The 128,025-nt window shown below is 40.7% G+C and overlaps 1 protein-coding gene and 1 long non-coding RNA gene across 8 annotated transcripts; one reads left to right on the forward strand and one right to left on the reverse strand.

Moving 5' to 3' along the window:
* Positions 1-3,751: 3,751 nt before the first annotated feature.
* Positions 3,752-93,483, reverse strand: MET (MET proto-oncogene, receptor tyrosine kinase). 5 transcript variants are annotated; one of them, XR_006179227.1, is made up of 22 exons: positions 93,065-93,128; positions 73,362-74,576; positions 59,520-59,711; positions 46,636-46,770; positions 45,079-45,252; positions 39,563-39,723; positions 38,270-38,372; positions 37,925-38,061; positions 35,610-35,774; positions 34,653-34,752; positions 25,998-26,216; positions 20,397-20,543; positions 18,234-18,390; positions 17,309-17,449; positions 14,853-15,083; positions 12,484-12,564; positions 11,679-11,860; positions 9,935-10,044; positions 7,276-7,441; positions 6,250-6,386; positions 4,900-6,096; positions 3,752-4,815 (listed from the first exon to the last, which is right to left on the reverse strand). XR_006179227.1 is itself a non-coding variant. In XM_042872689.1 (21 exons), the coding sequence occupies exons 2-21, from the start codon at positions 74,559-74,561 to the stop codon at positions 5,886-5,888; spliced, it is 4,149 nt and encodes a 1,382-aa protein (XP_042728623.1). In that variant the 5' UTR covers positions 74,562-74,576; positions 93,413-93,483; the 3' UTR covers positions 3,752-5,885. The 5 variants fall into 5 exon arrangements, 4 of the variants coding, with proteins under 4 accessions (XP_042728623.1, XP_042728625.1, XP_042728624.1 ...); XM_042872689.1 differs by lacking the exon at positions 93,065-93,128 and adding an exon at positions 93,413-93,483 and having other exon boundaries at positions 3,752-6,096; XM_042872691.1 differs by lacking the exon at positions 93,065-93,128 and adding an exon at positions 93,458-93,473 and having other exon boundaries at positions 3,752-6,096.
* A 4,767-nt stretch (positions 93,484-98,250) lies between these two features.
* Positions 98,251-110,437, forward strand: LOC122180740. 3 transcript variants are annotated; one of them, XR_006179215.1, is made up of 5 exons: positions 98,251-98,598; positions 99,693-99,817; positions 105,022-105,404; positions 108,458-108,590; positions 108,698-110,437. It is a non-coding gene; the product is annotated as an uncharacterized LOC122180740 (long non-coding RNA). The 3 variants fall into 3 exon arrangements; XR_006179217.1 differs by having other exon boundaries at positions 109,380-110,437; XR_006179216.1 differs by having other exon boundaries at positions 98,251-98,587.
* Positions 110,438-128,025: the final 17,588 nt, after the last annotated feature.

A 128,025-nucleotide genomic window follows, 5' to 3' on the forward strand; every position in this document is an offset into this window, starting at 1 on the left:
AAAGAAGCAGGAGTAGTGCTGCTATAGGTGCCCTTTACTTGCATTCCATTCAGCAGCCAAGGCTTACACTTGCAGTGAGGTGAGTTTGTTTTCATTTCACCAGCATGATTAAGTGCTACTGGGGTCTGCGTGGGCCTGACAAACCCTTACCCTCTTTCTGTCTGATTCAGAGCTGATGTTCAAAGGTTCTGGCGATAGCTGCAACAGGTCAGTGCCTCAGCGATGTACGGAGGACACAGGCAGTGCTGGAGCATGCATACAGTTACTGATCTGCTGAACTCAGAGGGAAGTACTCCTGGTCCTGTTGTGGCTGTTGTGGCACTGCTTGGCCAGCAGTTTGATACAAAAGCCGAGTTCAGTAGATAAGTTTCCAGAACAGGAGCTATTCGTTTCATTACACTGCTGTATAAAATGCAAAAGTTACAGAATGTTTGTGACTTCTGAAGCTGGCTGTCCAGCAGTAACCTCTTGTACGTTTGAGAAAACCACCAGCATGTGACTGGGGCTGGCTGTGACTCATTCCTTGCTGTGTCCTGTTTGCTGACTCAGGTGTGCTTGTTTTCACATCACTCTGTGTTTGCCTCAAGTTTCACAGCATATCCATGAGTTTCACCGGACCACAGCTCAGCTCTCTTAAATTGCTTTTTCCTTTTTCCTGAGCCTTACAGAAGACAGATTGCAGCACCCATGTCTGAAGTCCTTTCCTCCTTGCTTGCTGAATTTCAAACTGTATTTTTAGTGTTTGTTTTCAGATTTGTCAAACTCACAAAGTACGCCAGCAGCCACAGAGAGCCGCAGACTCGTGGCAGCTGAGGTGTCCATGTTTGGTCATGCACCCTAAAGTTTTTGGCAGTGGCACTTTTTATGTTCAAAAAGAGGATATTCAGCTATCAGTGTGTGCTTGGTTATTGGAAGTCTGGCAAATATTAATATATAGTATTTGTAGAGAGACCCATAGGGCCTCAGAGGCCTAAGTGAGGAAAACTTTTCTGTTAAATGGTCAGAACTACTGTGAGGTGGCACCAGGCTGCAGCACAGCACTTACCCCCAAGTGGAAAAAAAACACAACAAAACTAGATTAAATGAATCATTCCTCTTTGGTATTCTAGCTTGGATTATATAACCAAAATCATATAAGGTCCCACATACAGTTTCTGGCTATATTTGCTTTAATTCCTACATATATCCCTGCTCCTTTGCTGGATCCTGTGAGGTTGCTGAGGCAGGAGGCCAACCTGCTTCCCTGTGTTGAAATCAGAGCTGAGAAGGATGAGCTGAAGTGACAGGAGGAGGAAAAAAAATTAGAATGTGTCTCTCACCCTCCATCTACTCTCAAATAAACTGACAACTGAAAAACTTGAAGCGCAGCCTGGTCTGCATGTTGGAGCCTCACTTCTGCCCTGCCCTGATGGCCTCGCATCCGGGAGAGTCTCTCCGGGCCACCTTGTCCCTCAGGAGGTCATGGAATGGCAACAACGCCTGAGCTCAGTTGGAAGAACAGCCTTTTGGCATGCTCATTAGGGGTGGCTGCACTGTCAGTGTTAGCAGGTGAAGGGGGATTTTAAAAGGCAAACTCCCTGTGAATGTCCCAGAGCACAGGTCGTGGGCCAGATGCTGCTCACAGTCGTGCTGGTGTCAGCTGCATCCATCAAGTTGCTCTGGGCTCTCCCTGCTGCTCATGAGATCAGGATTTCTTGTAAATGTTTTTATTAGCAGATCTGGCAAAACCTGAAAATTTCCTGTGTCTTTCTTCGATGCTCGGAATACTTAGTTCATGACCTATTTGTTAAAATAATGGAAATTGGAATGTCTGAGGAAGAGATGTTCGGTTTAATGAGTAAAAAACTCATTAGGATTTGTATTTCATTTATCAGCTTCTATCTCTGCCTGAGATATAATATTATAGCTTAATGCCAGAGATGGCATTTTTGAAAGGAGAGGTTAATTTCAAGGCTTATGACTGTTTGCATGCCGCTTTACCTTTGCTCAGTGATCCTGCTTCTGTAACAGAGATTGTAATGCACCTTTTCTCTTTATCTGTTTACAAAAGCCATTTAAGTCTGCTCTTCATGGCTGACTTTAACACTAGATACAAAAAGTTCGTAACATGCAAAACCTTAAAGACCCAGTTATACAATGTGCTATTTTTTTTAAGAAACTTTTAATGTAGTTAGATGTATTAAAAACTCCCTTTAATAGAGGGAATTGTTTAAAACTGTTGACTTAGTAATGAATTAAAACTTTCGGGGGAAATCAACAGCATATTTTCTGTGTGGTGAGTATACCCTCCCTTTTTTTTCATCTCTTGGCTTTTGTGTTGGGTGTCTCTTATGTAACTCTTTGACCATGAGCCATCCCCTGTTAACATTGATGTCAGGGGACTGCTGCTGGTTTAAGTCAGCTGAGGATCTGAAGCAGGGTGTACCTGCTATAAACAAAGTTACTGGGATGAGAAACTGAGCATGGGAGGCTTGTGATTCTGTTGACTCTTTCACAAATGCAGTACATGACATCCCTTGCAGTCATGAGAATTAATCGGAGGAATGTGTTACAAATCTGGTATTTAAGTTCAGATCATCATTTTTCTGTTTTACGCTGAAGACCCTGGTATTAAAAACAGGCTGCAGTAAAAACTTGGGGATGTTTTACTGGCTTTTCAGGGCAACTTCGGAACTTCGGAAATGTGTTGGCAAATAAATTAGATGTAAATAAATAGAATAAAAATATCAGACCGTTTGGTTGCATTGTGCTTGTGACACAAAGAAGAGCTGCTATTTTTGATGTCTTTGTCCCAAAAATATTTCAACATTTTGAGATGAAAACAAACAAATATATTTTATGTTAAGAAGTAAAGAAGTCTGGGAAAAAAAAAAAGTGATTTCCTCGATACTTTGAAATTATAAGAGCATATAAATGCTGTTTGTAACCAGTTTGACTTTGTGCATTAGAATATTTCTGAGTAAATTCAGTATAAAATGCCAGCCAGGTAAGTGGTGGGAGGAAGCAGCTTTCAGTGTTGCCATGCTCATGAGTAGCACAGGACACTGAACATTGCAGTGTTTGTTGGGTATCACAGAATCACAGAATTGTAGGGGTTGGAAGGGACCTCCAGAGATCATCGAGTCCAACCCCCCTGCCAAAGCAGGTTCCCTACACCAAGTACCCACTCAGAACTCTGCTCACAGAAGCGAACCATGAGTTCAGTGGGAGATGTCTAATTTGCCCCCTAGAAAACACGGAGAAGAGTGGGGCTGACTCCTGTTCCTCCAAAAGAACTAAGGGCTGTGGGAACTGGGGTGCCTTCTCTCTTCAGGCATCACAGATACGGAGCACCCCATAGGAACGAGGTGCTTGGTACGAGGTGTGACGGATGACCACGATCCTCCTGGCCACGATGGGGTCAGATGCACTTTTTGCTTGAAGTTTCTTGTGGCTCAGGGCTGATTTGGGTGCGGTGTGTGAACAGAGAATAGACTTTCCAACCAAACAGACTGTGCCAAAATTGTTTGCTACAGAATATTCACACTTTTCTTCGAAGCATACAGTACTGCAGTGATGAACTGCGTGCTGATTTATCAGAGCGCTCTCTGTGTTTTTATGTTTCCGAGTTTTCCTCTCTTTTGCTCTCTTTCATGCAGTTCCATTGGTTGCTCTTCCAGCCTCAGTCAGGAAAAACATGCAGACTTGTACCAGCTTAATAGTCTAATGTTAACAGTAATAACAGCACTCAGGGCAGAAAGTATTACAAAAGTTCATTTTAGTAACATGTTTATTAGGTCATAACAACAACTATAAACATAAGTACCATTCAGCTCTTTTGCTGATATATGAACTTACTAACATCAAATCTTACCAGAGTCACATATTCTTACAGGTGTCCCAGACACAACATTAACTTTATTGAGCAAAAGTTCATAAATAGTAAAAATGTCATCTGTTTCACATTGCAGCGTTCCTCAAGCAGGTATGTACAAGTTTGGAGTATCTTCTCCAAATCTAAATTTCCTTAGCTGTTTTAACAACCATAGAGATGATTTTTCTGCCTGCAGCAAAGCCTTTTGTCCTTGAGCAATCTACAATTAGTATTGCTCTCAGCAGACATGAAAGTTTGCTTCTGAAATGAAAGTGGTGATGAAACACAGTACAATATTATCTGCTCATAGTTTGCCTACACACTCTGCCCTCATTATAAATCTTTCATTTATAACGCCGTCTCCCAAGAACAACATTATCTCTCTTATATCAGTTCCTTACCCACACTACCTCTCTTTGAAGATCTTAAAATGGCTGGCTTGCAGCAATGGAGATATTACACTTAGGGTAGGGTGGAGTGTGTTTGCAGTCAGTTCTTTTCCTTTCTAGTATTTACACGGTATTCTTTTTCAGGTTGCTACTATTTATGAATCACGTACGCTGACATACATTTTCTGAAATGTTCACAGTGCAGTATTTTGTGGCCTAACCAAACTTTGTAAATGTCATTAAAAATAAACTTTTTTTTTAATATAAAAATAGAATACTTTATGTGTTTACACCAACAAACCCAGTTCTATTCTATTCTAAACAAGCTATACAGTAGTATGCACAGAATTCCACAGGAACAGAAATGACATGTGATGCTTGCCCTAAAGCTATAGTACTTCTCTCTAATGAATGACAGTTTATTCATTCTCTCTTTTCATTTCTTTTTCTGGGCATAACTTAGAAATAAAAATAGGTATCATAACTCACTGGGTCGTGTGATCCAAGAAAAGATAAGGGGCCATAAAGGTGTTGTTTCTTCTTTTGATCAGTCTTCTGAGCTCCTTAGGGCTGCTGTGAAAAAGTGATTAACATTTTTGCTATGGCATTCATTCTCTTAGGTCAGGGCTGGCTGCAACACCTCCGCTCTTTACTCACCTTTGGCAGCAGCTCCACCCAAGGATAGGTGGCACACCTTCAGCTGCTCGCTGTGTGACTCATCAGACAGCAGCTCTGTATATTTGCCAGCCTGCCTGCCTGTCTCCTCTTCCTCTCCAGAATAACGCAGCCCATGTTACTGTCTCCCAGGGATTAGCCTGGCATTTAATATGGGCGCCTTCAAGTTTTCCATCTCTGAGAGCAGTTCCTTCTTTACTGAAAGTGTTGGAGGCTACGCATTTTTTTCAGTGAGATATCTGCAGATTTATCAAATGTTGGAACAGAGTTAACACTAGGAATGCTTTAAGCTGGATGCTTTTCTGTTCATTTTATGTACCGTCTGACTACACCAGAGGCCTGGCAAGGCTGACTTATTTATTTTACTGTGCACTTATTTTACTGTGATGTTGACTTCTGCTGTTGACTTTTACCACAAAGCTGGTGCTATTGGCTGCCTATCTTCTGAAAAACCTTGTTGACATAGTGCAAAAATCCAAAGTTTGGACTGTGCGGCAGGGAAATATATTTTTAAACTCTTGTACATTTCATGGTTTGTCCTTATGTAAAAACCATTCTGCACTGCTCATTATCCTAAAGTACATGCAACAATAATAGTCCTTCCAGCTTTTCTGATTGGTATTCTACGTTCTCTTTCATGGCATTGATGATGAATCTTTGTTCTTGGGTCTCAGCACACATGAATGAGAACTAGTGAGAAGTAGCTCTGGTTGGTAGAACACAGTATCTCTATTTAGTAAATTGATGCAGTTGTCCAAATACTTGGAAATTACTGTGATGGTTTACAGAATCCCATAGCCTTAAAAAAAGATGATATCATGTCCTTGTTCTAGTGCAACTTGGGCAACAACATAAACATGTGCAACAGTGTTCTCACAAAGATCGGGCAGTAAAAACTAGTGGACAAAATGTTTCAGTTTCTGCTCATACAACTAAGAATGGATTTTCCTCTATTTCAGACATCCTCGTCATGTGTCTACATCCATGTCTGTATTGTCTTGTGTTGATAGAAGGGAAGGATAGGGAGCAACGCACTTCACGTTGACGTAAGTAGCATTGACGTGAACATAGTGTTCCCCAATAAAAGTGGAGAAGATTGTTGATATTTTTGAAACAAGTTCAGAAAATGCCGGACGCATCTCAGGTTTTGGATGCCAACATTTCAGCATGACTTCATACCTGCCATCCAAACAAAAGAAGTGTTCAATTATGAAATAATAAAAAAAGGAAAAAAAAACAACAGCTCTTCTACCCCACAGTCTCATATACTGTAATATCAGAAGTTACTGCAATATCAGCAGTTGCAGAAGGTTTTGCAAACTATTTACTCACAGTGGGTCAGGGCAGTATTCAGGTTGGAGCAGCCTTCTTCCTTGTAATAAGTAAACAGTTATATCGAAAGAATTTACATCAGGATAAGGTGGTGCCCCTCTTGTCATAAGTTCCCATAACAACACGCCAAAGGACCACTAAGAAAACAAAGAAATAAATAACAAGTGATAGGCTTGGAGAGCTTTACATTCCAGTCTTAGAACATGGTTTGACTCACATAAACATTCAAATGCATTAGTTTTCCCTTTGAAAAGTTATTATTTTACTGCATTCAGCTTCATTTTAAGTGAGCTAATAAATGCTGTAGGGACTCGAGGAGCCACTTAAGTTAGAGCCAGAGAAACTCAAGTAAATAAATGAAAGAGAATAAAAGCTTATAGGCCTGCTACTTAGCTGGTAAAAACTGGCAGACATCCTTTGAGGTTAATGGAGTGCTGCCAATTTACATGATCTGATGATCTGACTGACTTTGTGTAAATAAGTACTGAAGTGGTGAAAATTCTACGCATCACAGGCTAATTTGGATCTGGACTGAAAAGAGAGCTAAAATACAAGGTGATCCAGCCAACTAATGACTTCACCCTATAATTTGTTCTTTTAAATGGCCAGGTAGTACTTGAGATTGCTGTAGGCAGAAGGTAAGCATTTATAGAGCAAATAAAGTCTTTTTGTGACCCATTGCATTTTATGATATCAAAGTTAAGCTGCTTGGTCAAGCTTTGTAGAGTCCCTCCTATAGCAGGGATCAGCTCCAACTTGGCTCCTTAGTGTACCTTGAAGTGGAATTAAATTCCTAATTCTTTTCTGAGTTCTAATTTTTTACTGAGTAGTAACACAGTCAGGTCATGTCTTGCTGCTTTGTGCCTGGGACATCTGTCTTTGCTGGATATAAAAACAGTCTCCTACTGTACATGAACTAAAGTTAAATTCAAATACAAGTTTTGGTTTGAAGTCAGTCCATTCATTAAATGCTAGAAAGTGACAGGAGAGAAATTAGTAAGTGATACAAATATATTTGTACTTTACCACATCTGACTTTGTTGTGAACTTCTGAGTTTGTAAACTTTCTAAAGCCATCCATTTCACTGGCAGTTTAGCTCCTGTTTTATTGTGCACACTGTAGTACTCTTTATCATAGACATCTCTAGCAAGACCAAAATCAGCCACCTTGACAGTGAATTTTTCATCCAACCTGAAGAAATGACAAAAAGTGTTATCTCCATCTGAGCAGACAGCATTTACAATGATGGTTGATTATAATGAGTGACTTGCATTTTTGAGACTGTGAGTCTGGAAGGCAGTATTTTATCTTGGAACTATTAACAAATATTATAGTGAAACAAAACTTGATACGCATTTAACAACAGTGAATGAACTCAGGAAATTACTAATATTATTTTTATAATAGAACTCAAATTACAGTTCTCTTAAAACAATTACTTTGTAGAAAAAAACTTTGCTAATAGCCTGTATATCCTGGCTGGCTGTTACGTCATTTCTTCCGCAGCTATTTCTTCTTCTGTATCCTTAGAAACCTCTCATTTTTATTTCCAAATCCAAATATCACCTTTCTTATTCACTTTCAGTTTGGATAAGGAAGGACCTATCTTTATCTCAGTGACTACTCGTATCTAATAATGCAATCCTGTCACTAAGAATGTGTGACTGTAATGAGATGGGTACTGGTGAAGAATGGTGGCATAGGCAGAGTTCTGCTGAGGTTGTAACTCAGTCATTTCACCAGATCTCCCTAGCTTTGGTCTTCCTAAGTTTGGAGTATGTCCTGATAAGCAGTGTTATTGACAAAGAACAGACAGAGCAGTGGGGTTGGCATGCTTAATCCTATCCTTCATTATGTGTAGGCCTAGCTACAGGAAGTGCCTATCTGGGGGTTGATGGGGGGTGAGGATGGATGGCACCTCTGAGGATCATCTAGTCCAATCTCCCTGCTCAAAGCAGGGTCAGCTGATGCAGTTTGCCAAAGACCATGTCCAGTTGAGTTCTGAGTGACTCCAAGGATGGAGACTCCAAAATCTTTCTAGGCAACCTGTGCACGTCTATAACCACTTTTGTAGGAAAAAAAAAAAGTCTTTCTTATGTTTAAATGGAATAGAATGTCATGTATTTAGTGTGGGCCTTTTGCCTCCTGGCCTGTCACTAGGCACCACTTGGAAGAATCTGACACCAGCTTCTTTACTCCACCACGTCAGATATTTATGTGTACGGATGACCCCCATCACCATCTGAGCCTTCTCTTCTGCGGGCTAAACAACGCCAGCTGTCTCAGCTTTTTCATGTAGCATTTCTGTCTCTTGAACTTTATGAGATTTCTGTTTGGCCAATTCTTTAGTCTGCTGAGGTTTCTCTGAATGGCAAATGAACAATCTGCTGTATTTACTGATGTAATAACTAAGCTAATAGCAATGAAGAGAGTAGAAGGCAAGTTTGATGGGTTAGCAGGAGGGTAACTATGCCATAGCTGTTTCCTGCATATCTTGTAGAATAGTCAAGTATTTGTAGGGACTATGTTTGCTTCCTGACTTTCTTTCTGATGGACTTCACCAGTGTAGAAGGAACTTTGTTTATGAATGCTGAATTCCCCACGTCTGCCGAGGAATGTGGGTCTTCAACCCTGTATCTTCCTCCCATGTGGTAGCAGCTCTCCAGACTCTGAAGTGCTGAGCCACATAAAAGTACAAAAGCAGCCATTCAGTTGGCAATATGAGATACCCTGATAGCTGTTTCCTCCTCCCATAAGAAAGAGGCAGTAGTTCAGAGGAAAGTGTCCCATTGCTATGCTTTGGACTTGGATTATATGAACCAAGACTTTTATCCATTAACGTCATTCCTTTGTTCTTAGAAAGGCTGAAAATCACATTGGTTGATACTTAAACAGCAGCTGCAAGAAAATGTGCTTTTCCAGAGGCCATTCAACTACACAAGCACGCAGACTTTGAAAAAGAACAAGAAATTTGATGTTATAGGTAAAAAGCCTTTTTTGCAGCCAGAGCTCCAAATCACCACATATTAAAAAAACCCAATACTCTAATATTTAATGCTGTATCTCATTAGTTCACAACACAGGTGATGAATCAGCAAAATACTATTGGCAACTACTGTATCAGTTAGACTTTGTGTGAACTGAACTGCCTGGCTATGCAGTGACTGGTAAGATTCTTTGCATACTCAATTTTAAATGTAAATTAGTGTATGCAATTGAGCCAAATTAAGCTTACACTCATATAATGAAAAATTACTGTCAAGAAGTCTCACTGTTGTTTCTGTGTTCCTGTTTTTCTCACAAAATTCCCTACTGCTAGGTGCGGCTGCAGAGACGTGCTGCTTCTGAAGAGGTTGGGTGAAAGCACAGCAAGTTGAGACAGCAGCAGTATAACTTCCCTTAGGTGATGCCTTTTAAATTCTCTCACCAATGATTTTGAGAGACTTCACTTTCACCTCAACTTTCCTTATTTCCCACACTCAAAAAGCTTATGTGTAACGAGTGAGTCTTTAGCAAGATGAGTAGCTCAGCAGTATGCAAGACAAACATCAGTGTAATTGTGGAACGGTGGAAAAAATCTAGTTTGACTAAAAAGGGAGAATCCCAGAACCTTCTATTTATCTCATCTATCTGCCTAACACAAAGGAGTGTGATAATGTGCTGGAAATAGATGCTTGTACTTACATACAGTTTCTTGCTGCCAAGTCTCTGTGGACAAACTTTTTGCTTGCAAGGTATTTCATCCCTTTTGCAACCTGAAGACCAAATCCAATTAAATCTTTAACTGTTGGATTCTGTAAAATATAAACATTTGCAATGCAATGAATGCAGAAACCTGAATAGTAGACTGTTTTTTTTTTTTGTTTGTTTGTTTGTTTTTTTGTTGCTGTGACTTTCAGTTTTTGATTCAGATATCTTGCCACCAGATTGAGCAAGGTGTCTTAGTGCTTATCATAAAATGGCCTAAGTTTGCATCCACTAAGGAAACACGCTTGAGGAGATGAAAAGGACTGACAGACTCCAAAGATGGAGATTGCAGCATAAGTAGCATGACTTGGGTTGGGAAGTGGAACAATGTGCTGAAACCTCAACAGTACAGCTGATACACAGAATTCACATATGTATATCAGTTCACATTTGTGAACTTAGAGTAATAACATGTAACTCAGTAGAAAATACTAACTGTGAACTTGGAGCTTGTCAGCTGGAAATGTCCAAAAAAGGAGAATCTTATCTGGGGCAAAATAAGTGCAAGCTATCATCAGTATGATGCTAAGGAAAAGATGGATGAGACCTTAGCAGCTTTCAGGGAAACATTTCCTGCAAACAGCTGGTCTACAACACTCTGGTGAGACCCTACAGAAAAAAAGTTAAATATGGAAATAAATATAAAAATAAACCTGTAATTCTTTTATCCAACAACACAACTTGTCGTGAAATAGTAAGGTCCAGCAGATAACTGTGTTGGCATTGTTCCATGCCATTTTCTTCTGTGCAACAATCCTATTCAGCTGTGGTTATTATTCTATTCATTTCAGGAAGACACATAGAGCTTCTCACACACAAGATTCCTGGTGCTCATAGAATGAAATAAGTTCAAAAGAGAAGAAGTACCTACCCTATAAAGCTTAACTCCTGCAATAATTCTCCAAAATGCCTTCTTTTTTAGAAAAAAATTATTTATTTTATTTTTATTTTTTAAATTCCTGGCTACTAGGAATGAGCAAATGAGCAAAGTCTCATTGGCTCAGAGATCACTTTCTATTGCCCAAGCACTATGAAATGGGTGAATACTACAATATTCACAATATTCACAATATTCAATGGGCTTAGACTACTAGAGGCAAGACCTGGTAATGTCCTGCTAACGTGGGCCAGTGAGGCCCATGTGAGAAAACTGTAGAATCTCAATAAGAATTAAGAAAATCTTTGATAAGAGAGTACTCACATTTTGTATAACAATTATTGGTTTACTCTGTTATGATAAGAAGAAAAAAAAATTGATATCAGGACTGTGACATTCTCTAGCTGGCTGTGAAGATCCCTTACCTTGAAGTTGGAAGAGCATATGGTAACAACTGACAGCTGTACTGAAGTCAATGGAGACACGCAAGTTTAAACCAGCAGATGGTTGGGCCCCTTTACTTGAATCTCATAAAGACATTTGTTTATGAAGAGGCTTATGGATGGGAAATGAGAAATACTTATTGCTGATAATTTCTGGGAAACACTGTAGAAAGGAATTTGAGGGGGAAGGGAAGGAGTGGCAGCGCTGTGGTTGGGCTCGCTGCCAGCATAGGCAAGTGCCAAAGGTTAAGGTGTAGTAACAGCAGCAAGTTACATACCTAATGTAATTATCAACCTGTAGTGTTGGGTCTGGGTGTGGCTAGACTTGATTAATGTTCCACTGACATCACTGCGTACTTACATGAGTCTCGTTCCTAATGAAGTTTCGAAGGTCTCCATGTTTCATGTACGGAAGGACCACTAAGGGGGATCCTTCATTGGGTAAACAGATTCCCAGAAGTGACAGAACGTTGGGATGAGTGAAATCTTTCATGATTATTCCTTCTTTCAGAAACTGAGCTACTTCTTCCAGGTCTGTAATTCCTAAGAAATTCAGCATTAAAATGTAATAATTAAAAAAAAAAAAAAAAATCTACAGTTCATTTCTGTACAGTGTCATCGCACAAATGAAACTGATAATGAAAGCTACAAATATGCTCCTCACCTCCCACATTGCAGCTATGCTATGTGCATAGTTCTTTTACAATCACCAAATGTGCTGTTTTTAATTCAAATTTTTAAATTAATTTTAATTAATTTCTCCTTTGCTTAGTATGAATTGCATAACAAGACTCCAGTAAAGCTTTTTTGTTTTGTTTTGTTATAGTCTCTTCCTGATTTTCCAGCATCTTTGCCTGCTGCTTATCAATTTAACTTCCAAAAGCAAATCTCAAGGAGTCAGTAGAATAAAAAATGACACTATATTTCCCTCATTTTTCTCTATCCTATTCTTTGTAGAGGAAAAACTTGGACATTTCATTCAATGAATAAATATATAGCAATGCCTAATAGTAATCTAAAGTCACTGGAGCTGCCCTACAGATAAATTTAATCCAGCTGCAACTGGGAATTTCTGTTTGTGACAGTACACTTCACTGTAATTGATTAGGTCATCATAGTTGTCTTTGGAATTATGGTACTGTCGCACTCTCAAACATGTAACTCACTGTTCAACGATTTCACAGCACAGTGAATTTTCCTGCCGTCATTATCCAGCAGTGTTCCATGGTACACACACCCAAAATGACCTGTGTAAAAAATGAGCAAGTTTAGCTTTAGTAAAATTAGTCTTCTGTTATTTTCCATTGGGTAGCAATTAAACTTTAAGAAAGTGATCACACTCTACTTCTGTGCAATTCCCAACATTTGTAATATTAACTGGAGCTAACACATAAAACAGTCATTACATGAAGCCATCATTACATAAATGAAAACTATCTGCAACATAATTGATATTTCTTGTCCTAGATGAAGTATCTAAATAATGACAAGGCTGGCACCACAGCTGCTTCATGTTCTTGTTAATGACCATACACACAAAACAATACATCAGCCCATTCCCACCATACTGTCCCACTGGACAGAGTTGAATAGGGGCACTGGAAGGCGCAAGGCAGCATCAGTTAGAAGGAGCTGATTCAACCACTGCATCAGTTGTTCCAAGGGTCTGGTTTAACCTCACAGCTGTGATGTGTCTTTAATGGCAATTTGAATAAAGAGGCTCTGTGGGCTTATAATCTTTCTGATCTTGTTATTTCATGGAAAACGTTGAGTGTTAAAAGCAGTGTATTGGCCATGAAAGGTTTGGGAGTCACTCCACAGGTTAGCCATATTGGTAGGAGGCAGTCTGTTGTTTCTGCTGTGGTCTTGTTTCTAGTGCATAGTATCACTAAAAATGATGAGCACAATTTGCCTTCTTGCTGATAGACTAAGCAGTGAAATAAGCTGGTAAGGACACAAGAATCCTTCTGAACCTGTGTTTTTCTGTCGGGAAAACTGAATAGTCTGCAGAATGGAAAGACCTACTGTGAGTCGAATTGTTTGGGAAGCATAGAGAACTTCAAGCTTCAGGCACATCCATTAAATAATCCAGATCAAATTATGTACATATAATGGTGACTTTTCTTCATGGATGTACTATTTAATGGGCACTTTTAAGACACTAATATTTGCAGTCAAAAAACAAAATAGGTGTTGGTTGTTCTTTTTTTTTTTGCAAGTTCTTCAGACAGAACAAGATTATTTTTACTAGGTTCCAGCCATAAGTGCTGGTTGGAGCCCAGCTGGCTTTGACTTTGGCTTGGGGTAAAATTAATATAAAGTTTGTTTTATAAAAACAACTCAAATCCCATCAGACCACAGCTTGTTTGGAGCCTGGGCACAAATCCTAAAGCTTGGATTGGGTGTGTCTGAAACATTTTTGGGTTTGGCCCATTTCTAGTTATGGAGGTGAAAATTAAAACAGGTTAATTATGTTGGTGTCATTCCTGATATTTTTCAGCATTCAAAAATGGGAAATTACTTGGCCTTCTCTGAAACAAGAAAGAAAAGCAAAAGGCCCACCCTTGCTTTGGGGATGATGAAGTGTAATACATGGAAGGGAAACACACTGACTGTATGCTTGATTTGTGGCTATTTTCCTGCAGAGAGGACATTAGGAATATCACTTACAGTTCTGTAATCAGGATTCTGGTACTCAAAAACAGATCTCTTGAGCATGATCTGTAGAAGTACTGAAAATCCAGTTTCCACTTGGTTTATTTGTAGGTACTCAACAGCATAGATTTTAATAAATGTCATTAACAGAAATACTGACTTGGGCTATGAATGTGAGAGAGAACTCATTCATAAGAAGATGTAGAGAAATAAGGATTATGGGAAAAAAAAAAAAACAGAAAAAATGGGAGACTTACTCAACTTGCTGTTGGGTTGAGCAAGGAATGGAGAGGAAGAGAGAGACTTCAGTAAAAGGAAACAGTGAACTCTTCAAAGCTGGGGGAAACTTGTGGAGAACATGTACGTGTGCACATCCATGTACTGAAGGCACTTAGTGACTGAGGGGATTTCAGTGCCATGTAGCAACCCACACAGCTCTCATGCTAGGAGTTTAAGACTCACTGATGCCTCCTCCTTGGCACCTCCTGCCAGTTAGGCACACACCTTCAGCTTGTACAGTATTCTGCTGTAGATTCACTCCCTTTCTGCAGCCTCATAGATCAGACTGAGCTTTTTGGTGGCCTGGAAGAAGGCAAGAGTGAGGCAGCTGAGGGGTATCAGCAAGTCTCTTGAGTTCAAAGGAATCTCATTAAATGTCAGGCTACTTCCCCTCTCTGTGGTCTTCTCCAACTCTAGCACACAGCCCTTCATATGACTTCAAAATGAGAACCCCCTTGGCTGTCCTCTTGATTTGGTGTACGGGATGCTGTGCCGTAAGAGGAAAAAAGCTTGAAAAACTCCCATGTAGATACCTGATTCACAGTGGTTTATGATGACTGGATGTGCAAAAAACCCAACAGTTTGCAGTTACAGTACCCACCTCTTCCTATTACTTCGCTGAAATGTACAATCAGGCTATCAGCACCAATAACAACGTGCTGGACTTCTTTGACCAGGTCAGGATTTAAGGCACTGATATCGATGTGGACGTTAGTTTGAAGAAGAGGACTGGCTAAATCTGAGTCCCCACTGGACAGAATTGGAGAGAGGTCAGAGTGAGGATATTGGACAGGTCTGCACGATCCATTCTGAGACATGCTTGGGAACTGATCTGCAAGATGAACATAAAATATTATAGTATTTTCAGGCTTTTCCCTAGAAAATGAAAAGTTTTCTTTCACTGATAAGCAAGGGTTTGACTTCACCATATGAAAGCAGCTTGCTTTTGCAAAAGATTTTCTCACAAAGGAAAATGAAAATAAGCACTGCTAATCTGCCAGACTCCAGGGAAACCATGTCACTAGAAACTTATGCTTGTCTCAGCTCTACTTTTATGAAAGCAAATGGACAAGATTTCCACTTTTAGAAAGGAACAGAACAAGATCTTGTCACTTCTTGCCAAGGGCAGTTTCTAGTAACTGTGAGTAATAGAAGTAAAATGGGAAAAATGATAGGGATGGGGGAGAAGGAAGTAGTGGACAATTAAAAACACGAAACCTGCTGTCATGTTTTAATTTGGTAGGTAACTCTACTTTTCATGCAGGTTTCCAAACTGCTGGTGACTAGCTATATTTATCCGTTGGTAAATATTCAACCAGGGAAATGCCGAGAGGTGATTCATATCCTGTAGCTCCTGAAGATAATACAGTTGGTGCTACTCATGAAAATAACATGAGCCAGCTGATTCAAAATAGCAGAAATTAAAATGTTTCAGTCAAGCAAGAAGTATTTATTTGAGAAAATTATTTTTGTCAACATTGTGTCCAAGTATGTTAAATTCCTTTTGTTTAAAGGATTTTTCCTGGCATTCTATGTAATGGAATCAAGGAAATAAGTTTAATTTACACTAATTTCAGTTTGGAATGATTCCAGTGGAATCTGTGAACAGAATTTAGCAGAAGGTCAAAAAGAAAAGAGGGGAATAAATTTAACAACATAAATTATTAGCTATTTTATTGCACAGACATGGTTTATATATTTAAGTGTAAGACCTGGGAGGTTTTCACATAGCACTGTTGCCACAGAAGGTAATGAGAAAAACTCACCACTGCTCTACCTAGAAGCAAAACCAAAAACTCTTCCATTTACAAGCTCCAGTTATGTCACCAAAAGCAAGTATCTATTTAATAGCCATGGTAAAATTAGTTATGGTCGTGAACTAATTTTTATAGCTCCTGCATGTAAGTGTGCTTGTCTTAAAATATTCCTGTCATTTTATTCTTTTATGGTAAATTAAGTGAATGCCCTTATGGCAACACTTGGTGAACAAACCTCATTCTCTGTGGCACAGTGGCCCTGGGATCACTGCAGATTTATGTTCTATTAAGGATCTTTGCACAGTCTTGTCTCCTGTATCACCTTCCCTTCTAACACTGGCACAGACTTTCCTTTCCTTCAGGAATCTTCCAGTCAAGAAGCTTCCTGTGCCAGCTGTCAGCAGCAAATATAAAATCAAAAAGGAAGCTGGAAACTGGCCCAACTACTAAGAAAAATCTGTGATATCTCAAATATCTTAATACAGTAGATCCTAATAGTTAAATCTATTTAATGGAAATCAGAGGACATGGACTCCACATTTCTTAAAGGACAAGTTCACTCTGAAGTGGTTTGGTAAGAGCAGTAGAGTTCTCTTCTGAAGAATGTCCACTCTAAAATGGTGTTACATATACAGAAACATATTTAGCACAGGATTAATCTTCCCTTATACTCCTAGACCTGCCAGGGAACACAGTGTTTTCTGAGGCTGGCATCCTAGCACACATGGATCTCCATTTGAACTGTGACAATCTGCACAGCCCTTTATCTTCAGTTTTAAACTGAATATTTCTAGGTGATAGAACTTGCCATTTATAGAAAGGCGATGAACAGACCAAAGAATACCAGTTTACAAAAGTTTCATTTTCCATTTGAGCTGACAGATCTGCTTTATAATGACTCTATAAAGTCATTGATACACGCTGAAATTAAAACCACTTGCCATCCTTAAAATCATGCTTTCAGACTGGATTTCATCATAGTCTGGCAAACATCATGATAATACAAAATCATTATATCCACTAGCTCCTAATTAATTGTGGAAGATGCTTACAGTGAGCTTCTGCTAATAGTAGTTTATTAAATTCCTGAAAATGAAGTAGACTAAAAGTAAAAATTCTTTTCACCTTAATTTTGGGAAGCACCTGAGAAGCTCAGTTCAAATAGTGAACCTGTGAACACGTGATAATCCTGTACAATGGAGACATGGTCAAACAGCCCAAATGGCTGCAATCTGAAGGCAGAGGAACAGCAAGATGCATAAACTGGTATCATCAGTACAGATTCATAGAAGAGACATACCTTCTAGGAATGTTGACCTGTAATCTACAGATTCGCTGGAGACCATTTCTGTCGTTGGACTGACACTCCTTGCACTCACCAGCCTGTCCAGGTGAGGAGTGTGCACTCTGCCATCATAGCGCACCAGGTCACTTCCCAGATCTGAATGGGAAGGAGAAAGAAATATTGTAACACCCTCATGTTTACTGAATGATAACATTAATGTAGTAATACGTTTAATTTTAGATGTTCCTCTCAGCTAGGAAAAAGGTCAGTTTTGTCTGAGGCAAATATAGGCAGGACCTGAACTTCAGCTATTGGACTAGGACAAGAATTGATGTAATGCGTTAGTGTCTCATTCTTGGCCATACTGAAAGATCCAAGGGAGGTCTGAAGCCTCTGGGACAGCTTCATGACTGCACTGTGACAACACATCAGGACAAGATCTGGTTCTATAGCAGCTCCCTCCTCCTTCCCACTTGCACATTGCAGCAGTTTCCACTGGAAGGAAAATCAGACACAGGGGCCAGAAAGGAGGCAAACTTTCACCTAGGTCCTGATTTGAGTGAACAGGACACTGCAGTGCTCTGTCTTGCACAGCCTTGGCTCAGTGTGGGGACTTACAAGGACACTGGAAGCTGAAGAACATGTGGTTCCGGGTGCACCATCTACTTGCCCCTCTTGTAGGGGTGACTGGGAAAAAGAAGTTACTGTGTTTCCCTAATAACTCAGAATTTCCCCCTTCAGGCACAGTGCGGCCCTTCACCCAGCTCAGACAACAGCCAAGGGCTGAAATGCATCTAAACATTGAACTAGATTGTGAAACTTCAGCTCACAGGTTACGGAGGGGCACTGCACAGCACTTAATCAGAGCATAAATTAATGGTTTTTTTTTAAATCTAAGGTATAACAACTGAATGATTGATTGGAGTTTACTATGATAGACCTTTAATCTGTTTCTTCTTCCTTCTCCAGAGAAAAAATACCAAAAAGATAAAAATTAAAACAGATGTTGAAACAACTCCAGCAATCAGTCCTGTGAAATTCTGATCTTGCCGGATCAGCACTTTCCCAATAACTGTTGACAAAACTTCTTGCTTCCACTGGAAAAAAAAAACAACAAACAAAAACAAATAAAAAAAAGTAGTGTGACGATTTCAAAAGACAAGTAAGAAACAGATTATTAGTACTGAATATAAACTGATATATCCCATATGAAATACATCTCAATTTTACGATGCTCTACTGAGATAAGACACTGGCAGTGCAGAAGTGATTTTATTGGTGTCTGTGAAAACAGATCTTTGTGTTTTGTGATGCCTTACTTGCTTTCAGGAGCTCTGGTGGGGACACAGCTAAGTGTGTGCCACCCCACACACACAGCACTCTCTCACAGACACACTGCACAACAGGGTTATGTTGTTATCAGATTAAAAATACCAAATTCATACATTCACTCGAATGGATAGGCCTATGGATACATGAGCTGAGATGTATGCTTACAAAAAAAAAGCCCAAATGTCTTTGATATGTGTCCTTTTGGCATAGCCAGTCTGTAACATCAAACTGTCTTTCTGTTGACAGCATGCCTGCATTTGAGTTCCCAAGGTCACATGAGGCTGTCCCTTGCCAGCTTCTAGCTCGTCGACAGTTTAAAGAAACAAAACAAAACAAAACAACAACCCCCCAAATCAACAACTGAGCAAAACACCAAGCAGCTAACGGGGAAAAACTGTTTCAGATCACACGGCACTAGCTCAGTCAGTTGGAATGCATTTGGCCATCTTTTCTCCTCCTCCTGTGGAATTCATTCCTCTGGGTACTGTAATGATGGATTTGCCCGTCAAAAGAGCAAATTTTCTTGTTCGCTGGGCAGACTTCAATTTCTGAGGCTCCTTGCCAGTAAACAAGCAGAAACCTTATTTAACCCCTTTGTGTTGTGCCCTTTTCTACATATGGAATGCGTGTCGCACATATGTGCTGCTTAGAGGTTATGGCCTACTGTCACGTAGTAGAACAGATTGAATGAGATTGAGTATGTAAAATACAAATAGGTACAGAATGTAAAATACGAGCAAATACTGTATGAAAGTAGGCACTTACAAATCTGAGAAACAGATGTGCCAGAAGGGAGCTGCACCTCATTCTACAGTTTGTCTGATATGCCCAAGATTTTGATTTCTTACTTTTCAAAGCAAATGTACATTAAAATAAATTAACATTTAGTGCATTAAAATGAATAATTACTATTTACTAAGATTGTAGTAACACATAAAAACATCTTTCAGAGGACAGAGTCTCACTGAGATGAGTGCCATTAAAGCACAGAACAAAATGATGGTCCCTGTTCCAAACAGTTTACACAGACTACGATCCTGGTCAAACTTAGATGACTGCTAATGTTAGTGTTTCCATTGTTTTCAGTGAATTGGAGTCCATGCTCAGCAAATTTAATTTGTTAAAATGAAATTCCCCCTCCCTGTGATTTTACATATTTATATTTTTAAAAATACAGACATGTTGAAAGATGTTTGTTCTATTCTATGAATCAGTGGATCTACAATTTAAATCTGCGGTAGAATTGTGAATGACTTGAGAACAAAGATGAAACTCAAACATTTGGTCTCAGTGTCTGCATCTCGCAAAACTAATGAGACTATATATGTATAAAAGAGGAAAAAATATTTCAGAAATCCAATCCTATTGTCTGTATCACAGTTTTTTGTCTTTTTTTTTTTTTTTTAAAATGACTTATGAGCTCCTGAGAAAACCCACTCCATTACAATTTCTTGTTCTTTACCACATGGCATCACTTGTCTTTGGATTAAGAACTAGCATTTTATTTCTGTGGTCCTTAGTTTAGGTTCTACTTTGTGCCCGAGGCTCCAAAAGTCTCTATACAAACTGGTAATGGCAATTATAATGATAATATTTCTTTTAAAATAGTTGACATTATTTGACTTTCCATCCCAAACAAACAGAGACTGAGATGGAGATATCTCTGAAAACAGAGGATCGGGCTTATATCTGAAGTTTGTAAATTCAATAGTGTCACTGGGATTGATAATTAGGTGATATTAATATCACACGTGCATTGTAGCTGCCTCACCTCTATATTTAGCTCACTGTTGGATTTCAGGAGATCGCTCGGAACTGTGCACAAAATTGTTTCTGACTGCAAGAGAAGGTTTTCACAGCTTTTATTTCCAACTTTTAGCACCTCTCCTTTAACAGCTTCTGAATCAATATAATTTCCCTTGGGGAAAAAAAAAAAAGAAAAAATCAATTTAATATTACATAACATCCTTATAAAAATTAGGGAGAAGGGCTTTTATTACCTTAGAAAATGTTTTTAATGGAAAAAAAACAAACCAACAATTGTAAAATAAAACAGACTAATACAAGTTTACATTGACCAGTCAATATGTGCATATCAGATTTATTCATGTAAATGGGAGTTTGACAGACAGGCCAGCGAAGGGGGGATAATAATGTTTAAGGATAAAATCTCCTGTCACTACTACTCACACAGCCCATAAGGACTTCTTAAAATCCAAATGTCTGAGGAATAATTTCTGCTGGTCCTGTTTAGATTTTTGCATAATTTTCACAAGAAAGAAAGCATTATGTGATCCTGTTGTTTATACAAAATGAACATTATATTATCCACAAACTAAAGGCATCTCAAATATTTTGTTTTGCAAGTGATTATGGCTGAGGGAGTGAAGCCCTCAAAAAGGAGTGACTGAATTTTAATAATAAAAAATGCACAAATCTGTTAAAATGACATTCTTCAGACCAAAGAAGAACAAACTCTGTTAAAGATGACAGCATGAAAAGTGCACTCCCTACACAGAAAAGCTGCCTTCACATCTCAGACCTGGATGAAATATTATTCCTTCTGGTATTGTGATAGTGGTGTCCGAAAACCAAGGTCAGGATCTTTTGTGCTTAGGACTACATTGGTATTTAGGAAGCTACAGTGCTGCCCTGACCCATTTACAGCCCAGCTTAAGATAAGATGAAAGAACCGGCATATTATGAGGGAGTAAAAGGGGAGAAGGGTAGACGGGGAGTAACAGTAATGCAGTCTATTGATGTGGGCTGGGCTGGGAGTTTTTTCACGAGACAGGAGGAAAGAGTCATGCCTGACACTGCTGTGAGGCCTTGTCTACTGAAAAGAAAATAAGAATCCCACTCCGAAGAGCAAAATAAATGTTACCTTGGAAAATGCTTTTTTTAGGTCTGAGGCTGACCCCTGGGGAAATTGTAATAAAAATAAAGGATAGCCACTTTAATGACCTATTTTGACTGGCAAAGCCATACCCCAGGTGAGTGCTTTTTAATTGCTGGCAAAAAAAGTCCATTTTGCTATTTTTTTTTTCTATCTACTTGGAGCCATTCTGTTTGGTGTTGAATATTCAGTGGGCCAGGCATTGACTGGTGCTTTAGTGCTTATTAGTCTGGAAACTTACTGCAGATTGTGAGCCATTCAAGTTCAAATCTATCCTTTGAATTATTACCTTAAAAGACCTGAACTTGGGTCTCCTGTGTTCAGGACAAATGTATGGTCATGGAGAATGTGGATGAGTGGTCTCTGTTTTCCTTCTGCACCAGATCTTAGGAAATTTCCTCCACCCAAACTGATGCTTAGCCAAAGGAAATAATCATACTGATATTTCCCAGTGCGGTCCTTAGTCAGTTACAGTGAAGACAGGTGTGGCAGAGAACATCCAAGATCTCAAATGTGATGTGAAACATGACATTTGTACTGCTTATTTCTCTGGTGAAAAATTTATAGATACGTGCTAGTCATGTAGGCCTAGGCCTTATGGAAGCATGCAGAGACCTGGCACTGGCTTGGCACATCAGCACAACTCCTGACCAGGCCAGACCTCTGCAGGTTGTGTGCAGCTCAGGCTATGGCCAGACGATGCAAAACAAAAGAAGTGACACAGGAGTAAAGCAAGGCCCCTTCTTCACCACTGTCTGTCCTGCTTGCACCACTGGCTTGGGCAGAGGCAAGCTGTGCAATTGCTGCTGCAGCCCTCAGATCTGACCTGGCACACAGTCCGAAAACCTCGGTCTGCTGCACTACTTCAGAAGTCATTCCTGCACCAAGAGGCTGTTGAAGAACATTCTCAAGAGCCCCAATGCGATGTCCCCGGCAGAATTAGGGCACCTTTCTCCTTGGCAAATGTGGGGTGCCGAATGATACTGATATAGGGGTTACCCTGTCTTTGCAGTGTGTTACTGCTTGCAGTATCTACAAACAGGCGGCTTTCTTGACATGACTTTGGTCAGAAGTTCCCAACTGCACAAAGTGAACTGAGTGCAGGAGTCAGTGCTCTGAAAAGCTATCAGTTCCTTCCTGGTCCAGATCAGCAGCTCTTATGGGAGGCCATGAGCAGAGTCTTTAGCAGATTCCTCTTCCCCGACAGCAAGTTTTTCCTACTCTGTGAGCTTCCTATATTGGCAGGAGATGGGAGCTCTTCTAAAGTAACGTCTCTGTGGTGTTGAAGCAGTGAAGTGCTTCAAGCTGCTCTGCTGTGACCGCTCTGACCGGGGCATGGCGGGCACTGAGAGACTTCAAAGAGTCACATACTTGGCAGAAAAAGACAGTGATGATGTGGGTCCTTAAGAGATGTGGTAGTGTGGAAGACAAAAGGGCTGGCACTGAACACAAGGAAGGCTGGCATTTATGGTGCATAGTGCCCTGACTGTATTTTAGACACTAGACATAATGTTTTCTTGCACATAACATTTTCTTACAAAAATGTTTTTTGGTCATCAGGGAAAACCAAATAGTACCTTTTAATCGGGACCCACAATCATTTGATGGAAGTTAATATGTCACAGTAGATTAGTCTGATTGAAAAACTTGTGATAAAAGATCCCTCCTTCTCTCTGAAACTAATTAAGAAATAGATAAAAGAACTTTGGTTTGGTAGAACAGCCTGTTCACTGAAGCAAGCTGCCATTTAATTTCATGCTGAGCTTGCTTAATTACCGCACAAAATATGACCATGAGGCATGTAAACTTGTATGTGTGTATTTTTGTATGTGGGTAGGGGATGAGGGAAAAGTGTTGGCAATATGGCTTGTAATGATCTTTTGGCTCCTTAATATAATTTCTGAAAGCTGCCTCACTGTTTTGATAGAAGCATCCCACTATAACTAATTCTATTTAGAGGATGCTAAATTGGGGCTTGTTCGTGCTTTGTTGCGGAGACCAACTTTCACCAATGTCATTCTTCAGTTGGTTGCCAAGAAATAATCAGGGCATTAGGTTTAGGTAGACATTTGCCTTGTGTGCCTTGACTAAGGGTGACATCAGTACTACAAAATTGTTAGTTTGGGCAGTTGTCAGTGGAACAGTTCTCAGCCAGCCTCCCTCATCTCAGTGGATTCTTCCTGTCAATAAATAGCACCAGGGAGTTTTCCTTAAGGGAAAGTAAAAGATCCAAGAGCAAAAGAAGAGAGTTAAAAAAAAAACACCAACAAAACACCTGATTTTTAACCTAAGTTCCTGGAATGATTATGAAATAAGTTAACCGGGAAGCTTTTCCAGGTAGATGAAGGACAGGAAGGCAGTTGGGAATAGCCAGAATAGACTTCCCAGGAGCAGATTTTGCATAAGTGGCCTGATTTCCCCCTGTGAGTAAATAACTGGTTCTGCAGATGAAATGAGAGCATTTGAAAATGTTTACCTTGCTTTCGGCAAGGTTTGCAACACAATCTCTCCTAGTATTGAAAACAAATTCACTTGATACAGGCTGGATGAGTGGAGTATAGACTGGGTAAAGAAAATGAATGTACCATCAACTTAAAGATTGCAAATCTAACAAGTGGCGTTTTTCAGTGGCTGATGCTGAGACCAATAGCATTTAAAATGTTCATCAACAACCTGGACAAAAGAACAGTTCATCACATACTTTAGTAGCAGCATATACTTGAGATGGAAGGAAGTGATTGTTATCTTTGCTCTGCACTTGCAAGGCCACACCTGAATAATTGTATTGAATGTTGGGCCACACAGTAGAAGAGAAATAATGACGAACTGAGGAAAGTACAGAGGGCTGCTGATATAGAAAAGGGGCTGAATTCAGCACAGGATGCACAAAGTGAGGTTAGGGGAACTGGATTATTTTTTTTTCTAAACTGTAAAATCTCCACCCTTGAAGAATTTTGAACCTCATCTGGACAAAGCCATAAGCAACCTGACCTAATTTTAAACTTAGCACTGCTTTTTGATCAAGGGAGTTAGACTATGAAGACCTCCAGAGGTTCCTTCCAATCTAATTTATTCAATGTTTCTTCTTAAATTAGTCTTCTTCCTTTCCAATTGGTTGATATGTGTGACCTGGAAACAACTGGAACTTGCTGCTGTCACTGCACAGAGGCACTGAGCCATACAGAAGCTATGTATTCCCAGCTCTCTGCTAATCTGCACACCAGCACTCTTTTTAGTATGTCTCTATGAAAAGGCAAACAGTTACTCTGCAGTGAGGAAGGAGTGATTGGTTGACCAGGATTTCCAAGTAGAAAAAACAAAATAACAAAAAACTCTAGATTTATTATTCTTTGGAATCTGCCCACCACACTTTGGTGTCACGTCACATCAGAGAGTTTGACTAGGACCCTGCGTGACAGTCCCTGAAGTAAGCCCTTCTGCTTTTCTGCAGTTAGAAGTTGGCTCATTGGACCATCTTGAAGTCAAAAACCTCAGGGCTCCTCGATTTCATGGCTGTATAGGGAAAAAGAGTTTTGGCTTAAAGAGCGATGGAGCAGGGACACCACTGAGGGAGATTCTTTTGTCTACAAGTTTCATTGTGCCATATAAATTATAAATATTCTATGGAAATGAAATGTACACAATAAATTTTCATACTCATTCACTGTAAGTTAGAATTCCCTGTATTTTTATTCTGTCTCTTTTTGACACTCTAAATCAGAAAAGTACTAAATTTCAGGAAATCAGATTACCAAATTAATTTAACATTCTCTGCAGTACTCTTGCACAAAGAAGGCTGTGCCTGTGAGGGCCCCAAATTCCTGAGAGATGGTCCTGAGTGCCCACCAGGTTATTTTCAGAGCTCTTTTAGCTAGCAGTCAGTATTAACTTTGCATTTTTCATGGATCCATAAATATTTAGGCTACATTGGTGGCCGATCTTCAGTGACTGTGCACAGACCAGAATTTCCCTCGGCTTTAGAAAGCCAAAACTGCTGGGACACTTCTTAAAGGTGACTCCACATCATCCATGAGGAAGAACACAAAACTGTATGACAGTAAGAGCTGGGACACACACAGACCACACACTTCAAGTTCTGGGCTGCTGGCCATGTCTAATCCTAGACTGGTGACACAGCCTGTAGCAGTCAGATTCTGTTACACTTGTCTCACTCACAGCTCAGAGCTTGGGGAAAGCCCCTCTCCCTCCCCACCTGATGTCAGCAACTGCCCCGGAACGCCTTTGGTTTCACCTCTTTATCTTTTAAGCTGTGACAATGTGAGGTTTGGGAGAAAGCACTACCAAAAACACTGTGCTCCATTCCTCTATGCCTTTGTTTCCTTGGGACTTCCTCTAATTTATCAACAGGTCTGTTCCACAGTACAGCGCTGATGTGCACTTCACAACTTTCAGTGCAGGTAAGAGTAGTTCCATTGAAAAATGAATAACTTAAAAACTTATTTCAGCATTTCTTACCTTAATTTCCAGAACGTTTGGGTTGCTCCTTGAGATGAACACTGGCTTTTCAAAATGTTTAAATACAGGATTATTTACATAGTCAAAATCAAAGTACAGAGAGCTGACACCATCAAAAATAAAGAATACTTTGGTTACAAAGGGTGGTTGAAGATTGAAGGCTTTTAGGGAAGGAGTTGTACAGCAGATTATCTCTGAACTAGAACGGTGGTTACATGCCTATAGGAAAGAAAGGAAGAATTGGAGTAAGTACGTGCATAGGAAGTAACTGATAAACATAGCAGTTGTTTAACAATACACATATATTGAAAAAATAAACACCAGAAGTCTTGTTCTTCTTTAACCAAAGCAAAATCCCGATCAAGGCTACTCAGCGTTTGTTTAAGTGGGGAGAAGGGTGTAAAAACTCAGTGGTGTTTGCACTCTCGTTGAGGAAATGTTCAAGTAAACAAGCTTCCTGGCCTGATTGTTCACAGCACTTTTAAAGTAAATATTTTGAAGATAATTAGTGGAAAATTATTTCCAATGCCAAAGACCATCAGCAGGCTACCCTTTCACTGGGCTGTATGGGGACACAAAGCGGCCATAACTCCAATATCCAGCCTGTGTCAGAGCAAACACAACATGGATTTCTCTGCCTTTTATACTACCAAAGCAATAGCAAGAGATCAGAAGAGAAATTAAAAATAAGGCAAATGCATCTGACTAAAACAGTAGAAAATAAAAGTACGCTATGTTTATTCATGGTGTAGCTGGGAATTGGCCTATGAAACTTCAGCAAAACGTATCTTCTTTCTACAACAGCAGGTGTAGAACCCCAGAATCGTGGCATTTGGTGCTTAGGTATAACACAAGTAAGTTCCTCTGGGATGTGCTGACAGAAGGTTCTGCTTCATGCTGTATATCCCTGGATGAGTGGGGATGAAGGTTTGCCTCTCAGTGCAGTGTGAAAGCTGCCTGACGTCACATGTGAAGCACCACTTTCCCTTCACTTGCACTTATTCCCACTAATGGTGTGCTCTGGACCAAGCAATGCTTCTCAGGGGAAAGATGAAACTCTTGCTCCAGAAGACCTCCTAGGGAATATACTGTGCTTTGGAGCTGTGAATCAGAGTAAGATGTGTGGCCAGGGTGCTTCCAACCATCCAGCAGCACCTTGACACAGGTTTCTTGAGACAGACAAGATGTGAATCCTTGCAGGTGAGATTCATCCAGCCTGCATCCAGACACCCAGAATGCAGTTAGTTCTCTGAATTCCCTTGATAGTCAGAAGAGGAGGCGTTCATCTGATCTGTTTTAGACTTTAATAGATTTAACTTTACAATAATAATATAATAGTAATAGATATGACTAGATACAATAACTTTAAATAGATGAGCAGCACTCTCTAAGGATCAACTTTTCTCTCTTCAGGGTGTTCTAGATAACTAATTGGATTATATTGTCAACAGCGCATCTACAAGCATCGATGGGAAGTGTGGTGGGTGCTGGGCAGCATCACACACATTGCAAAGAGGCTCTTTTATGATTGTGCTGTGTTCTCCCTTCGCTGTGCCTCCCCTTCATGCCTCCTGCAGTGGATACGGTTGAAGGACTTCTGGCACAGTTGCTTCAGCTCCACAGTACTTTTGTGTAAGCCTTGTATAAGTAGTTCCCTGTTCTGAAAGCAGACGTTACATTGCTCTTTGCTTTAAATAGAGTGGCTGACATGTGGCCCCGTAAAAATGGGACTTACAGACTAGTCATCATAAACCTTACATTTGATCTACATGATATTTTCCTGTAAAACCAACAGTGCTGTTGAATACCTTTGTGCATCGAGGAAGGGCCAATATATACATATATTTTCTGTTTTGTCTTGCAAATCAAATTGGTTCTCATTATAAAATGCTGTCTGAAGAAGCTGTGAAATTGGTTTACATTTTTCTCTAATATGCTAAATTAATGCAATGTAATTTTGCTTTGTTTCCAATCAGTGACATAACATTTCAAGCTATATCAATTATGTACTCATATTAACTTGAAAAGTAAGATTAAATTAGATAACTGCAAATCAGTGCTTTTTTTTTTTTTATCACCATAGCAATTCTCTTTCTTTGCATAATATTGTGAAATCTTAAGTCTGCCCAGAAAAACACGTTTAAGGTTCTGAAACTGAGCATTAGACATTTGGAGCTCTATCACAAGATCTATGTATCTGTGAGCTGTGAGTTTTACGCTCAGTTAAATAACTCAGAGTAGCTTTCATTAAAGCCAGGGGAACTTGCACCCATGCAACTAACAGCTCATAAGGATTCCTAATTCAGGAATAGTTGTCCCATAACAAAAAGGCGATCTGCAGGACACGAGTCAAGGCAGAATTTCCTTTCGTTTTCTTACGGGATCAGAGAATTTTTGTTCTTTCTCTTTTGAATGCCTTGCTACAGACCATTTATCACAGCTCATGCTTTATTATGTCACATGGATGTAGAAATTCATTTGAATCATGATTGTATTAATAGGATGCATCGTTAATATAATGCATGACTGAGTCAGATTTTCCATGATATATGAATATTCGTAAAGTTATGTATCATATTGTGTCAATTCTAGAAAGAGATTACTGAAATATATATATAATTATAAAACCAATTATGTCCTAGGTAATCATTATATTTATTTGATTAATGTAAATTCATTAGACTTTTTATCTACTGTAGACCAGTGATGTCTGTTAAATGAATAGCAGTGGTATTCATAACTTTGTTTGTGGCTATCTATTAGAATCAGATACTTTACTTTATCAGGCTGGTCTCTGAAGAGGATGCTTTCAGAGAATGATAAAAATCTAATAATACTCTTTGGAGGGGATGCAATGTGACTGATTGGTAAGGTCAAGAAAAATCTTATTTGCAATGCCCTTATTGGTACATGATTTGACATGACATTTTTACCTTGAAATTGGTTTTAGCAATTGAAGAATATGATGGTTTAGTTTTCAAGAAATATTGGATTGAGGATCTATAAGAAAAAAACAAATTCAATCTATTGCCTACTCAATTAAGATACTGCCTATCACCCAGCACCTTTAACTTTTATTTAATTAGGCTTTAGAGTACATTCACTTTAAAAGCCAAACCTGTGTTCTTCCTATGACTATAATCTACATCTGAAGACAATAAGGAAGAAAAGATGTAAAAATTATGAAGCATTTCACAAGCATAAATAAATACTATGCCCAGAGGGAATAATAATCCATTGCACAATGCATATGACTCATCACTTAAAGGTATGTATTCTTGCTTCATTCGTAAAATATGACCCTTGAGGCAATTAATTCAAACCTGACCTACAGAATCTGAACTTCAATGCCCAATTCAATTTTTTTTCATCTGACACAACTACGGGAAAAGCATGAGGGAAAACCTTGGAGCTTCAAAGGTCTCTTAGCAGTCGACCCAGATAAGAGAGGGGCAGTCGGATGTGTATTACAGGATCTGCAGCAGTCAGAAGGGAGAAAAACACCAATTTGTCCTTTCATAAGAAGTCTAAACTTTTGGAGTTCCAGTGAGAAATGAAAGATGAATGAGGTTAAAGACAGACCAAGAGGCTCTCCACCTGTCTCTGCCAAGAATGATTTCTTAGAAGAGAGAAATGAGAATTCAGGTCGAACTTGAGGAAAGCCCATTCAGAAGGCTTTTATGTGTAGGTGAGAAACGCAGCAGTGACACTCAAGCAGAGTATCTTGAAGATTTTCAGGCAGCTCATGGGCTTTTGCTGTCATTTCAGTTGGTTCTAATGGTTTGGCAACATTTTAATTCCAGTTGTCTCTTAGATGTAAACACTGGAGATGATATTTTCAGTTTATCAAATTACTGGGCCAAAAAGTTCCTCTTGCTCCTGCATCTGAGAGCCAGCTCTTCACACAGTATGACTGATACTGACTGGGAGTCCTTGGGCTCAGGATGATTAATGTATGTGATAACAATACCAGGGACCCGATGAGTTTGCAGCATGGGATCTTTTCTGATATCCACCACTGGATTCCTTTCTCTGTGAGAAATGTACATGAGATGCAGATGCAGCACGGAAAGAAAGGCCATGTTTCCCCTTTGTGAGGGAAGATCTTTACTGAGCTTCTGTGGCAGCATTGTTCCACAGAGTGAACATAGCTAGAAGATCTGACCCCAAGTGGTTCTGGATATAAAATCAGGAATAACTTCAGTAATCCCACACTCACCATCCACAGTTCTCAGAGAATTTCTTCTATTATTATTAAATAAATCTATGAAAGACTTTAGTGGGTGAATTCTAGCTAGTTTGAGGGGTATTATGAATAAAGATTTTAAAATGTAATTTAATTCTTCTTCCAAAGGATCCCCAGATGACAACTCACTATTGAGTTTATTTCTCGTGTCATTAGTGATAGGACCAGGGGGAATGGTTTCAAGCTATGGCAGGGGAGATTCAGGCTGGACATGAGGAAGTATTACTTTTCAGAAAGGGTGGTCAGGCACTGGAATGGACTGCCCAGGGAGGTGGTGGAGTCACCGACCCTGGGGGTGTTCAAGGAAAGACTGGATGTCGTGTTGAGGGACATGGTTTAGTAGGAGCTATTGGGAATAGGTGAACGGTTGGACTGGGTGACCTTTTAGGTCTTTCCCAACCTTAGTGATTCTATGATTCTATGATTCTATGAGAACTTACTATTACAGCCTTTCAGAGAGAAAATATTGGCCTCAAGACCTTCAAGTGCAGGAGAATCATCTAGCAGGACTTATAGAAGTCACAAGGTACTTATTTTGTAGACAGGCTCCTGATCAAACACCACCCTCCACCATGCCCTGCTTTTGCACAGAAATAATGCAAAGTGAAAGGAAGGAATGAGCTGCTATCCTCCTTGTGCATCTCACAGAGGAACTGAATGTGTGAACAGAAGTAAGAGGGTTGGTGTATGCTTATGCACTGTCTAGAGCTCTCGGGAAGAGGAATTCATGCAGCACTCCTCAAATTCATATTTTTTGCACTTAATAAGAACAAATGGTCAAAAGAACTCTTGAAACCACAATTAAAAAGAAACATGTTGCAAATACTTAAACATATGGTTCAATAGCTAGAACATTTTTTCCACTGAATTTGAAGAAGGCAAGACATATTGACAGTGTTAGTGGAATGTAATATAAACACAATTAATATGAACATAGTATTGAATAATTTCAATGACATTTAAATAAATATGAAAAGAAAATTATGAAATTGAAGCAACTTATTTTTATGTTACAGAAGATAAATTTTCAGAAATACTGAACTGCAAATGTGTGCAACTTCCATGTTTCTTCTACAGGAGGCTGGCATCTGCTCCCAGAGCTTTTCAGTTTCAATGACACTGCAATTCTTATGGGCTGCTTTTCCATAGAAATTACCAGCTCTATTGCTCATCTGGAAAGAAGCAGATGCCCCAAGAAGAACAAGCTGATTCTGTCTCCTGAGGTTTTGAGATGCTGAGCACTCCCAACAACTCCTCCTGCTTGCTGAAGTGACCCTCCACTCACACCCTGACTACATCGGTGCTCCAGGCCCCAATTAAGCTTGGCAGAATGAATTAATGGCTTGGGGACAGATAGATGACAGGAAAAGGAGAGAGCTCTTTTAAGTCAGGCACCATCAGTTTTAAGCAAATGAGAGAGCATCTGGGAGATGGAAGAAAGGGGGAACAGAGCTCTAAGCTCTTACATTTATCATGTAAGGTCAGAGTTTGGTTTGGTTTTTTCAAATGGCAAAGAGAAAGGCTGAATCATAACATAGTGCAAATAAGTAAAATTAGCAGGAGGGGCTGGTAATCTGTTGCTTGTGTCCACTGAGGGTTAAACTAATTAGCAGCTGGGATTCGAGTTAATTGTTAGAAAGAATTACTTCCAAACCACTAGGTAAGCAGGTAGAGCAGCTCTCTCCAAAGCTTCTTTAGGTGAGATTGTGAAATTTCCTTTTCAAGGAGCTTTAATAACAGCCTAAACAAATATCTGTCAGGCAGTGGTCTGAGTATGTTTGCTGCTGCTGCAAAGAAGCGGGCCAGGCGAGGTCTTTGTGGTACCTCCCAGCTGCACTTTCCTTTGATGCTCTGGGATGTGTTTCAGTGCTGCCTTCAGTTTTCCCAAGAGCCAGAGTTCTGAATGCTGACAAAAGCAGCTTCCTGGAGGCTGATGAGAAAACTGAAAAGAAAAAGGGCTTAAAGGACAATTAAAAAATGACTCAGTTCATTCTCCTCTCCCAAGCTAAGGAAGCGAAAAGATACATTGCCTCAGCTGCAGAACTTGATTATGTTGGTTTACGTTGACTGTCTGTCTGGGATAGCTCTATTCAGGACTACAACTGATTTTCTCCTTTGTTAACATGATAGCTGTCCATTGCATTGCTCTGGATCACTACTGGAAAGAGTTCTTCATCATTATTTATTTCTGTAATGAGTGGATGCAAGTTTGTTTTTTGGTATACTGCTCATGCATAGGGCCCAGAATCTCCCACATAGAATGGAACAGGTTGCAGCCATAGGCATCCTTTGCAAGCAGTTTCCTCACTTACATGGTGCAACCTCTTTTTTTTTTGTTCCTTCTATGTGTTCCCCTTCCTCCTGAGAACAAATATCCATCCTGGAGAAATAAACTTGAGGTAGAGATTGGTGGCAGAGCTGAGCTGCCACAGAGGGAAGCCATGGAGTTCCAGAGGCCTTTAATTGCAATGGAACAAAATATATTACTTGGGCAGTGTCAAAGCATTATACACTCTTGATTACAATCTGATGGAGGTTATAGCCCAGCCCTCCATGCAGGGGGATGTGACTTCATGCACAGCTGCTTTTACACTGGCTCATATTCCTAGAGCTACATAAGGATATTGACAGTGGTAGGGGACAGATACCCTCATGGACAAGGAGGCTTAGACTTAACTCCTCTTGTCTGTTGACAAATATAATGCACACTGAAAGGTATGAAAGAAAAAGAATATGGGAGATTAATTGTGACTGTCCATGCCTGTGCCTTTTTTAAAATAGCAGGTTAGAAGGCAGCACAGGAAGAAATCACTGCTCAAAGGATTGTTTGCTTCTCTAGTATTGGTTGCCTGGAGTTGCCAATCACTGCTGGAGCATGGATTTACTTCCTTACTTCAGATCTTTTTAAAGCTGTATGAGTCCTGAGAAAGTCTCCAGACACATTCTCTTCGTGGATTTTGAAGAACATGATGTTACGATATATTTTTACATCATGTATTGTTAAAATTCTCACACTAAATCAGATTGTGAACTCCAGCAAATTCCAAATATTGTCTGTGCTTACTGACTGGAAATCTGATAAGCAAGGTATGCAAAATCTGTCCCTGAAGAGGGGGAATTTTGCATATTCTCCCAGGGGAATAGAGAAAGCAAGAGAGTGAAAAAGAAAGCAAGCTCATATCCAAAGCAAAATCTAAAGAACTGATTTCAGCAAATCTTTTGCACTTAGAAATAATTGTGCCCACAGTGCTGAGAATAAAAAAATTCTGAGCTTGGTTGATTTCACCAAAATATTTTATTCCCCAACTCATGTGAAGTACATTTTTGATAACACTGAACACTGTTAAATTGCAGGGGCACTGATTTCCAGATTTAAATCTGTACCCACTAAATTACAAGCCATGATTACATCCAGCTGAAATTCAGGTTCCAACACTGAAAATATTATGCAAATCAGGATCATGAAGAATATTATGACCTTGAAAATATAAAAAACGGAAAATTTGCCAACATACTAGAATTCAGTACAGGAAGTAGCATATGATGTTCATTAGAAACAAGCTAAGAATTTGAGCAGTAGTGTAGCGTGTTATAATGTGTGTAGGTTAATTTAACTTCAATTAGGCTAAACAGACCACAGAAGATGAGAGAATGTCAGAGATGTAAGACAAATGTGTAGGCAAAAGGTTACAGGAAACAGTTCCAGTCCAAGTAGCTCATAAATGTCATCTTGCCTCATAAAAATTGAAGTCGATCACATGACCATACCTGGTGATCATATTTAGGTTAAGATAGTGTACATTATCAATTCAAGTAACAAAAGAAACTTCTGAATTTATGTTCATGAAGAGGTTTCCAACTGCAGATGCCCAAACCTTTCTCAATATGAGTTACTCAACTTGGGGTAAATGTTTCCTAACTTACCAAACAGGTAATTTGGCAATTAGCTGATTTCTAAAACAACACCTACTCTCGATTTTATACCTACTTTTCCTCTTTCTTTGATATTTTTTTCATTTTCCTCTTATATTCACAGTCACCACTGAAATATATCCCCTACTTAACACATTTCAACTTGTCTGGTAAATCTGGCATACATGTATTTTGTTGTTCTGTGCTTAGTCATTGAACTGCACTGCTAAATTGTGATATAAAAACCTTGTTATTGGACACTGTGAAAGCCTAATCTCTTTGCAACAGTTTTCTTGAAAATTATTATTCTCCTCCTCCTCTAATTTCCAGTTTGCCTATGTAAAGCTATTTTTTTTCACTGAAAAACTCTTTGAAGAAAGCATTGGTGAAATCCCTGAAGTTTTATGGCAAAAGTCAGTGTTTTGACTGAAAATTCTGTGCCATTCACCACATGTACAATGCAAGATAGCAGATTGCCTTCTTCAAGACAGACTCACCACAGAGAAGTTCATTCCCAGTTTAGGTACAGTAATCACCATCCGAGGAAAGCACACTGAATTCAAGTTGATTCCCTGAGCTGTAATTGTACTTCCACCACTAGGGAAAATGAAAAAAAGAAGAAGAAGAAAAAAATGTAAGTAGGATAATGATGCATCTACTATGATAACCTTAATTACAAATTATATTTTAAACTAAATGACAACATAAAGCCAGAACTAGGGATAAACAGGGTGAATGCAAATACATAGCTCTGAGCAGCAAGATTATTTTTCTGGGAAACAAATTTTACACTTGTTATAACAACTAACCATATACAAGAAAATAAAATTAATTTTAAATATTGTGGTGTGCCAGGATGTAAAACAAATGTGTGAATTTTAAAGGAGAGCAAATTTAACGTTTTCTAACTTACTTGCTGCTTTCAGTGGTGCTGAAAAAGGTGTCTTTTTTACTGCTGACATTTTTTTGGCAAAGGCAGATGGCTTGGATTAGAGCTACTGATACAATAAATATGTCACGTAAAAATACACACGTACTACCATACGTATATATTCATATTTATTATTCTGTGGATTTAGATGGTTTTAAAATCCATTTGCTCTCTTTAGTACCGCTGACTTGTCACATTAAATGATTTTCCTCACTAATCAGTGTAATGTCCAGACACAGCATAGGAAACCCACTTAGCTGTACAGTAGGTATCTCAGCAGGACATCACAGGTACACTCAGCAGCAGTTAGGAGTTAAATCACACAAAGAACAGAGGTGCCCTTCCCCCTTCTCCTTCACCTCTGAAAGGAAATGATCTGCCCTCTGCAACTGCACCATAATAGAAGCAATTGGCATGGCAGATAGAGATAAAAATGCAATTTCTTTTGATAGATTGCTGCATGGCACAGCCACGCTTCTTTCATTCATTTCTTCTCTTATTTCTATGAGTAATTTTTACTCACCTAAGAAAAGATTTAGCTGGATGAATTTTTAAAACAACGGGGTCTTCCCTGTAGGTGAAATAACCTTTTGCATCTCTGATAGCTCCGTCGATTCCCACCCTCACGCGGTATTCCTGTGGGATTCCTTGTGCTGGAGTGTAGCACTCCACAGTGCTTTCCGATGTGCTGGAAACAGAGAAAGGCTTGCTTGTTAGTGTTATAAAACACATAGTCTGTTTAAAATCTTACCCTTCAGTAAGCCCCAAACCCACCTAAAGATCCACGTGTGAAAAAGAAATGTTACTGATAATCACCAAAGAAGGCTCATGTTGCAGAAAATAAGCACAGCACAATGTAGAAAAAGCAACAACACTTCTTAGGCTCCAGATTCACCTTAATTTGACTGCCGTGCACCTTGTCTGGTGAAAAGCATTTCCTCAGTGCCAGTGACAGCCCTGTGAATGCACATGTTGCCCTGTGCAAAGGCAGCTTCCAGCCTGGAAAATGACACCAAGTTCAAGGAGAATGGCTTTTTCTGCCGTGACTAGGCAACAACATATTTCTCCTTCTAATGCACAGGACTCGGCCTGTGTTAAAAAACTCAAAAAAAAAAAAAAAAAAAAAAAAGAGTGGCAGGATATGCAGCGTCTTTTCAGAGATGTTCTGCAGTGGGGGAATCTATTGGCTCCATGTACTAACAAGGGATAGGCAGGAGAGGGCAAGGAGAAAGGAGGAGTAGGCGAAAATTCATAAAGAGCTGGCCAAACCCGGCACAGCAGCAGTCTTGGAGATATTCACCTTTCCCTCTTTCTCTCATGCTTGGCCCTGGAAGTCTTCCTGTGCTGAGATCATTGGGTGAGGTGAAGGATCCTGAAGGTTGAAGCACGTAAATTGTGACCACAAGGGCACAACAGAGGCAAGCATAAAAATTGATTGGAAAAGCAAAATAATATTCTAGCAGGTGGTTTCAATGATTTGGGCCAAACCACATTCAATTGCCCTCCACGTGAGACCATTCTCAAAAGATGTTTCCAAATCAGACAAACAGGCATTTTCTACTAGTTCTAGAGCTTTCCAGGAAGGTAGTGTTTGCAGTGTGCAGTAAGGTGTTAGTGATTCATTCATAAATGTCTAGAAATGTTTACCATCTTTTAAAGGAAAGAAAAAAATAAAATAAAATTCACCCTTGATCCAGCTATACTCAGAACTGGGCATTACTCCCAAGAGGGAACATCACACTTTGGGTTGAGAAATATCTAACCTGAAAAACTGGCTAAGACCTTCGTATATGAATCTATACAACTTTGCTTGTAAGAAGAGGAGTGCTGGGAGTGTCTACTGGATAAGCCTGAAGCCTAGATCTGCCTCTGAGGGGGCAGTCATCTCACCCCCACAATAGGCATCTCAAATGGATTAAATGAATTATTCCTAAATGTTCCATGTATTTGTCCAATAGCTGATCAGATGATATCAATAAAGCCTACCCTGAAGTATTAAGTAGCAGCTGAAGATCTTGGTAGTGATTAAATATTGAGTTTGAACACCTAAATCCCTTTGTTGATTTAGTCAGGAGACTTAGCTGTTCTGATCAAGAACATAACATAAATCATTTACCAGCAAAGAATAAAATTCAGCTCTCCTGACTTCAAGTCTGACATCAACTAATAAACTATTCCTTCTTTGCATCCTCTGCAAGTATGACTTTTCATCACTGTAACTTTCCAAAATCTTTAGGAGAGACCTAAAATGTATACAAATTGCAGAACACCTTGTTCCTGAAACACAGTTGGCCTGATTCTGCCCTTGGTAGTGGAGGTGACAATTCTGTTCACACCAATGGGAGCCAGCCTGCTGTACCCAAAAGAGGACCAAACAAGGTTTACACTGTTGCCAAATGGCTACTGAATTCGGAATGCTTGGTTGCCTATTACAGAGAATCTGTACTTATTATTTTAATAGCACTGACATTCCGATAAGATTCAAAGCATTTTCACATGTCAAATGTTCTTGGCTGAGTTCCTACTGGATCCAGTAAAGAGCCATGAAGAAATTCTGGCTTAATCCTTAGAACTATTTTATACATATCAGGAAGAGTGCTGAAATGATGTTGTGATGCATCACGCAATGAGACTTCTAGTGAACTGCAGTCCTTTCTAGGAAGCTTCTAGACACTCAGGACCTAAGCCAGAAATGAATGCTTACTGCAGTCTCTGTTCCCTGATATGTGAGATGGAGAGCAGTGTGGTTTTTTTTTAATTTATTTTTAACTCCATGATATTTTAACCAATATTAAAGCATTGTTTTACATTATTATTATTATTTTTTTTATACATTACCTTTTCAAGCTGCATGGTTTCTCACCAACAAAAATCCTTCTGGATTTTCCACTGTTTAGGTATTTGCCAGCTATTGTTAGCAGTGTTCCTCCAGATTTGGGGCCATAGGTGGGAGAGATACTTGTTATTATGGGATTCTGAGGGGGGTAAAAATAAGAAAAGAGGACTGTTCAGTTATGTTTCTGTATTTTCAAAAAGAATAATCTCAACACATTTATTAGCACTTCTATGAAGTAATAATAAACAATAACATAGAATTATCATACTGAATTGGACTCATGAAAAGTCTTCTTTCAGTTCACACTGAAACTAATTAGACATTAAAATTCTAATCATAGTGCTTACCACATATGAAAATGTATTGAATAGTGTTTTTCCATGTCCAACAGAAACACTACTGGATATATTAAAACTTGCATTTTTTGCAGCAGGAGCTGTGCATTCCAGCCTTTGGAAAGCAAAGAAAAAAACTGCATTACATTTATTTTCCTAGGTTGATCATTTCGTATTAAAATAAAGCCACGACTACTTCATAACAATGCTGAACCCATACAGAACTAGTCATCAATCTGTGCGTGTCAGGTATATTTCAGAAAAAAAAAACCAGTAGGAAGTACTGTTGTCTTCTTCAATACTAATTACAAATGCCATGGTGTTTATACATAGACAGAGAAAATTTAATAAATCAAATATATTTCTGAAAAAAAAGCAGGCTGGAGAAAACAAATGCCTCCCATTCAATTGGTTAATTTGGTTTTTGGAATTTTCCCTTGTGTCAAATTTTGGCAGACAACAGCATTAGGAAAACTACATCCTATGTATATTTATTGTTTAGATTTAAATACTGCCAAAAATTAAACTTGAACTTTTGTGGCATGATGTGTCCATTAACTACATTACATTCTCCGAGTCTCATATAGGAGCCATTCTCTTTAAATCATTTAGCTTGCATTAAGACTGCTCAGAGCAGCAGAAAGGTACAAGCTCAAGACTGCTGGAGGGTGACCTCTGCTACTACAAATGCGGGTAGGGAAGCCATGTCATGCTCTGCACATTGCTGCGTTAGCAATCATATGCTCTGATCTGAGAGAGGATATTCATTGAACTTATTATTTCTTCACGATAACAACCAGAATATCCTCTGTCTTGAATTTAAGCCATTATCCCACTGTCTCAAATATGTATTTTTGAAGAGGAGTGCCTGCAAAGGGCCATGAGCAGCTTGATGACCAAATACCTTCCTCTTCTCACATTCCTCTACCAGCAGCCTCACAGATGAGGAAGATGGAGATGACATATCTGAGCCCTGCAGGACCCTGGCTAAAGGAGCCTGCCATATTTTCAAACCCTTAAACAGTTTCATTTTGTGCCAGCTCCCATGGGTGTAGAACAGCATTTTGTAGTCAAACTAGAAAAAGCTGTTGCAAGAGCTATCGGCATTAACCAGCTTTATGGGCTCTCTGGAGCAGTTTTCCTGGGGAACTTGTCGAAATGGGGGATTGTTTAATACCCAAATCTTCTGTTTGAAAATCTGAATGAAAGCATAATGTTTATAAACCGAATGTTTGTACCATTAGTAAATCCATTCCACACAAAGAACATCTTTATAAAGGAAATTTTGTACTTTAGGTTTCTTACTTGTTTTTGTTACTAGATTTTGCTTCCAGAACACAGATTTGTCCTCCGATATGGACGACTGTATTTCTTAATTCAAACCTATTATTTTTGCTGAATCCGAAGTCCCATCCACACAGTGTCAGTTTTGTCCCGCCTTCTAAAGGAGCACTGCTTGGGAGAATCTGTTAAAAAATATTTTGTCACTTGCATCAGGTTTTCTTGAACTTCAAACGGAGTCAAAGAATGTGCAAAGGAATAATTTTAGGAAAGCATTTCTTCTGGCGGTTTATGTCCTACCATTCATCTTAATTGCTCTTCACCTTTCATTCGTCACATTATGAGCTTTCTCTGACAGTAGCAATAAATAACAAAACCTATACTAGAAAGCTTTGAAGGATGGTGTTTAGGGGCACTGAACAAGCTGTGCATTGTAATAGTCTTTTAAGTCCTGTCGTTCTTGTCTTTCACATCTTATTTCTGGCATGTTAAACATACAATGTACTTATTTTGTTAGAAGCTGAATGCTGAACACAAAAGAGCCCCCAAATGACCATTTTCTGTCAGCTTGATGAAAGTCAGGTTCATAGTGAAGTAGCTTCAAAGACACCTAAATCCGAAATTGGATTGGCTGTGATAAAGTTAACGTGACTTCTGCTATTCTTTCCTTCAGTCTTTTACATTTGGTCACCTCTAATTCCGAGTTAAAAATAAACTACCTCTCAGAAACACAGAGACAATCTACAAAGGAAATGCTTTTTTTTTTTTTCCCCTTCTGTATATTGTAAATTGTCCTGTAAAATATAACAATGGTGGGAAAAAGGTAGAAACACTATAGAAGTCTTGCAGAACTCAGTAAAAGTGCTGGTCAGTACTGCCAGCAACAAATATAAAAGAGATATTGGTTTAGGGTTTATGGGGACTTTTAACAATACTGCAAAATTGGGCAAAACTGTTAGTGCTGCTGGGCAAAAAACAGAGCATGGAGGATTGAATTTATATTTGTGGTTGTACTGCCTGAATGTCTTAAACTTAATGCTTTAGTAAGAGTAGTTTTGCCCCTAAAATGCAACACAGCTGTGCCTTTCAAAGGACTTGACTTCATTTTCAAGCTGAAAGGCAAGTGTTTGAGAGATACTTGGCTATTATTTCATCTGGAAATCCAGTAAGACACACATTTCTTTTCAACTTTCTTCAGGACTATCATAAATGAACTACTGTAGATAGAAAGGAAGCTGAAGAATACTTCAAAAGAATTATACCCTATATTCTATACGGGGAAATTTATTGCCACCATTAGAAAGCAGACAAAGAGTCTGATCAAAAATGCACTGAAGTCAGGAGGAATCTTTCCTGCTTTAATGAGCTTTGGATCAGCTCTCAGCAAGCACAGAAGAGGGAACCCGTGCAGGAACAGTGCTTCTGCACAAATCCCATAAAAAGCAGATATGCTCTCACAGCCTTCCATTGCCCAGTGCTGCAGTTTAATGTGGGGAGCAGTACTGCACCCTGTGGAGCCTGTGCCATTCCCAAGTTTCAGTTTCCCTTCCTTTTTAAAAAAAATTTCCTTCAAAATCTGGATTGACTTCGGATCATAGTTTTCCACTCAGTATCTCAGCACACTATTTTTAGGAGTAACAAAATCCCCACCAAGAACTGAAATTGCTCTGTGGGGGTACAGGTTGTTTTGCACAGTAACGCACAGACTTCTGGCATTTGAAGAATCTGAAATTAATCGTAGAATCACAGAATTCCTCAGGTTGGAAAAGACTTTAAAGATCATCAGTCCAACCACAACCTAACCTTACCACCCTTACTCTAACAATCCTCCACTAAATCATGTCCCTGAGCACCACATCCAAATCGCTTTTAAACACATCCAGGGATGGTGACTTGACCACCTCCATGGGGAGCCTATTCCAGTGCTTAGCAACCCTTTCTGTAAAGAAGTGTTTCCTGATGTCCAACCTAAACTTACCCTGGTGCAACTTGAGGCCATTTCCCCTTGTTCTGTCACCTGTCACCAGTGAGAAGAGAACAACCCCGCTCTCGCTGTAAGCACCTTTCAGATATTGGAAGAGAGCAATAATGTCCCCCCTCAGGCTCCTTCTCCCAGACTAAACAGCCTCAGATTCTTCAGTCTCTCCTCGTAGGGCATATTCTCCAAGCCCTTCACAAGCCTTGTTGCCCATAATCCATTAAGTTAGCAATAAAAGGCATTAAAATCAAGCTTCACAAAGCCATACAAAATTGAAACCTAAGGCACTTAGCTGGTTTTGAGAGATATTAGCCAAAAGGGACATGCGATAGCAGCCCATATGCCTTGACTGAGGAAGAATGAAAGTATTTACTATGTTCTGTAAGAGGTGAGATTTTGAAGTAGATAGCAAATAAACACACCAAAACTTACACTTTTTTACTTAACCTTTACAAAGATTCCTCTACAATGTTTTCACTCATTCCTTTATTTCAGATGGCCTGTATAATGAAGCCAATGAAAGTCAAATGTGGTTTCCCAGATCTTTTCTTGGGAGAGAGGACAGGAATGAGCAGAGAACCTATCGGACTTTGAGGCACTCAGGCATCTTGTGTGTGCTTACATTATGCAGGTAGCAACAGAAAATAAGCAAAGTGCAAAAAAATGCTATGAAATTCAGAACTTGAAAATTGTTGGCAATTCTCTGTAGCCAGGAAACCCATTGAGAGCCTGCAGCACATCCTGCCATGAGGCTGCAGTTCTGCATGTCGCTGCCGCTCCCTGGCTTTGGGCTGTAGGGCAGAAAGCTTTTTCCAAAATGTAAAAGATTCTGTTTTTCTTTTCCTTGAGTTCTTCTAATATCCACTCATGTACTTTATACACCATTAGCTAAAATAGCTATTTATTAAAGGTTCAACAGCCCATTCATTTTAATTAAGAGTGAAGAACATGCAGAGGCCACATCTGAAGTTTCCAGCAAAACCTCCAATCTAAGCAGGCAGCAGAAGGTCTGATATTCCTGATACTTCTGCAACAAAAGCTAAATAAATGACTCACTTTCAAAACAACAACACACCATCCCAGGCTTTTAGCCACAACAAAGAATCCAAAGGGAGACCAGTTTATTTTTCCTTTCATGCACTTCACCTCTCAGAGTGACCTGAACTCTGCATGCAGATGCCTATAATTTGTTTCATTATGGAGTTATCCCAAATGAGAATCCTTCAAGTCCCCAAGAGCTCCCCTAGTGCTGTCACTCAGGCTGACAAATCATGCTCTGGTTGCAGGCGGGGCGGTTGGTGGAGGGACATCTGTGGACTGTGCTGCTGTGGGGCAGAGCCCAATGGCTCCAAAGAAAAATGCTTAGAGCAGGGCAGAGGGCCAACATGTCAGCAGGACTCCAATGGGAGAACCTCGTGCTTCCTCTCTGCCATTTTTCCTGAGATGAAAATCTCATCTTTTTTTTTTTAATCTTTTTTTTTTTTTTCTTTCTCTTTCCACTGCACATTGCTCTGTCCAATAATGAGAGAAAACTTATTTGAAGACTCATCTAACATTCTTTGCATCAGACCCTCCGTGCTCCCCTCAGGTTAAAGCGCTCATGTGACATATCCTAAGCAATCTGCCTCACTAAATCTGCAAAATATTCGAGAAGTAGGACTGAATTTCAAATACTATGCAAAGCAGGTCATCCTCTGTTTGTTAGGAACAAAACAAGCTTGTTTCTCATATTTTATGCATATGGGTTTAAATACAGATCAGAAGATGATGAATAATCTGTTTTACATTTTTTTCAGTAATAATGTTAAATGTCATGGTCCAGCAGAGCATGAAATCTGTCTTAACAGCTAGCAATCCAAAGGGATTTGAGTACTCAGGGTTTTTTTTTTTTCCTTACAGACCTTCTAGAAGACTTCCACCAGTGTTAGCACACTGTAATTCAAGATTGCCTTCAAGATCTAACAGCGTCACAGATCCATATCCATTACAGGGGCAGGCTGGACTTGTGCTGAGTGGGTAGGGCTGAGAGCAGTGCATGGGGAAGGGGAGCGTGTGGCTGGCACCATGCCTGCCTGCTGCCCACATCTAAGGCACACTCCACCAAATGAATCCTCCCAGCAGCTTCAGGGGGACACCAGAGGTGGCTTTGGGGATATACTTCTTGGTCTAAGTATCTGTGCATGGACACTTGCTTCTTAAAGTTGCTGAGCACACGTTGGTTGAAATCAGAGAGGATTGCTGTAGCTCAGCACCTTTGAAATTCAGAAACAAAACAATTCCAAGCCTTAGAAGTCCTTTTGGATGCATGGAAATACACTGCTAATGCTGAAAAGTTTTGCTGAGAAAAAATGTTGAGGGTTACTACTTGTGCTTGAGCTCTAGGAAAGCCAAAACAAGCTAAGAAAGATGGTTTGGTCCTGAGGAAGTATATAAAAATAGGCCAGGACTAATTCTCAGTGTATGTCTTTGCACTGGTGACTCATCGTTTCTTAAAAGTGAGGACCAGAAAGGACTATTTGATCATCTACCACAGCTTTTCTGAGATGGCTGTGATCTTGTATAAAGTGAAAGTGAATGATTCACCTTTGGAGTTAGCAATTTTTTACATCTACTTTATCCAAAGGTAGAAGGCAAGACAAACTCACTTACAGGTGTGCTCACATGCACACAGCTCTCCATACATTTTGAGTTTGATTCCTAGAACGCCTCACTGTCTGATCACTGAGTTTTCTACTGGTTTAGCTTTAAATTTTGCATCTGAAATATGAAAAAATCCTATCTGTATGAATGTGTTTCCAGATTACCAGCAAATATAAAGTTTTACAGTAGTTTTGCCTCTTTAAAATGTTGTCCATGAAATTATCAGTCTGGTTGAAAGAAGAAAACATTTGGTCCCTTTCCCTCTGGGAGTTTCAAGTGTCAAAACTTCATCTCCATTTATAAGCTGTATACTCAGAAGAAAATGTACTTTTTAGCTGCAGAGTACAATTTAAATGTGTTAAAAGGAAATGGGTGCAAGTGCTACTGGAGAGCTTTATGCTTGCTCCTCCCTCAGCTTACTGGTCCATCGCTACTCCTAAAACCTCAGCCTTCACAGTTGTGCCAGACCTCACTAAAAATAGCTCTGTTAAACGTTCAGTCACCCCATGCAAATCTCACACTGACCATGGCTAACTGGAAACAGGGACAAACAGTGGAGCTATGCTCATCTGCCTTGTCCCTGAACACCCCTCATAGCCCATGGAGAGCAGCCTCCGGCTGTCCCTGCCCCTGAGAACCCAGCTGCTGTAATGAGTAAGGAAACTTCTCTCCTTTGCTTCTCGTATTCACCAACTGAGCATCTGGGGGCACCTCCTCCTATATACCTACCCTAAAGGCTCATCCAATCCTTCAGGCTTGTGAGGCAGCGTTAAAGCAGTGTTGCAAATGATCATGACGTGGGCATTGTTGGGTACGATGGGCTCTGAAGGACGGTGGGCAGGCTGCCCTTCACCCTGTGGGCTGGCCAGCGGCCCCTGTGCACTACCTGTGGTATGTAAACACCAGGAGCAGGCGGTTTTACCTCATAAACTCTTGGCAAGCAGGTCTCCTGGGTCCAGGTCCCTCCGCTGCATTCGGGAGCCCTCAGGCACTGCTGGCTACACCAGCCGCAGCGCATGAAGGCAGGTGCCAGCAGGCACTGGCTGCAGGACTGGAAGTGGTGGCAGCCTGGTCCGTTCAGCGGCACCTTGGTTATCTGTTGATGGAAAGAGATGGCACACAGAGCCTTCAAATGTGTACGCTTGCTGGCAAGGAGCCTCAATTTATGCGCTGTGTTGTGGTGCTACTCAGATTTCAGCTGTGCAAGTTGTGGTTCGACTTCTCTTTAGCTCGATAATTATAGGATCTTATAAGTAATTTAACTGACATGATTTTAAATTCACTTGGGAGAAACCCTAAAGGCATCTTAATGTTATATACAGTTACTACCAGCATCTGGTGTTTACAGCAAGATAGCATTTTTTTTTTGCTGATGGAAACAGCAGTGTGCTCCTCCCAGTTCTGTAGCAATTCTTGGAAAAAGCAGTGTGTCTCAGTATGCCTTAGTTCATGTGTTTGCAAAACCAGTCATGGTAGCTGTTTTGGCTCTGGTGAGGCTACACTGGCAGCCGTGACACACTGGTCACACAATGGCCCAAATACAGTATTTAACACTTATTATCAGAAAACTTACCCTATATCTAAAACATAAATTGAAAATGATGTTATATTTCAAAATATCACAATAGGTATGATAATGGCAGTTCTAAATATATGTTATCTGTGCTCAAAATATTAATATTAGCATATATTTGCATCGTTAGATAAGTATACTTCATACTTCAGTACCTTTCTTAGGTACATTCTCTTTGAAAATGACTTTTATAAATATCTAATACATTTCTAGTAAATGATTAATAACCATCTTTAGTAATGGCTGATTCATTTCTTTAAATTCTTATAGAACTCAAGGAGTCAAATTATTGCTTACGATTAGGGTTTAGGATTATCTGTAATATTATCTGCTAATGCAACAATGTTTTAAGCTCATTCTACAATGCATATCCTACTAATGACAATAGCATATTTATGACAACTCTTCATGTTTTGTTAACCCCTTGTAATCTGCCTGTGAAAATATTCCTCAAACCTCACCATGAGCAGCATCTCCAATTTTAAACACACCCACCTAAGACCTGCACACACACCTCTCTTCAAAAAGTTATGATGTTATGACACAAATGAACAACAGTCAGGGAAATTCTGCATGCCTTCTTTTCTTAGGCCATTGTGTAGTTTTCTTTGCAAGCACTTGAATTAAGGACAGACATTCAGCCTGGGATTTGCATCTCCTGACTTTTGTTGGTTTATATCACAGTTCTTACATTACTTAACATTTCCCAATCTTAGTCTGTTGGTTTGTTAAGGAGGGAAAACAGTCTTGGAGGAAACTTGCTCTTTCTGTGTTCCCAGGGGAATAGTAAGGTTGGGAGGATGCAGGATATAAAACCACAGTGTAAATAGTTGCCCTTACCAAAAATCGCTGCTCTGGGTGCAGGTTTACATGGGGTGTGGAATGATGAGATTATGAACCACCCACCTTTTTTCCAGTCACTACCAGAGTATAGCCATCTGCTGCTGCTGACTGCTCAACAACAACCTGGGGAGAGACGGGGTGGGAGTCCAGCTGAAAGCTGACATGTGGAGCTGTGGACTCGGAGCGGGAAACCACTATCTAAGAAAGACAGAAATTCAGAAAATCAGCAGGCGACATGTGACACAAATGCATCCTGCTTGGCTTTCTCACATCGCTGCCACTTTTCTGTTTGCATTAATTACTTCGCATTACATTGCATAATGTTTTGCATAATGTTTCATCATGATCTGATTAAGCGTCTATAAAATCCACTTTATTTAACACAGCAAAATCATGGTTGTTGAGGGATCCTCAAAATGCATCGTGTTTATTAAAATATGAAGAAGTGCATGCTTTCATTCCTGTAATTTCAAGTATTTAAAAATCAACCATAAAAGATGAAGATGGGTCACTTAGCCAGTCTTGTAGATTTAAGAGTCCATTTAAGAAAAAAAAGAACTGTAGCTACAGTGTCTAGTTAAAGGAGACTTCAGACCATTGAAGGTCAAATGTATTTTCATTTATTTTCACCTTTGTCCTTCAGCTTGAAAAATAGACTATACCAGGTGTCATTTCTATCTGGCCTTGGTGCTGTTGGAGTGCAAAGCTACGGCAGGAGCAGATTGTGATGGCCATGAGCAGTGCTATGAAGCCACAAGCAGAATCGCAGAATCACAGAATCACAGTTACAGAATGGTTGGAAGGGACTTCAAGGATCGTGAATCTCCAACCCCCCTTCCACAGGCAGGGCCAACCATCCTCCACATTTAATACCAGACCAGGTTGCCCAAGGCCTCATCCAACCTGGCCTTGAACACCTCTAGGGATGGGGCATCCACAACCTCTCTGGGCAGCCTGTTCCAGCACCTCACCACTCACATAGTAAAGAACTTCCCCCTGACATCCAACCTCAATCTTCCCTCCCTCAACTTAAAATCATTTCCTCTTGTTCTGCAGTTATCTACCCTTTCAAAGAGTTTACTTCCTTCCTGTTTGTAGGCTCCCTTTAGGTATTGAAAGGCTGTAATGAGGTCACCCCACAGCCTTCTTTTCTCCAGGCTGAACAAGCCCAGCTCCCTCAGCCTGTTTTTGCAGGGAAGGTGCTTCAGTCCCCGATCATCTTCGTGGCCCTCCTTTGGACCCTCTCCAACAGCTCTCTGTCTTTCTTGTACTGGGAGCTCCAGACCTGGATGCAGTACTCCAGATGGAGCCTCACAAGAGCAGAGTAGAGGGGGACAATCACCTCCCTGTCCCTGCTGGCCACCCTCTTCTGATGGAGCACAGGATGCTTTCCGAGCAGCCAGCACACTGCTGGCTCATGTTAAGCTTTTCATTCATCAGGATCCCCAGGTTCTTCTCTGCAGGGCTGTTCTCAAGGACTTCTCCTTCCAATCTGTACAGATGCCTGGGATTCCTCCAGCCCAAGTGCAAAACTCTGCACTTTGCTGTGTTGAACCTCATTAGGTTCACCCAGGCCCACCTTTCAAGCCTGTTGAGGTTCCTCTGAATGGCATCCCTTCCTTCCACTCAGCTTGGTGTCATCAGCAAACTTGCTGAAGGTGCACTCGATTCCGTCATCGATGTCATTGATACAGATGTTAAAGAGCACTGGTCCCAGGACAGACCCTGGGGGACGCCGCTTATTACCGGCCTCCACCTGGACATAGAGCCATTGATGACCACCCTCTGTCTGTGGCCTTTTAACCAGTTTCTTACCCATCGAGTGGTCCACCCATCAAATCTACATCCCTCCAGTTTGGAGATAAGGATGTGGTGGGGGACCATGTCAAAGGCCTTGCTCAAGTCCAGGTAAATGACATCAGTCACCTTCCCCTTGTCCACCAATGCCATCACTCCATCATAAGAGGCCACTGGATTGATTAAACATGACCTGCCCCTGGTGAAGCCATGCTGGCTGTCTCAGTTCACACGCTCATTCCTCATGTGATCAAGCATGTCATCCAGGATGATCTGTTCCATGATCTTCCCAGGCACGGAGGTGAGACTCACTGGCCTGTAGTTCCCCGGGTCCTCCTTGCTCCCTTTCTTGTAAATGGGAGTGACGTGACCCTTCCTCCAGTCATCTGGGACCTCACCTGACAGCCACGACTTTCCAAATATGATGGAGAGCAGCTCGGCAGACAGAGCTCGATTCCCAGAGCTGCTGAACTGGTTGTTGCTGCAGAAAGGCCCTTGGCAAGATGAGACTGGGAACCTCAAGTTCTATGTCCTGCTGACTTATGTATGAGGTGGATGTCCAGAACAATCTTCAGCACCTCTTAAACAGCAGAGAGTACTGGAGGCTTCTCTAGAAGATGTTTCAAAACAGGAGCCTAATTTAGTTGTCCTGAAGCTCTTTTCTAAGGGCCCTCTCAATTTCAGGAGATCTTAAGGAGATTAGTCACACCAGTATGAAATTCCCCCACTAGTCATCTCTCTTCATCTTAAGTTACCTACATACTTCTGAGAAATTGGGCCTATTCCTACAAACACATGCTTGACTTTACTACTGTAACTTTGTTGACTTTAATGGGATGAGTCATGGTTGTTAAGCACAGGCATAAAGCATCTGCAGATTGGGGTGGATATTTGATAGCAAGACTTTATAGGCTTGGGTCTGCAATCCAGAAGGATGTGCACCCAGTGTGATAGAAGCAGACAACAAAGGCAGAGGATTGTTTACATAAGGGAAGATCATGTTCATATTTCAAAATCTGCATCACGTGCAGTTTACTTAAGGAATTTAGAATATCAGCATTTGTTGAGAAGTTGAGATTCAATGGAGTTCATTATTTAACAATATCGAAGCTATTCTGAAAATAACTTGTATGTCGAATGTTTCATTTTTCCTGTAATGAAGCTTTTCTCCTGACTCTCAAGGCAGCATCAGAACAGCCAGGACATTGACTTACACAATTTCACTTGGCAATTTCCCATTGCCAAAGTCTTTCAACAAGATGGCTGACTCCAAAACTTGACTTAGAGATGCTGTAATTACAGCTGATGTTTTGTTGTAATTCAAGACTTAAATAAAATATATGAGCAGTTAATTTTTGGCGATAAAAGCTTCACATCCCAGGGGTACTTACAGTTTGCAGTTACAATAATTTTTTTTTGCCCTTAAAATGAAACTGGCATTGTTGAAGAATTTGCTATAGGTTTGTTTCACAGTACAGAAAGTACTTTTAGAAATCGATATGGTCTGATCATTTTCAGTGACACAGAAGTATGGTCTCTGACTCAGTGTATTAGGGCATAAGCTCTGTTTTTATATTCAGGACAATGAAAAATAGAACAGACTGCAAAGCTGCATGGAAAAGCTTGATTAATGTTGGCATTATGGGGAGAGGTATCACCACAGCTGCAAATACCTTTTTAGTTGATCATTAGCCATGTCTCATCTCGAATACCCACTGCTATAAAATGCTAAGAATTCTTTTCTATCATTAATCCAGGCTTCCTCTTATTGCCAAGCATTCTTTCTTATTGAGCCACAGTGTTAACCCTTTAAAGACATCTGTGTGGCAACTTCATAACGATATATGTAAATTTAGATCCCTTATCTCTACAATCTTGGAAAATTATTTGGTACATTAAACATCAAATATTTGCTGTGCTGGGGTTGATAATGAAATCACCTGCACAGAGCCCAAGTGAGTAGACTTTGACCTCACGACACACAAGGAGCTCAAATTACACTTCCTAATTCATTCAGGACTGTGGAGTAGAAGTTTGCTGTTTTCCTAGAACTAATTTGCCAGCCTATAGTTTTGTAGTAACAGACTCACAGTGCAGAAAAGCTCTTTCTGTTCTATATAACTGTGCCACTTTTGCACGCATCAACCCAGTCCTTGAAATTCCATCTTACTCTTATCCAACATAATCCTGAAAAGAGAGGCGATTTGAAGACAGTTTCAATAGGACGAAGAAGAGGCTACTTAGGACTCCAGTGTTATTCTCAGATACATCTGATTTTTATTCCTTGGAACTGGGCTGGTATATATACTGTTTGGCATTGTTTTAATGTGGCTGCACTACCACATATGGGATACTTCTACAATGAAAACAGTACTACAGAAGGATTTTCTTTGCAAAGGCTTTAAAGCTGATTGCCCAAGTGCTGTCCATTCCCTCCCTCCCTCCCTCCCTCCCTCCCTCCCTCCCTTCCTTCCTTCCTTCCTTCCTTCCTTCCTTCCTTCCTTCCTTCCTTCCTTCCTTCCATCCTTCCTTCCTTCCTTCCTTCCTTCCTTCCTTCCTTCCTTCCTTCCTTCCTTCCTTCCTTCCTTCCTTCCTTCCTTCCTTCCTTCCTTCTTCATTTTCATTTTCTAACACTTTAATGAGATATCAAGTATTTCTTCATAGCATACAAGAAATGAAAGTATACCTATATACCTGCACTCAAGCAGTTAAGAGAGAAGGAAGACTTGTGCAGATAAATAATTGACAAAAAGAGAACAAACAGATGCTAGATGTAAATGGTCAGTTCCTGCAATAGTCAGAAGTCACCAGGGGTGTTGTGCAAGAGTCTGTGCTGTTTAATGCATGCATAAATGAGTTTGAGAAGTGCATGAGCAGTCCAGCGACAAAGTTTGCTGAGGATCCAAAAGCCTTCAAGGTGATGAGGACAGACTATGAAGGATGGCAGGAGGATTTTACAAGACAGCATGTCAAGGCAATAAAATGGCAGGTGAAACAGAACAAAGAAGATAAATTTAAAATGATACATGATAGATAGTTCCTGGAAAATATCATCTCTCTGCTCAATAGAAGTCAAAAAAACCCAAAACTTAGACATTATTAGAAAAAGATTAGAGAATAAATCAGGCAAGAACTTTATTTCATATGAATTCATGATTGGTCCAACCCTTGAACTCCCTGTGCAGTTCTGCTTATCTCATAACAAAAAGAATACTTTAAAATGGGAAAAGGTTCAGAGAAAAGTAACAAAGGTAATCAAAAGGCTGACATAAGCAGTCACTGAGTAGATTAAATATGGAAGCACTCACTTAGTGTTTGGGATATGAAAAAGACCTACAGGATCCTGAGTGGCAAGGAGATAGTGGATAGGGATTGCCCATTTAATCTCTTCCAATCGAAGAACTGAATTCCATCAAAAGGCAAAAATGAGAATGTGCATTTAAAGGGAAATTCTACTTGTACATGAAAGAGCTAAACAGACAAAACCCAATTTTTCAGCTCAGAAAATACTCAGAACTTTAGAACCAAACATAGCTGGAGGCTTGAAGCAGAAGGTGTTACACACGATGCCCTGCTCCCTAGGTGTTCCTTTGTCACCATGGCTGGAGATAGAGCGCTGACCTACATGGACCCTCAGTTTGAACCCATCTGTTCTGATGCTAAAAATCATCCCAAGCAGCACACAACCCTAGACACCCTTCTTAAAGCAAAAACAGTACTTATGTCTCTCTCTTTAAGAAAAACAAAAAAGGGCAATTTTTGCATGTAACTCTAAGTACTTTCACAATGATAAGGGCCAATGGTTAATTAATTAATTAACCAATATATTATTTAATATATCCTTTATACTGGAAGCCAGTGATCACTTATGTCCATGAACATCAAAGTAATTCATTTAAATATTATTTTATTACCATAAGCATTAATGTTAAGTCAGAAGACTCTAGGTTAATTTATGGATAATATGGCAAATGAATACTTTAATAATTTGAATTGAAAAACAGTGTGCAGTGGCTTTTAAAAATAATAATTCTGATGCTCAGTTGTGCTGGTCAGCAGGATTGAATTACAAATGTTACTGTGTGAATTGTGAAATATCTTCTGCAAAAATGAGAAACCTTCTTAAAGGAATCACATCTAAGTATCATATTGTTATTTTTTCCCTAGATGTCTGGCAGGTGGAGGCCATTACCCAGCAGAAACAGGCTCAGGGTTAACTTTACTATAATGCCTCAAATGCCTCAGGATATTTGGCAAAACCTTGTGAAGGGCACATATGTAGCTCTCTAAATGCTGTATATCATCTTAATCCATGGAGAATATAATGGATCATCTCTAAAGGGTGCAAGATTCTCTATTCAAATGGAATATTGAAAATATTTGTCAGCAGGAGTTCGTGTTAGTTTGACTGTACAGACTTTGCATCATGCACTATTTTGCATTTTTTCTAGGATCATCAAGATACTCTCTTTACAACAGAAAGCTGTTAAAAGTAGAGATACAGGGATGAAAGCATCATGGACGTAGATTTTGCCATGGATTTCTGCTGGTTGAAAAATGACAAAATGGGAAGGTTTGCAACAATTCACATTCTTATAAATGCACACATACTTTGCATTTAGCTGAACACTCCAGACTGGCAGTATTGAATTTCTGCTCCACAAAGGCAGAACAGGAGTGGGCACTGAGTAGGACAGCTTTTGCAATGGCTGCCTGCATCCCATCTCTCTTTCTTCCTCCTGGCTTTGCCTGATTTAAAGTTCATACTCATTTACCTGTGACTTCCTTGCACTTGCTTCCAACAAGGCTTGCCATTTGCACTAGTGGGTTTTATTACAATAATATTTATCTAGGAGGAAGGGAATTAGGTCAAAAGAAGTTTGACCAGCTCAAAGGGGAAAACGGCTTCCACTGTGCCGTGGTATAGATGAGTTGAATAACTGAAAGATGCAAAGCTCTGTACTCCCTTGTTCTGTATCCAACCATTTTGCTAATAGGCACCACGGCTTTGAGCCTCAGTTCCTGAAGCAGCGAGGCTTTGCCATTTCGCTGTTTACAAGAGGAGAGCAATGCTGAATGCCTGGCTCTCTTGCTGAATTCTGGGACGCAATTTTCCAAGCGCTGAGTGCAGTTCCAAATAAAAAGCAGATGTGATTAATTTTTCTATACTAATTTCTGTAACATGCATTGTGTTGCTTGGCATGTAGTCTATGAAAGCAGCTATGACACATACTGATTTTTCTCTTTTCAGGGAAATGAGATGTGTGTGTTATAGTTTGGTGGTGGTGTTTGTTTCTAATCATAAGTATTCCTGTGAAATGAATGTGACTGTCAAGTGTTCTCCACTCGGATATGAAAGCCAACAGACTTCTGCTCTGCACGTGAAAATTTCCCAAACCATTGATCTGCATGAGCTGAGTCCCTGTTCTTCATCAGACAGAATGGGGTGCACTAAATGAAAAGATAAGGCAGCAGATAAAGGAAATCCCAAAGGAATCTCTTCATCATTCAAAGCATAATGTCATTGTCACAAGATACTGTGGAGGGCAAAGCAACATATAAATTCAAAAACCAATAAGCAGAATTAATGGAAAAGAATTCCTTTATGGACTATTAAAAGACTATTAAGGACTATTAAACACCAGGCACGGGTGCAATTTCCAGCTCAGGAAATCTCTGGGCCACTGAGTACCAGACATAGGAGACTACTGGGAGAAATATTGGTCTGTCCTTTTGCTTTCCTCATTACATCTCCCCTGTATGTCCTGAACTCTTCATTCAAGCCCCATACTTCCTTTCTTAGCTGAAAAATCTGGCTAAAAATGCTGAGATGTAATGGGTCTCTAGAAAAAAAAGCTTCCTATTTGTTATTGTCTTGAGTAAAACAAGTGCAGAGAGGCCCTGAGGAGGGTGAGCGGATGTTCTCCATGCCAACAAGCACTATCTATGCTAGCAAGTTTTGCTTCTCATGCCCCAAGTTATATTCAGTCCTGAAGCTGCACAGACGTGACAGTGTGTGACCATGCCTTGCCAACTCTTGGCTTCTCAGCTAGCCCTGGCTCATACCCAGACAGACTGAACAGGATTGCAGCCAATGAGGGACTGACTGCATCTCAGGGTGCATGTGAACCCAGGGGAAGATGCTCTTACCTCCATGAACAACAGGATTGACACCCTACTGTCCCATAGAGATGAGAGGACACCTGCAGGAGATCCTCACCTCAAGCATAGCCCAATGCTACCCCACTGCACCAAGTTTTACTCCTAGAGTCAGGAGATCCCTAAGTGATCTGACACTACTGCCAAAATTGCATTTAAAGAGAGTTGTTACTCATAGTAGTTGTAAAGCTGTGTGAAGACTTTTTCCATCCTTTTTCCTGAAGCATAGAACCAACAGTGTTATGAGTTTGACCTCAGTGATATCAGCTTCAGGTGTATGCATTGCTCTGCTTCCAAACAAGGTTATGCTGAAAACCAGCTTCTGCATTCATCAGAGGTATCAGCCTCTTGTTCATTGTTAAGACCAAACTGAATGTGAACTTTTCAGGATCTTTTAAAACTTTCCCATATCCCACTCTCCCAGAGCTATCAGAGAGAATTCCCCTTCCTGAAGAACTTTGCTCTGTCCTTCATTACTCAAAACTCACTCTCTGAAGTAATATAACATTTCAGGAACAAAAAAAAAAAGCTTCACCTTGGAGCTGACCAAAACTATAAGCATAGATTTTATTTCCTTATTTATTTGTGACAAACTATAATTTCCCTGAAATGCTGGCTAGTAATAAATGAGTCTTTTCCAGTTATGAAAGTATACTCAATGTAATTTCTCTAACTCAAGGGGAGAAAGACTGGTTTACATCAGCTGTAAATCTGATTCCACAGCTACAGTAGTGTGACTGTGTGCTGTTTTTTTAATCAAATAACCACTGTGAAATACCTGATTCACTTTGCACCCAACAGCTGTACTTTCAGCCTCTGTTCCCAGTCACACTCTGAAAACAAGCACAATAAGAAAGGTCGAAACAGCTGCAACTTCTCAACAGAAAAAAAAAGGAGGGAGAAAAAAAGCTTGTTGTCAGGCTCCAGCTTAGGAAGGAAGTAAAACCATTTTTCTTGTCCGTCTCATGCATGTCAGCTGTCTTAGAAAAATTATTACTGCTCTGTGTTGTAACAGAAACTCCACAATATTTAGTAAACTACAAACTCCAATCTACTCATGGCCAAATAAAAATTTAACATTTCTGATGCAGCCAAAACATGCTCAGTGTGTCAATGGGCTGCAATTATGCTCCAGGAGAGCTTTGGAATTCACCTTCTGGCCCTAATAATCTTCCTTAAAAGAGCTCATGAATCTTTGAGTTTGGACCATCTAGATTAGCTTTAGATTTTGGCTGAAAAAATATATGTTTAGTAAAGGAGGCTGCATTTACTGTCCAGTATTAGTGTATGGTGCTTTCCAGAGCTGTTAAAGAGCATAATTCTTTTTAATCTAAATAAAAGCACAAGCAGCAAATAACAGGTGACTATTTGCCGACTGGGTGAAGCATAGCAGCTTTTGCAATCTCATTATTTTTGGTTCCTCTGATGCTTTTTTACAGTACAAAATACAGGCTATTCTCTGAAAAATGCTGGGTCATTAGCACAGCCATAACCTTCAGTTGAATCGCATCAACATGATCTGGCTCTAAATACATCAGAAATCTAGAATCAGCAAGCCATCATCTACGGAAGGAAAAACTGTTCTCAGAAACTATTTATTAAACCTTCTCCTGACTTTTGCAGAGATATTGTGCTTTAAGTACATGGTAAACAAAGAAAAAAAAATGGAAGTGGAAACAGGCTCAGAGATAAGGCACTGGTAGAAAGGCAAAAAGTAACGGGTAGAAGGAAGCGCAAAAGAAGATAGAAAGAGAAAGAAAAATCAAAGAAATCAAAGAAAGAAAAGGAGGATCAAATGGTTGACTACTGATCAAGTGTAAGCAGGTGAACGTGAAAGAATTTTTTCTTGAGTTGAGAATCAGTAGTTTGCTTCTGCACCAATGGATGCAGTTGCCAGAGACAGAGGTACTGTGCAACTCTTAATCTCGTGGATAACTCCTAGTGCTGAAATTATGCCACAAACTAAATTGCCTAAACATAGACTTGAAATTTAGTACTTCAAAGAGGAGCTGCATTCATTAGAATAAATCCATATTTGAATATATATTTTTTCTTTTCCTTTTAGACAATTTCTATGTAAACATATTATGAAGATATTAATACAATATAACCTGTTATAAAACAGGTGCCCTGACAGAACCATGCAACTCGTTTTCTCTGAAAGCAAATCTCCCTCTGAACAGGTGTGGTCAACTCTGAATAGCTGCAAGTTACAAGTAAATTGTACAAGAAAATCCAACATTTTCCTGTATGAAGAGCTAAAAATGTTAGTGCAAAAGGTATGATGCACTTGCAAAAGGTAGGTGTGCAATAAGGGAAACAACAGAGGATTCCTTGCAACACATTACAGAAGTTTTGTAAACGAAACAAAAAATGAACAGTTAAATTTCTTTGCTAAAATGTATGGGGAAGTGACTGGGGATATTTTTTTGATGAATTAAATTACTGTTAGATTATCCTGACTTTTTAAATCCATTTTACTCCAGTAGTGTTAGTTTAATATCTCAGTATTTAATGATTTCCATCTCATTGCAGTTAATAGCAACATTTCTATAGAAACACTGAAAATCTGCTTTTGTTGGGCATTTGCTGATGAACATGTACTTCCTAGCACTTCCTAGATATCTATAAGTATTAAAAAAATGAAAGACTTAATGGAAGTGAACATTACATTCTGCAAAAAACACATCTTCTGCATCCTAGCGACCTACTATTCCTTTCAAGAGCATCTAAAAGAAGTGAAAAACACAAAGGATTTTATTTGGAGACGATGTCATTAAAGCTAGTTAGTATGCACATTCTTCTGGTGGTCACACCAAACTCTCATAGAAAGAGCTCCTTCTTATTACAGCATAAGACCAATGATAACTTCCCTCCGTAACTCAAGCCAATCTAGTTCAATGCTGAGAATATTTCTCTAATTGCAATGTACAGTTTACACAATAGCTTTTCTTTTGATCTGTAGCTGAACCTGGAATGGGAAATATATCCTGGAAATATGTTAATTGTTCCATGAACTGGGTAAACGTCTGAAATGTGTGGTTCAGGGCTTGAATGAATAATTTAAGGAATCTTGCAAATAAAAATAATGCTGGCTTGTGCTTTCCACCAAAGCTCCCTAAAAGCTTTGTGACAGCCAAAAACAAATGCAGTGAGTAAGATACTGATTGTTACCAACTGTATTTTTCAGATAGGGAAATGGCTTTGGAAAGGTTAAACAAATTGCTCATGTTCGCTGTGTGAACCAGTGTCTATGTTTAAGAGCAGAGTGTAGGTTGCTCCTGTGCTTAGCATGTAGCTCTTAGCATTTGCCTTTCCTGCCTTAAGACTTCCTGCAGCTTACAGATAACGAAGCTGTCAAAGGAAGTTCAGGCAAAAATGGCAGGGTTGTCACTGAACATTTTGTTAAATTCCTATCTGTTAGAGGGAAAGGAGAAATGTAATTTGCTCTGATTTTCTCCTGTTTTCCACCTATCCTTCGTGGAAAATTACTTTGACCTCCTGCTTTGCAGGAGCACAACAGACTGTTGTGGGATAGGTTCTGCATCCAGTCTGTGCAGAAGGCAGTAGTAGGGGCTTTCCTTTGACAGAAATAGGTGCCAACTGTGGGTTAATAAATACTGGAGACAGTATGCACACCTGCCTACGGGATGTATTAAGAACAGAGAATGAAGGGAAGGGAGAGAAGAAAGAGAAAGCATGTTATTTAGACTATCTGATGACTTACACCCTACAAAGATTGTTATAAAAAGATGCAGTGCCCAACCGTCTTCTGATGGAAGATTGTCAGAATAAGAAAGCTGGAAGGGCACAGCAGCTCATGATGGCCTTCTTATTCAGAGTAATTTAACAATGGTTGATGGATAACACTCCTATCTTTTATGACTCATCAGCCCATGGAATAAGGATATTCAGACTGCCAACAGTTCAGGACAAGTAATACTGTCCAAATGAAAAGGACGCAGGCACTTGGATACAAGAGGGATCCAGACATACACACCCAGGCTGGGCCCTCTGGCAGCTCTAGAAGTCAAGTTCTCCCAGGTGGTCATTGCAGGCTAACAGTGCTTGAAGTGAGATGGGTAGATAGAGGCAGTCCTCATGGCTTTCAAAGTATTTTTTCCTCTTATGTGTGACTGATAAACTTCAAAAAGACTTTTGGCCCTACGGGTTAGATTTATTTCATTATTCACCTACAAAGAAGGCATGCAGGCTAGTCTGCCTACCTAGATCAGTTATGCACTCAGTGGCAGGAGACAGACTTCAGGAGCATAATTTACCACTTATTATGGAAAACATCTTTTAGGGCAGGAAGAAATGCTGTCCAAAAGAACAGTGTGAAGAAAATGTCTTGTAAAATCTAAGATGCAATCAGAGATACTTGTAAGCATGTAGGGGAAGAAGTTAATCTCAATTCTTCAACTGTGAGTCATAATCTCATATGGGTACAATAGCAAGTAATTTGGTGCCATAAAAGTGGATCAGTATCTAGAAACAACTAACGCTCCTGTTTCTGCACAATAAACTGTCTGAGCAGTTTACTTTAAGTTAGGTTTAATCTGATCTTCTAGGTTAAATGACAACATGAAGCACATGTCTGAAACAGTTTGAAGAACCAGTCATTCTTGTAGACCTTTCTACCCCGAGTTGGGGTTGAAGTATATTCAGTATGTATGTAGGACAGAAAGTGCAGTTTACTTTCCTTTGAAAGAAATCTAGTTTGTATGGACCAAAAAAGATCTCTGAGCTTAACCAGATGGACTGTGCTGGAATTTGATCCAGAACCATTGCCCCAAACCACAAATCCCATGTGAACATTTAAAACGCTGAATGCTGCATTAGATGCTTTGTTTATGCTCCAGAGGCTCTATTTTGCTCAACAATTTGAATTTTCTAACACCCTGTTAAACTGGATAATATAATACTGGTCCTCACTTTTCACTGTTCTGCAAAACTCCAGAGCATTTTTTTAGTGTGAAGGTAATATTTACCTGCATGAAGCGTCCATCCGAAGTTCCCAGGTTGGCAATGGTAAGATTCCCTTTGGTGAAGACAGATATCGAAGTTAAGAGGATGTTGTTGAACTGGCCCATGAACAAGTCAACCCTCTGCAAAGGAGTCGTAACTTCTAAGCGGTATTCATCATCTTGTGCTCTGCAGTATGAAGCATTTCTTGAAAAAGCCTGTTAGAAAATGAAGCACAGATGATTGCTGTCTTTATGAGTAAGAATAGATCTTTGTCAGAGTGAAGTCATTTAGCACAAATGCATTTGACCAAAAGTATTTTAAAACATTTCAAACTTAATTGCTTCATCAGTTATGGTGTTCCTTGAGGAAGGCAATGACTTCTTAACATTATGGGAATGTTTCTTTTAACTTCTTCATTCTGTCTGTTAGGAAGAAGACCATAGAGTCCTTATTTAACCAGATGATATGTGTATAAGAACACATATCAAAGTATCATTTCTCGTAGTGAATTCCATAATGCTTCTTCAGCAAGGCTCTCAGAATTCTTTGATTGCAGAGCTTGACCAATAACACACTTGTTTCTAAAACACTGATTCCTAGAATACGATTCTGTGAAAAACTTTGCTTTTTTCCCCACTTTTTTTCTGCATTAAAGTAAGATTTTCCAACATTTTTCTGTTCTCTAATTCCCCACATTTGTTTCAGTAACAAGGCAGAAAAGAAAAAGATGAAGAAGAATGAGATAGAGCAGGAAAAATGTGTTTCTGATTGTGTATTTTAATGAAGCTGAGGTTGAAGCCAGATTTTTACAATTACTTAAGCTGTTATATTGATCATCTATTGCTTATGCATTATTTTGTCCAATCTCTGTATGTCTTGAGTGAACTATAATAGTTGCTGTATTTGTGGGATCTTCTTTTTCGGTTTGGCAACAGAGAATACATGTTTTTAATTTTCATTTGAAAAATTCTTGAGGAGTACACTCAAGGAATCTCTAGAGAAGAATAACCTGCTGTTCTGATAATTCAATAGTAATCTATTAACTGAAAATTCCATTACTATTGATACTATATCATCTGTTTTGGTGAATTTGTACAAATAATAACCGGGAACCCCCTAAAGGATCTCTAACCAGTTTAAATTGGGAAGTCATCTAGTGTCTTCCCACTGTAGCATACTTTATGAATAAACATGTAGGAAGATTATAAAGGATCTTATGATGATTCCCTCTGTCAAAATCAATTCAGAGCTAGGTTTTTCCTGATTTTGTATTGATTTGTAGTTACAAACATGTTTTTAAAATCCTTTTAAAAGCCTGAATTTAGCCTTTTAAAGACAGAGTCTTTCCACTAAACTAAAAAGATTTGGATCTTGTACTTTAAGAACAAGTAGGAGTAAAGTTTTATTTTTGTATTTTCTTGGATGATTTTCCTTCCACTGTTTATAATCAAAGTATTATGAAAAAGAGCACAATTAACCCCAAATTTCTTGTTGGTTAAACACTGGTAAATTCTGGGGAAAAAAAAAAAAAAAAGCAATGCATTGAAAATGCTACTAGCAAACAGTTCAGTGTAATGATTCAGTCCTTTGCCATGAAATTGTTGTATTTCTGAACTGTGTCCAGCAATAGCAGTGGCAAATGAAGTTTCCTGTGATTCCTGGAGGTTCCTTTCAGCAATAGAGCCAGCTTTCCTCCAGGTGTCCTGCCATTTCTCTCTGTTATTTATGTAAAACCCTGCATAAGACCAAACAAGCATAACTGAGATCTCTACACACAATCTAATGATACAGAAAGAGGGCATTCAGATTAGATTTGATATAGCAATCACTTCAGTTTGGTTATCCACGTGCTAGAATGTTTTCTCTATATGTTTTGATATTAATCAGTGTATGTTAGGAAATCAGCTAATACTTTGCATTTAAGCACACTGAACATTCACTGAATACATATTTTTAACCCAGTATTTGACATGGTTAAATCATCAACAATAGACAAATTTAACTTTTCTTTGTTTTGGACACCAAACAAGCTAAAGGCTTTGTTCTTTTGCACTCATATCCTATCCAGTTGAAAAATAATTCTGAAACATCTGTGCAAAAATTACTCATACAACGAGTATGAGTAGTTCAAGTGCAGAAAGATGTGCACTTTTCATGCTTTCTGAAATGATGCAGGTTTCTGAGTGTACCCTCCCCCACCTTGGGACATCTGCTCTTTGCTTTAATTCCTTTCCTTCCACGAACAAAAAACAATTTGGGGACAATGTTTCTGCGCTAACCTTAAGAAAGCACTTCCTCTTTTTTGCTCATCTCAACATGATTGGAACATCCTGACGCTCCTTGTGAAGCTCTGTTCAAGCTCATTTTAACAAGTGGCTGGATTATCCTACTTGCCTTGACACCTTCCCTAGCCTCCCTGAAGTCAGTTCAGCCACAAAGTCATTTCAGCCTTCCTCAGAGATGTTGTAATTTTGGGTATCTGCCCAAGAACCTTCAGACTGTTCCACATATGGCTCTCTTACAAAACCCGGCGCTTCATGGACCAACAGTGTAAGATAAGCTGTTCAGAAAATACAAATGCTTTGATCCTTGAGTAGAAATAGAGAGATTAAAAGGCTACTTAGAAAATCATAGAAAGATTGATAACACAGAAAACTTCAGCAAAGAAGCTGCTTTAAATTAACTCTTTGAAGATTGAATCTCTCTCTCTCCCTCTGTTTCTCAGTACACATAAGTATCCTCTTGGCTGTCAATGTGGAAAAATAACTGATGTCAGATGATGCACTCGGGATGTTATGCCAAGTTCCAGTGACAAATCACACAAATATTGAAATGGACAATTAGAGCACGGGTAAGTGCTTGGGTTGGGCTATATTGCCTCTCCTGTGTTATGAGAAGTGCCAATTGCGCATGATTCATAGCGAGGGCTTTGTGAAGCTACTGTAGGTGAGCCACTGGAATGCAACAAGGTGCAGACAAGTCCTGTCTTTTGTCCACATCCAGAAGGGTAGGACATAACATATGCTATCTTACTTGTTCATAGGAGAAGTTTTGATGTTTCAGGATTTATCTTGATCTCAGTCCAGGGAAGACAAACACATCAAAGAAGTCTCCAGAAATCTTTGAGCTGGCCTATCAAAATCAGTTGCTGCTTGGCAGTTAACTGATGATTTACACCATTATCAGAATTAAAAATAATATTTTGGACACAGCTGCATGTGTGAAACAAAGTGCAAAGCATGGAGAAAATCTTGAAACCGTTAAAGAAAGTCAGTGTCAGTGCCTTGTATCTAGTCTAAAAAGGTAGACTCAGGGACAAAAAGTCTCAGAAGGTTTGACCAGGGACTTTTTTGTGAGCTTTTCTGACATTTGCAGTAGTGTTATTTGGAGAAACAGTTCAGTAAACATTTCTCCAGGCTGGTCTTTCTAGAGCTGGCCAAAACCTCTCTTCTTATTTAAGTGCAGTGCTCAATTAGATAGTGTTATTATGTCTTGATCTGATGCTTAATGTCTTGAATAAACTAGAAATTAATGACTTAATCACTGCAGAACATCTCATAATGTCTTGCAAGCAATTTGGAGGACATCATTAAAATTTAAATTTAATTTGGCAAATTGGAGAAATGAACTGAAAGTAACGAGATTTACTAGTGTAAAATACTACATTTATGAAGGAGAATTCAGGTCTCTCAAGAATCAAATTACTAATATCAGCTTTAGTTTCATGCTGTAGGTCCTGAGAGTCTCCAGGAAGAGAAATGGACACTCAGAAGCGCCTACAGAATTTCTCTGTTGAGCATTTCTATGGTCTAGCATGGACCATGGAGAAAGGAGCTACTGCCAGATAGCTGGAGCCTGATGTACACAAATGGCAAAATCCATTTTCAATGAATAGCTGCTGTAAAGAAAATGAATGGATGATTCTACATAGCAAATTGATTCCCAATCCAATTTGAAGTTGAAACAGTGTGTGAAGACATTTAGGAAATCACCAGAATAGTTTCTTATCTCTTCTGCTGTGGAGGTCAGCAAATCAAGATGAGTAAATTGCAGTTTTCAGGAGTGTATTCTCTTATATACAAATACATAATTGTGAAGAACTTACATGCACAACAGGGTGAACAGGAACAGTAAGTGACAAGAAGACAAAAGCACCTCTTCAGATTTTCCTATCTCAATTTTCTTGAGTTTTCTCACCAACAAAGTTTTGCTGTTTTGCAGTGCATCCACATTCTCTGGGTAGCGTACAATATCTCTCTCCAGGTGAGAAACACATTTGATCACTCTATCCTTCCATATGAAAGACAAGAAGTAAAATTCTGGCTCCAGTAACATTGGTGAAGCCAAGATATTGTCTGAAAAGGACGAGTGACTTGATCAGCATCATGCTAGAGGTCTACTAGAAGACTAGATTTGGAACTTGTACCATTTCTTTTCCATCCCCAAATTAAAAAATGTGAGGTACATTATGAACCTGGCCTGTCTAATGTTCTTATCTTTGAAAGGAATTCTTGGATTTCATAAACCTTATAAATCTTCCCAGCTCACATACCTGTCTCTTCAATTGTGAACTTAGGGAAGATCCTTGTTCTTATAACTCCTTGACAAAAATGAGGTAGGAGAAAAATAACGAGGACAACCTTTCTGGCCTCCAGCACAGTTAGAGGCCCTGTTCACTCTGTGCCTTTTTCTCTCAATTCCCTTGGGAAAGGGACAATCTCCCCTCTCCTTTTCCAGGTGGTTTCACACCATAGATGGTTGGATGGATTAAAGCACAAGGAAGAAAATTAGATATATATATGTAGCTTTCTACGCTGGCCCCATGGAGGAGTATTTTTTCCTCTGCAGTTTGCAAGAACAAAAATTTGTGAAATTGACCAAATTTCACTACTAGCAATTCTAAAAAGGAACACTCACATTTGTTTTTCTCCCTTAGTGCAACTGTCTCAATTCTTTGATTATAAGCATAATCAGTGACCATACAAGGAAAAATTACGGACATTCATTTTTTGTAAGTAACTGAACAGAGAAGAATCTCTTGGGAGCAAACTTCAATGCAGTACAGTGAAACCAGTCAGAATGCAGGAATATGAGAAACAGAACTTCTTTGGATGCAGCATTTTGGCTTTTGCCAGCAAAATCGACTGCAATTCTATAGTTGGAATTGTCACCTGTTGGATCAACACAGCAGCAGTGTGAATTCCCAAAACTTGCTGCTGCATTTCCAAGAAGTAGCTATGTGTATCTAAACAGGGATGTCCATACAGCCATGCTAGTTGTATGTACTGTTTAAAAGCAGGCTGAATATACAGTGACAACATTCCGCATTGGCACCAAGATTACCAAGATCATATTCTCTCATTTCCTTCGTTAGATATTATCAGTGATGAGCTTTGGTCTTTCATATTGAACTATTGCACATATTTATATCAATGGGCTCAGTATATCCTTGGAAAGAAGTATTCCAAATGGATAAGTCAGCTTTTATTTGCAGTAGGGACCCAATGGAAACCATACTGGAACAGTCTGCTGTGCAGAGCCCACCTGCTGCTCTCACAGCCCAGAAAGACATATAATGTCCATGTTAATGAGGCAATGATAGGTAGTAGATAGCTTACTAGATACATATGCTCATCTTCAAGCACTATTCATTCTATCAAGCAGCTACCTAATATCCATGCTCTTGGGAAGAATAGAAATCATTCAGAGTTCACATCACAAAAATGTATTTTAAAACACATCATACAAAAAGTGATGTGAATTTTAAAGCATAGTTTTGCAAAGCAGAATTGTTCTTGTGATAATAAGGAGGGGAAAAAACAATAAAAAATTGCATGAGCCAGTTTCACTTGTGGGCACCAAACAGTTCCTACAGAAGATATACCGTGTATGTGGTCACTTCATGAGACAGTAGGTGTTGAGAACTCAGTCCAGTGTTGCCTGAGAACTGAACACAGCTGCGGTGAGGGACTGGGTTCTTCTGTTTCTAAGAACTTCTGCTGGAGCACTGTAACATAGCTTTACAAGGAAAAAGAGTTTCTTCCTCTTTTTGTTTTAAACAAAGAATTGTTTCCCTCTTCCTTCCTCTTCTTAGTATTATTCCTCATGTATTTGAATGCAAGTCAAGTGGGTTTTTTGTTTGTTTGTTTGGGTTTTTTTTTTGTTTGTTTTTTAATAAAATACAGGGGAAGTGTGTTCCCTTTCTGAGAATAAAATTTCAATTCTCAACTGCAAAGAAAGAGACTTAAAGAAAAAGCAAAATAGAAACCATTAAGCAACCATAATTATGCTGTGGCCAATACTATGTGTTACTATTGCCTGGCCATGGTCACAGTAACACAGGAAGCTAACCCTTCAAAACAGTATTTGTTGCAAAAGAAGGAGAAATTTAGAGGAAATTACTGGAAGATCTTTAAGCTACACTTTGAGCTTCCAGGACTTGATCGGGAACTCACTTAAGTCAAAGAAAGTATTGTGCAAATGACTCCCAGAAAAAGAGAAATCTTTAAAGAGCTCCACTGAAGTAAAATTTTACACAATATAAACCCACTAACTCCTATACTTGTTGCCTTGATCTACTTCACTGTTAAATGAGGAGGGGAAGGAGGTTTACAGTAGTGATGCTCCACTTAAGGTAATAAGGTAAAAAGACATCCACGTTAAATGTAATCAGTTAATACAAATTAAGATGATTATATGTTCTATTGTCAAGATCATTCAAAGAGTTATTTGCTTTTGTCATTGAACAGTGCTGCATTAGTTCTTGTAATTCGGTTAGTGCATTAGCACTAAGTAAATCTTATTGATTTGGGAGATAAAATGGACCTAAGTAATCTTCGCATTTTGCTTATTTCCTTTATATTAATTTAACAGCTAACTCAGTATACAGATTATCAAATGAGAGGTGTTGACTAATTACAGATAGTGAATAAATAAAATAAGGTATAAGAGTTGTTGCTATGAACAGTTTAGGTATACATTTATGCAGTACATTAGGTGCATTTTTTCAGAGAAATCCTTATTTATGTGGAACCTGTGACGATGCAGAAAAGCTGTGAGTTTCATGTAAATCAGATATTCTAAAATAATGCTATGTGGAGACTCTTACTCCAAGAGGATATTGCTCAACAACTGCACTTGCAGCCAGAACAGTGGTACAAGACATGTGTGGGATAGAAAGGAGTCCAGAAAGTAGGAGAAAATCATACAATTGGCCCTAATTTCTAGTAGTGTAAAAAGAAGAGTTGCATAGGCCTTGAGAAAATGAAGCTATTATTAGTACGTCCCCCAGGATCATTCTTCCCCTAACATTTCATTGTATTCACTCACTGCATATCCAGTAGAACTAATATTTCTTTGTGACCTGCTCTTACTTTCTGAAACATTTATTCAATAGTTTTTATTCCTTTGCAGTACTTTTTTTTTATTTTTTATTTTTTTAATATATATTTAGCGTGGGATTTGACTCTGATTTTACTTCTGTCTATGGAAATTTAGGAGTAATTCCACTCAGATGGAAAACTGTCTGAGTTCTTAACCTAGAAAGTCCAAGTGACACAACAGTCTCCTGGATACTAATTGCCTACTGTTGCTTTAGTGAGCAATAGTGCAGGAGATGGTGACACGTGGTCCTGAGTCAGATCAAACTGTGAGCAGAGAAATTGCTGAGGTAAGGGTGGTGCTGAAGGAGCTGAAAGGCAGATGTCTGCCTTGTCAGGGCTTTTGTTCTAAATGCAGACGGGATAAAAAACTGTCTTTCATAGATGGGCAGAAATGGAAGGCTGAAAGCTTGTTAGACGCTTACAATACTGTGGTATCTGAGATGGATGCCCTCTGGATATGCTTCTTCATCATTTGGCAGCAGAAGCTGAGGGAAATTCATTCCTGACTTAGATGTCTCAGCTAACCATCAAAGCCAGGTGGGCTAAATCCCAGACTTAGTAGATACGCACGTGGTGCACTGCAGAATCAGCTTCCTTTTCTCTGCAATGTGGATTTGTATACAAAGAAACCCAACCAGCTCTCTCGGTAGGGGTGACAGTGTCCCATTGCAAACCATCCATCTGCAGACTAGATAGAAACTTAAAGCAGATGAAAGGAACCTTAGAATTTGCTTTGCACCCAGGAAAATAGACTTAATCTGAATACTGTGTCTCCAGTGAGTGTACTTAATGCTGCATGCCTACTAGTCTAAATTTTGGAAACCTCTTCCTGTGGGACCGTAAAGATTTTCACATTTTGTCAGAGTTACACAGGATCAGAAAATTATTCTATGCCCAGCTCTAGTCTTTAGAGTTTAAAGGGTTTCAGAAACTCTGAGGAATAAAAAACACATGACCAGAATATCCAGACATCAATGTGAAAAATTAAAAAACATTTTCTGCTTGAAATGATTTCTGTGAAATTCCAGAGAAATGCAGTACTATCACTCTCCCACACTAATAGCCAACAGGGATCCCTGCCTTCAGTGGAAGAATTTGATTAAAAACTCTGGAAATGGAACATTATTAGTAACTCTGGATGATAAAGCAGTGCCCTTTGCAGAAAATGGTAGGTTAACGGATACCACTTTTTCACAGAGAAATCCAGCTTTCAACAAGAAGATGATAAAATACCAAGCAGTAGCACTGGGAGCCAGAGACAGGTCCTTAACGGGAGATCAGGAGACGAAAAACTCTGTACTTTTTCAACACTTAGATTAACAGGTCAGCCAGCCCCCAAGCCCCACATAGGCTGGAGCTTGGAAGAGTCTGCATATACCCACATGGTACTTTCCAAAGAAGGTCCTTGACATGCTTTTTTCCTTGCCTTGTCTTTTTCTTGGGAACTTTCTTGTGCCTTTGTCCCTGGGCAAGCTCAGGGACAAAACAGCCCTCACCTCAATGGTTTATGCCTCTGATGAATCTGGCCCAGCCTGAGATAACCATAGCCATACTTGTGCCTAGATTCTTCTTTCATGCAGTTCAGACTGTTCCTGCAGCCATCACACTCTCTCCAGACATGCCTTGCAAGACTGAGTGGGTAGATGGCACTGTATCTAATGCTGGAGGATCTTGGCTTGGCAAGCACACCTTGCCTTGCACTTGGTGCCATGAAGGACTCAAGTGACACTGGTAGGCTATTTCCTGGACTTTCAGGAGACAGGAATTGAATGCAGAACAGGAATGTGGATGCAGCCCATCATTTTACTAGCATGATTTAAGCCTGTTTTAAAGGGTGTCATTGTGCATTGCTCATCACTAAATTGCTCTTTATTTATCCTTTTGAGATGTCAGAACCCATAGAGTAGCTAGCACAAAAACTGTATGGCTAGGAGCAGGCTTCATGCCCAGGCAGAGCTCCGTGTCTCATTTGATGTAGCATTTAAAAAAGAGAATAAATGATTGAATCACTCAGATGGATCCTGGTGCCTGACTTTTAGGGGAGGGAACTAGGCACATTCTACTCACAATACAAATAAACTTATTATCTATGTTGCGAGATTATCCAAATAAGCCACACCTACCCTTCCTAACCAGAGAGACGTGGTGCTATTTTTAAGCCTGCTAATATTTTTTTTAAGCCAAATAGTGTGGGATATTAGAGTTACAGGGCTTTGGAAGAGTTATTTGTCTCTGTTTATTTTATTAAATATTCCTAGACATATCCTAAGGATGACAGATCAATAAGTGCCTTTGTGGTTTCCTGATAGAAGGCAGCAATTATTTTCTTCCATTACAATATAAGCATAACCCAATTTTACTCATCTATCATGATATGTAATAGTAATAAAGAAGCATCGGCATGTGTTCATTTTACTGTAATTTTATCTCTTGTTTTGGTGATTTTCTGTTTTCATTTCGTGTTCTTCCAGTATGATTTTTATCTCTTTGTGCCTTTCATTTGACAGGAGTGGTGACCAGCCTGTCTTGCTTTAGGACACTTGTGGGAAATGTAGTAAAAGCTATGTGTGGTTTCTCTTTTCCCAGAAAGTAAATGGAGTATGTTAGCCTCTCATCTGTCCCTATAGAAGGAACTTCTAGAGACTATTTCATTTTCAAAGATGCTTTTCCACAGAACTCAGTAGGGATTGAAACTGGGTAGCAGAGAAATGGGCTCACAATAGTTTGGTAAATAACAGACACAGAAAAGCTAAACAAAACCCATAAGATCTGACAGTTGATATATATAGTTGAGATTGCCAAGGCTAAACTCAAACCATTTTCCTCACGTGGAGAATCCCATTCAATTCATGACAGAGTTTGAGACTACCAGGCTACATCCACAGATGAAACAAGCAGTATTTGTCTCCTCAGCTAAGTACACCTCCACTCCAATACCACGGCTGAAAGTGACTAAAAGCCAACATCCAGTTTCCTCACCATGGGTGAGGGGATTCCTGAACAGCGATTCAAAACCTTCTACAGCAGCTACCTCTTGGATATATTTCTACTGACTTTGGCAAGAATACTCCTTTACTACAACTCCACATTTTACTTTTAATTTGAAACCAGTTGAATTTCCTCCTTTCTGTCACCCAAGTGACAGACAGCTCTTCACTGACAGAAATTCTCAGGAACTGTTAACTAGTCTCAGCTCCACTAAAGTACATCTGATATCAGACAGATTAACCATCAGATTAACTTTTTCTAATCCTGACTTCAGTGAGTTCGGGCTTCACCTTCTGAAGTATTGCACTTAAACACAACTGAAAATGTTTCATTTTGATTTTAAAATGCTTTCCACAAGCACTGGAATAAGTGAAGCACAGTTGAGCCTGGATTTACATCTTGTGGTTGGTTGACTGCACTCTCCCACTGAGCTATGACAGAAACTTTTCCCATGGGTGAGCAATTCCTTCTCTGGTCCCAGTTAGTCCCTCTGCTGTTTATAAAGGGGCTCCTTGCACTTCCTCAGTTTCCACAGCCTGAGCATATATTGAATCTGTCTCTAGAGCCACACTTGGATTCACATCTGTAACATTTCTGAAGGTTGCATTTGTCAGGAGAACTAACAGAAAGACAGGCATATCATAACACTGATTTAGAAAACAAGGCTAAAAGCTAACAAATTTTATTAAGCACATCAAGATGAGTGTAAGGCGCTTTTAAAAAGATCAAAATCTGAGAACGTAGGATTAAGGAAGTGTTTTGGTTGCTTTATTCTAATTTATTCTGCAGCCCTAGCATCCTTTAGCACCCTTAGTGTGAACAGTACTGAGGGATTGCCTCTCAGAAAGATGGACTACCTCAAAGCCCAGCCAAATTATGTATAATTTTCTACTGGGAATTTTTTTGGTAACATGAAATGGTCTACATCAATGACTGCAACTAAACTATCAGATAGCATAGCAGTCTCTTGCAAACACTGCTAAAGGCTTTTTCTTTTCTTTTTAATTTTGAAGATGGTGGCAACTCTTATTCACTGCTGGACTGTTTTCACTGTCCTATGACTAACTCTCATAGCGGTCAGAGCCTTTTCTTGCTTCAGTGGTCTGTGGTTTCATTCTGTCAATGTTAAAAAGAAAGGTCATCTTGGCAGCATTACAAAAAGCAAGTTTTTAATTTTGCCAAAATAAACTGTGACAAACTCTCATAGTTTATAAAAGCTTTCTTTTAAGTTGAAGGTGACTTACAAAGTGCATTTTAATAATCTACAAACCTAACTCAACCTAAGACAAGTTGAAAGGTTTGGGATTTTGTTTTGTTTTGATCTCCAGCAAAATCAATGAGTTCAGATCTGACAAGCACAAACATTCCTTCCTCTGCCTGTTCCTTCCCTTCCTTTGCTCTTCAAACTTTCAGATCTGTTTTTTCATACCTCAGAAAAACAGGTGCATAAGGGATGCCTGGCAAATTCTTGCCTATTTTTCTGGCCACATGGAGCCTGAAAAAAGCTCAAAGTATGTTTTCTATTGGAGCTTTAGTGATTCTTCTCGAATAAAATATAGAAAATGAAATAGCAAAGCTTGACAATCTTGATATCTCAGTGTTAAGCAAACAATCAGGACAAAAAAATTCCGACTGTCTTTGTGCCATTTAAAGGAACCACAGGAAATCACAGCAACATTTTTGCCTTTATCAATTTAATGTAACAGAAATCAGAGTTCTGATGACATTTCTTGAAATCGGGCAACTATAATAAACCGTCTGGAGTATAAGACATTCATTTCTGATATGCAAAGCAGCAGCAGACTCTGCAAAAGCTTTTGTAACAAGAAAGTACTTCCCAGCATGTAAAAAGTGGCAAATTATTCTGTCAATATTTTAATGGTATACTTTGCTATAAGTCACCTTGTGAAATGGGTCTATAGGCAAAAGCAGAATGAGATAAGTTAAAGGCCATAAGACAGTTACTCACAAACAAAATACCCTGGGAATAAGGGGGAAAAAAAGCACTTTCAAAGAAGAACAACGTTCATTGTGAAAATAAAATGATATTAAAACCTGAAATGAAAAATTAGAACAAGCAATAATGCATTGAAAGTCACTGTACTGAATGTTTGCTCTCTTGATTTAGTTCCTGAAAACTGACTCCCCTCTCCTCAAAAAGGGGATAAGACGCTACGTCTGTTGCGGGTGCAGTACCAGCATCCACTGGCAATGCCAGTGGGGATCTGGGGACAGCAATAAGCAGGCAGTCCCAAATGCAGAGGCTGTTGTGATGAGCTGGTGATGCTCTGACTGGATTGGACCCTACCTCTGAGCCATTTCCACTACTGGGTAAAAGCCACAGCATCTGTGTGACAGCTCCTTCTCCACTGATGCCCCCTCCCAATCCTCTCATTTCAGATGCTCCCAGCTCCTAATGGGGTCAGGCCTCTGGATGGCCTGGGCTGGGAAGCATGCTGAGCTGGTCCCACCAGAGCAACAGAAGCCTGCAGTGCCCATCCTCAGCCCAAGCCTTCCCCAACGGCAGACTGAGCTGTTGCCGTGGCTGGGATCACGGGCTGAGCAGCCTCCTCATGGCCCCTCTGGCCCTGCCCTGGGGCAGAGGGCAGCATGTTGCCTTGCAGCTCCAATTTCCTTTTATTTGCAAAAAGCAATCTCCACAGAGAGCACATGTAAGGCCCTGCTGCATAATTCAAAGTGAGAATGTTTTATGTTTCGAAATAAATTTTAGAAGTATCCTATTTCGGATTCTGTATTTCCTTTCCAAGTGCTGCCACGGGTGCAGACACTGACCAGAAAGGAATAAATAATTCCTGTGCTTCCTTCACCTCAGTATCTCAGCAGTCACCTGAACACGTGGTGCACAGAGCAGCCACTTTTCCCTTCTGAGACTACTGGCATCCTCACTCAGACACACTTTTAATAGATACTTCTTTCATTAAGAAAACTGATTTCAGTGGGACTGTTTATGCATTAAGTATGAGTAACTGTATTACAATCTGGCTCTCTGTGGCATGTTCCAAACCAGCACTTTCATTTTTTTTTCTAAAGAGAGCAGTGATTCAGCATTAGCAGAGTCTGAAATATGAGCGATATTTTCAGGGACTTTTCAGTGCACATGGATACGAATGTTAATGAAGGCTTCTTTAAGACAATGAAAGAAATAATTCCCTAAACATCCTACTTATCTGCAGCACAGACTGTAGAGAACACAGAGTAACCAATTACTTAAGAATAAAAAAGAGGGTTTTTGTTGTTGTTGTTGTTTTTCCCCTCAGTTCCAGTAATACTTAGCACCATAAGGACCTCAGTGATTTTCAGTCAGTTTACAGAAACTCATTCTTACAAGGATGAATCATCAGCAGTGCTAGGTAATCTGAAATTACCAAGGGTCTTACTTTTTGTGACTGAAGACGAGAGGACAGCTATTTAACAATGGCATCGTCAAAGAGAGACCGAGGGTTCTGAAATATAAAAAATTTATTTGTCACTTACCCTGTTCAAGCAGTATTTGCTATCCTTCCCATAAAAGTGCTGAAGACATTTCATGTTCTGCTTGTCAACAATCTTGTTGAAGAACTCATTGATTGTTCGCACAGAGACAGCACAGACAGCAGATCTGTTTGTTGGTTCTGAGGAATCTGGTTTGCTTTGTGCAAAAACGCCATAGAGAATATCGTCATTCAATCCAAGGCCCATTTCATGGGCTAGAGCTGCACCGGGTTTGCTTACGTATGCAGCTTGCAAAATGTTGAACACCTCCTTTCTAATGGACCTCTTCCTCCGCTTTTCAGTAAAAATACACTCAAGAGGCATTTCCATGTAAGAACGCATCTCTGAATCTAAAGTGCAGAAGCGGATAATTCTGGTGTGAAAAGTCTGGGAGTCAAGAGATTCTCTCTGGACAGTCAGAAAATAGACAAAGTGGTCATGCTCAAAGGCATGGACATACTTAATGGGATACGAGTCGCGGAACTGAGGGAGGATATCGATATAAGACTGATCTGTAAGAAATTCAAATCCATCCTGTGTTTCTTTCAACCTTCTAACTGATATTGAATGCAGTACATGGGGAGGTTGAAATGCAGATGTCACAGTGTTCCCAACAAAGAAGTTGACAAACCTGTCCTTTTCCGTCACCAAAACTTTGGTTCCTAAAGTGCTTACAACACAGTCAGGACAGTTTTCTGTCTCTCCGTCTACCTGCAGTGAATACATGCAGTGCACCTCGCTTTCTATGTCAGCAGGGTTGTCAGGGGGAATGATGTGACGGTGACAGACACCTCCAGACACGCTACCACAGCTGATGAGCTGATCATCGTAATAGGTTTCTAACAGCAGCGCCATGTTGACATTATCCTTCCATACACTGTTAGATAAATTAGCTTTATCTTTGCAGTCTTCACATGGTGCGCAGCCAGGACTCTCCAAAATAGGCCCAGTCTTGTAGACAGAAATGTTTTGGAGAGTCTCATTTAGTACATAAATCTTGTTGACTGCTCCAATATAAACATGATGCTTGTATAAAACTACATTCTGAATTGGCGTCTCTGTGATGAAGTTAGGAAGATCATATTTTACATTCAAGTTCATCTCTGATTTTTTAGCTGCTTCTTTGCATTGTCCATGACTTCTTTGCAGCAATGCAAACAGGAATAGGATAATCCCAGAAGGATAGGCAGTAACAGGCTTCATTGTCAGAGGTTTAATCTGTCAAAATACATTTAAAAACAAGAGTGGTTATGTTTCATACAGTAAAACATGAGTTTATCAGCCAACAGAAATGTGTTTCTAGACTGAATATTAGCTGAACTATTTAACAGTTTAAGTGTCATAATCTTGCTTAGTGTCCTTAACAGCCTTGTGCTAAGAACTGCTGTGATTACTCTTGTTTGTGGGCACTCATTTCACTGCTTTCAGAACAGTTTACAGCAAGATTTTACAATGTTAGATTTTGCAAGAACTTTTGGTGTATCGTACAACAGTAGAAGAGAGATGACTACTTCTCAGTTGACATTAAAACAGCTGGCTGATAGGATTTAGAACAGGATAGTGCATGGGTAAGTGAAAGCAAATGTGCCCAGGACATTCACAATGCACACAAAGCAGTTATAGCACTTTAGTGTGTGGATATAAGATACTTGGCAAGTACCCTAAGGGGCTGGAATGGTTCTTAGCACAGCTGTTCAAAAATAAGAAATAGAGAGATTAAATAATATACAGATCTGAGCTGGGATTGGGCTTCTCTTTTATTCTGTTGCATTTTTGATTAACCATGGAAGAGACATTTCTCCATAAGAACAAAGGAAGAACCCCTTTCCTCTCTCCCTCGAGATCTTTCCTGAGGGCTCATTTTGGAAGAAGAATGTTTTTTTCAGCCAGCTCTACTTCTTAGAATAGTAATTTTCGCTAGTGTTGACAAGGTTTTGTAATATATTGTTAGAATATTTTATGCATCATGTGGTGCCTGGCATGCACAAGTTTTATTTTAGGCCTTGTACCACAGCAATAAGTCACTCTGGTGAACCTTCAGAAGATACAGGCATATCACTGTATCACAAACAAAGGGATATCAAGTGACCTAGAGCCATTAACTGATGAAATCAAAAAACCTAGCACTTTTCTTTTTTTATTTTTCCACGCAATTGTTTGATGTGGCTTTGAAAACCAAAGGCAGATGACTAGTGTGATATTTCACCCCCCTGGAAGATCAATTGAATGAGCTGTGGTTATGAGTTTTTGGTGCAGCGTCCACACTATGCCTTGTCACACCAGACATTTTCTGTTAATGCCATGACACAGTTGTTAAGCCAAATTTAGCTCCTTCGTGGAGAAAACAATTATGCATTCTACCAGCAATATGATCACATGCTTTGGGAAAATACTTACAGTTTGGCTATAGTGAAGCAATTGTTACTAAAGAAATGCTTAAAGGATTCAAAATAGACGACCTTGAAAATTACAAACTAATAGTAGAAATCAGGGTTGCTATATTGAATTATAATGCCATTCAGACAGAACTCTTTCAGCTATATATAAATTCTGTGCTTTTATATGATTGACTAAAACATCGATAATTTTCCTGCATTCCTTGTGACATTATACTTCAGAATCTACTGAATTCTTTTTCTGCCTTAGCTCATTAACTACACAGAATAATAGCTTTTGGAAACAAGGACTTGTTCTTCCTCCCTGTTATCTGATAAAAGTCATAATTGAGAGCTGGGTAAATATCAGAAACACAGGCTGTTTGCAAGTACTAGCTGGTAAAGACAATTCACACCTTTGGTATTGAGAAATGAAGGTCTTTCTTTCCAACAACTTTTTTTTTTTATGTTAATCAGTGATAACAATTCTGAAAAATAACCAAACACAGTTTCAAAATAATAATAACTAAAAAGAACAGGAATTTGTAATTAGGAAACAGCCACAGGACACATAGTGCTGACTTTATATTTTATAGGGCAGGAAACTGTTTTCTCATCCCATGAAACTTCTTGCTGTTACAGACTTTTTCCTGCTCTGTACTGGGATGAAACCAAGAGCTTTCTAAGTTTGTGTGAAACACCCAAAAGCCTCATGTGATCCAAGAACAACTGTGCTCACGTCCCTGCACTATCAGGGCTGAACTGGGAGGAGTGGGAAACCAGTCCAACTGTCTACCTCCTTTTGGCCAGCCCTTCCACCCCGAGAAACTGTGCTAAAACTCATACATTCCTGCATTCAGTTCTGACAAGTCAACATGTTCTGACAAATAATAGATTAAGCTGAAAATTCCAAAAGTGCTCTCTTTCTGACACAACACAGAAGCAGATATAATTTTTACATCAACATGTTTTAACCCAAGTGACAGAGGTAACTCTGAAAGAGGAAGAAATACAATAAGTGGGACTAGAGTTAGATGAGGATGAGGACGGTTTAACACCATTACAGGAATAAAGACACAGGGGTACTTGTCAACCAAGCACCTCCTTCCTTTCAGTGTTTTTGGTTCTATGCTCTTGTTTTAGTATGTTCCTAAATAGATTTCCCAGCCACTATGCCCATATACAATCCCTCAGACTTCACCTATTCTTCCAGTCTCTAAAGAGGGGATCCCTCACTGTAAAACAGTAAATTTCAGTGTGTACAGAGGGATTCAGAGCAGTAAATACAGACTGACATATTCCTTCCTTCGAACCACAACTTGGGGTGTGAGGTCGATATCCTCAGCTTATATTCAGTTGTGCTCTGGTTACAATCTGTGCTCTGGAGACAGAAAAATTCCTTCTCTGACTCTTTTTGCAAATGAGATACAAAACAAAACGTTTAGTAGCAAGAACTAGGGTCAGACTTAGTATAATGCAGCAGATACCAGGAATAATAGGTACTGCATTTCACAACAAAGGGAAGGAAAATCTGTGTGATAAATAAGTCATCTTTGCTTTCATATCTGAGTGCCATCGTTATGTCTTCATCTGTATGTTTTTGAGGTGTTTAAATCAACCTCCTAGACAGAAATATGCAGATTCCCACCTGTGGGAATCCCAGGCTCTGTATGTATCCTGCACTGCATCAAAAGAAGGGTGGTTACCAGGGTAAGGGATGTGATTGTCCCCCTCTTCTCTGCCCTCAGGAGACCCTATCTGGAGTACTGTGTCCAGGCCTGTGATATTCAGTGCCTCTTTTTATCGTAATTTGACCCAGAGTCTTTCTCTGTTACAGAACCATTGCCTCCAGCATAGAGTTGCTTTCTGCAACCTTCAAATCAGGTAATTGCAAACATACTTCACTTGAATACATCCTAAAGAGCAGGAAAACTCTGGAGAACTAAGAATTTAGTACCACATATTTCAAACGTCCAGTAGTGCCAGTTCTCCTAAGCACATACACAAATGCAATGTCAGCTGAACTTCAGCACTTAGCATTTTCCTGAATTTGAACCAAAATACTTATGCTAAAAGATATACTTTTCTTTCTGAATTCAGGTCAAATAATTATTTGCTGTCTGTGAGTTGCAAAAGGAAAACAAGTAATCTCTTTGTTTCTCTTCTTGATTTGAATGATGGATGCTGTTAATCCTTTCGTGACCTTTCTGTGACTTCCATGAGTGTCTACAGAAGACTTGGAAGCTTTGGCCTGTGATAACTATCAACAAGCAATAGCTGTGGATGGATTGTGCCTTTTGTAAGAGATATTTTCAAAGCCTGTGTCATGATGTGCTCATTTTTCCATCTCTCAGCAGGCACTAGCTTGTATAACTGATGAGAAAACAGATTTTGGTCAACCGTTGCAACCATGGCTAGTAATGATGTGTCATATTAGTGTGCCTGGAAACTTCAAGTGTTATGGGTAATGATTCTCATCAGGCTTGGTCTTGAGTTTCCCACTAATGGTTTCCCAATGGCAATCTCTTTTCTACAAGTTTCCCTAACTTGAGGTTGAATGATAATTTGTAAACATTGAATATCATGTCTCTCCATACTGGTGTTGGCCAGTGCACCAACAAGTCAGGCTTTTCAAGCTATCCTATGCCAAGAAGCCCAGAAAACAGAGCTGTATGTATCTTCCCAGCCCTCGATTCAACAACACAAGTCCCATTAAATCTGATCACAAAGCACTCCATAGAAATGCACAAGTTAAAACAGCACACAGACACGAAAGAAAGACTTTGGCAGATTCCTTAGTGCCCCTCATCTTTTCTTATCATATCACAGAGAAGGATATCACTGTACATCCAGTGCACAGTGGCATGCTTTTACAAGAATACGCTGACTCCTCAGGTTATTTCAGGTTAGGTACAGCAAAAACATGTTCATTCTTACTTCACAAACCCTACTGTTAGCAAACATAAAATGAATAGTAGCCTTTTCCCATTTTTTAAAACAAAATATTTGGTAATATATTTTTATTTGTTTTCCCCAATAGAATATTATGTCTTATTACTATGGGCTCTGACGGACTTATGGTGGCAGATGCTTATAGGATAACCATACTGATTACTGTTCCTGAGAGTTCAGTTTGCTTTGCTGTCCTAAACTGAAAACTGTGTCAGTTCAGGACCTGATTCCCCATGCATCAGATGCTCTGCCATGGAGACAGCAGCATCATTTGAAAGGACAGGACAAATAAGAAGGGGAAATGATAACAGCTCCATCCATCCAATTTTAATCTCTTATAGCAAACAACACCATCACAACAGTAGCACCAGCTTTAACAGAGCAAGTTCATAGTGGACATGTCTTCAACAGACTTTTCAATTAACCAATTGCAACCGTAGAAAGGATCGAAGCTGATTTTCTCTTTCCAACATCCACAGACTGAAAATGCTCTTAATTTAGAATTGTTAATCTGAATTAACTACCATGAGTTAAAATAACTGAGAGAACAAGGAAATTTGAGCAACTCAGCATCGAACATACAGATGATCCCTGAGTTTAACCTGGATTAACTATCTGAATTCAAATCCATATTCCCTTGTCCTAAGTACTGTTTTCACCCCATTTTCCTTATCTAAATTGTTCACTCTGACTGAGATGAGAATGTAAATTTTCTGCAGGGTAATATGTACCCTAATGTAGCTCAGTTCCCCACTGCAAAGAGTCATATAAAGTACCAGGAGGTTTCCATGGTATGCTAGGAGGTAACTATAGTGAGTACAAACTTGTAGGATGGATTTGAGTGAAGAACTGGTGGGCAGGGTACAGCCTAGGCAATTGCTGGAGGATCTACCATTAAATAAACTTTTCCAGTTTGGTGGTGTGTGTCAGAATAAATTGCTTTCATTAGCACAGTCAACTGATCTGCAAGCTCTTACAGTATTCAGATAGAAAGGAGAAATCCAAAGTCTTCCTACATAAAATATACTCTTACATACATGGTCCATTACTGGGTCCAATATACCATTATATTTCACAGCAGCTTACAACAGAAGCATTTTTGTTTTCTGACAGTTTTAACTAGCATCAGAACAGAAAAAAAAACCAAACCAAATGTATCCTTTGCAATGGAGAAAATGTTATTCTTATACTCCTTATTATTAATTATCTGCAGGTATCCTGTAGTACAATAAAGTGCATGGTGTTTTCTTTAAAACTTGCAGCAGATCTTAACATTCTAACACCAGCACACATCTTGCTTGTGCAGCACAACTGGATTTATTTAACCACCTTTGATATGATGAGCAGGTTCTTTCATAATGAACCTCAGCAAACACTCACTGATACATTACAAGTGAGTGGACAAGATCAAGAGCTACACCTTGTTCAGGAAGACTACTTTAAAAGGTGGAATACAGCATTTGCCATAATTCAGTGAAATTTCCCAAGTGAGGAAGTCATTCTAAGGGCTGAGGAATCAAATTCACAATTAAGAGGAACTAAAAAAGAAGTTCAAAATACACAAAGAACAATTGAAGAACAACGCAGAGACAGCTAGAATAAGATAGATCTTTCATTGCTTTTTCACACATATTTCAAGATGGATTGGGATCTTTATGTTCAGAAGGACTGTTTTCCACATCTGGAAGCATACAGATGGAAAGACTTCTTTGAAATAATTGTATTGTTTGGCAATAGTGGGAAAATAGAAATTAGAGTCTGCACAACACAGCATTATTGATCTGCTCCGTTCATCTCGATGCAAGTCAGAAAATGTAGATCTTCATTAACAAAATACTTGGGGTGGTACTATGGCTCTTGACCGCTGTTATCAGTAATAATAGAAATTCAATTCTAACACAGACCTAAACTCTGCATCTGCATCAACTAGTTGTCTGGTAACCCTTGTGCGAACACCTTAGTCTAAACGTTTAGTCCAAGTACAGAAGGAGATTTGCAGGGGGGCAGGATAACACGTAATACTTGTTATTTTACACGTCACAGCCGATAACCCATAGCAGAGTTGCAGTCTGTTTCAGTTGAGTGAATATGGAGATATTTGGCTTTCACCCTCAAATTTTCTTTCATTTGGACAAGCTAACGCATCTCAATGTATTTTTACTGCATAAACAGAACAACTGCTCTACTGACCTAAGCCAGCTGAGAGAAATACAGATGCCCATGCTGATATTCTGCAGTTCAGGAAATATTTAAACATATAACATTTAAATGGGAAACTTGAGGTATAACTTGAAAGCATTCAATGCCAGGCTGGATGTGACTCTTGGCAGCCTGGTCTAGTGGTTGGTGACCCTGCACATACCAAGAGGGTTGAAACTAGATGATTCTATGTACACTGGCTGATTGAGGGTGTCAAACAACCTCAGTTAAAGATGCAAGTACCTTACTGGTCAGTATAAAAACATAACACCTTAGAGTAGGAAGAAGCAGTTTTTCTGAGCTGATCCTATTGATCAACATTTTAGCATTAGTCTAAGCATTTTGTGGCTGTCTGCAAAGAATAGGGACAGTGGAATTTTCTTGGAATGTGGCTTGTCCCTTCTTAAAGAGCCAAGTTGGCAAGTCTGGCTGTAAGCACTTTTAGCTCCATTCCCTTGACTACCCTCTGAGCACTTACTTAGATTTTGTGTTTTATGGTTATATCATCTATTTACCTGAATTCATGTTTTGAAATGCAGAACAAATTTTGGAAGCCTTTCCTATCTTGTAGTAAAAACTAACAGCCCTCCACACTGTGATAATTAAAGGAATTGCCTGGGTCATAAAATGAGAAAGATTAAAAGGCAGATAGCAATGAGTAGCCAAGACAGCATACAGATTTGATCTAAATGTTCCAGCAGCAATTATAAACTATCTCGATGCAGTGCATTTCCTGCAGTTTAATTGTTATTTGGTGCTAATGGCTTTAATGTGTCCCTGAGACGATACCTCTCCACAGCCAAACATTAATCTTCTTTAAAGAAATAATAATAAAATTTATTTGCACCATTAGATAGGGATGACAAAGTATAGGACATGAAATCTGTACCAAAATATTTACTTGTTCATCATATCATCAAACTTCTTTTTAATGTCATAGTAAATATTTAAGTATAGTAATAATAGCAGCAAAACCCCAACAGGTCCTTCAATTCCTGTGTGTGTGTGTGTGTGTATGTGAAACAGAGAGCTGACAGAAGAGTGTCAGGTAGCAGCTTTTCTGCTCTGCAGCACACATAAAACATGCTGCTGGGTGCCATGGCTTCACCCTCCTCTGTCAATGTGTCTCTGAGGGCTACAGGGCAAGTTAGTGACAAATACCCAGGGTCAAGGATTTCCAATAGGTTGCCGACATCCTACTTGATACGTATCTCATCAAGCTAAGGTGTTGTGGTCAAAGATCGTGGTGGGTCCCTGTGAGATCAGCAATCTTCAGGATGAGTTCAGCCCCAAGGTTCAGAGATCTCACCCAAGGGCTGAAATGGGTCACTCAGCTCTCCTCTACTGAGGCTTGGGTTGTTCAGGCAATAGACATCTGGAAAAGGCATGATTTCTGGAGCACTGCACAGAGAGTTTCAGTTTGCCCCCAAGGCCACTCCTTGCATCTTGGAGCTTTTGAGAGGCTGCAGAGCCAAGCTGGCCTGGCACAGCCTATTGTGCTTGATATTGTGGTTTGCCCACATGTATTATATTTAGCATAGTGCTAGAAAGCAGACTGCACACCTTCCATGTCCAGTCTGGCTCCTCCACCACAGTTAAATCATAATCATTTAACTTATCAGAGATAACTAGCCCTGCCAAACACAAACTGCATCTGTCTAACACTAGATTAATACTCTGCTCGATGTAAAAAATGTGGTGCTAACCCTACAGACCAAGCTGAATTGTCTGTGTTTGTAAACAGCTAGTGGAAACAATGAGCTACCAGCTTAGCAGAATACATCCTGTATCTGACAGTCATGTTAATAAGTTGATTGTACACCTAGCTTCATGCAGTTTTCTGATAATCAAACAGCAATGTCAAGGATAGCATTCACTTCACATCTGTGTTTGGTTAGGAGGTTATGACCTTTTCTTTTTAATGCTGACCTCGCTCTCGTCACTGCAAGATTATGTTATTGCAATGCACTTTAACTGATGCCCTACTTTCACTCAGTTTAGAAACTAAGTTAATGATGGCTCATTGGCTATACTGCTGCCTTGCTGTGAACCTGTGATTCATGATCTGCTTCCAAGGACTTCACTGTACTGGTATTCATAAATCCCAAAATGGTCTGGAACCAGCCTATCTGACACCCTGGCTCTCACTAGAGGCAGTGGTGTCACAGCTGTAATCAGCAGAGTGCCTGATCTGGAGCAGCCTCAGCTTCTTTTTTGGCCGATCTCCCTCAGTAAGGGTTTCTCTGCCCCAGCTTTCATTCTGAAATATCATGCTGACCTTCAGAAGATGCTGAAAAGCTCAGTGGTTTGAAGACTGTTGGTCAAATCAACTGATGGTTGATTTTTTTCAAGCTAATGGGGTTTTTCGTTGTTGTTTTTCGTGCCTTTTTTTTTAACTAAATGAATTTTCTTGATGCTTCTCCCTCTCCTCATCTCGGGGACAGCTGAAGAGCTTACATGCACTGGCACTGCTGCCAGGGCTTCTCATTTAACAGGGCATGCTCACAGGTCTCAGAATCACTCAGGCATCTTGCTTGGACCCCAGAGTGGCTCTTCTGGAAAGTTGGAGCCAGAGTCCAGGAGCTTGCAAGATAAGAAAAGAGCCTATTTCCAATCTCCAGGAAGTATTTACCTTTCTCACAAGGGAGACAAAAGGATAAGTGAGCTCATTGCTGCTCAATGCCTCCTAAACATGAAGGACTTGGTGGCAGGCTGACAACAACACAGTGCCTGGGACAGAGCTGGCAGTAGTGCTGCAGGACAGTGCCTTCCACAAGTGGCCTGATTTAGAGCCACCACCTTCATTCCCTCACAAATAAGCTGGCCAAAGGCCTAAACCTTGACCAGGCCCTGGCTTTCCCCCCACTGCCTTCCCTCTCCTGTTCTTTTGCCACAAGAAGCGGTGCTGGTGCCAGGTGCTGGCTGGGAAGCCACCGCTGCTCCTCTCCTCCTGTCCTGAAGATGTAGGCAGTGGGATAATCAAACAGCTGTATGGCTGTGAATCCTCCTTAGCAAAGGGTGCAGTTTAAAAGCAGTCCAGCAGGCTATGAAGAAGGGAGAAGGGTCACTACTGTGTGGGATTGGATGCTGTCAGCAGCAGGACCTGTCTGCACCCTGTCCTGTCTCGTGACTTTATGCAAGCTCAGCCAGGAGCTGCAACCTGCCCAGGGCATCTGGCTGTTCCGCATGGTTATTCCTCCTGTGGAACTTAAGCTCAGGTGAGATCCAGGGAACATTCAGAACCAAGTGCAGACACCAGGCTAATCTAAGCACCTGAGGGCTTTGTGGCCGTGCAGCATTGGGTTTTTGGATGCCTTCCTTGGACTTGTGCCCTGAACTCAATCTAAACGTCATTTAAGATTCCAAAGTAACCTCCATGGATCTTTCCCATAACTTTAAGCTCAATCTGCTTATCCAAAAAGAAAATAAAATGGCAGTGGTAAAATTGGAAGTGCCAGTTAATGCACATTTTTAATCTTGGACTTTATAATGCAGCAATCACTCTTGAGCATGAGGTTTGTTTAAACAGTTGCTGCCCCAAGTTCAATACTTCAGGCACTCAAAAAAGGCCAATGCCATAACAAGATCGTACTTTTACATCCCTGTTCCTGTTAAAATATTCAAATTACTTTACAGTGCTTATTTAGATCCGTGTAAATACCAGACTACTCATGATTAATAATTACTCACCCAAGCAGTTGAAATTTGAACAGGATACAGCTGCTGGGACTGATAGTAGGGCAAATCTAAGTTGTTATGCACCTGGATTTTTGCACAAAACCCTCATTTCAGGCCTGAAGTTTGAAGTCTGGCTATGTTACATTCCTTTACTGTGAAGCTGCCACCTTTCCCAAGACTGGACTCCACATAGTCTTTATGCAAACAATATTCTCATCAATTCCTGTAATGGTTTAGCTAGAGTAAGGACTAGAAAACAGTGTGCTTAAAGGAGCCTGAATGGCAGAAGATCTGTTGACATGACAGAATCTCAATATTACCTCATTTAAAATGAGCGATAGATGACACAGAATAAGCACTGAGATGCAGAAGGCATAACTTAACAGGGGTGATAGGTGCAGAAGAGAAATCTTTAAAAATCTTATATATTGTTAATGAAGAAAATCATTACGCTTTGAAGAAGTACTGAATTAACCTACGCAGCATTTCCAAGGAACTAATGGACACGGGCATTATCTTTTCATATGTCTTTAAAATCCCAGTAAACAATGCCCAGTCCAACAGTGGGTTTTTAGCCCTATTAATAGCGTGCAATAGAGGTCTCATTAAATAACCTATGTTCAGATTCACCTCCAAAGACCATAGAAGATACACCAACTCTCCAACAGGGAAACGGATGCTGTTATTTTCTACCATCTCGTATTGCTCAGTGCTGCTTCCTGAAAGGCTTTTTGTACTGTGAAAACAATTCACTGTTTGTTACCTTTTTTGTGTGCCCTGAAGGGATTTTAGGCTAATACTCTCAGATAAGCAAGAAGCACTCCTAATAAAGTCAGGGGAACCTTATAAGCCATGCATGCTTATCTGCAGGCAGAATTTGGCCCAGATTGTGGTTGGCTTATGAGAGAACTGTGGTATTATTTGCATTAAAGAAGTTATTTCAAAGCATGTTGTATGAAAACCGCTCAATGCGAAAAACAAATGAAAAAACATGCAATAATTTTCAGGAAGCAGCAAAGACATCTCTGAGCTACCCGAAAGCTGATTTTATCATGGCAGTTTACATCTAGGGAAGAACAAACATGTGCTTATTTTTGTAAATGTGTTTTCGGAATGAAATAAAACTCCAGGGAAATGGCAAACAGTCCTTCTGACTGATAACAACTCTGTACAGTGTTCTCCTTTTTTTAGCCCTCAGGAAAAACAGGAATCATTTTCTGCAATTAGAACATCACCTGTAATTTTTTTACTTTTTTATTATTATTTTTTTAATTTTTGTTTTTCTTCATGCAGTAGCACACTTCACATACTTTTTGCCTGGCTCTCCGCTCTCCCAGTTTCTGTTACTCTGCTCTTCTTTCAGAGCTCCTCCTGTCGCACTGGCTTCCAGAGTCACCCAGGAAAACAATGGCTATGGTTGGGCAGGTTTTCCTGAATTTAAGCAGAAGAGGGAGGGAAACATCCCCTTCTCACAAACAGATATGCCTTGCCATCCATCTCTCTCGTATACACAAGATCAAGACAATACAGACAAAATCCAAAGGAATATCTTATCAATGAGTAGCTGGATTCTATGGGTTTTAAAAGAACGTAAAGGGTAATAGAGTTTTTAACATCGTGCAATCCTAAAGCTAAAAGAGAATCAGTATTAAATTTTATAGGATGGTTTAAAAACTTGCAGTAAGGTTCCTACATTGAGTAGATTCAGTGGGATTTTCCCATTGTGGAAATCTGTCTGATGAGCCAAGCTGCAGACTCGGCGGGACCTGGAGAATGTCACAGAAGAGGACGTCCCCAGGCAAGGAACTATTTAATCCTCTGAGAAGGCAAAAGGGCACTGTGAAACGTTGCTGCTGTGCCACATTCTCTGGTGAATTTGTAAGGGCAGTGTTTCCAATATCAGCAAAAGCAGACTTTTGGCAATTTCAGATCTAAACACATATGCTTAATAAGCTCTAAATACTAAGAAACAGTGAAAACAAAGCAACGCATAGAAGTGAAGTCCCAGACCAAATGTGGGTCTTCTAACCTGTTCTCAGCACTTTCATAGCTTCTGTGACACCCTGAGTTTAAGTAAGAACCTAGGGGAACAACCTGATTCGTCATCTGGAAGCCCTACAGACACAAACAAGGATAAAACTCTTATCAGACAACACAGTCCTTGAACACATACAGGAAGGCAACAGCAACATGTGTGCCAAAGCATCCCTTCATCACAGGGGTTAAACAACAGTTAAGATAAAAATTTTTATCAGCTACTGTGGGCTAAATTGCAGCCTCGAACAAACAGTATCTTCCACCAATTTGTATGGATGCTAAGCACATTTTTTAGGGTGGAATCTGAATTATATTCTCTGATGCAGATGAGCTTAATCACAGTGAGCTCTGCACTGGCTCAGTGCTTCAATGGAGTTCCATACCATTTGCATTCTACCTATTTTTTAAAGCATTATTAATATTGTGATTTATTTATTCATTTATTTATTTTTTGCTGTGACTTTGGGAATTTGTAAGAATGATGTACTAACAAAAATCAATTTTTGCTAAGAAAAATATTAGTCTATAATCTAAAGAACAAAAGCAATAATCCTAAAGACTTCAACCAAACATTTTGAAAGACAGTAATATACGATACTTAAAATCAGTATCCACTTTACAGAAGTAAACAGGAAAACTGAATATAACTCCAGTAATTCATTTAACATTTTCAATGACATTAGGAAAGAGGAATTAACCTACTTTTGACATGAATTCAACTACCAACACCATTCATTGTCTTCAGCAAAACTGCCTCCCTTTTTTTCTGTTGCTAACAGAAACTGGTATTTTCCGATGAGATGTCATCTAGACACACAAGAAAATGATATAATAAAATGATTGCAGATATAGTAACATGTGAAAGGGTATACAATTCCCTAATACCATTTTAACTATGTAAGAACCTTGAAGATAGAAATCCAAGCCTTAGTTATGCTGGCATGTATCTGAAGAGAAATGATGAACTTATAAAGTTACTTCAGTTTTGCAGAGCAAACCATGTTGTCTTCTTGTCATGTATTGCTGGAGAGCCCACAGATTCGGGGATTTTCTCCAAGCCTGAGGTCACTCATAAAGCTGCTAACTTTATCTCTATAAGATCATCCAAGAAGGGTGTTTGTGGCGGGGGAAGCAAAGCCTAATCTCTTAATAAATGTAGCAACAGAGTAGTAAAAAAAAATGTATGCAACTAGACATTCACAGGGTACTACAGATGTATATTAAGGTTGAAATCATGCTAGTTAAAATGCCTTTAATGTGGAAAAAAGTATAAATTAAGGGAGAAGTTCGACATACAGTTCAAACAAGCTTAAAAAAATTACAAGAAAAAGAAAAAAGGACACACGTAAAGGAGAAATAACTAAGTTTGGAATTCTAAGTGTAGCTAGCAAGTATTTTCAACTGCACAATTAGACATGTTCAGAAAAGATATCAATCTAGATTTTCTGGAAATAGAAATGAATAATTCCTGCAGGAATTATCAATTTGTACAAATATTAGCTAAAGGAATTTCACATGGTGAAAGATACCTCAATCCTCTACACTGAAGGAGAGGAAATCTGCTTTCAAATACTGTGCAAACACACCCAACACGCAGCAAACATGGAACCCGCAATCAGTAGCACAGCGCACACTGACAGCTGTGGGGCCTCGCTCACAGAACCCTGCAACTGGCACCGCCGGAAAAAGCAAGATGCTGGAGATCTACACGTTGTGTGGCTCTGAGGCCTGGGGCAGAGGTGGAAGGGATGGAATTCTGCCAGGGAAGGTGTTCTGCCATGTGAGGGCATGGGCACTGCTAGGCCCGGAACATCCCACACTAGAGGCTACACAGCTCTCGGCCCTTAGGAACACTCCGTGTAATCAGCACATTAGTTCAGGTTTCTCCCAGTCCCAGACAGTTGTTTAAAACGAGCATCAGTTGAAGCAAACCAGAAACCTTAAAAGACTATTTAATAAATAATGATAACTTTACTGCTGAAGTTCAGGGTGGTCCAGTCTTGTTACTGTTAGAAGCAAAATGCCTGGTTTGAGTCTTATGGAAGCAGCTCTCCTCCCTCAAGGAGGTCTGACTTCAGCATGCAGGGTGTTGAGGCCTGCTGTAATGCCAACATACTTGGGACAGGAGCATCGCATAGGGTTTGTTTTCCGGTCAGCTCCATGTCCACACAGCTGGAAGACTCAAGTACTGCATGCAGCCCTCCTGCAGACTGGCCTTTTACTTGGACACCAGCAACTGGGTCACTTTTTGCTCTATACTAGAAGATCTTAAAGGACTCCCTTTGGTCACAATCAAAACTATGATTCTAACCATTTCACAGAACATATATTTGGCTAATATCATATCCTTATGCTGAAAGAACATCTGCCTGAAAGAAAAAACTTCCCACATGGGAAGCGAACAATTTACATTGCATAAAAATGTCAATAAAAGTTAATTACTTGTTGCCTAAATCTATCTGTCTTTATAACTGTGGAACCTCAATTAATTGAGCCTGTTTGTTGAATTGTAATTGAGAGGCCCCTATGCTTCATCATAACTCTATTTTGTAGAATAAAAGACCTGTATCCTGTCCAAAAAATAAACTCTGTAGGTGACTTGCCGTGTTGCCATTTTGGATTACAAAAAATACTCTGCCAACACACAGGGGAAGCTTTAATTCCAGCAAACACACACATAAACAGGAAATCTCTCTCCAGTCAGAAGGTATTTTTCCTTCATACAATGGGGTTCAAAGATGTGTCATCATATAGCATAAAACAATTGCTAAGTAACCTTCCAATTCCAATAGCTCATGAGCATAGTCAGTTCACAGGGTTCGGAGCCTGTCACAACTTGCATGGGAGGCACAAGCACACAGACATCACATGTTGAGCCAAGGCAGGGCTGTTAATCAATAAGCACATCGGGCTGAGAGGTAAGTGGGGGGGAATCAATTTGCAGAAGGGAAATGGTAACAACCGTAGATTTAATCAAATTGAATCCACAATTCCTTGCTATTCTCAATGTTTCTGAAAGAAAGTAGCTCCATGACAAAGAATGAATTTCAATAAAAGTCACCTATTTAGTTACACTGCTGATTTTTTATATTTGTCAAGCTAGGTCACTGATCCTTCTCAGAAATCATACCAGTGCCTGTCAAGATTTCAATACTGTTTGGTTGGATAAACGTCAAAACGAAGGAGCTGCAGTAAGGAAAAGCAACTTACATAGGGATTGTTATTTCTCTGTGACTACAGGAAAAAAGATAGGCTGATGTGACCCCTCAAACAGAGGTTAAAGCCGCACCACACACAACAAAATGGATAGCTATCAAATGCCGTGGCAATGGCCATGGTGCAAACACTTGAGCAAAATGAAAATCTTCCAAAAGCATTAAGCAATTTTCCTTCCCCATCCATTTGCAACTGAATTGATCACGTATTCCAATAAGACCCTTCCTACCAGCTTCCACACAAAAGGGCAGTACCGTGTTAATTTTGTTGGGACGAGCAGAAGGGGTAGCACAGAGTGGCAGGATGCACAGGAAAGAATCCCGCTTAAGTATTTTGAGCATTAGAGAACATTTCCTACTGCTGACACCTGCTTGACAAATGAAAAGTCCTGATACGCACACAGCCACTGCCTTCACTTTCTGCCTCCACTGACATCAGCCCTGCTACAAACCCTCCCGACCTTTCCCTCTGCTCCCATTTCCCACTCTGATATTCAGTGTCCTCAATCGCAGACAATTCAAAGAAAGATTGATTGAGGCAGGGGTCACCATCCAGTGATAGAAAGGGATTGCAGAACAATTTTAAAAGTTCCAAAACAGATCAAAAAGCTTCCATTTCCAGGTGTCCATCCACTTGCTGGTGCTGTTGCCTTCAAAGGAGTTCTATCCCAGGCCAAGGTAGTCTGATAACTTTGCCTTTCCTTTGTTTTTTTACTGCTTGAAATTGGAGGAAAAAGTACTTTATCTTCTTGTACAACATCATAGCTTTCCTGAAGGCAAATAGCTTGGCAATTTGCTAGATTTTTTTAATGCTGGAGGAAACAAGTTAGCACACATACCACGTGTTTGAATGCCTTCAGAAATTAGATTGAAACACTGATTTGATTTCCTAAAAGGTACCTTAAACAAGGCAAGGTTAGAGATTTGGAGAGTAATGAGAATTTGTGTGACTTCAAACAGCTCTACATAAAACAGACCTGATATTCTGGGGGGGAAAAGGTCACCTAATTATTCGCTTCCTGAAGGCCCTGTCTATACTGCATTTCCCCTGGGTAAGGAAACTGATTTAAAAATGGCTTCTGGTAACATGCTGGCATCACTCAGCATGTAGGAGATAGAGATTTGTTAAAACCATTGCCAAGAAAAACACAATTTTACAAGAGGGAACAACAGAAACCTTCCTGGTGCGGTGGTTCCACTGGGGTCAGGCAAACCACACAGGGAAACACCACTTGGGTACTCCCACAGGGTCACGGTCCTGCTCGCAGCGGTGGCATGCCACATGGGGCTGCATTGGAGCTGCTGTGGCGTGACCACTAGTGGTGAGTTGTCTGGGCTTAACGATGGGCTGCAAACCTGCATGTGGGAGGCAATCATGGGCTGTGGCCACAGCAGACAAGATGTACAGGTTGATGGCTCCACTGCTGGGAGTGCAGCTCAGAGGCAGAGGTGGGGAGGTGGGGGTGGGAAGCCTGGGCGCAAGGGTTTCACAGGAACCAGCCACCAAGGTGTGGTTGCAAACCATAATCTCAGGAAGGTTCGTTTGAAGCATCACACAGCAGCACTCTTCCTCGCACCTCCTTTGTAGCTCCCTTCTGGGTATCACCTTTCTGCCCAGGTTGTTTCAGAGGACACTGCTGCTCTCCCAGTCAAGAAACGATGCATGCTTTTGCTGAGCAGAGAGAGCCTGAGCAGGATTTCCCCTCTTCTACACACTGCACAAGCATACATGGAGATGCAGCCCGTCCCCTCGTTTTCTGTCTGCAGGGAACAAAGTCTGGACACACCAGCACCATAGACAAGAACAGCCATGGGAAGTTTGGACTCTCCCCCAGCCCAGCCCCATGTGTGGCCAGCAATGGGTGCTCATAGTGGCTATGCACACAGCCAATGTGTGAGCTGCTCACTGGGGTCCTGCAAGCCAGCTCTGGGAGGCGCAAGGCTTCATATTTCCCCTTGAAGCTGGAAAGTACAGCGCAGTCACTTGTGGATCACAGAAGGCGGGCTGTTCTCTTCACTGCATTGGGTCAGTGGGAGGAAGCTACAGGCCAACAGCTAAGGGGTACCAGAGAGCTACAGCTACAGGAAAATCAGCATGGGAAAGGCACATCTAGCAGGACAACATGGTCTGCTCGGTTTTGTGTTTGTGAGCTGTTCCCTGAGCCCCAGCTGAGTTCAGGCTGTGGCTGCCCACCCCGAATCAGCGTTCTCCATCCATCAGGTTGCACCGCTGCCCCCCAGCCGCACCAGGAGCCCCCTCCAGCCCAGCAAGTGCAACCTGGCTTACAGGTAAGGTGCTGCTTGCTGCACAGTGCTCATCCTTTGGGGAAAGGAAACATGGAAAGGAAAAAGAGCCCTACAGGATAGCAGACAATCCCCTCCTGAACAGAAAGGGTAGGACACTGATTTTATGTGCTGTAAATAGGGAGATGAGTGTTCTACAGAGTATTCCTTTCCCCCAGTGATTCAGTTTGCTTTAGGAGACAGGCAGAGAAGGAAGCACGCAGCTCTGAAGGCAGCAGGGCACACAAAGAACAAACGATACAGTCACTCTCCAAGTTACTTTGTTTTCCACACGCAGGTCCTGCCAAAGGCAGAGCCTTTTTGCTCCGCAGCCCGCGATCTGTAAACATCGAGCCGGCTCTTAGCGAGACGTGGGAGACGCATTCCCTTGCCCGGCTACGAGCACGAACTGCTCACGTTTCAAAAACTAAGATAGGAACTCGTCGGTGGACAATGCAAAAAGCGCTTTCGGGATGAGGCAGACGAAGCACCACGCGCGCACAGGTTCTCTGGGAAGAGAGGCGCCGCAGCCGGAGGAGCCTCCTGCAGGTTACACACACGCGGTTTGTTCAACACCACCGCTCCTCGGTTAGCAGTCCCCGGTTTAAGATGCACGCGTGCAACTTGCAGCTCCCGAGGAGTGTATGCCGCACTTTTCAAGCCAGCGACCATCTCATTCAATGCCGGCACGGAAGCAGCTGGGGGACGCTATCGTACGCCGCGAGTTATTGACCGTTTTCATCAAATCCCGCTTTTCAAAATAAATAAATAAAATCGAAGCAATTCCTCCGCGAGAAAGACCGCAAAAGCCGAAGAACCGCGAAGTACAACCGCACAACTCGGGGATCCCCAGCGGCTCGCACCGGCGCGTTCACCGCACGCGGAGCCCCGCCGGCCGCGCCGCCGTCACACCCCGCGCCCCCGGGCTGGGAAGGGGCACCGGCCAAGCCGCCCCGACCCCACTCACCTGCCCCGCCCGGCGCGGAGCTCCGTACCCCGGGGAGCGCCGAGTTCCTCGCGGGGCTCCCGTTCTCCCCCACCTCACCCCGCTCCCGATCCCCCCGGCTCTCCCCGCGCTTACCGCGGCGGCCGGAGCAGCGCTGCGGAGCGGCACCGCCGCCGGAGGGGCGAGCGCTACGGCCGGCGGGCGGGCAACCGCTCCCGCTCCCCGTTCCGGCGCTCGGCCCGGCCCAGCCCGGCCGGGTGGGGCGGGGCGGGGCGCAGCCCGGCACACCTACGCGCCCCGGGACTGCCCCCTTCCTTCGCTCCTCTCTGAGTCCCCTCTCCAGCCCAGCTGCCCGTGCTGCCGCCCTACCTGGGCTGCGGTGCGGTGCTGCGGGCGAGGGCCTCCCGGCGGTACCTGAGCTGCGGGGCGGCTCTTCCCTCCGGCGCCTCCGGCGTGCTGGTGGCGGCTCCCAGCGGTACGGCGGCGGTCCCCTCGGTCTCTCCGCCCCTAGGCGCGGGGCTGACCTGCCGGTGACTCACCGCGCCGCGCGGCTCGGCTGTCGGCGGGGGGGAAGGAGGGAAAGGGCTCCCGCACGTGTGGATGGCGCTCCCCGTTCCTCTCCCGGCAGGGACGGGGACTGCGTCCGAGGGATGAGAAAATCGCACGCAAGAGGGAGGGAGGGAAAGCCGAGGCACCTGCGCTCCTTGTCCCGGCCCCGCACGGCGGCAAAAGAGCTGAGCCCCCACCGACCGCGTCGTGGCGTCAACGCCCGAGAGGCTGTCGAGCTGCCTCTCGGTGTAACTGGCCTCACTGCGCACAGGCGCGCAGCACCGAGCTGCCTCCTCACGTCATCCCCCAGGCTCCGAGCCCGGCGCTGGGGCTCTCCCTCCATGCCCACGAGGTGTCTCCCACAGGTGCTGAGAAACTGAGGCATGGAGCGAGGCCAACAGCCTGGCCCTCACTCAAGAGCCATCTCCCCGGGCTGATGGGTTTCAGCAGCTCCTGATTTAAAGCAGATTTTTAGCAAAGGGCTTCATGTTCTGATAGAAGTTATTGGAGACATCTATTTTCACTCCTCATGTTTCCTTTTTTGGCCCCGTTTCTCCTTCCCTTAATCACACCGTTTGGACCGTTGAATGTTTTGGATGAGTAAAGTGAGAGGAACTGCACGAAGCGGTGCCCAGTTCCATGATTAACCATGGGAAAAATGTCAGCCCTTCCTTCAAAACGTTTTGAAAGGGAAATCAAATAAAGCATTGCATGTGTTTGCTGTAGGCCCAGGCTGTCCGTGTGACGTGTGTGTGCACAGAGCTGCACATCAGCACGGTGCTTTCAGCAGCAGCGAGCCACCCTGCCACCAATCTGCAGCAGCAGCACTCGCAGTTTGTCTGTCTCCTTTTCCTATGAGCTTTTGGCAGTGGTGATAAAGATGTGGAACGAAGCTATAAACTAATTTATAACTAATTTATACTAAACTTATCTGCAAAGGCAAACATGTAATTGAGACAGTGTGTAACCTTTTATGTGTTTAAGTTGTGAAATCCTTCCTGCTCAGTATCTGTTACTGACAACAGATAGCAAAAAGAGCGCGTGGCAATAAAAGTGGTGCAGTGCCTACAGGAGGGATGTGCTTCCTGTCTTCTTGTCCAGTGTGAGTTAGCAACACAGAAAAGCTAGACCAAGAGAAAACAAAGCCTGTCTCTTTGGTGCCCTGAGAGCTGAAATTGCTAACAAGTAACCAGTGAGGCAATGTTCCCAGTGATGCCATCCTGTTGTTTGGAGGCACTGGGAACCTGTCCATGCTTTGGTGACCTTTACTTCCATTAATACTCAACAGTAGTCAGAGAAGGAAGGCTGAGAAGCAGAATGTCAGCCCGTGGTGGGAAATGCACGGCTGCGTAGTACTGCTCACTGGGTTTTGATTCCTGATCAAGTCATTAGTGTGCATCCATACTGTTACACCAAATTTGGATGAATCCCTCGTCTTGCTTTTGAAAGAATGGGGTAAAGAAACAGCTCTCAGCCCAGTGTCCACCCCACAAGGATAGCCCCTCTGCTCCCAGCACTGACACATCTGCCTGGGCTGGGCAGCCAGCGCCCAGCCCTTACCAGTGGGACAGCCAGTGTTATTCTGCAGCTAACAAATGGATTGTCACTCATGTACAAGGGAGAAACAGATGTTTCCTTTCCATTCTGACCATGCTTGTGCCATGTTATTTTAGCTTCGCTGCATGAGACAGCCACACTGCAGCGGTGCTCTGATAATCCTCCCTTTACTATTTCTGCGGTGGTATGTATGCACCATGAGCAGTTTCTTGGAGGCTTGAGGCATCTTCAAGGCTCAGGTGAAGCAGTTACTCTGCTACTTCCCTATTGACCACTGTGCTTTCACCACAACTTTCCCTCATGCCTGTCTCTAAGGACTGGTCATCTGCACACTACTACTAAGAGTGCTGGTAGAAATAGCAGTCGTGGCACATTTCAGAAAGATGATGGCACTGGAAGAAAGCAATTCAAAAGTGTAAAGGAGCATCAGTCAACGTGATGTGTTCAGCAGAGAGCCAGAGCTCACCCGTGGGAATCTGGGCACATGCTGCTCTCATATGATTAGAGATAGGGAGCTGAGGAGTACAACAACTTGTCCAACAAAAGAGACGTGCAGTTAGAGACATGAATTGTAAGGCTGTGCTTACGCTGATCTCTCAGATGCAAGGAGGAAGGAGAAAACAGTGCAATTTATACTTCAGTGCATTAGCAATAGTACACCAGGAACTTAATAAGAGGACAGATTCAGTCCAGCAGGTCTGATTATGACCGAATATCTTACTCAGAGCTTAAGATTTGGTTATCTTAAGAGCAGGTGGTAAGATGGAGTATAACATCCAGACTCACCTTGGTACTCAATTTTTATTTAATTTAAATAAGGACAAGATATTTGACTGTCTCTCTGAATCTGGACTTATCCCCCTTTTTAAACCAATCATATATTAAAAAAATGCATTTATGTAGAACCAAATCACGCTATATGGCACCACATCTATACAGCACTATCAGCATGTTCAGTCTTTGCCCTCTGCTGCCATCACTCACACCTCTGGAAGCGAATATAAAATGTAAATGTCATTGTGAGACTCCAGAGACTTCTGACTTAACAGGGCTTTCTCATGGGTAAATGATTTCACCAGGAGCACAACAGTGGGAATGAATCAATTTAAAGCTTAAGAATATGGGAGAAGATCACTAGAGCTGAGCTGAGTGGTGGGTATCAGGCAGCCTCCTGCAGCAGCACCCTTCAAGGTGCAAAAATGAGCCTTAGGTGACTGCACTGATCCCAACTGCCCTACAGAACAGTGATCTGTAGCCAACCTGTGGGGTGATGTGGGACTGCCATAACTGCAGCCCTTCACTCAGTTCAAGGCAGCCTGGTGAAGCTCCGGGGCAGCTCTGGGGAGGAGTTGTACCTGAGGCAACTTTTCCTCCGATTATTTCATCACTTCAAGTCAGTCTGATATAATCTATCCTTAGCTTCAGTACTTCCTGGGCTTAAAACCCCCACGTGGGCTGGGCACTGGAGGAAGCATGACCACAGCTCAGAGTGGGACAAGAGCATCTACCAAATAAAGTATCACAACTGACACTTTGAAGTGTAGTTTCCGAAGATTTGGTTATCCCTGCACTTCGTGTTTATTTATTTATTTATTATTTAGGTATTTATTAACTAAGCCCATGGATAATGAAAGCTTAGTAAGTATTGCATGTTTGTCTGCGAGAGGATCAACAGTGGCAATAGGAGAATTTCAGCCTGCAATTGAGGGCTGCAGATGTCCCCAGGTGGAAACCCTCATCTCTGGCCACTGAGTTACCCTGGGCAGGTCTGGCTGGTATGGAATCACCAGGCTGAGATTAAGATCGTAGCTGAACACATTCCCACCTGTGGTTTCTTTTCTGCATTTACTGATGGAGCAAAGGGAAACACCTTTTTTTTTAGTTTTTGTGGTGATGTTTATTCTCTTTGTTTATCCTTCTGGATTTAACATTGCTACTGAACACCACAACTGAGTGAATCCCAAACCCGAGCAGTGCAGGCATCAGCGAAGCTGAGAAGAGAGGAAAGTATGACTGTGGTCACTGCACGTGAAGACTGCATGGCCAGGGGTCTGCCCACTGCTGTACCAGCCCCAGGGCTCGATGAGCATGTGGGCAGCTGGTACACAGAGTTCAGGAATCCAGGAGAAATTAATCACTTGAAAGAACAAAGATTATTTTACAGGCAGATCAGCTCCTTCCATGCATCTGCTATGAGTAACATGAGTGCTAGTGCTTGCAAAGGGATGGGGTCAGGGACCATGGAGGAGGGTGGGCTCGCAGCAGCCGAGATTTATATGCATTTAAAGCGTGGTGGCTCCTCGCCCTCTGGAAAACAGCAGGGAGCTGGGAGGAGATGGTGTGGATTGCAGCCCCGCTCCCACTTCGGCTGTGCTTCCCTTCCAAGCTGTGTTGAAACACATTAAATCCCGGAATGAGTATCTTTGAGTGTACAAAACCAAGAAATCATTTAATGGATGAAAAGCTATATCCTTTATGATTTTATGCTCACATCCCTGAAACGGATTCAGCTGCAGTAGCCCTCGGTGCCTTTGGAGAGCTCAAACAGCAGGAGAGAAGGCTTTCAAGCCTTTTTCAAGACTTTTCTAGCATGTGAACTGTTTCAGACAGACGAGGCAAAAATCCCAAACCTATATCATACATGTACCACTCTGCTAGCTCATTTGTTTATTAACTGGAAACAAACCCTATGATAGTCAAAAGCAAGATATTTACACAGTGAGGAATTTGCTATCAGATTCGTATTTTCAGCGTTATTACGCATTCAGTTGTCTTTAAAAAGTCTGATAACTGTTTCTGAACATACTTTTCAGTAGATTTTTAATAAATTCCCTCCTTATTTTGACATAGCACTTGTAGTAAAATCACTACTTGTGCCATTTCCAGCATTGCAGGATTTTCTGCGCACTGGCTGCTAGAAAGTTTCCATGAGCTTCCTTTCATCCTGACTGCTGTGACTGCAGCACAGCGTTTTCGTTTTTTTTTTTCCCTTTGCTTTGCCGTTTGTGTTTACAAAGGTCACAGCAGACAGATCATTGACCAGGCTGGAAATAGAAAATCTGCCTGTTTAAAAGCAGAGGGACAAGTCCTGCCTCCAGCAATGTGTGCACCTGGTGGGCAGGGGGAGGCTGTGCCTGCACTAACATGTAAGCATGGGTGAACTGATGCTTGGCCTCGTTCAGCCAATTCAGGAAGGATGTAAGCTTCACTAGAGATTCACATACACCTAAAGTGAGGCACGTACCTGGGTCTGATGGTGTCATGGGCATCTGCAGGCTGGTTTCTGTGCTTGTGCCAAATCTCACAGCTCACCACGCAGCTCTGCAGGGCGCTGTTTGCACACCTAGCACATTCACTGAGTTCCTGCAAGCTTCTAGAGAACCGTCGCCTTCAGATATCTCCTCTATCTGAAAGCATCTCAGGATACTGCTGCCTCAGGTAATGCTGCTGTAAGTATCCCAGATGGGTAAAACCCAGAAAAGTTTGAGAAAAAAATCATTTTATTTTCCTCACACTTGCTTCTTGCGTTTACAGCACTTTGCTTATCATCAGAATAACTGGAAGTTATTTTTTTTTTTGCTCTTTATGCTATTTCAATATGGGAGAGAGAGGAAAACACTTTTAAAACACAGATTATCCTTATAAAAGTTCCATAAAATTCCAGGGAATACAGGAAAAATAGACGCTGTGTTGACTTTTGTTTCCTTGGCTAAACGTTCAAGTGAGAAGAAAAAGAAGTGTTAGAGAACATTTAGGAATGAAATTAATCTTATCCATAAATATTTGCAGTCCTGAGAGCTTGCGTCTTAGTTGTCCACAATGACCAAAATGGAGATTTTTGGCAAAACCTCCAGCTGCTTTAGTTTAGTGGGAATTTGCCTGTTTTGGGGAGCTGTATCCACGTTATCAGCATTTTTTTTTTTACCATCCCTAGGGTCTTATATGCAGAATTACTTATTGATTTGTAAAATCTGGTTCTTTATGCACACGTCTGCATCAAATTGTACTAAATGTCTCCTGGCCATGAAGAGCATAGTTATAAAAATGCTTTTTACTTAATGTCATTAAATATGAGGTATTTCCCAGATGTGGTTTAGAAGGTGTTACATTTTACATACCTGCTTTAATACTTTTTTTAAAAGTTAAGGAAAAGTATTGTGTGACAAAGCCAATTGCAAGTCAGGACTAGATTTGTCCATTACCATTAAAGAATCTGCATTTTTTAAGTGAGCTTTAGAATAACATTGTTGATTCTGTCATGATGTAAGCATATGATATTTGCCAAGAGCTGTATTTCATAAGGCTGGTTTAGGATAGAGCCCAGCTCATAAGAATCTTGATAGGAGATTATTCCTTTCAATAACTTTCATAATGTAATTATACTCATGTGATGATTATGAATTTAATACTGCAGGGAATGAAGTCAACGTTAAAATCCCATTATTTAAAATTAGGCAGGAGCACACCCATGTTAGTGTAGCCAGAAAATAGTTGTGCATATAACAATACATCCACACTGATGGGAATGTTTCTTCACAAATAGACACAAAATCAGAGTGTTCCTGTACTGCTGATGAAACTTTCCCTGTTGTATTCCACTGGGAGCTGTTAGCAGTGCTGTGTGACATCCAGAGAGAAGGCACGTTTAACACAACAGCAAGCACTCAGGTGAGTTTAAAGTTTCATTTTGCAGTTAGGAGCATTTTCAAATCGAATAAGTAGTTTCTAGGTGATGCTGAGCCAAACCAAAAGAGATTACTCCATCAGTGTAGTTTTATGTTCTGCTTTCCTCTACTTGATGACGTGGAGTCTTTCTAGCAGGTCGTCTCAAGGCAAACTCTGAGGAAAAAATGAGCAAGCATTCTGATTTTGGTCACTTCTTTTGGCTTCATTTTACCTCTGATATGAACAAAAAATGCTTGTGGAGGATCAGGCATACCCATGGCAGTGGCCCAGGCACTGGGCACAGCCATCCCACACGACTCGTTTGGAGCCATGTGCCTGTGCCAGCCCCTCATAGGTATGGTGGCTGTGTCTGCCCTCGGTCTGCCAGGGATGTTTTTAATAGCATGCTCATTATACAGAAATATTTTCATTTGACAGACAATTTAAATGATCCCCTAAAAGCTGCAATTACCATCAGGACAAATCCAGCTCTGATTGACTCCCACGTTAGCTCCCAAAGTTTGACTCCCAAGTAAGAGACAAGATTTTACTCTTTCTTCTTCTTTGTTACATAAGCTCTTTCACCAATATCTGTCTCCCATGTTAATGCACTGAAGAACATCTCAAAATCCTGCTGTCTTAATCTACCCCAAAAACTACTTCTGAAATAAGAAGCACTATTATCTTCACTTTACCAAGGAGGGACTGCAGAACAGAGAAAACCCCTGCTTTGTCTAAAACAAGACAGGTAGGCAACCTCTAGAGAAGCAGGGAGAGGAAAGTAGGTCTTACATAGAATTCTCTTTCTGAAGGTCCAACAGTCCTAAAGAAAACATCTTTTCACTGCCTAAATGGGTCAGGAAAGGAAGCCTGATGTCAAAATACTATTAAAAGGGCAACTTGGAAGTTAGGACATTTGGTTGGTTACACAGCCAATTCTGAAAATATTTCCTTTTGCCAAGTCTTCTGTTTTGTCTTGTTACTCTGTACGTCAGTAGCTTGTTTGCATCTTGCTGCTTTATAGCCTGTTTGTAAGTGTTTCTTGTGATTCAGGGAAGAAGTTAGTTATTTGGATCATCTGGTCACCTGGTCACCAAATGCAGCAAGTCCTCTTGGTCACTCAGACAAGCTGGCTTTTGAGCTCAGCTGGACACCAGGAGGCACCCAGCCCCCCCCAGAAAGGTTCTCTACAGGTTGGGTGTTTCCAGTCTCTGAATGTGTAACAATAGATAGAAATTTTACATCTCAAATTAGTTATTGATGCTTTTCTCAGAGCTAAAACATATTACCAATGTTTTGCTGGTATGTGCTAGTGCTCTTTAATGACACTAATGATGTAATAACTGTTAACATTATTTATCTTAGAAGACTGCAAAGTGTCTCACCACACGCATCCTATCGGCATTAATCAGGGAAGAGGCCTAATCCCAACACAAATATGTCAGGGGAATGGCCAGGGTGGAGGTGTAGCTGGAGATTAAAAGGAAAGGCTGCTCCTTTTTAGGAAGGAAAGGAAGGTCTCCAGAGTCTTGCCCCTGCATGGGGTGGCCTCTGTGCTAGGAGGGGGTTTGCTCCATTCCCCACACCTGGGCAAGACTCTGCTCACTTCACTTCAGGTGTGTTTGGAGACACTTTCACAACACACTTTCAGGTGTGTTTGTGCTGGAATCCTCAGTCTGGCCTCCTTTTATAGTTAATGGCAGCACAGAGGGAAACGTCTGACATCTAACATCTGAAAATGTAATTCAGCTCATCTAAAACACAAAACAGTTTTTCTTCGTATATTGCATATGAGATACATGACGTACATATTTCTTCTCTGGATCTGTCAGCTGAATACTGGTAGTTAGAAAAGAAGAACCTGCATTTTTTTTTTTTGCCTGATTACTGTGAAGGAAGCACCTAGGCAAATGCAAGAGATGGAGATTTCAAACCAATTAATCTGGATCAAGACTCAGTAGAGATATTCTTGCTCAATTTTTTTTTATCTGTGATTTAGTCCAAGAGATTTTGAAGTAGATCATTTTTATTTCAAAAAAGAGAGCAGACAAAGCCCACAAATGAAAATACAAAACCCCAACTCTTACGCAGCTCCTAATTTTCTCCTAAATTTCTTGTCTCAAAACATCTGTTGCTTTTTTTCCATTATGAAATGTTACATTAGACCCCTCACCTTTGAGTCTTCTCTCCTTCTTCAGAGTAAAGGAGCAGCAAAATTTGTATGGATAATGTTACTGGCTATGAAAATTAACAGCTTCATTAAGTTTTCATTAAAGGCAGGGCTAATGAGATCCTTTTGGACTACTTTCTGCCACTGTGGTGTTGGAGACAGTTTCAAAACGGACACCTGGGCTATCCTGTTTCTTTTTGCTGTTTATATCCTAAATGTTCCAGCACCTGATTAACATTAGCTTTATATGAAGCAGATCACCATTTTTTCAATCAGAAACTTTCCAGGAGGGGGATGTCCTTAGTGTCTAACTACCATGGAGCTTATTAGCTTGTCATTTGGCAAGGAGCTGATGGTCGAGCCAGCCAGCAGTGCAGCACAGCATTTGCTGAGAACAACTCTATTTGTGTATTCCTGCCTTCATATCCCTGGTGGATGCTGCAGGGCTTGCTGGAACAAGGGAGGAAAGCTCATGCCGGTTGTACAAAAATTTGGAGCTGATATATTGTGTTTGAATAAGATTGCATTAGTTAGCCATCTTCCTAGGAGAAAAGACAGGTCTTGATGGATGGGACCTACCCAATGGCATCAACCTTTCCCATGTGATGGAAGCTTCACGGGCCATCCTGCTTTGCCTTGGCACACAGCCAGCACTGAAAGCAATTGCTCACAGCACGAGTGCAAAGGTGATATGAGTCAGGGGATTCAAGTGAAACCACTTGTTAAATTCTGTATGACCTTTTCCTTAATTTGCAATAGGGAAGTTGTATTGCCCTGGGAAGACTAGAAGAGGACAAGGCTGCGTCTTTCTTTAGGTATTAGTTGTTCTGCATTTCTAACATTTTGAAAAATATACTGCAGTGTTTTCATGAGCATATTCATGGTCATATTTTGCATCCCACTTTCCCAATAAGGTGCATTTTATTAGAGAAATCTGATATAAATTAACATAGGCCTGCCATTTGGTAGGTTTGCTAAATAACAAAGCCAGGATAAGATGTTCTAAATAAAACAGAAATAGAGAGAAATTGCCATTCCTTTTTAATATTTCTGTTACAACTGAAAATGGAAATGGGTTTTGAGGACTGCCTGCTTTCAGGGTATGATGTTCTGATTTCTGGTCAGGATACGATCACACCTAAATCCAGCATCCTGCACAAGTCTGTGCAGGCACCCAGCGCTGAGCGCCCAGGAACACGACAGATGCCTCACAAGAAGCCAGGCTCCTCGTCCTTGCACAATGGCTTCTGCCTTTTCTTAAGAAAATCATTTCTCATTGTGTTGGCTTTTGGAAATAAAGCAGATGTCCCAACAACTTCTCCAGATTTTTCAAAATTGGGATGATAAATTTCCCGGTGACATTTAGATATTTTAAAAGAAAACGAATGTTTCAGGACACGATGAGAAGAAAACCATGACACTGCCACCTGGTGGATTCCGAGATAATATCTACATCATATCATACCGTCATGATTTGGGTATTGGCATAAATGTGTGTGGCACGTCGTGGTCAACTAATAGCTCGTTTCTTTCCCACAGAAAATATAGCATATAAAAATATAGATTTTTATAAACTAAGACATTCAGTTTAACTAACGATATAGATAGGAATCCTGCTATGATTTGTGTTAAGCACCTGCATCAGTTAAGCTCTTAGCACATTCTGTCTTAAAGCACGTTAGCAGTGCTTAAAAAGCAATATTAGTCTAAACGTGTTACTCACTCAGTTCCACTTTACCACTCCTGAAAGCTAATGCTATCTTGAGAAGTAGTGATCCTTGTAAATTGTGCTTGGGAATAAATTTGAAGTTCATTGAAGGCTGTTAATACAAGGATTAAAGGACTTGTTCACATGTAGTTGTAAGTTGTAATTTAAACTGAATTCCATAACTCACCTCTAAGAAAGTCTGTGATATATGCATCTTTCAAATCTTTTCTGCTCTGGTGTGTTGACGTGCAAATAACACGGACCAAGAAATTCCCTATTGTATTGGAGTGAGTGAATTAAGAAAAAGGAAAAAAAATCCAGAGCGATCTCCTTTTTCCTGAAGGATCTGAACCACTTCATCAGCTCATCATCAGTTACTAACTAATGAATCATAGCACAAGGAGAAAAATCCACAGAATACATTATAGTAACTTCAGGGTCCTCCTTGTGTTTTGAGTTTGCAGGGAACTGAACCAGGATGTCAAAATCCTGTACCTGTAGGAGCCAGGGTTTGAAGGAGTGCTTCTCACAGAACACTGATGCGATGCAATATGAAGCATGAGCCCATTCTGAAATCAGCTGTAGCAAGACAGTGATATCAATATTTGTATCAAGACAGCTCGCCTCTTTAGGGGAATGAAAAAATAGCCCTTTTGCCTGTTTCAAAATGAGATATGGAGGCGTTTGTGAAAAGAGAACCGTTGATGTGCACAAAGATGAACCAGAAGCTAAGCAAAGGGCCTTAAATAAACAATTCCTGAAGACTTGCTTAGTACTAAAATGGGAAAACAGACTCCATCACTGGCATAAAATCCATTGTGGTTCACATTTAAGCCTAGACAGTGATTCATACTGTTGCACTAGACTCAGCATGCTGCAAAAGGCACTCAAAATAATTAACACATAGAATTAAACTACTTAGATTTCACATCATCAAACATTTAACTTTCCGTAATTCCCTCTGCAGCTGTGATTTATTTGCATTTATTATTTTGCCTATTTACCACTTCTCTGTTGCTTTTTAACTCGCTCATACTTCCTTCTTCTGTAAGCCTGAACACTGGCTCATTGTTTTTGTTTTTAGCTCTTGCATCTTACTCATACTCACACTTCTGATGGCTAGTTAAAAAAATGCATTGCATCAAATATGGTCCTCAAATTGCTGAAAAGAGTTTTCTGTTTATTTATTTTAATCGTTGATGTAGCCTTACTTGGTATTCATAACATGCTTACTCATTACTGCAGTTTGATTGTTTAATACTGGCAAGAATGTCTCTAAATATTTTTTTCTATTTTGCTCACAAAAAATATTAATTTTGTTTTGATTAGGTTTAAGAAAAAACACACATGAAGAGGAAGTCTCATTATGTCTGAAAGCTTCTATCAAGAAATATAGATCAGAGTCCTCAATATGACAAAGTCAGTGACTTTCTGGAGACAAAGACCCAACAGATAACTTGAGAAACATGGACATATGAAATATTAAAAAACCAGCCTTGACAAAAATGCACTTTGAAGGTAATATTACACTGCAAAACCTCAGAAAATATTTATAAACAGAGCAGTGAAAGAGAGATCCGAAGATAGACACTGATTACGTGTGTAAAAAAAAGACTGTATTGGGTCAGGACAAAAATGCAGAAGACCTGTCAAAATCTGACAATCATCCAGAGCATATGTTTGGGGAAGAAGCACACGGACAAGGCAAACAAGTAAGAATGTTTTCCCTAGTTTTGCTGCCCAGACTTCCTGAGCCATCTGTTGATTCCCCAGGCATTTGTTCCTGATGGATGCTTTCTCCATGACTTTTTCTTATCTCTCTCTGTATTTCTGACACTTCTTGCCATCAATGAGTTCTACTGTTTAACTAGAATCTACATGAAAAGAGCCCATATTCTCCTGTTTTAATCCCTCCGCCTCTTTATTTCATTTGATCTTTTCTCATTCCTTCATTCTGCGAAATAATGAACAACTCTCTTCGTATTTTTGTTTTATACTTACACTTCTTTGTGCTGCTTCTATTTTGCCCTCATTGTCCTTTCTCTAGGCTGGTAAATCCCAGCTGATTTAGTCTCTTTTTTGAACATCATCCTTGTCATTGTATTCAAAACCTCTTCTACAGAACTATTCTACCGTGTTTTAGTGACAGTCCCAGAAATCCTTGACAACAGGTATTTTCAGAATTAATAAGCTTTCCCCAATGATACAATATTTCAAATTTCAAGGACATGCAGGTTACCCTTACAGGATGTTTTTATTTCAGTTTCAGAGAAAGAGTTGGTCTCTCAGGTCTCAGCACACAAATTAATGCACGCTGGGTGTGAACTGCGCTCTCACATGTGTGTAATTGTTTCTTCATTGTTTTTACAATTTGTTGCATGGATCTGGCTGCATAATTCCTTGTCCTGTACTTTCTCAGTCAATTTGGGGAGAATCTGTTTATCCCTCAAGGGAAATTATGGGAAAGTACTGGCAGGCTACCAGCTTTTCTTGAATTAGTCAGCACCTTCACAGCAAAATACGAGTGTGAAGAAAACAGGGGTTTAACTGTAGCCTGCAGTGGGATAATTTATTTACTCTCAAGGCACCACCATAACAGGGTAAAAAACTTTTTGTTGTTTGTATGTGTACAGCAGAGCTATCATCTGGGTAAGAGTTTTGGTTTATTCTGCTGTGCAAAATATTTTGGCAAAGATTTTTGCAACGTTTTTGAAAATGCTGCTGTTATTACTCTTGATATTTGGTGCTTGGTATTTCTCAGATTAGTAACAGTCAGAAAGTTGTTCAGAGAACACTTGTTCACTTGTTATAAAAGATGGAGTAAAGACAGAAAGAGCTGGTCAAAATCACCATTCACAGGCAGAATCAGAAGAAACCAAATGCTTGGGTCCTCCTTCTGTTGACACTCACCAGTGCTGTTAAGCTGCCATAGACCCCCAATTTTGTTGATGAGCTGTTTTTCATAGAGCTCATCACCTCAGAATTCAAAACATAAAGCTCAAGCTCCTGTAATTGCTGAAAATGAGATTCACCTCACCTAATTTTAAGAGTGTGAAAGCCTGGTATGTAATGTAAACTAGTGAAATCCTATCAGTAGTCAGTGAAAGATGGATGGATCCATCTTGAGAGCACCCACTCTGTCCATTTTAGATTTCACTTTCCTCGTGCCCTCAGCAGCTCATACAACAGCTGTAGTGTTGACATTTTAGAAAGTTAGAGTTTGTTGCCAGTTCAATTCCATCATGAGTACTATTGTAGAATAATATTCAGAAAGAAAACAATGTTATTTTAAAGGGACAGGGCTGCTTCCACAAACAAAAAGCCTGAGGGAAAACCTGAGACAACCTTGCCAGTCATATTATTCCTCTCAAGACATCTGGAGTGAGCTCTTTACTGTGCTCCTGAGCTGATCTACACAACTCAGGAGTGGGAGGACAGTCATAACTGTTATCAAGCCACTGTCCAGTGCAGATTGTGGTTGTGGTGTTTGAATTGTATTTGTGGAACCTATGAACTCAGCCTTAAAAAAGGTCCAAGCAAGAAAGATGTAAATTAAAATGGTAAGTCAGCAGCAATTCTCAGAGAGTGGATATTAAACATAGTGCTTGGCTCTTACTGTCCTGCAGCTTCAGCCTTCTCTCAGCATCTTTCAGAATCAGAGCTTACTTCCCAGAGGCAAGGTGTGTGAACGTTTGGGCACGTGCTCGAAGTTCAGAGGCAGGATGAGGTGAGGTCAGTGAGAAGCACCCCCATAAAGCTCAGCTCTTTGCCTTCCTTATCTTCCCCTGGGGCACGCCTTACCTACCAGCCAGTAGGCTGGGACTGGAATACTCAGAAGCTGTGTGGCTGTGCTTTAGGCTGGGGCTTTGTGAGGGCTCTGTACAGCTGACCTTGCCTCAAGACATCTGCTCTCAGTGTCCAGCTCTGCTAGACAGAAAGTAGCTGGTGAATGCAGTGCTTCACATAAACTGAAGAAACTGCCATCCTACTTCAGGCCCTGGAAAGATGCTATAAAAGTCTGTTTGGAGGCAGGCTGACACCATAAATCCCAGAAAAAAACGGGATAGGGTAAAATTACAGAAAGAAACTAACCAAATGAATAGAAGTCTGCAGGCAAAAGTGAAAGCCAAAACCAAGTGAAATAAATTCAATGTGAATCTTAAAACTATAATTGACTATTTGAAGAGATGCAGTGCTTCTGATGAAACAGTAAGGGCTTCTGTGATTAGACAACCATATAAGCCGTGTATTGCAGGGCTTGATAACCATTTTTGCTTTTTATGTTGGAGACAACTAGGCTTTAAACAACAGTATTTTGGAGAAATCTTAGAGTTTAAAATCATTTTGGAAGTGGATTAGAAAAAGATTTCAACATCTTGCTTGTTTACCACAGGCAAGTCTTGTCAGTTTAACAAGGACTTTTGTTTCTTTTTCTTTGAAACAACACCAACAGGCCTGCACATAGGTATTCCTTTAGAGGTTCACAGAGGGTGTTGTAAGACATTGCTTGAGACCAGAGGGAACACTTTCATTGTGTTTACATGCCAGTGTTTCTCTGCTTGAAATCATCTTTATGCTTTGATCTCCAAATCTATAAACATATACTTGTTTCTCTGATGGAATTTATTTCACTGGATCATTGCTTATGCAATCTGGTTTTGTTTGAATATGAGGGCTAGAAGGGCTGTCATATAGATACATAATCAAATCCTGCAATTATTTTCTGTTGGCTATTTGTATAACTAATGTTCTGATTACTTTTCAGCTGTAAGGATGCAACTATGTTCACAGATAAGATTTGTCTGCTGTTGTTTATCCTATCTTCACTGAAGCACTGTTTTTGTTACTGTGAGAAATGCAAGAGAGGAGCACATTACAGCATTCATAGCATTCAAAAGGTAAGATATTTGAGTTATTTATAGCTTTGAAACAAGGAAGGGTTGTTTCAAATTTTATTCCCTGAAGCAATGTCACTGTAAGTATGATTTTTTCTCTCTTTCTGAAGAACATAATTACATCCTCTGTAATACTGTTGCACTGATGACCTGCAGTACTCAGGCAGAACTATGCCTCAGAGCAGAGGGATGTCCCATCTGGAAGTGCTCAAGGGAGATGTGAGAAGGTACAAGGTGTGACGGTTCTGTGGTATGGACACGTTCACTGGGAACCGGGCTCTTGAAATGGTTTTGGAAAGCAGCAGGTGGTGGATAGTTATACCCAGAACTGAACCTTTTCATGTTTACACAGTTCTATGACTAGTGTTCTCAGCAATAAGGAACTGCTGTTCTTGTAATAAGCTTCATCATGAACTTTGAAATGAGTAGGAACCATAAGGACTTTGACTTGGTATAGCTCATCTTCCTTAGTTCTGTTGTTGTCAGTATTCAGCATAATTAAGTTAAAACAAGTTTGGAAACATCCCTTGGGTCTTAGAACGACTTCTAGAGGACAATGGAGATGTGCCCTGTGCTTATAACATCACCAAGACACTCAGAATTAATGTATTCCCTTTTCTCAGGAGTTAATTTTTTTTTTTTTATGTGATCACATACATATAAAAAGAGTTTTAGGAGGACACAGTTTGATTTTGTACTGTGATAGTAGATATTTCAGTGCTGCACCCAAAAGTAAATATTTTTGTGTTTTTACACAGACCTTCTGTTTTTTTTCTGGCATGTCTCTGTTAGCTTGGGTAATTCTCAAGAGAAAGGATAAGACAGTAGTCAACCATATCATCAGAAAGAAGCAGATTGCAGGTGGTTCTCCAGAGAATCCTGGCATGGGAGCTGGCAGAGATCTAACCATTAGATCTGACCTGTATTGCTACCTTCCAGGTTGTCTCATCCCTGGCTCCCTGACTTCTTGCCTCCATTCTGAACCTCTCAGAACATTCAAGACAATATTACACACAGTGTGCACTCACTGCTTCCTTGCTTTCTCATAGACATCCACCACCAAATGGGTGGAGATATCAGGGCCATCATACCCACTCTCCAGAAGTGGCTAGCCTGCTTGGTAAGGGGTGTGATACGCTACTAAGGCATCTCCTTGTGTTGAGTAGACTGGAGCTTCCTACCTTTGAGATGGTTTGAATTTCCTGCTCTAATCTCTACCTATGAAGAACATGTCCCAAATGTACTGAAGTGAAATGAAATGGAATAGTGTAGTTGTTCAACACTACGTAAAAAATGTATGGAGTAATAAGAGCTTAAACTCTGAAGCTAAGAATTGGCTCAGAGATGGATAAAAATTACCATGATGTATTCCTGTTGTTTTCAGTCAAGATAAATTCTTCTGCTTATTCACAGACTATTTTAAAATCTACCTTTACTTTTCTTCTCCTACCAGTTTTATTCAAATGTAAATCTGTTGACTTTAGCAGAGTTCTGATATCTGTCTCATTTCCTCAGTGTATTTTTCCAGTCTTATGCATGACTTTTCCTTCTGAAACACCCAACCCACCAAGGTCTACGATATACAAACTGGAGCACCTTCAAATTGCAGGAGGCTGAGGAGGCATTACTGCACACTGACTTTGTCTTAGTCCCTTTTGTAGGCCTCTGCTGTCAGATGGAATATTGAACTAGGTGTACCCATCTATGTGCACGGGGAACTATTTATTGTATTCTTCTGATTGCTACTCTACAGTTAAAGTATTGAAATCCTCTTTTAAGGGGACTAACACATGGAGCTATTTTTAGAGTTCAGAAATAAAAATATGAATAAAAAAATTCAGCATGATTAATAATTGTTTGTTTTCTTTTTAAAAAAAGGCTGCTGACCAAGATAAAAAAAATGAAAAATTGTGAAAATAACACCCTTGTTCCTCTACTCTACAATGACATATGGCTAAACGCAAAAAAGAAGAATGGTCAGTCTTTTACATATAAAAAAAAGAGTGTTCCTACTGGATTTATCACAGCAATACTCCTGTAGTGAGCCAGAAATCATAGAGGCATCTACGATTAGAAAATCATATAAGAAATTTTGGTTCTAGAAAGAGAATGATTAAGGTTGCTTCAAAAACAAAGAAGAAAGCTTGTATTCATACTGTGCTACCATAGCCTTGGATGAACACTTGGGTCTTCAATTTTAGCAGAGTCAAATACTACAGTGCTTAGAAGCAGAAAAGCAAATATTTGCACTTAGAATTAATGCTTTCATTCTTGTATCACTGCATGTCTGCTGGTATATTTTCAAGTACAGTATCAGAAGTGAGATAAACCTGGCAGTTTGGGATGCTGGAAGGAAGAAAAGTGCAACTTCATGGTACCGTCTGGTGTCTGAAAGCCTGAAAAGCTTGGTGATGACAAGAGCTGGGATAATCCCATTTCATTTCTCATGAACAGCTTAGAGAGATTTCTTTCTCTCTCTTTTTTTTTTATTTTTATTTTTTTATTTTTATTTTTTTTTTTTGGAGAGCAGTGAGGGTGGAACCTGTGGAGTCACTGTGATCGAAAGTATCCTCAGATGGGGGAGAAGCAAGAGAGCCTTTCTTTCGATTATCCAGCAATGTAGTTGTTACAGTAGCAGGGGCAGAGATTGTCACTGCCTGGGAAAATACGGCTGGCAACAGAGTGTTGATCTGGTTGCATGTGGCTTGCAGCTTTACTTCAGCTTACAGAAAAAGACCCCTGTCATCACAGATAGCTGCAGATAGGTGTTTAAAATGAAAATTAATAATGCATCCCCATTAATGGTGTATTCTGGTGTCTTTATCACAGCATGGTTTCTGTAACGTTTTCAATTATCTTGTCAGTCCTCAGCGATGGGCAAGGACACAACATTCTTGGTACCAGAATGGAACAATGTTACTCTTTAAGTGAAAGATGTGTGCTCAAATGTTGAGCATTGTCAAAATCTAGGTGGTTCTGGTATTCTCATCTGCAGAAATGTGGAAAGGCAGGATTGTTTTAAAACATATCTTCAAATTCAAATGATTTGAGAGATTAATTCAGGAGCCAGTTAAATTCAGTCCTTGCTGTAAGGTAGTAATTGGAGGCAGAGCTTTCCCACACAGCAGAAATCAGATTAAGCATCCTGCTACTTGGTTTTTGTGCATGTCTATTTAACATAGTGCAAAATGTCCTTGCAGTTGTATCCATTTGGTTGTGGCCACCAAATGATGAATAATAGCTATATGGCAGCCTGCTTGGCCTTTGGCTGTTTTTCTAAGTCTCCAAGACAAATTTGGCCATCACAGTGGAAGAGCAGCTACACCCAAGTAAACAGTCTGATTCAGAGTTTCTTTCCCTTGGCTAAATGAAATGTGCACAGGAGAGTCAGCAACCCCCAGTTTGAAGAGCACAGGATTCACAAGTAGCAGCCTATTGCAGAAATGCATTGCTTTGCTGAGGGAGGACTTTTTTCTTCCGAGCTGTAATAGCCTTTCTCAAAGCATGACATTTGTTCACCCTTTCAGGGCTGGCAATGATGAAGGTCCTGGTCTCCAAAGACGTTCTGAGCTTTCCCATCATCCTGATGGCTGTGTCCTCTCCCAGGCCCAAAGAATTGTCCTAGGTGCACAGCACATCAGGGTCTCCCAGGGAACGCTGTGTGACAGCCTGCAAGCTGCCCCTTGTTGCCACTAGCCAGGGTTGAGGCTGCTGCTGCACTTCTGTGAAACAATGGGCTCAGCCATATTTCACTGTCAGTGTGGTGACAAATGTTGGCCTCCTGAGACTCCCAGACATATGTAACTTGGCTGGCACTCAATGGCAAAGGTCATGAGTTGTCGTCTTGCATCTCCAAGTTCAATGAGATGGTTTTGTGCTGTGTTAGTCTCTGTGTATTAAGTTTCAGCAAAGAGAGGGTGGTGGAGGAGGAAAGAGATTCTTATCTGGAGTTAGGTGATGTTAAATGTTCTGAATAATTAGATAAGATTGTGTGTGCCAAACAGACTGTGTTTTCTGATAAGACGTCTCTGGTTCCCTCTGCCTCCCTGCCCTCCAGGACATGCATGCATGCACACACCCGCACATTTTAAGTGGTTTCAGGGCTCATTAAGTAAGCTGGGCTGATAGCTGTAGAAAATGTCATTCGTTCTCAGTGGGGCAGTGAATCCATGTTCTGTGCATTTTTGGTAGTCTCAAAAAGTAGCTAAAGTAGGTGAAAATTCACTTTCCATAGTTGATCTTTTTATTTTCAGTTCGGACTTCTCAAAGTCTGACTGAGCAGCACACATTGTCTGGGCATAAGCCCAGTGTAAGCTGCAGCAGCTCAGTTTGCTTTCAAAGCTCCTATTGAATTTCTGAAGAGGTGTGTGAATTTTATTGGGAACAGGCATGTAAGGATGCACTCAATATCTCCCTGGCCTCCATCTGAAAGGAGTCTGGACCAAATATGAATCATGTTGGAAAATATGATGTGAAGACATAATTGTGCAAGGGTCTCCATATGGTTGCAGCTCCTTCTGAGGCTGGATAAGCCAGGAAGAGGACTGATTTTACACATTCTTCCCAAGGCCAAGTCCACCCTCATTTAGCTGCTCCTAAAAGAAAGAAAACATCTTCCTCAGTAAAGTGGCATTTTGAATGCTTCTCTCCATACCCTCTCACTTCCCTCACTGCTGTCACTGTTAATAATGTGGGATCTATAGTAGTTTATCAGGCAGAATGACTGTAAGCTCTAGAAGCAAACGTATAACAGAGGTGGAAATGCCACGGAAATCACAGGAAGATCATAGATAGATAGATAGAATCATAGAGTGGTGTGGGTTGAAAAAGACCACAATCATAATCTAGTTTCAACCCCCCTGCTATATGCGGGGTCACCAACCACCAGACCAGGCTGCCCAGAGCCACATCCAGCCTGGCCATGAATGCCTCCAGGGATGGGGCATCCACAACCTCCTTGGGCAACCTGTTCTACTGCATCACCACCCTCTGAGTGAAAAACTTCCTCCTAATATCTAACCTAAACCTCCCCTGTCTCAGTTTAAAACCATTTTCCCTTGTCCTATCACTATCCACCTTTGTAAGCAGCCATTCCCCCTCCTGTTTATATGCTTCCTTCAAGTACTGGAAGGCTGCAATGAGGTCTCCCCAGAGCCTTCTCGTCTCCAAGCTAAACAAGCCCAGTTCCCTCAACCTTTCCTCACAGGAGAGATGCTCCAGCCCTCTGATCATCTCAGTGGCCCTCCTCTGAACCCGCTCCAAGAGCTCCACATCCTTCCTGTACTCGGGGCCCCAGGCCTGGACGCAGTACTGCAGATGGGGCCTCACAAGAGCTGAGTAGAGGGGGACAATCACCTCCCTCTGTCTGCTGGCCACCCCTTTTTTAATGCAGCCCAGAACACAGTTGGCCTTCCGGGCTACAAGTGCACACTGCTGGCTCATGTCCAGCTTCTCATCCACCAGGACCCCCAAATCCTTCTCCGCAGGGCTGCTCTCAAGGAAATCTTCCCCCAGTTTGTATAAATACCTGGGATTGCCCTGACCCAAGTGCAGCACTCTGTGCTTGGCCTTACTGAACCTCATTAGTTTTTCATGGGCCAACTTCTCCAGCCTGTCCAGGTTCCTCTGGATGGCTTCCCTTCTTTCTGATGTATTGACAGCACTGTTCAGCTTGGTGTCATCGGCAAACTTGCTGAGGGTGCACTCAATGCCATCGTCTATGTTACTGATAAAGATGTTGAAGAGCTGGCTGGCTCCAAGATTGACCCCTGAGGGACACTGCTTGTGACCGGCCTCCACCCTGACGCAGAATCATTGTTCACAACCCTCTGGCTGCATCTGGCCAGCCAATTCCTAATCCATCCAACAGTCCATCCTTCAAATCCACATCACTTCAATTTAGAGAGAAGGATGTGGTGAGGGACCATATCAAAGGCCTTGCAGAAGTCCAGATAGATGACATCCATTGCCCTTCCCTTGTTCACCAAAGCCATCACTCATCATAAAAAGCCAACAGATTGGTCAGGCACGATCTGGCCTTGGTGAAGCCATGCTGACTGTCTTGAATCACCTCTTTGTCTTGTATGTGCCTTAACATAGCTTCTAGGAGGATCTGCTCCATGATCTTCCCAGGCACAGATTGAAGCTCACCAGCCTGTATTTCCTTTTCTCACTGGTCTTCCTTTCTCCCTTTCTTAAAAATAGGAGTAATGCTTCCCTTTTTCCAATCACTGGGGACTTTACTGGACAGCCATGATTTTTCAAATACGACGGAGAGTGGCTTCGCAACCACATCAGTCATCTCTTTCAGAACTCTAGGATGGATACCATCTGGCCCCATGGACTTACACACATTCAATTTCATGAGGAAGTCTTGGACTTGTTCCACTGTTACAGTGGGATAGAAACCACTCCCTACACCCTCTCCTAGAGGCTCAGGGTCCTGGCAGATATGGGAAGATAGTTTGGTTGAGGGATATTTTAAAAAGTGCCACCACTTGAGAGTGCTGCCAGGCTTAGAGGACCATGGCTTCACTTTTAAAATTCATTACAAGCCAGTAGAACTGCTGTCAGTAAAAGCTAGCAAAAATATCTAGGGGTGGACTTGCCATCACTCTTTCTGGACAGATACTTTCTATAGCTGAATAGAAGGACTGTCCTCTGTGCCATACTCTCTGCAGAAGAAAACCTCGTAGATTGTAGAGGAACTGTGTGGAGTGATAATCTGAGCGTGGTTCTTACATGATGTTGGTACCAGGTCCAAGCAAGGAGGCTGTGCGCTGCCTTCCAGTGGAGGTGTTTGCTGATGCTACCACCAGCAATGAGGGGATACTGTCTCTTGAGCACTCTCATGGCAGCTTACTTCTCACACATACACTTGACAGTTGACTTTGTTGCTCTGATCCCTAGTGATGAAAAAGCAAGATGGGATGTGGGGCTGCAACAGGTCTGTGAGTGAAGCTATGATTCCTGTGGCTGGTGCTGTCCCACTCCTTTTTCAACAACAGATTATCCAGATAGTGGCTGGTTATGTTAGGTGATGAGAGGGCCATACTCAACACAAACTGGGGAAGAAGGGAAAAAGTGCAAACATCCACCCGGATTCCCTTCAACGTCTGCTTTTCCAGCACAAATACTCTGAGTGCAAATTAATGTATGCTAGACATGACAGCATGTCACCCCTTGCCCTCCTTCGAGATCATACTTGTCTGTGAATCACTGAACTGTTAGATGGAAAGCCACATGTGCTGAACAGCCCCTGCGCCCAGGGCTGTGAGCTGGTGCACAAGGGCAGAGCTCTGCAGGGTGCAGGAGAGGACTCGAGGTCCTGGTGAGCCATGGCTGGCAGTACTTCTCTGTGAACCCTCTGGTGAGAGACATTGAGCCCAAACAAGAGCAGCTTTTTCTCCTGGTATTTGCAACTGGTATTGATGTACCCTTAAGGAAATAAATACAATTTTGAAAGTCTCCATATGTGCATGACCAGGGGTGCAATGGGAGCAGAGGGGGAGTACATTCTCTACCCTCCCAGCAAAGCCAGTGTCTACAGCCTTGCCTGGGGCAAGCTTAAAATAAAAGGAAAGAGAATACTCTTGAAACCTGGGCCATAATTATTATTTATTTCAACAGCAATTTGCCTTATTATGGTGCACAGCATTTGTTACCCGGGCAACAGCTTTCTGTAGAGGCCTGGCTCAAATTAAAGTCAATCGAGCAAGATCTGAAGTCAATATTGGCATTATATTTTAAAACCAAGATACAAGGGAGTTGGCAATTTCACCTAACCATTGTACTTTTTACTGTTGACTTAGGCAGACACAAGGAGCTGTGATGGTCTGTGCCCACGTAATACTTTTCTCTGTTGTGCCTGGTCAATCTGCTCTATGCACATTTGCAAATAAAGTGAATTTTCCAGAATCCTGCTCTTGCCTGAGGCAGTAGGTGTGAGCGTGGCTGAGTGATACGCTGCACACTGTGAAGAATCGCTCTCCCAGTGCCTGACCCTCTGTGCAGGCCACACACCCTCACACAGGCCTGGTGTCCTGTGAAATAGATGGAGTGTAACATATCTTCTAAGGTCCAAGGCAGAATGAAAGCAAAGCAATAGAGCTAAGCACTATAAACTATAAATATATTATTCTCTTCATGAATTCGGCATAAAAATGCAACACAGGTAAACACGGGGAGATTGGAAAAGAAACTTTTGGGGGCTAATCTCTTTTTTCACTCTTTCTCTCATTTGCTTCTTGCTGTTTTTTTTTTGTTGTTTGTTTGTTTGTTTGTTTGCTTGCTTTTGTCATTAAAACATCTACCTTGAAAGACTGAAAGGGCCTAGAAAAAGTAATAGAAGTTTGTAGTGAATGACAGAATAGTACAACTCAAATATTCTTACCAGACAGTAATCCTTTAATGGGGCATTTTTCCTGCAGATTGTAGACCTATTATATAGATTTGACTGACTATGAGTGGCTTTCCTCTTTGGATGGGACTTTTCCTCCTGGCAAGACACTATCTCTGTTATCTGACCCTTTCTTAAGGCCCTCAGCTGGCCCTTCCGCACCAGAGGCTGATGAAGCATTGGGCTTGTGGTAGCAATGACAGACGTGCTCCCAGCTGCTTTGTGGCTGCCTGTCTGTCCCTGCTGCGTCTGTCCACAGCTCTCTGCAGACAGCGGTGCTCAGGCAGGGTGCCAGCTGCTGGGGCTGGATCCAGTTCTGCATGCTGCTTTTACAACTGTCACCCACCTTCTGGTGGTGCTGCTTAAGGCTGCTCCATTTCCTGTCATCCTACCCCTCACAGACTCTCTGAGTGCTGAAGAGAATGGTTCCCAATGTTAGAACCATGGGGTAGCAAATGTTTTGCTGAAAAATCTTCCCTACGATGCTGCAACATGACCGTAAGCTAGTGCCCGCTTTCTGACAGCATTCACAAGTTCACAGCTGCCAATAAACTGATCACAGAATCACAGAATCACAGAATAGCCAGGGTTGGAAGGGACCTCAAGGATCATGAATCTCCAACCCCCCCGCCACATGCAGGGCCAATGGCAGTAAACAACTACAAGCTGCCCAGTGCTGAGGAACAAGGGTATTTTAATAATCTTAAAAGTACTGGCTGTGTTTCACACATTTGGGTCTTCAAACTTGTGCTTTGGGAAGTTGCTTCAGTTCGTGTCAAAAAACTGTGATGCCTTTCATGCTAACATTGTAAGTACTGAATCAACAGTAAGTACTGTTGATTCAGTACTTACTAATAACACCATCAATTACATGTAGGAAGGACTGCTCCATCTCGTGCCGATAGAGAATGAGGTATGCACGTTGAATAATTTGCTTCTTGGAAAAGGAACGGAGTTTTACTCAGCTTTGGCAAAAGTAAGCATTTATTTGTTGCTGAGTTTTCCATGAAACTTCCTGATTTCCTGCTTCACAAGATCTTAGGAAATGCAGGGCTTTGGAGGTAACAGGTTTTGGACGAAGTGTTATCACTGGCATTTGTGGCTGTTAATGATTAGCAAAAGCTCTTTTCTTCCGAGAACATCCTGGCCATGCCCCAGTTTCATAACATGTAAATTCCTCACTTCAGTTTTAATAAGCTATTGAACTGTGTTTGCCACTGGACTGTTGTTATTGGAGCTGCTCGGAAATTATTTTTCTTAATGAAAATTCTGCTTTATGATGAAAAATGAAGCTCATGTTTTCAATTGAAAATGGTTTTGTTTTGTTACCTCAAGTGTCTCATGAGACCAGTAGTCTGCATGCCTCATGCTCCAAGCTCTTCAGCTGTGTGGGCTTCTTAAACAAGCCGCTCCTCCCTTGGTGTACTGTTCCCTTTTACTGACCTGCTGTGGGACTCATCATATTATATCTTGCCCAGATAGGAAACCTGGGAAACAGAGGGGGCTGGAGACAGCTACAGTTTTCATGAACCACCACAGGGACAATCCTGAGATGTTTCGGTTTTTAAGGAGAAAAAAAAAAAAAAGAAAAAAAAAGAAAGAAAGATGATTTAGATTTCTGGTAATCCACGTTAAGGGAAAAAAAAGAAAAACCAACACAGCAGTAATTAGATTTCTGGTAATCTGTTTCTTGAAAAAACATTTAGTTTTGTCTGGTGAATGGCCAGTTCTCACACAAACGGAATTAATTTTGACTGTAAGAAAACTGTGATAAAAAGAGTTTGCATATCAATAATTGCTTTTCCTTTCCAGGGAGCCATGTGAATTGTGTCATAGAGCTGGTCTATGCTGAACCACAGCAATGTCTGTTAGACTTATGCTTATGATATTATAAATGGCTGCACTTGAAATAAACATGAACAGAGCGCCGAACACAATGGAAATTAGGAGATGAACTGACCACCTGCTTTTGTGTGCCCACTCTTCTGTTGTGTAATGAACCTGCAGGTTAACCACTTTGCTGATTGGTAACACTGAGCATTATACACAATCCACAATTCCTTTCAGACAATTTCAGAGTGATTTTTTTTCAGGGCATATGGACCTAAAGATATTGCATGAGATGCTTGTTTTTTCTTTTTTTAAACTTCCTTGGGTACCATTTTACAGGGCTTGATATGACTGTCTTTGAACAGCATCTGTTTTTCTGCATTTGTTCTTACTGGTGTGATATGTTATTAGATTTCGTTAAAAGAAATATGTTGTTTTTAACTCAGAGCCTGCAGTGTTGCTTCAGCTGCCTTTCAGCAGCAGTTCTGGTGTTGCACTTCCAGTTACCCTCCTCTCCCAGGTTCAATCTGCTCTTCAGGTTGCTCATGCTGCTGTTTGCACAAATAGGATGCTCTCCAGCATTCAAGCTCTTTATTGCAAGTCTCTAAGTTGTCTGAGTTAAACTCTCTGGATTTTCCTCCTCACCTTTTTTTCTTTTTAATCAGCCACTTAAGGAAGTTTTACAGTGCCAAGAAGAAAAAAATGGGGAGAAATTTTGTTCTATCCACACTGTGAATTCAAAATGCATTTGTGTACATTATGCTCAGTTCCAGTTTTGCTTCATCGATGAGAATGAAAGATTTTCCACCTGTAACAAAACATCTTGCCAGGCCTCATGGCTTTATCTAAAACGCTTTATGCATTTCTGATCTCTGTTAAACGTGTTTTCAATGTCAGTTGAGCTGTTTGCTGAGGCACTCTCACTTCTTCCTGCTCCCTCCTTTCTAATTCCCCAGCAGTAGAAGAGGAGTTCTTTGGTAAGTGGAAGCCAAGAGTAAAATTTTCAAGGTTTCAGGTCAACCAAGATCGGACTGATGGAGTTTAAGCATGTTAGTTGTATTTATCCTATAAACAAGCCATCGTGCCTTCCATGGTACCTCATAAGTCTTTTGTTTCTCCCTCCTGCTCCTTTGAGACTGACTGACTCCTTTGATGTCAACGGGATGAAAGCCCTGGCTGAATTGGGCTCTTGAGATGACTTAGAGTATTAGTTTCTGATTGCCTTAATAAAGCTACTGTAGCAAATCTACATCTTCCAGGATAATTTAAATACAGGAACTGTCTTTCTCATAGTGGTATTGTGTAATTATATTGTGCCAAGGAAAAATAGCCCTCTCATGCCTTCAGGATATTTCTGGAAGCAGCTGCTTTACAATACTCATTTTGATTGCTTTTCAGATAGGTAAGCCCATTGGTTTATCTATCACACAGTCGGTCTGGCTTCCTTTGTTATACATGACTACATTGTGTGTGATCTACCTTTGATTTAAGGAGCTAGAATTGGCTGGCTGAAGGTAAGCAAACTGGCATCCGTACTCTGAAACGTGAGCACAGGAGCTGCAGTGTTAGTTCCCACTTTTTCTCTCTCTTCACATGTGATCAAATCCCACATTCAGAGATGCTATTTGCTTTAAAGACCTAGATCTTTTCCTTCTGCATGGACAAGACAGGTTTGCTTTCTCCTGAATCCTGCACGTATTCTGTACTTGCAGCCTGTTGAACAGCTGTGCTGCTGCTGTGTTGCTGTGAGCAGAGACAGTTTTGTGACCCTGAAGGTGCCTCAATGGTTCTGTGGTAAAAAATTGGGATTAGGAAATAAGCAGTTATTTATCTGCTAAATAGAGCATGGCATTTTCTGAATAACATAAAGACCCATGTATTTACTGTACAGGCATAGTTTGGAGAACAGACAAACCTTTTGGATAGCACTTTTATAAGTCATCTGTTCTGCCCAACATAGATAAGAATGCTGATTTTTGCTTTCCAAAAGGTTGCAGTAACAGCAAACCTCTAGACATTTTTCATGCTTATTTCATTGTCTCCAAACAATTACAAACAAAAAATTGCTAAAAAACTACTTGAAGATTAAAATTAATCTATTTATGTTTAATTGGACTGTGTTTTAAAAATCATGACATGAACCCTTACTCCTTAGGTAGATTTAAAGAAAATAAAACTACTGAGACTATCACTGAATAGTATTGACATTTTTAATTGCTTGCTGCTTATATTCTGGGCTTAGCATCTGTAACTGAATATTCAACAAAAAATCAGCAAGGTTTTCTTGCTAGATTCTTACTGTAGTGTACATAATGTAAATTAATTCTTGCTTCCAGCTGCTAGTAATCCAGTTGATATTCAGTACTTAGAATGCTGAATCTGTGAGAGAAACTTATCCCTGCACAGGAAAGCCCCTTCAACTTCTGTACAATACTAAATAAATAATGTGCTAATCTTTCAGCAGTGTCACCACTCTTGCCTGTCAAGCAGTGCTTCAACACCTTGCAAACTGCCTGGTAGCAACAAGGCCTGTTAGCTCTGCCTAAATGAAAAGCATAACTTCATTTACAGGTCAGAATAGTCTTTCAAGCAATCTGTCAGGCTGTGAGCAGAGGGCCCTGTGCTGCAGCCCTGCCACCATCCCCACAGCCAGCAGCAATGCCCAGAGGAGCTGCTCCTCATGGAGGGTTTCTTGCTTGACACGTATGTAGGCATCCATGCACTCTGCCTCTTCCTGTTTATTATAGAAATAAGTCTGAAAAGCCTTTCTACCCTACCTGCTGTTGTAAAGCAGCAAAATGGGATAGCCACCCATGGTTCTGATTTATATAGAAATTCCGGATATAAGAGATTGCACAGCAGATTGTCACTGACCTGCTCCAATTTAAGCTTGGGTGGCAGACTATTCTTCTCCTTTTCCTTTTGTTTTCTTTTTTTTTCCTTTTTTTCTTTTTCTTTTTTTTTTTTTTTTTTTTTTTTTTATGTATGAACAACAAAAGGAGGAATACAGGATGAAATAAGAAGGCAGATGTGGAACTGAACTTTCTGTTATCAGCAGCTAATTCCTCTTTTTGCTTTATAACCTATGATGCCCAGCCTCCAATGGTTCTGAAGAGGGACTTGCAGAACCATGATGCCTGCCTTGTATTTTGCCCTTTTGAATGTATTCATATTTAATCAACTGCATATTTTCCCAGATGCTGCCTTGCTTGCAGCTGTGGCAGCAGTGTGTAAGAAGAGTCTTTGTAACTTCAATTAAATAAAGTACAAATGCAAAGGGTGCAGAAACTGTTTGTTGAGGACAAATGCATTCAAGATGAAAGATGTGGTATTTTCCTGTGTTGACCCCTAATAATTTGCGTAGATCACCCACCTTACTTTATCCAACAGGTAGATTGTGGAAGACCACGTTTCTCCCCCTAAGGGCTGTGGACAAAACTCATTAATGTTTAATAAACATTTTCAAGTGCTTTTGTGAGATCATCCTATTCATAGTGGGTCACACTACTGAGACCTACGGGTAAGGTACCTTGTAATGAACAACTATTACTGTAGTATTATTCACTTTCAAGCACAAATATTTTGGTAGAGTATAAACAATGATGGCATTTTTGCAATGAGCAATTTATCATTTTTTAATGATTTAATTTAATGAAATAAGCAAAGTATTATTTCAAATTGAAACAGCATTAATTCTACAGCAATTACATTCATTTTTTTCCCTTGACAAATCAATCAAAATTTGACACTGATAGCCAGAGATCTTGTAATTAAATTCTTATGACACATCCCAGCTCTGACAGCCTCCCTGCCTCCCCATGATGCGAGTCTTTCCTATCAGTAAAGCCTGAATTTTCTTCTCTCCTCAGCCTTAGTTAAGTGGGTTATTACCTATTTCTAAATACTCCCAAAATGGGCCAGATGCATCTGTATGGGTCAGCTGTTGAAGGCTCAGCACTGGGATGTGTGAGAGTTATATATAATTACCTGATGGGAGGATGCAAGGAGGATGGAGCCAGGCTCTTTTCAGTGGTATCCAGTGCTAGGACAAGAGACAGTAGGCAGAAACTCTGAACACCAGAAAGCATTTCTGTGCTGTGCAGATTCCCCAGAGGGGCTGTGAATCTACACCTTGGAAATCTTCAAAAGATCCTTGTTTGAGCAGACATTGGACCAGATGGTCTGTAGGGGGCCTTTCCAACCTCAGCCATTCTGTGGTTCTGTAATTCTGTAATTCAAATATTTTTATCCTGTTCTATTTTTCAGTCCTAGAACTGCCTAATAGATGTTATCTTTGTTTACAAAAGTTCTGAAAAAAAACCCAAAAAACTAACAACAATTTTTGAGAGAGACATCCATGCAAACATTTCTCTATCTTACACATTTTATAGCCAACTCTAAAGGCAGGGTAAGGACTTCCAGCTCTGTAGGAATTTTCATAATTTTAGGCAACAGATCACAGAAAAACATTTGAAAATGCATGTTATATGAAGCAGAAAAGCTGAAATGATAACTGACTTGTTTCAACACCACAGAAATTAATTTGTGGCTGGCTTTTGGATTTACAATTCCAATGAAATTAAAAAGTTCCTGTGGAATATTTTGATGTATCTGAAGCTCTCTGATGTAAAATATACAACAGCTACTGGAATACTGAATCCTGAGAATGATTCCTGGGGCTATTTGACCTTGAAATTCTCGTTCTTAAGAGAAATTTTGAAGCATATTTGCTGGATGTTGGTAATCCACATAGGGTATTTCAGAAGAAGTGCATGGCATTGTCCTCTGGTAAAACCTTTATTCTTCAGGTGTCTAAGAAAGACAGCCTGCAAACACTGTAAATAAAACATTTCATTAAGGATTTACCTCAACACTCTGTCATCAGTTTCTGTAGCAGGATGACCAGCAAGGTAACAGAGGATATTGTTTGGCAGGAAGTGCATTTCAGTTGCTGAGGAGTGTTTCCTTTATTAATTACTTGTGGGGAAAAAAAAACCTCACCACTCTTTAAGGCAAAAAGCCTGTTATTCATAGGATTATCAAAGACCCACAAGATATTCATGCTTGAAAGATTAAAACTAATCAATTTTAAGCACAGGTGCTTGATATCCACCAGAGGGAGAAGAGAAGAGGCTACCTGGCCTATCTGTCCTCATGTAAGCATGAATAAAATCTACATTTGCATTGAGTTCATAAGTGGAGAAGATCTGCTGAAGAACTATAGCCCTAGCTAGGCAAATACATAGTATTTTTCTAACTACGTGTAAAAGCCTGTTTCATGTTAACCTGAAATACCTTTCAAGAATTCTGAAGACAATAAATAACACTGTCCTTGATGCTTTATAAGAAATGCTGAGGCTCTAAGCTGGTCACTTTCTTTACTATGGAAATGAAATGAAATACTAAAATGTAGGTCAGAGATGGCCTAGGAATGCCCTTCTTCTGCAGAGATTGAAGACTGTGAATCCCTACTGCTAGAGCCAGAAGATGGTAGCTAGCATAAGGGAGATCTACACATTTACAGACTGTGGAGCATTAAAGATTAAACTGTTCACTGCTCCCATTCAGCTATGACTGGAGTTAGTCTCTCATCATAAGAAAAGGGTTAAGATACGATAGCGCTGGCAAACAGCTCACAGAGTGGCCCTTCTTTTCAGAATTGTTCCTGCTCCACCCTCTAAAAGTACATGAGATTTTTCCTAGCTATAGGGACAACTTTCTGGACCTTAGCATTCTAAGGAAACACAGAAGTAAAATGTTCCTTCGCAAATTTTGTGAACATAGAAGGAAATTTCTTTGGCAAGCTTTGAATTTTGCATGACACTTTTTGAAGTTCTGCCAATTGTATCAACAGCAAAACAACATCGGATTGTTCATAACAGTGGTTAAAAATATGATACACTTGTCCCACAAACTGATCACACTGTTGACCTTTGAAGCACAGCCACAGTATAACTGCAATGAAATGCACTCCCTTTGGCTACTGGAGGTCCCTGGTTCTCACTGACACCTGGAGTAATCCTAAAAGTCCAAGAGCAGTGATCTAGATGCAGAAAAATCTCTGGAAGAGCAGCTGAACCCTTCTTCACTGAAGAGATAGGCTGAGACAGCAAAGGGCCTCAGCTTTGCCCCCTGGCACCTGCAAAGCCTGAGCACTGCCCTGTGAGCTTGGAGCACTGACCTGGCAAAGCAGCCACCCAATAGTGACAGCAGCTCCTGTCACCTCTTATCTTTTCTGCAGCTCAAGGACCAAAAGCAAAAATCTCACCACAGAGAAGATCTGAAGAAGATGTTTTCTGAGTGCCTGACAAAGCCTTGACATTTCATTGCTATTCTCTCTCCACACTGTAGAGGATACAACCAAAGCCTGTATGCAATGACTGCAACCAGAAGTTCAGGATTAGGTCTATGTTTGCCCCTTCTGGCACCCAGTATGAATCTTTTGAGAATCACTAGGCTCTTAAAACAGCTGCAGAATCTTCTCTTTAGGCCCTGGGCTGCTGATGTCCTAAAAAGACCTCTTAGAGATACCACTGAAAAACTGCCAAGCATGAACCCAGCTTGCAATCTACAGTTGCACGGGATTTTGTCAGAGTACTGCAGTCTTATACTTCAGGGAAATGAGGATGATATGAGCAGAAGTGTTAGCTGCACTATCACTGTTCTATGAATCAGTGCTGATGACAGCTGTTTGTCAGATATGTTTTATACTCAGCAGCAAACAACTTCCAAAGCTGTCTGTTGATAGCTTGCTAATCTGAATTTCATTAGCTAAACATTTCCTATCATTTCATTCAACATGGGAGTCATCGCTTAGCATGATTCTTAGTGAGAGATTCAGGCTCTTCTTTCTTCCTAGCAGACTGTGCTCAGTTATGTTGACCAGTAGTTTCTTCTGTTACCTTGTGCTAATGGCTCCAAAGTCCAAACAAGATTGCCTAAATCCAGCAAATGTGTACTAAGTGGCAACACTAACAATTTAACAAAGCAGTTATAAGCAGTAAGTTACTAAAGTCAAGTTGTCTCTCTTTCCTTAGTTTTCTCCTTAATGGTCTCATTAGTTTTTGTAGTTGAGTATAGCAGTTAATGGCCTCAGCAATAAATCCCGCACAGCGAGGTTTTAAATCATCAAGGTAGATCTGTGCTACTGGTTTGTTTTGTTATTTTTCATGTTGACCTCTGCAGCCTTTATTTAGGTCATGCTCCTTTAATTTTAACTGTTTCAGATTCAGACAGGCACTATCTAATTTTGAAATATTAAATCTCAACCACATACACGACAGGTCAGTGCATGCTCCAGGCTCTACAAAATGATGTATAAAGACTTTCCAGGCATACAGTCAGTCAAAATTGATGATAAAAACAAGGTTTCATTGTATTTGTCATTTGAAGCTCAAAACTTTACTATTGGAGTTTTATCAGCAGCCCAAAGAGGGACTTTTAAAGCACCCATCACCACCACACGACTTGAGGAGTGGAGAGCTTTAGGCAGAGCAGCAGGGAAAAGCCATACAAACCTTGAGGTTGATAGCAATTTGCTTGACGCAAAGATCCTTCATCGCAATCTCAGGACCCACATACTACAATAATGATCAGATTTTTAACAGAGATTGCTGCCTTTTGTATTTCTTTTTTCTTGACAGGTTTCACGTCTGATTCACTGGGGAGTTTATTGAGTTCAGGGGTGTTCAGCCAGCGTTCAGCTGGAGCAAAGCAGCCATGAATTATGCCCTCAGCACACTCAGTGCTGCAGCCTCTAACACTTGATAATGTTGTCTGGAAATCCGGAAGAATGATTTAGTCAAACCATGCTTCTATTTCATTTTTATTAAACCTGGCTCTCTGCCGAAACTCCTGCCATTTTGAGCAGTGAACTTAGGCTAGAAGGTATTGCTTTACTCTGAACATTTGTAACCTCTATTGATCTGCTCAGGTAAATGCAGAGTAAAAAGTCTTTCTTATTGATGGGGAAAATATTACTTCTTTGTTGTTTTTCAGTCCACAGTCATCTGTCACATTCTGCTGGATAAATCCCCTTAAGTACTATTTCTTGTTCTAGGCCTGGAAATCCCACCTGCACTCATTGGGTGGGATCCAGGTGCTTTTCCATATAGAGGAATTGAGACTCTGACTTGCAGCACTTTCTGCCTTTTTAACTTCTAAATGCTCCCATTTTGCATGAATACAACCTGTTGTGGCCACTCGGAATGGGGGGTATCTATCTGTAGCTTAGGACCCCATGTCAGCCCCTGGGCCTCATATCCCCCTGCAGTGCCGAGGGGCTGGCCGTGCCCCGGCAGCTGTGGGATGCACGTCATAACTAGCGACCTTTCAGTTCTGTTTTTCTGCCTAATGCTTGGCGTCTCTAGTCCCTGCATCTGACAGTTCCAGCAGAGTAAATAAATAATTCCATGCCTGTCACAAGCATCATGACCCAGTCGTGGCTCAGTGAAGTTCACTCTGCCCTGCAAAAGCTGCGATTTCAGTGCCCTTTTTGCTCCTGTGCCTTCTGAGGCAGAACAAGCTCCCAAGGTTTTCAGTCAGTGCATGGCTGTCATGTTTCATTTTACCTGACACACATCAAGGTGATACCTTTGGCAAGTGTGTTCTCCTATGCCATTTGTTGATTTCTGCTTCATAATTCCACCTACTGGGACCAAAACTGTGGCTACGCTGGCTATTCACTATCTGGTTTCTGTGTTTAAACACAGATTTTTAAAGTTATTGGCATTTATAGATTGGTATTTATCTATGTGTTCCCGTGTGCATGAGTATGCTTTTGCTTCTATTAATTGTTTATTCATCTCTGGGTGGAATGTCAGCTTGTTCATGTGTATGTGTTTGCATACTGAAGGTAACATCATTTGTGCCTCTGCATGCATGCAAGCAGGTTGTTATGTTCATCTCTTTGTATATAAGCTGTGTGATCCTGTCCAGGTTACACGGAGATAAGCTGATGGTTTTCTCCTCGGCATGCAGCATTTATCTGTCTGCATGTTAGCATTTCCCAGCAGCTGCCATGTGAATCATGCATTATGTAAGGAAGGCAGCACTGCTTCCCAGTGGAGAACATTTATTTTAGGTTTTCATTTTCTGAAATGAATTTGCAATAGTGCTCTGCCATTACAAAAGGAAAAAAAAATGAAATTGTTTTGCCTGACTAAACTATTAATTTAGATTGGGAGTAATGGCATGCTTAGCACTTAACAT

The sequence above is a fragment of the Lagopus leucura genome, unplaced genomic scaffold (assembly GCF_019238085.1).
Source record: "Lagopus leucura isolate 7727_CA_CO unplaced genomic scaffold, USGS_WTPT01 Super-Scaffold_100008, whole genome shotgun sequence".
In the NCBI taxonomy this organism is placed as follows: domain Eukaryota; kingdom Metazoa; phylum Chordata; class Aves; order Galliformes; family Phasianidae; genus Lagopus; species Lagopus leucura.

What these genes read in the sequence shown, in the direction of transcription:
- MET (XM_042872689.1), bottom strand. Translation starts at nt 74,561, where the DNA reads ATGAAGCCTGTTACTGCCTATCCTTCTGGGATTATCCTATTCCTGTTT. An exon ending in CAAACGTTCTGGAAATTAAG is followed by an intron (nt 20,544 to 25,997) that starts GTAAGAAATGCT and finishes TTTTTCCCCAAG; the next exon opens with GGAAATTATATTGATTCAGA. An exon ending in GAAGAAGAAACAGATTAAAG is followed by an intron (nt 17,450 to 18,233) that starts GTCTATCATAGT and finishes CTTCCCATTCAG; the next exon opens with ATCTGGGAAGTGACCTGGTG.